This window comes from Coturnix japonica, chromosome 1 (genome assembly GCF_054131305.1).
Source record: "Coturnix japonica strain WE chromosome 1, WE-NBRP24, whole genome shotgun sequence".
Lineage (NCBI taxonomy): Eukaryota > Metazoa > Chordata > Aves > Galliformes > Phasianidae > Coturnix > Coturnix japonica.
Genome location: NC_140663.1, coordinates 31580593 through 31718987, shown reverse-complemented (window position 1 = coordinate 31718987; position 138395 = coordinate 31580593). Strand labels below are relative to the sequence as shown.

Below are 138395 nucleotides of genomic sequence, written 5' to 3'. Positions count from 1 at the left end.
AAGCTTTGCTAGTGTATAAAATTGCTACTAATCACACTGTTATAATAGAACCCAAACTGTCAGGCAAATGTACTTTAGATAACTTCATGAACATTTCATGGACATTCCACAAAGGATATAGATATGCATATATCAAAATAAATTATCAATTGCTTTCATTATAAAAATAAAAACTAAAAAGGACAGAAGGTGTAATGAATTTCAGAACTTCTGCTGAAGATCACACAATGATCATACAGTCGTAGATGTAATTTTGGAGTTAGGTGAAGCCAGAAAATGTCAGGTCAGTGAGAAATGCATAGGCTTTATTTAGGACCAAACTCTTCTTTGTTCAGATGAGCTACACATGCAAATCCCAAGTTAATTATAGGCTTGGCTTCATGTTATAGAATAAACTGTGTATTAATATATTAAGTAGATATCTACATTATGATGCTGAATTTCTCACTGACACGTACAACCCTCTGTGCCAATATCTGTATGCTTCATACACCCTAGACGTGTAACTGCCGTTGTTGGTATTGCTTATTTTTAATTAATTAATGATTTAAAGGGCGAAACTAAGAACATTTGTGGCTCACGTGTGTTGCTGAATGCCATACACTTCAAATAATATCCAAGAGCGTTAAGCAGTTCAGCAAGTCTTTCCAGAAGCAGAGATGCAAGGTAGGCCCATGTCACATAGACACACAGCAGTCTGTTAGGCCAGAGGCAGCTGCAAGAGAAAATATACAGAGGGAGGAAAGTTGATGCTGTAAAGGTTATCTTGTGTGGGAGAGAAATGATTACCAGATAGGCTACAACCCCTGTGGCATGAGCTGGACAGCTGTACCTGTAACCTGTGAGCTTCAGGTAGGGCCTGTGCAACAGTAGGAGGTCCTTATGGCATGGAATAAGGATCTATACTCTTGTAAGACTGGGACAGGACACAGGCAAGGCATTATAATGTCTCTGAGGGTTCCATATTGTTTTCTATTTCATACAAGACCTCTCTGTACTTCACCAGAAGTCAGAAACAGATTTTTCTTCTGTCAAACTGCCTTTGGTGGTCTGCTCTAGGAGGCCTCCCTCTCTTACACCAATGGGGACAGCCTCGGAGGCTGCTAATTCCACTTAAGTCACACTGTGGTTGCCGTGGTACCATTACTCTCTTGTCACAGAAGTGTCCCAGAGCAGCAGTCCTTGGCCCTCTACTTTGCCTGGGAGCATTAATGGCTCCCATTTCATATCTCCTGTCTTTTTTGAAGGCTGACTTAACCACTGATCTGTGAGTTACTCCACCTTCCAGATGGATCTGTTCCCCTATGAAGAAAAGAATTTGTAATTTCTGAGGCCAGAGTGAGTACCCAGACAGAGCCTGGCTCTGACTGCAGCCCTCACTCTGGTAGGCAGGATGCTGTGGGTCTCTTGGCTACCAATGAGCAATACCGAAGCCATAATAAGGTCAGTATGGGAAGAGACCATGCCCTAAAGGCTGTTCCTGTGATACTGGAACGGAGACTGGTTCCCAACAGCTGCTGTTGCTCCAGACACTGGCTGAGACTTGCTACTGGCAGCAGTGGGACAGACGGAGGAAGCTGGGAGAAGCTGGGAAGGAGAACAGTATGGAGGGGGCCACCAGCAGCAACAAGAAACATCTGGAAATGGCTATAATGACTGAGAAGGCATATCTGAGGTCTGAGCGTGCTCATCTTCCTCCCCATTCCCTGCCCCTTGCAGTCCCCCTGACACAGACTGCAGCATGGCCAGTAGAAGGACATCAGAGACCTGAGACAGCATCAATGAAAGCCACTTGACATGACACTGAATAAATAAAATATTTCTCTTCTGAGAACAGATGCTGGAGTTGAGCTGACTGCCTTGTCACCTGGGCAGCCCTTACCCTTTCGCTGGCATTTTTGCTCCATGGACATTGTTTGCATCATTAAGGAGGTAAGCACCTCGACAGTGAGCACACTGTGCAGTGGATTCACACTCTGCAGGCATGTTCCTTAACTGAGATGTGTCTGTCCGTTATGCCGGCTCTGTGATTTATTGTTTGCCAAGCTGAAAACCCTAATCAACAGCCTTGTGTTCTCAGTGAGATGTTATGTGCTGGGAGAGTGGGAGGGTTCAGCGGAGGGTTCCTTTCCCAATCTTCATAAGCAAGCAGCCTCTTTCTTTCGCTGTGCAAAGCAAACATTCAATTATTGTGGGAAAAATCTAACTGCAGAGACAAAACTGTCAACTTTTTCAGCAAAAAGCACAAGCAAGTCTGACTCTTTGTTATGAGCATTTCATTCCAGGTTTGTGCATGGAAAGTCTGAATTCATGTGGTGTGTGAAGCTGAGCACAGGGACATAGAGAATGAGGGATTAAATCAAAGGGAGGGTGGGGCAAAGAAAACCATGGGAGCGAAGAACAAGTGGCCAAGAAAGACTGGAGGAGTGGAGAGGAGACAGGAGGGGATACAGACAGCTGAAGAATGGGAACTGACTAACGGGTGATCATATGAACGGTGCGAATCATCCTGTGCTCATCTCTTCTTCCACTTGTTTGGTTACCGCAGATGTCATTTGGCATTTTTCCATGATGTCTTTCTGAGAACAGAACTACCTCTTATGTTTCTAGCGTGCAGGAGATGAGCTATTAAAGACTAGAAAACAGTAGCTTCTGGGAGACATGCGGCATCTCACTGATCTGAAAACAGAGCTGAGCTGGAAACTTCATTAACAAGTTTAAGTCGTTGCCACCTGGCAGGTTTCCTACTTTCTGAGGGGGTGGTTGCTGTCCAATAATATGTTTTGCTAAACTGTGGGAAATGATTCATTTCTAATGTGGCATCCCCAAAAGAATTCTTTTCACTGAGTTGCATTTTTGCCTTCTCTTAATTGATCTGAGATGTATAAATATCAGTATATTATGTTTGTAACTGGAGTCAGTTCCAGACTTTTTGCTAAACTAAACGTACCATCCACCAGACATCTGAGCATTTTCATAAGGAACAGGAAGATAAATTGTAAAGGTTTGTCTTTCCCCGTGGGCTGCAGGATTTGGCCAGTCCAGTTGCGCGTAGGACGTATCTGTCTTTAAGGCTTTTCTGGATCTGGACAGGGATCTCTTGTACTTCATCTTCCACCACAAATATCCCCCTTGAGATATATTTGTTTGTCCCAGTAGTACTGCCAAGAAGAGCTGATTGAAGTAGCAACTAGCGGTATTGTTGACACTGTGATTTTAATTTCCAAAGTGACTACAGTAATTTTTTTCAGCTGAGCCTCAGTGCCCTTGCTGGCAGCTATCATGTTGGAGAGGATGAATGCGTCCTCCTAAACTGTCAGAAATCTGCTGTTGCCAGATACTTTCTTGATGGTATTTAGAACAGTCTGAATGCATCTGCTGTTTTGTTCTGGAGGATTGGGTTGGAAGCTCTGGAGGTGAGTGGATATCCAGATACATGTGGTCTTGGCACAGTATGTCCCTCTGTGCCATGGGGCCCTTACCCTGGCTGCACTCTCCAAAGCGAACAACAAAACCAGCAGAAGTTGGCTCTATTTTGCTTCTTCTGCTTAATGTAGTGGTAGCTTAAGGATGAATTTTATTATGAGTATAAATTTCAAAAATGTTATTAGTTAGAGGGAGTCTTGTTTCATAGAATCATAGAATCATCAAGATTGGAAAAGATCATTAAGATAATCTAGTCCAACCATCAATCCATCACAACCACGTCTGCTAACCACATACCTTGGTGCCACATCTCCAAGTTTCCTGAACACCTCCAGGGGTCCTGACTCAACCATTTCCCTGGACAGTCTATTCCAATGTATAAACACTGTTTCAGAGATGATTTTTTTCCTAATATCCACCCTGAATATCCCCTGGCACAACTTAAGGCCATCTCTCATCCTATTGCTGTCACATGGGAGAAGAGGCCAACCCTCACCTCACCACAACCTCCTTTCAGGTAGTTGTTGAGACCAATAAGGTCTCCCCTGAGCCTCCTCTTCTCCAGACTGAACAATCCCAGTTTCCTCAGCTGCTCCCCATAAGACTTGTGCTTCAGACCCCTCACCAGCTTCACTGCACTTCTCTGGACATGCTCCAGGGGCATGAGGAAACATGGAAAAGGAAATAAGGAAAGTGCACCCAGGGACTGCTAATAGGGTGAATCAGAAATAGCCTTCACAGTCTTTAGGTGTTAGATTTACCTCTGCAATGTTGGAAAACAAAAAGGTATGTAATCATAGAGACAAAGGTGGTGGCATATTTCCAAATAAAACTAGAATCATCAGGTTAGAAAATATTCAATTATTTATGACTTCTTTATCAGCTTGGTTTGTCTGTATCTGTATTTTATCTGTAACTAATTTAGAAGAATAAATAACCTGTAGTCATGACTGGATAATGTTGCATGGGCAGGTCTTCCCATAACCTCAATATCAACACATGGAATTGCCTTAATCCAGACCTGGAACTGTTCACTAAACAGAAATAGTCCCTTACTTTGTTTTTTGCTCTTTAAAACTGATTCCAAATTCCATAGCCTTATTTCATGGAATTCCTACTCAGCTTTCCAGTAAAACTAGGAATCGTAATTTATTTATCAACTGAACTTTATTTCCAGTGAGACACGAGGAACAGCGTCGTCTGTGCCTGCTGTCAGAACTTTTCAAACACGAAGTGTATCAACACAAATAATGCCATGTGTTCTTCATCGCTGCGCATTGCGTGCCTTCTGACAGCAAGAAAGAAGAGGAAGATTTATCAGGAGAACGTTGCCAGATGCTGTTCAGAGAACAGAGGCGGTCTGTAGCTCTGAGCTCGGCTAAGTGCTTGTTCCATACCAAGCCAATAAACTTCTGGCATTGTAACAAATGTGTATGAGAATTTGAAAGTTTGAGGGGGAGACAATGAATAATATAGTCTCCTAATTGAGTAGGAATAGAGTCAGCTTTTAAAACCTCAACAAGTTTGTTGGCATTATCTTGTTTTATTATTAGTAGTATTTATTTATTTATTTATTTTTGCTGAGGTTCAAATTAAAGTACATCTCATTATAAAAACAAAACAAAAAGCCTTGGATGTTCCAATTATCGATTAAAATAGATGTTTGGTATAATTTGTGGAGCCTGTGAGCTTTAGAAAGATGTTTTGCCTGTTTGGTCCTCTTGATGATGATGTTGGAATAAACTACAAAGTAACTTTGAAGATAACAGCTAAGTGGCCTTCAGCTACTGATTGGTAAATTGCTAATTAGCTCACATGTAGGATCAGGTTTGTTTCTGTACTGACTATGTTGCTGTTCCTACTGAACACACAACACTTTCAAAAGATGGAAATTAATCTCCTACTCCTGATTCCCAGAGTAAAAATCACAAGAGGTAAATCACGTGAGAAACCAGCAACAAGGATAAGAAGAGCATTCTGAATTTGGAGAAAGGCTATTGAATAAAAGAAATGAAGAAACCTGTGGAAAACATACCTGCTCTGTTGAAAAAAAAAACAACAAAAAATAGAGGCAGAATGAAAAAGAACTATTTGCTTTTCTTCCTGCTTTTGATGTTTTTCTTTTCATTTGATGTTTTTTTATTAAATTTTGTTTCTATTTTTGTACATTTGTGGAATCTGTAACACTTCTAAAACATTCTGGAAGAGAGAACACTGCATCCGATAGTGTTCCCAGTTGTTAATAAATCTAAAACATCTGAAGTGGGAGATTCAAGATAAGCAGATCTAAGGGGTAGCGGCATAGAAATTAATAGATCAGGTTTAATGATGGTTGTGTTGTGAAAATCAGTGTGTTTTCAGTTGTGAACTGTTTGTGTGAATACATGCTTAAATAAGACCCTGCAGCAGTATGTACATCAGCTGCACAGTTGATGGGGAAAAAAAGAAGAGTAAAATGAATATGTTCTGTGAGTACCGAGATGGGTGAGAGTTGAAAGTAATGTGGGTTAAGAATATATATTTGAAGATTTGAGACGGAGAAAATGAATTATATTCTCATTGAGCATGGACACGTTTTGCTTTGGAAGATGGAACTCAGCTGTAATTGTGTGTTTCTGACCAAGACATTACAGCCAATTTCTCTGATTACTTAAGGAGGGACTGCTGATTTAAGTTAAGCTGTAGTTTATGTCTTGTTATAGGAAAGAAATGGGAGCAGTAGGTAATGTACATGAAGTGAGGACTGATAAACAGAACAAGAGGAACTCCAACAGTTGCTTAGATTTGTTTAAACTTTTTTTGTTCTCTTTCCATCATCACATACGTGCAAACAGAAAAGATGTAATATTATCAGACTGATTTCTGTAACTTGAGTTTAAAGAAAAAAATATGAACAGAGTGAGATAATGTGGACAATTAGATCCCATATTAACCATGCCATCTCCAAACACATTAAAGAGTTTCTCTCAGTTGGGATAAATGTATCTCTGTTATTAATAAGAATCATGACTAGCAGCTCGCTAATACACAGGTGAAATGTCTGTATATGGAGCAAAATACGTACAAGCAGATGAGTAAGATACTGAGCACTTGAAAAAGAGTGGGCACATGAGTTAAGAATAGAAGTGACTATTGTATTACAAAGTTCTTTGTAAATTCTGGAATATCTTACATCGTTCTACAGCACTGAGATTAGAAAAAAACAACACTGTATGGAGTTACGTTGCATATATTTTTCAATGTTTATGAGAGGGAATTGATCAAAGGGAAATATCACAAGGCTAAAAGCATGGGTTTGTCCTGTGTGGGCAGTAATATCCAGAACTTTACATTATGTGTACAACTCCAATTTAATGAAAAGAGGTGTTTCGTTTTGTTTTAATTAAAAAAGCTAACCTGGTAATTTGAGAAGTGTACAACAGCATTTTACATTCAACACATTACTACTGCTGTCATACAAGCTCACATTCACCTGCTCGCTCAGGTTATGATAATCCAAAACATGTTCTGTTTTAACCTTGCTATTTATCTGTGAAGATAGATGAGAGCAGGAGTAAGCATTCTGGAGAGTTTTATTGGCCAGATATTGCTAGCTCAAATTGCAGATCAGCCTGTGCAAAACAGCTGTGAAGACCTGCATCTACAGGTCAGAAGACCTGCATCTCTTTTGATACAAGAGGGCATCTTTTGTAAAAATTTGCTGTCAACTGAACATTTGTGAAGCCAGATTCCTGTCTACTAGAATGGAAAGGGCATGCTGGTAGGAAATGGCATTACAAAGCATATAGTCAGAGAAATGGAAACAAAACTGCAGTGTCCTAGACGTCAGAACGCTCCAGATACCGTCAGCAAAAGGACAAGATCAGTGCAGCGATGTGCCTTACAGAAAGGCAGGACAACAGCCCCACTGTAGCTTATTTCTACGAACACAGAGAACTAACACAGTAACAGTCCGTACCAAAAGGCAATAGTGCTGTGTTAGTGGCTTAAGGACAATATTAAGCCTTCCAAAACATTCAAAACTATCCCTGCATAGCAGGCTGACTTTCAGCGGGCTGCTAGTGGAGGATAAGGAAGACTGGCTTGTGACCCTTCTCAGGAAACCTGTTCAAAAAGCTATCTACAGAGTCCTCATCATTACAGAAATATGCAGTACCTAACGCTGGTTTGTGGCAGCCCCATAAGCCACCACAGAGAGAGATGATCATTTATTGACACAGGACAACTGTTGTGAAACTCTTCACTCAACACATTTATTACACGGGATTTTTCACACCATAGATTACAAGAGTCTTGTGTCCTTAAATTAGCTTCAGCAATCTTAGCATCATGTAACAGAGGATCAAACAATCCGCCTCCCAGTAACTGCAAGGAGCCACCCCAGCCCTCATGTCAGGGCCTGATCCTGCCCTGCAGTGCAAATAGTCCTCTCACAAAGTTGTAACAACAGCTTAAACAGATAAACCTACCTGAATAAAGACCTCCATACATGTTAAACCTCCCACCTGCGTGCATTTTTCTTTCATTCACCATTTGTAGAGGTAGAACACTTACCATATGATAAAGTGCAGAGCACTCCTGTAAGATGAGACCAAACTGAATATACTGTGTTTTAGGCAAAACAGCAACATATTCAGCACTGTTCTGCCTTTACTACTTTTAAAATATTGTCATATTGAATGCATGTAAGTGTCAATTTATTTTAATGCTTTGGCTGAGAGCTGTAACTGGTGATGAAACCAAGGTCCTAAGCTTTGTGTCTTTTCAAAGACTAAAGTGATGGGTTTGTCCATTTACAGAGAAAAAGATGAATTGGAATAGTCAGTTCCAGGGCTGGATTTAGCCTTACGGTCTGGAGTAAAATTCAGTGTTTCCACCTTGTGTTTCAGTACTCCAATATTTTAGTTTCATCAATATTGGGGTATATATAATTTACCGTCCTTATGGCATCATTTCTCTGTGTAATGTCTTGTCATTCTTTATATTATAGTACTTAATATGAAGACTTTCTTTCTGCTCTTAATATCTTGTTCTTTATGAGACTTACATTATCTAACTGTATGTATATTTAGACTTGATTTAGCACCTATGTAACTTGACATACATCCCACAGAGTTGAAGGCACTTGTATCTATTTACAGAAAACTAAATTTGACCCACAGTTTTGTTTGCAAATAAGGAGTAAGGAACAACAAGTAGCTTAGGTCATTAGTTACAAACCAAATCATTAATCATACAGATTCATTGCAACTATTCCTTTGCTTATATTACATAGATACTTCAAAGCCTTCACGTCAAATAACTGCTTAGCAATTCAAACTTCTTTAGTTTCCTTGATAAGACTCAGATTTGTGCTCAGATTTTTTTGCTGGATGTACAGTATTGAATCAGAACCTGAGAACCCCAAATTACCAGCCTGATTGCTGTCTCTGATTTTGTACCTCTCTGATTAGTAACAATTACGTATTGTGGAAGTATAAAGAGGTGATAATGTTTGGATTTTTAAGAGTTGGGAGAGAGATACATACAGTATGCTTAAAAATGCTGTTTTATTATCAGTGTAAGGTAGAATGTTCTTCTTCTCTCATTCCTGTTGAAAATTTATAACTTTAAAATGAATCTATCCATTCTCCCCAATTCATTTAGGTATTTTTTTATGCTTTCCTGAAGTATTCACCCAAATCCACTTATTTAATTATCTGTGCAGTTCTGCTACAGTTCTGTATTTTATGAGCACAGATTGTATGTCTGCTAAAAGGAAATAAAGTTCAACAAAAGGGGAGAGTTACATAAATGAGAAGAAGGTACCATGTTTGTGGGAATTCATACACTACAGTATATAAGAATATGCCATTACTTTCAAATTAGATGTTGAAATCAGTAGCTGGCATGACATGGAAAGTCGGTGTCATCTATTAGGTCAGAAAATCCAGCTTTCCATCACCAGTTTTGATTTCCATAAATAGAAAATCTCATACATATTGCGAATTATATTCTCAATTTTCCTAATTTCCTATGTGTGTGAATTTTATATAAATTTTCCTAATTTCCTATTATGTCAGAGTAATAAAACCAAGAAAGCATTTGTAATGTCTCTCAGCACTGCCAGAGGTTTATTAGTGTGGCAATATTAGAAATAACAGAGCCCAGGGTCACTAAAGGTTTGAGAGATTGCAGCCACTGATGCACATGTATAGATAGGAGAAGAAAGTCATCTGATCAGTGAGATGTTGGAATGCCTTGGCCTGCTATGTTTGGCTGCTTCCTAAGTACTTCTGAGAAGGTCATCAGATCTTCCTGAGTGTAAGCAGAGAGAAAGGAAAAAATGCATGTAGCCCTTAAGAAAAGCTGAAGGGTGGCCTTCCAACCTGCTGGTCACCGCACGATACTTCATAATCAGACTAAAAGGGAAAAAAAAGTCTTTTGAAGATTCTACAGCGAATGGTTTAACTCACTTTATGTTTTCTATCCTTGAGGATTGCTTATTAGGCTTCTGGCAACTACGATAGGTGCCAGCCAATATTACAGAGAGATCAGATGCTCAAATACTTGAGCAATAATTGAGATAATATAAATAAAGTACATGGAAGTGGTAGGAAACGAGCAATGATGATAAGCCAGATGATCTTGCAGGTGAGAGGACATTTTTGCCAAAGCAGTCACCAAGTTGTCTTTGAGGCAGATGAGAACAACTGGTATCCAACTGGCTTCACTCTGCAGTACACATTTTCCGCTGTATATCCAGACAAAGGTTAAAAATCTGTTGGCAAATACAGTGGTTGACTGTAGAAGAAACTAATGTAGTAACTTATTTTAAGTAAATGGAGGCAAACTGGACCTAGGAAAATCCTTGGTGCATTTTGTGAGTCTTGTCAAGTAAAGAAAATAAAATTGGAAAAGAAGCCAAGTAACATGGTGAATCAGCCTGGAAACTGAGGGTTGGTGCACAGAGGAAACAAGAGGTCAAGCAGATACTGAGAGAAGATCCCTGAGGTTCCTAAACCTCTGCAGGCATCAAGGTGCTTTGAAAGGCACTGGCATTGTCCCTTATGTACCTGTGGACACAGAGGATGATAAACTCCTAGTAACTGAATTAGCAGTAAGCAAATATAACCTTGTTCATGAACTACACAGGAGATGGCATAGAACCAAATACTTGTTCTCTCCATTTGTTTTTTATCATTTTAATTTTTTTGTGCAGGAAGTTACGTAACAAAATCTCTTCTCTAAAAGCATTGCTGCAAAATAGCATTCATGAATCTTTTTCCTGGTCCCTTCACACATGGACTTGTTAAACGACACTCAAATTTAGGCTGTAATAAAAGACATAGCTGAGCCTAGGGTCCTAATCTCATTTGCTGCTGAAGCTGGAAGGAATTACATGAGATCACAGAGTGCAGACAGAAAACACAGTTATGGGTTTAAGGTTGCTAATACTGACGAGTTTCATGGGATTATGCCTCTGCCTCTACTACGTGATGTGGCTTAGTAAAACAAGACTTGCCAGATGTGGAGTGTTTCTTATTTTTAAGGCAGCTGGGCAAATATGAAGTAGTTAAATCAGTCGTATTCATTCTCGTTGAATTACCCACATTCCAATTTTACGAACATGACAACAACAGGAACCCACAAAATAAACCCGCACCAAAAACGAGCAAACAAAACAAAACAAAACAAAAACCCCCAAAGCACAAATAAATAAATAAAATCAAAACCTGAGAAAATCACCAATCTGATCTCCCTACCAGGGCTCAGAATATCTGTGTGCGTGTGTGTGTGGTTAAAATAGTGACTTACTGAAGTTAAATTAATAATTTAAGGAAATGTGTCGGTATCACTTAAAGGAAATGTTTTTTGTAGCTCACACTGAATATGAAATAGGATAAACACAGTCATGTTTTAAACAGGTCAATTACTAATGTATACTATGTTGGTCAGAAGAGATTCCTGCGTAAAGGACCTCCAGTTGTAAGGACAGAAGAATTAATGTCTCTTGAAAACATAAGCAAAGAAAATGTTTCTTGTTTAACTCCTACTGAGCTCAGCAAAGTACAAATCCATTACTGTCATTCTTTCTAAATGAAAGCAATTGTATTAACAAAATGTTTGATTCCATCACCGGTCTCCACTTATAAAGGGAACACCCGCAAGACCTCAAACTGACTGATCTCTGACATGAAAACAGGCCACCCACTGAAAAATGAATATTGAAACAAAACACTGAATAGCTGTTCAACAAGAGGCGCTACTTACTGTGTACTCTGACCAGGATAGGGTACTTGGGCATGAAAAACAATATCAAGTTTGTGTAACAACTATCATAATACAGATACAAAGCATGAAAGTAATTGTGGTAGTCGTCTTTACTCTGCCATTTATTTCTTAGTTTTTAAATGCTGGATTTTGCCACTTTAACAATGTTGGGTTTTTCCCATTTCTATGCATATAGAATTCTATTCTGTGTAGCAGGGATTCCATAGTCTATGTATCAGGAATAGGATTACTACATAAACAGAAATCGACACGCAATGTATTGTCTTCAATGACCTCGATCCCATATATAGTAAGAGACATTAGAAAAACATTTGTTAACTCAAATAGATGATGTTTCAAAGGGAGAAGCTAAACTATTGTATTCCAAATTATTCCTTTGTGCTTCTAACTATATTAAGCTGAACAACAGATAAAGATCTTCTTTTTGTAATTCTAGATCTAGTAAAAAGTACCTAGAATACAAAGATTAATTTGGACAGCACTGACTGGAGAGGAAGATATAAATTCAGATCTTTTTATAAACAATAATACCTATGAAGTTACACAATAATTAATTCAGTATTTTTTGTGTTTCCTTTTCTCACATGTAGGTAAAAGAAATATAATTAGGCAAAGAAATTAGCCTGATAAAATGATCTAGTACAGTGAGCACCCAACTAAACTTCACGAGGAAGTTTCAGAGTATGGTTTTCTGAATACATTTAGACTAATAAGGCCAAATTTAGAAGAACAATATCATGAAATATGAATTGTAAGAAACCATGACAAGTCCAAAGTAGAAGTTTACATTTATGTAGCTTACACTGTAGAATCAGAAGGAGATGCAAGTTCTGCCAACTTGGACTTTTATTTAAATTTGGTCCACTAATTAAAACTATTACAGATAAAGTAAAAACCAGAATTTTCTTCAGTTTACTTAAGCCTTAACCATGCTTAAGGCTGCTTGTTTTGTTGTGACACATCTATCCCAAGGATATGTCCAGAATGAAAGAGTGTCCCTTGTCTTGTACACCTTCTCTAAGCATGGATTTGACTGTTCAGGGAAAACTACTGAGTGGTTACCCCTAGGGAAGTAAAGAATAGCAAAATAACTATTCTTACGTGATTTACTTTGAAGTAGAAAGCATTCTAAATTGAGAAATCACTTAAAAATTCTTCTAAGTGATACCAAAAGAAGCTTAATCATATAAAGATTCCATTAACCAAGACAAAAATTAAGGCTTGCTGTGTCTTTCTTGCACGGCATCAAAGCTTTCTAAGTCTTCTAGTCACTCCATAAAACATGAACTAGAAAAAGAAGCATCTCTGGTGTCAGTAACATTTTCTTTTTTTAAGCACTGTTTTTTTCCAATGAAATTATGCATGAACTCCACAGTCAACGTCTGAAGACTATGAGCTATTTTCTGGCAGGTATCTTGCTTGTGAAAAGCTGTTCTTTCGCCAGTCATCATACCCATCTTGGGGGCAGCTTTTCTGCCTGGATTTGAAAACATTTGGGAATATAAGTTATTATTTTCAGTGCTTATTGTGCAGGCTATTGAGTTTGCAACCATAAATTGTGTCAAGATAACCTAAATAAGTTTTCTGTCTAAATAGTCTGCCTTGGAAGACTTATTTATTTGAAGGAACTAGCCAATGATTATCCTTTTTTATGCAGAATAAGAAACAGCATAAGACAAACAGAGCTTTCTACATTGGAAATAGCATCGTCTCTCTTTTATTTTTATTTAGTTGGCTAGATAAACACTAATTAATCTATGGTTAGGTTCAGTAATACTGTGCTTATACTCCTAGCAGTGAAAAGTTACAGGATTTCTTATCTCTCAGGAATGTGCCATTACCAGAACTGAGGAGACAGTCAGGGGACATGAGTCTTTCTCTTCTGAGAACACCCCACTGCTCTGAAGAATCTCTCTCTTGGCCTATGCTATCACGTATCTACCTAACTCTTGCCAGCAGTTCACTTTGAATATCCCGTCTGAGTTGCAGATGCATGATTGGCACTGGCTGATCTAAGGTAGGTCTTTCCCAAGAAACATATTCTTTCTCCTCTCTGGCCACCTACCCTTTCTGTTCCCTCAGCCAAGGCCAGTGCTTATAAGGGATGGACCAGCAGCTGAGCCAGGTGAAAATGAAGACAATTTTTGGACTTTGTTTATGTCTGTTTGCTGGATTACCTTCAATCAGTTCCCTGTTCCAGCTGCCCACATGGCTGCTTGCATACGTACACTAGGAAATAGTAAGCAGCAGGTCTGGGTGCTGTTATGACTTTCTCAGTGTCAGTTTAGTTTTGGGTTAGTTGAATCTGACTATGACACCACACCCTTGCCTCTGGAGAAACGGAGCCTCACAGAACCATATGGTTTAATAAACAACAGTCTAACCAGTACACAGCAAGTACAGATTAATCCAAGAAAGGCTCGCCAGCTGTTTTCAAAGAGGTCAAGCAAGTTGCATGCTTGTTTACTGCATCACTAAACATTCATTCCTTAACTGCTGAATGGTAAATCCATGGATATTGATATCTAGAAAGCTCCCTTTTCATTTCTCTCCCCCAAAGGAAAAAATAAAAATTCAGAATGCTGCTATAATGATAGGAGATTGCAGCGCATGTTGTTTAATTGGTCGTCTGTGTAGAGGCCCATTTTGCATAATTCAGTGCAGAGAAATGGAAGTTTGGATTATTTTATTACACAACAAAGTTTTCTAAAAATGTCCTAATTTATTGTTCAGGAAATGGCACCATTGTTTACTTGAAACAGATACGTTGATTAAGTGGCCCGAGGGAATTTTGTTTTAAAGAGACAGGCTAGCTATTAACAAGAGTAAGAGTGTTGCATTCTTCATGACAATGGCAATTAGGAAGATATTTGGATTTGAAGATGGTTAGCAAAAATGAAGAAAGCCTTTTCCAAAAAGTGTTATTTCCACATGTTGAAAGCTGAAATTGGTCCAGCTGTTGGGACAGAACTCAGATTTCTCAAAAGTATTGCTTAATATCAACAAGAAATTATCTAAGGAGAATCTCTGTAATTTCCATGGTATTAACTGCAATGCATTTCATATACAAATTAGGAGACCTGACAGGGTGCTATGTCAACATCTTAAATCCCTCAAGTTTAATTATCCTGTACTCAGATTAGCAGGATGTTGGTGAGCAGGAAGACTCGTCTCAGTTCCTTTCTCCATGAAACATTCCCACTGAATCTTCCCAATTGCTTTATCTGGACAACAGTGTCCATAATACTTCCACCTTCTCACCCAGGCTTCAGTCTTCTCACCTCCTCAAAACCCCTATATCTTCCCTTCCTTTTCCTATTCAGTTCCCAGAAATCCAGCAGTTTCCAGCCCATCAAACTTCCCACTAAACCCTCCTGGCTTTCCTCATTGTTAGCCCCATGTACTTAGCTATCAAGGGACCCAATATCCTACAGTGGCTAAATTAAATTCTGCCATTCCGGAACTAATCTATTTTCAAATTAGGCTTAATTTTGTGCATTAGTGAAAGGGCAAGTATAATAAGCCAGTTTGAGAGGAGAAAGATAAACCCAAAACATTTTACAAGTGCACTTCAATACCCAAAACATAACACCAAAGAACACTGCCTTGAACAGGGTCATGTTCCCACGCTTTCTGTATCTAAACAAATAAATGCTTTAACCTACTGTGGAGCAGAACTGACCTGTTCTACCACAGCACATGACAGTGTGTGTTGTCATACAGTAGCTCAAAATCTCTGCCGTATGCAGATTCTGCTCTTTGCAAGATTGGAGAATTGAAAGGCTTGTTAAGCAGCTAGTTGTGGTTCCAGATTCTCCAGCTAATTCAGCGCTTGTCTGGACAGCTTTAAACGATACCAGCTGCTAACAGTCCCCCTTGGGATAATTTTCTAATTGTAGATTACCAGACACAGCAGGGTATCCCTTTCTTCTCCAGGGGTAATCCTTGTGCTGGGATGGAGGGAAGGAGATTTATGAACCAAGTATGCAAGCCTCAGCTCAGAACTGTCTGCATAGTAGAGACAACTAATAAGCTGGTGAATGCTTGAGTGACTTCTGGTGCTTTTGTTCTTTTTCATACAGGGAAAATAACTTTTGCCAGGCAAAGAAGCGGCCTGTTAATTCAGTACAGTGGGTGTTGTATTCCAGAAGGGCTTCATCACAGTTTATTCCATTGATTGGTATCTGGGTTTATACTAATTCAGGACTGAGAAGTTGTACAAAGTTCGTGCTTCTGTGTCATCACTTGTACTGAACTCACCCATCTGATCCTTCTCACTTGAGAAAGACTTTATCTCTTGTTTTTCCCACACCACAGATCTAATCATGAGGTTCTTGTTGCTACCTAGACTCAGGCTCAAAGAACCTGAAGCTCCAGTCTGTAAGCCTAAGACATTATTCCAGATGAGAAAGCTTTAAAAGCAGCAGCAACCCTTAAAAAATAATAATAATAATAATCTTGTTAGTGGTTTCTTTTATTCCTCACCAAAAATATTTTGAAGCTTCCATCATAGTGTGTGACACTAATTTTTCTTACCAATCTTTGGAAAGTGATGAAATCCTGTGTGACAGATGACAAAACACTGAGCAAGATTACAAAAACCAGGATTTGTTTTGTGACTGGCTCTCAAAAACCACAAAGCTTCCAGAATTTTTAACTGCTGAGACCCATTTTAAGTGTATTTATATAGTGGGTCCTACAGCGCATGAGGAATTTTTCCTACCTGTTGCTTGTGGCAGGATTTTCTTAACGTGTCACTAGAGGGCAACACAGCTACTCATATCGTTGCACTACTTCCACCTACTTCCAAGTAACTGCTGAGATTCACAGGTGAGAATTTCACTTCAAAAATTGTATTTTCTTCCTACAAAACTCATGCTCAGGTGCTTGTCTCAATACTTGCTTGTCAAATACATTTCACTGGCTGATCCTGGACGTTTCCAAGAGGAGAGTAGTTAATACTCTTTACAGCAATAAAGCTTCATTTACCTTGCTTCATCATAGTGATCATTTTCCATTGCAGTGCTGGGAGTGATACTGCTGTCAGTTTCAGCCTTGACACACGTGGTGCCTGATTTTGACAACAGGAGATTCATCACTGACAGTTTTACACAGTATTTGGTCTTTAGCTCTGATTCTTAACAACGACCTTATAAATTGGTATATCATTTCCAAGCTCAGATTAAACAGCCCTTCTCAAGAGCAACAGGTATCTTCAAGCTTTGTACTTTCTGTTACAGATCAGGTTGAAAACAAATAAACAAACAAAAATGGACTCTGTTATACATCAGTCATATAACACCCCAAAGAATGACTTGTCTTTTCTTGCACGCTCCTGGCGTGGAAACCATCTATCATTTTGAAGTGTTTTTGAAATTCCTAAAACCTGCAGCGCTCTCATTTAACCATGACTGTGTTAAATACAGTAAAGAGCAGTGTGATTTCAAAAGGAGATAGTGCTGTGCAATTATCAAAGGTGTTTTTAGTCATTTCTCTGAGATTAATTTTTACAGCCCCCTGTCATTGCACAATGCTGCCAACACCCTACTCAGAGTCATAGTTCTCTGATTCCACGTGATTACAGCGGGATAGTTTCCAAGTGTGTATATGTGGGATTACCAGTGAAATGTACTTTCTTTCCTGCTTACTCAAATGGTGTCACCAGATCATCCTTCAAGGTGCCTATATATGTATATACACACACATTCAAGTCTCACATGTTGAAACGTGAGACCCACGTACTTGTCTTCTGCCTCCTGCTTCTCTGAACACATTCAGTGTAACCCAACAGCTTCTCTCCCATGCCACGTAGCCTTAAACACTGTATCCCTTGTCATACAGCACAAGGTAGTTCTTCCCATGAATTAAGGCTATTTAAGATGCGTGAACACAGATCTCTTACCACTATTTTTGGGTGTACATGCTTTTGGTACATTGAGATATAGATGCTTGCACCAAAATACACTTTGATGTTTTGCTTAAAGCTTCTGGGTTAAAAAATAATAAGAACAAACTTTTTATTTATCAGAGCCTTCTATCCAGAATACAGGATCTGCTGTTTTGGATTGGATCATACAGACTTGCTTTTCTAAAATCAGAAGGTGGCAGAGAGCATCCTGCTGTGAGCTGTGAAGAAAACTGCCCTTAGCCTTGCTCACCAAAGTTCTTCAGTACATTTGAATGCTTGTATTCCAGCACTCAGCTATAGCTACAGTGTATTTTAGAAGAAATCTTGATGAAGTCTCATCTTTCGATGCAGGAACTTCATTTTTTTTCTTTCAGTCCTTCTTGAATCCTAAAGAAGACAATAAAAGGTGATGAAAACATGTCTGCGGTGAATCCCAACAACAGCATATCCCCAAAGCAATGTGGTTAGCACAAAAAACCAACAAGAGAAGCACTTCATTTTGTAGATATAATCCAAGTAATTCTAAGCCTATTAAAAACTAATTTTAAACAAAAGCTGCCGAGCAGGGATTTTGTCAGATTTGGAAGCCTGTATTCTCTTAGGACTCACTCCACACGCATCAGGCGCGTTTCAACCCCTCCTAAACCTCATGGGGACCAAAGTGAGGGGCAAAACTGCGGGTCACGGAAGGGGAGGAAGAGGAGGAGGCAGATTCACTCTGAAGAACACGATGAGGCCACACCACCCCCGAGCTGACAGGAGCCGCCCGCCGCTCAGGTGAGAGCCGCCGGCGGGGCGGGTGAGGGAGCTCCCCCCTCCCCTTCCCCGGTCCTCCCTCAGCCCCTGGGCGGGCCGGGGGGACCTGAGTGGATGGAGCCGGCGTCAGTCAGGGGCAGGGCGAGGCCGGGCGGCGGGGATGGCGGCCCCCACCCGGCGGTACGGCTGCAGTTGTGAGGAGCGGTGGCAGCATGAGGACGGGCGCTGGGGTAGGAAGGGTGGGAGTCAGAACCGGACAGTGATGAGTCCTCAGCGGGGTCACGGGTATTTGATTCGTCTGCTTCTTTCCAGGAGGCGGTGGGCGTCCTGTGCCTGGTCTCTCTGGTGGCCGCGCTGGACTACAAGTACCACCACAGCGAGGAGCTGGAGGCGTACCTGAAGGAGGTGCACGCCGCCCACCCGGCCATCACCCACCTGCACAGCATCGGCCGCTCGGTGGAAGGTGGGTGCTGCGGGGAAGAGCCGGCTGGGTTTGCTTTGTTGGGGATGGAGCCGTGGGGTCCTGCTCTAACCGCTGGCCGGGTGCTCTCTGCTTCGGTCTCTCCTGAGTTCCCTCCGCCTCTTGCTTGAGCCTGAGCAGCCAGCTCTGATGTCACTCCGGCGCTGCAACTTAGGTGGAAGTCCTTCCAACACCCATCTCTGTTCCGAGTAGAAAGTAACGAGTGGCGATTTCAGAATCAGGGCTGTCGTTCAGGAGCTTGAAGCATATGTATCCCATGGGCTAAGTACTCGTCCCAGGTGGGGCTGTGAGGAGGTGTGTGCCTTCTCACCTGTGATTTATGTTCAGAACACCCTCTCTCTTGGCCTTATCGATAACCTGAGTAAAAAGGGACTGAAAGGAAAAAGGGTATCAAATACCATATGGAACAGAGATTCTAAGTGAAGATTTAGGATTTCAGTCTTGACCCAGGCAGGAGAAATCTCACTCAGTAACCACCTTTCTGATCTTACATATTGTAACTTATTCTTTTTTCCCCTCTGTGTTTGGTGCTTCATTGAAATGCTTTACTTGGCGATTAAAGTTTTCTGTGTTCTTTAAATACTAACCTTTCTAATATCTCTATTAACATATTTAATAAACACTTGCTCTAACTTTGAGGAAAAAGGGGGGAAAAAAAGGCTAAGGAGATCAATTCAAAAAGACAAACGTGAGGTGTAAAACCAGATCATTCCTTGGAACCGTCTCGTCCTCTAATCCCACTTCTTATTTCTAGATTTAAAGTATTTGAAGTTTGTTTTGTTTCAAACCTATATTCTTCTAGGTAGGTAACAGTGAGGAACGCTAGCAGTTTATTTCTGCACATCCTTCCTTGTGTTATTGTAACTTCTGGTTGAAAAGAGTCTGGTCTGTTTCAGCAGGGTAGCAAACAGCTGTCAGGTAGCTATGGACATGTGATTTTTGTCTCTGTGCACGTCTGCACTCATTTCTAAGGCAGTCTTTTTATGGGAAGGCTCAAACAAGACAGAGAATCTTAAAGTTAGTTACATTGTGGTGTCCTTGCTTTTGTCAAAGGCAGAATTGTATCGGATTATGTTTATTCACACAAGAAGTCTGTACAGTTCCTCATGTACAAACTAATTATCCACATCTTTGTATCCCTACCTTGAGGGGACTTAGGTAACTTCTTATTATTTTTTTAAAGATATAACTTGATTCTGACTTTTCTGGCACAATCTCTGTTGGCTTATCTTTCTGCTGGGACAAAAAAATCCTCATTCAACCTGAGACTGAAATTTTGGCTCCTTCATATCTAGACATCTGAAAGCAGATAACACGAAGTGTTTAACTTGTCTGACTTTAATTAGCATGAAAACAAACTGGAAATGCATCACCTCTTGATGTGAATGAGTGGTGCCCTGAGACTTGGTTCAGGCTTCAGTATGTTGCCTTCTGCTTTGCCAAACTTGTGGGAGGGAGGAGAATCATGTGGGCTCTCTCTTGCTCTGTCAGCATATCTTCATGATTCCCAAAGAGATTACCAGTTACTCTGTGCACTTCTTGCACACCTGCTGTATTCCTCTGAATGCAATAGGTGGACAGTAGAAACGTTCTCAGCGTCAGGTAAAGCAGAGTGACAATGGAGAAAAGATGAAGGGGAAAAAATAGAAGTACTGAACTTTTTTAAGCAATAAAAAGATTCTCATATCTGTTAAGAAATTTTCATTTAGAACCCTGTGAAATATGGTAGAGGGTGGAACTGAATTATGGTCTTTCACTTTGCTTGCTCATACTAAGAGAAAGTTTTGTGACAGATTAATCTAGTATTATATACTGTCATTTAGATTTGAATTATGATGAATGTGCAGTGAAAACTTGGGTTTTTTAATTATTATTTTTTGTTATTATTATTTATTATTATTATTTTATCTTTGGCTTGAGTGAACCTGGAGCTCTGCAAGGGTTTAGGATCTATCCTTGAAGCCCAGATAGGTAGGCCTCCACTGCCCTACATATCACCACTTCCAGATATGACTGCATGTAGTTCTTCTACAGGAATAGCTGGGTGTTCTTTATGCCACAAGTCACACACACTCCAGGAAGATCATAGGGTAATTTAGGCCTTGAGGCCAACTACCTTAAGTTAGCCCTTGTGGGCTTAGAGTTATGATACTCAGGGTATTCTCCATTATCACCATCTGCTAGGACAGAGATTCTGTAGGATCTCTGAGTACCTGATCCAGTACTTATTTACCTTTGATGTAAAAATGACTCTTCTACCATCTAATTAGAATTTGCTTTGTTGTGTCTTTTTGCCATGCACCTGTAAGAAGGGTCTGGGTCCATCTTCTCTATAATCATGGAATGGCTTTGGTTGGAAGGGATGTTAAAAATCATCTAATTCCGTGCTATGGGCAGGGCTTGCAACACAGAAGGCCACCAGCTTGGACTCAGATCACCTTCTTGTCTTGCACGTGCCTTAAAAATAGCTTCCAGGACGATCTTCCCAGGCACTGTGAGGGCTCACCAGCCTGTGATTCCCAGGACATTCCTTTCTCCATTTTAAAAACAATGTGATGTTTTCCTTGCCCAACAGCCATGACTTTTCAAATAGTGGATTGGCAATAAATCAGTGTTTCCTCAGAACCCCGGGATGCATATCATCCAGTCCCATTGACTTATATGCATTCAGTCTCGTGAGGGGTCTTTTACTTGTACTTCTCTTACTCTAGGATAGATTTTGCTCCCCCAGCCTCCACCTAGAGGTTCAGAGACATTAATATATCTTCCTTTAGTTAGTGGAAAGTTGTAGCTGTAACATCATTCAGGTCACCCAAGCCAACCTTCATCAGCTTCTCCTCAGGCATTCTTCAGTGTTCTAATAATCTCAATGGCTCTCTACTGAACTTTCTTTGGTCTAACAGTGTTCCTCTTGCACTGAGGAGCCTATAGCTAGATATGGTACTATAGACATAATTTTCCCCCGTCAGCACTAGTGAGTTTATAATTTCCCTCATGCTGCTGGCTAATGTTCTTGTTGATGTAGCCAAGCAGAGGAGTTACCTTTTCTGCTGCAAGAGCACTCTGCTGGTTCATGTTTGTCTTTTTGTCCCTGTGCACACCCCTCCAGCTCCCTGCAACTCATAGCTTGCAGACCTGAAACCTAGGTAGTCAATTTGCAGCCTGTGCAAACATGAAATAATTGGATTGATAATCCCAATATGAGGTGGTTCCGTTCCAGGAGGAGGACTTTGTATTTGCATTTGTCAAATGTCATGATCCTTTGGTTGAGAAATTCCTTCAGCTTGTCAAGGCCCCTTTGAATGGCAACTCTGGCCCTGCTGACAATGTTACACAGTGTCAGCCTCAGTACTGGCCCCTGAGGAATGCTGTTAGTGACTTGCTGTTGCTTGAACCACAGATTGCTTGGTCTTACAATTCAGCCTCTTTCTGACCTTGCTGATCTAACCCATATGTCCCCATGTTTGCAAAGGTACTTGGAGGGGTAGTTCTGATGCCCTCACTAAGATCAAGGTTAAGGAAATTCAGTATTAATGTCTCTCTCACTGAGCCAGTCACTTCTTCATGACATTAAGCAGTCAAGTGTGATTTATCCAGATAAATATGAGGGCAGATTTAGAGAATGTGTTCATTTGACATGCTTGTACATAAATGGCAAAGTACACAACAAAACCAGTACCAAGAACGTTATTGGAAAACAATGTAGAAGATGTTCAGTCTGATTGTGGTAATTTACATCAACATGTGGAACTTCACAGCTCCTCTGTTAGTTTACTGGGAAGAACATATTCTAGATTAGCAATGGCCTGTTCAGTCTTCATGTCTGTACACTGAAAGAGATGGTATTTACTTATCTCATTTCTCCTTGGAAGTTATTACCATGGAGTATGAGAAGAGGGATACGTAAATGCAGTCAAAAACCTTAAGCAGGAGTATCAAAGGTAATAAATGAAACCTCAATACCTGGAATGTGTATCTGGCTCATGCAGGTGGAGCATGGGTACTGTATTCTGGTCTGTCTCCATGTATGACTAATAGCGGCCTTCTCTTTCACAAACTGAAAGAAAAAAAATACTCCCTAAACCTAATATTGATGGAACGGGTTAGTCAATGGCAGATGACAGTTCCCATAAACGCTATGAAGAATCCATTCATTATGCAATTAAATTCAAGGAAGTGTGGTTCCTCCCTTCTTGGAGACCCATCCGGACAGCAGTGACAGGCACGTATCTGCCAAAAAGAACTTTGCTTTCCTCGTGAAGTTACTTCAGGTCAAACTGTGGAAACGTGTGGTGGCTCAGGACACCCTTGTTCTTTGTTTCTGATGTGTTGTTTGAATAAGCTTGTAGAAGACCTTTGGCAGGAGCTGTGTTTTTTAATCTGCACAGTATTCAACCTCAGTGCAGTATGTATGCTCTATAATAATAGGGAAGACTGCGCAGCTGTGTCAGCCTAGAGAATGGGATGCAGTGTGGTCATAATTAACCTTGCCTGCCTAATGCCAGCCAAGTGGAAAACAAAGACCGACTCTGTAGCTAATGAATCTTACAGTGTCTTACTAAAGAAAGATGATATTTCAATGCACGTATTATCCATAGCTTTTCATTGTTGGAAGTAACATGCATTTATTTTATTTTTTAGAAGAGTGGGTGGAGGGGAAGGATAGGATAGCAGACTTAAGGTTGATAATTAAGTAGTCCTGGTGATGATCTTATTTGGAGAGGATAAGCAACATCAAAACAGCTGAGTGGCTTTTGTAGTAGATTCATGCTCGTTAAAATCTTCTTTTTAGATACACTCTGGATTTGGATAAAGTTGATAGCAAGGCATTTTCAGCTTGTTTTAGAGCTATATTTTCTGGAGGATAGTCTGCATTTCTTAGATTTCTAGTCCAATTGGAATAGTTGTAAGCGTCTTCCTTAGGCCACTGAGCAAAGGAGGCTGTATGTGGTTCACCTACCTCTACTTCTACTCAACGAAGAGTTGACTTAGAAGGCTAACTCTTCCTTGGCCAATTCTATCATCAGAGAAACAAAAAGGACAATAAACTGACCAGGTTTTATTCTGGTTTCACTAGAAGCTTTCAGAATAGGACAGCTTTGTTGCAAGTAGATAAAAATTGATATGTGCTTTTATTTCTTTTTTTTTAATGGCAGAACTATGTGTTTTAATCATCCTGTTTACTATTCAGTTGCTGTTTGTTGCTTTTGAATTGGCATGTTCCATCCATTGATCTTGAACGCTTTTCCAACTCTTAACAGTAAACAGAAAAGAATATCTCATTTATTGGCATTCTGCTACCCCTGCTCTATAAACAGAGGCTGACACATGCAGGCTATTCTTGCTTGGGTGTGTTTGTACATGTGCGTATGTATGTACTACAGCGAAGACGTACTTGGCAGGGCTGCCAGAAGACCAGGTTTCTCGCTGGCTCAGAGGAGGTGCCTGCTGGAACTTACTACATCACCTTCCTGCCCATGTTCATGGGCTTCCCTCCTCAGAAAATAGAAGAGAGTGCCAAGTGCCCAGGTCTGCATCTCATAAACAGCTGTCTGTGAGCTAAAGGCCACACTAGTGATGAGGACTCTGTAGTGCAGTAGGAAGTGTGTGCCTACCTTGTAATACAGTTGGAGAACCTAAACAGCTGTTCCAGATGTCAGTGGGACTTAGGCCTGAGATGGATGAGGAGTTGATGGTGATCTGCTAACGGTGCTGATATTGTGTGATTAATGCCTGTGGGTGTTTAGGGGAGACTATTTAACAGAGGAGCCCAGAATTCTGGATTATTGCATTCCAGTGAAAATAATAATAAAAGATTGACTACTGTATTTGCCTTCTCTATATATTGATAGAATTAAAAATGTAATAATGACAACTGTTAATTTTCAAGATAAAAAAAAGAAAATGCCTAGAGGAATATCCACAGAGAATATGATATCTTTAAAGAGAATATTGTGGGTATTTTTGTGCATGTACATAGTGAGAGAGGTGTTAATGTATACGATATATAATGTATACTGCTTCTTACTTTTGAGTGACACCTGCAAATGTCCTTCCTTCTGTCTCCAGTCCTTCATTATGTCTCCTCTTTTACCCCTGCTAGTCTCCCACCCCACAGATTTCCTCAGTCCTGTGAATCACAGGCTCATCATCCAAGCATGGTGTGTGTAGATAACATAAGCATTGAGATTTTCAGTGTTTGTTTTTAGAAACAAGAATGAATGGGATGTGTCCCACTCTAATGGCCCCGTTTAAAACACACTAAAGTCATCTGGCTCACGTCTAGGGTTTAATTTAAAAACAAGCATTCTAAAACTCATTGTGATTGTTACTTTTACCCATTTTTGCTTCATTTTTCCCTCTCTCCCCACTGTTCTCTGACTGCTTCTTCTAGCAACTTAGTTACCAGAGTAGATTTAACTACACATACTTTACATGTCTGACTACAGGAGCAAAGCCACAGTACTTCCACCTTCTACAGTACTTTGACTACTATAATGCAACATCAGTCGTTTGTATGCAATTAATCTTCTGATAGCCAAACGTTACACTTTTTTGTCTGATAAAATGACTTCATTCTGTCAGCGATGCCCTGACAGACTGCCTATACTTCCTACACAATTTTGAAAGAGTACTTAGTTTGGGCCAGTGTTGCACATTTGGCTTGAGAGACAATTAAGACATTGAAGAAGTCAATCTTAGAGGTGTAGAAACTGACCTTAAGCATGTTCCTGTTCTCTTGCAATGAGGACAAATAACTTGCTTAAATCTCTTTCCTTACCTTTACTACGAATTGGTCAGTCCTCTCTGCCTTCTATGTGGTCTCCTACACCTAAAAAGTGATGATGGAAGTGTGTGTGCACGCACATGCAACTCAAACAAAATTCTTATAGAAAATATTGTTAGAAATGTTTTGGTTTTTTTCCTGTGAAATTTACTAGATCAGAAATTCTTCCTAGAAGAGGAAAATAAAATAAAATAAAAATAGAAAAAAAAAAAAAGGAAAATAAATAAAAAGGGGAAGAAGGAGAGAAAAAGACTTTCAAACAACTGCTTGAAGGAAACCTGTCTTAGCAACGTAGTCCAAACACTTTTTGTATAAAAATCTTTTCTTGTACTGGAATATTTGTGTTGTAACTTTGGAAAGGAAATGTAATCTACTTAGAAATAGTACACAGTTCCTGTGAGCAGTGTTTATCTATAACCTGAGCTGTGGGAAAAATCACAGCTTTCCTGCCTCCTCTCTGCTTCTGGACAACTAGAAAGCAGGGAGCAGAGTGTATTTGTCAAGCTTTTCTTCCTTTATTTACAGTAGTAAAGTACAGCCATCCTGTTTTTCCCTCAGTAAGGCTTTACAGGTTTCCACATTTGCTTAGACATAGACAGAAATGGCGGCTGGATGTGATTATTACCAGTAGCAATGCTGTCAGCCTTCTGTGACTTGAAATTACCAAGTGCAGCTGGTGGGTACAGTTTGATTCATGTCTGGTTACATATCCCTTAACAGGTTTTGGGAAAGTAAGTAGGTAGAAATGTAAAATCAAACATACACTCCCTAACCTTCAGTCAGTACAAATGTAAATGCACTTACTAGGCAAGATGCAACTTCTAACCCTGAAGCATTTCTTCCTTAGATTGTTCTTCTACATTTGGTCATGGGCAGAAGAGATCTAGATTCTTTTTTATAAAGCTGGATTTTCCCTTGTGAATGAAAGTTGAATGTGTGCAGTTGCTATTTCTGCTTTTTTTCCCCAACTTCTTATGAATTAAGTAGTTAATTGAAATGAGAGACAAATGCGTAGGTGTAGCTCTCTTTCCCCTCTCAGTGAAGAGGCTGCCTTGCCTGTAAATGATTCTACTTTGGACACAGGAACTTTTATCATCTATGCGGTAATTCAGACATGAGAGAGATTAAATTATGCTTTAAGAAGAAAGTTTTGCAGCTTGATGTCTGGGGCTTACTTGCAAATTCTTATTGTTTTGGGGAAGTTTGGTCTGTGGCAGCTGAAGTTGATTGTCTGAATGATTGTAGCTGTTGCGTTACATGCTGAGTTGACAGTGGATTTAGGACAGATGAGTTATGTTTCTTTTTTGTTCCTAGCAGCTATGTTTTGCATCCATGAGTCTGCATTTACCTGAGACATTTGAGCAAGGAGAGCTTGTACAGATCTGAAGAAATAAAATTTGTCCTGAGGCTAAAATAATGGAAACTCTGTTTTCAATAAGAGTCCTACTGTGTCATTTCAAAAGCCCAATCTGGTTCAGTGTTCTTTTCTCTATGAACAGCTAGAGGAAACTCTTAAGAATAGGTTAAGCACAGAATACTTCCCCAGGATGTGCTCCTGGCCACGTGCAAATTGAGTGATTCTGAGAAAGCACATTTCCTAATCGTGATGACTTGAGGTAAGTTACAGTACAAATCTCGCTTTGATGCACAGTTGCATTTGGCTGATCTTAAAATCCAAGAGGAAACAAAAACCACCATAACACACACCTTTGACAAGAAAAAGAACTAAGTTGCTTCATCTGCTGTTGGTAGTCACGCTGCCTGGATTTTATGTTCCCATATGTTAATTAAAATGGATTGCCTTTCCTAAAAGGCAGTCACTAGGATTTCTAGAAAGATTCTTTTTTTATGAGAAAATCTTGAAGCAACTGGTCAAACTAAGGTAACTTATTGACTAAACTGGGAACAAAGGTGATGATGATAACAACTGTATTGTTTAAAATAAATTAATTGAATTTTTTCCTGTCCAAACGGTTTGATTTAAAAAAAAAAAAAAAAAAAAAAAGCACCAAATACAATGTCTAGAGTATGCCAAGGATGCTGAAGGAGATATGCTGAGCAAGTCTCTTGGCAAAGTACCTCAACACACCAAGGCCTCCAAGTATACTAGTGACTTGAGAGCCATCTAGGAGCAACAGCCTGTGGAGTCCTTCTAGCTTTCTTCTCCCTCTCTTGGCTTCGAGTGGCAGGAATAGTTTTGGCCTCCTCTGCCTTTGGTGTTTAAAAACAAACAAACAGAAAACCTAGGCCAAATAAAACTGTTTAATCTGGATAAATTACACTGAAACCATCCCCCTTCTTGTGCCTGGCTTGCATTATAAGCAATCACTTTGCTTGTGATAATCCAGTGGTATTACTGTGAATTTATAGTATTTCTTTATATTACGGATACAGTTGCTTTTCTGAAAACTACTAGAGTAGTACTAGTACTAGAGTAGTTCTATTTGACACCTCTCTCAGAAAATAATATAAATTGCACGTCTGTAAATGTGGTTTAAAGATCCTGTGCTAATAGAAGCAGGAGTTGGTGAAGAGGAAGAACAGTCTGTTTGGTTTCTGGGAGTGAATATGAAAGCAAGGAGTGTAAATAACAGAGAATGCCTATTTAGTGTAGTTCTATGTGTCCATGGAGTTTTCCCCTCAGTGACCAACACTGAATGGGATTAGTGTATGTGAGTTTAAAAACAGTATTCCCTTCTGGGTTGTTTTTGTTTGGATCTTTCTAAAATGTATTTCTATTTCTTGCGTTCATATACAAGGTGCTGTTGTAGAATCTGCCCCGTGTTGGCAATTTTCCATGTTTTTAAATACCAAGAGTATTGTCAGAATGATTATACGAACTAGAAATGGTACTGCATGATGAGTCACGTATATGTGGGAAACGGAGGATTGTTATCATAAGATACAGGTCCCATGAAATTGCTTAAGCAGCTATAGGTGTCACAGTCAACCAAAGATGTGTTAATCTTTAGGCAGATAAGCAAGAACTATGTGCTGTTCTGACCCCCTTCTGTTCTCAAATGCTTTGATTACAAATGAACAGTATCTGAGGTTATTCCTACAATCTTGCTTATCACTTGCTGACTCTAAACTGAATTGGCTTATTCAGTCTCTGGAAACAGGTGCTTATTGAATATAGAGACGTTATAATTTTTGTTATATATAACCTTCAGACATATGCATTCTTTTCAGAGATAGCCATAAGCCTCTAAGAAAGGATACAATGGAAGAGACCAGAAGCAAGAAGTCAAACAGCATCATCAGCACAGTAACTGTCAATGTTCTCTGGTTGAACCTTTCTAATCCCTTGTGTCTTGAGAAATACTGCCAACTGACAGAAATGAGACAGTCTGTATCACTTGAAGGTTGACAAGTAGAAATAGTACAGGGTATTCCTAACACCTTGAAACAGCATGGGTAGTAAGTACATCAATTAAGCATTTGCTTCCCTATGGATGATTTTCACTCTTGACTGCAACCCTATTAGGAACAGCGTGGCTAAAATAGTTCTTGTGAAGTATGATCTCTTTTACAGCTTCTTTATTAAGCAAGGTACTTGGGAAAGCAAAGCAAGTAGCAAGACCTTTGCCCCCTCTCCCAGGATAAGAAGTGCTATTGATTTTTGGAGTATGGGCTGGGCACAATAATCTAATGTTATCTGAGGATCTCTTAGGTTTGTTCTGCCTACACGTGCACCACACTGAATACTGTTACACTTGCATGATTAATGTGTGTGACTGATCTGTCTTTAATACTTCGAAATACCTTGAGGAGTTTCTTATGTTTTAAGTGTCGTAGTTTCTCTTGGGATATGAGTTTTGTCATTCATTACTAATGGAAATCCAGTCCAAGCCTTCAGATAATCCTTTCTACCTCAGTAGACCATGCAAATATGGTACACTGACAGCGAGGATAAACTGATGCAGTCCTGCAGTTGCTTATGCATCTGTCTGGCCCTTGGTTCAGGTATGCAGGTTATTCAGAGTATAAACTGTACATCTAGAATGTCTGTTTTCTGAGCAAACACAGCTGCATTCTACTGGCTGATAATTTACAAAGTTTATATCCCTGCAGGATACTTTATTTTTTTACTTACTGTAGTCTAAAAGATGCTTTATACAACAGTCTGGCTGGCTTAAGCTTTCATATTTGCTCATGACTACAATGCTACTTCTGCAGTACTACTGTATCAGTCACCCTGATTATTTATGTAACCAAAATCATTCAACGTGCTGCTACCTCTCAACTTCTGTTGGAGTCTGAATCAAGCTGTGTGTGCTGTCGGGCAATCCTCTTGCAGAGACAAAATAGCTTTAGATTTTCCAGCTTGGATTCGTGTTGGCAAATCTGAGTAGTTAAAGCCTCAGAAAAGAGGTGTCCCGTGCTGTTTGTAAGATACCCTGGCACATTTCTGCAATAAAAAGAAAGCTGTCAAGATGTCTTCACATCTTGCATGATAATAGTTAATTTGGATTTACACTAGTGTTGCATACTAGAATGGAATACCCAGGGACATAGCAGAAGGTTGCCACAGTTAAGGAAATGCTTCCAATATTAGTATGCACTGTTAAAGAGGATTAAAGTGTGTTTGAGAGATTGTGTGGGAATTGTGGTGTATCTACAGAAGAACTTACCAAGGAGCAGCTCGTACCATCCTGTCTCCCCGCAGTGTTTTGTATAAGTAATGCATGTGGCAGTTATTTGCATCGTTTCTCTTTCTTCTGTCAAACCATAATTATAGTAGCGGCTGCTTTTGCAGTGGAAGCTCCTACATCAGCTGGTATGTTTATTTCATGACTGTTCTCATAGTGGAATCCAGGCTGAAGCTCTTCTGCTTAAACTGGAATTGAGTAGGATTGCTACGATACAAGCTATGCCTAAGGTGTTACCACCGCCCTATTATGCTGTCATAGATCAAAACCTTGCCTGTTTAGTCCCCTTTCGCTTCTTATCTTGCACTGCTTTGATTGTATGTTTTAGGGAACAGAAACATATGTTTAAGCAATTTGTGCGGTGCACGATAGAATGAAGCCCTGCTAGGTTAAGTTGTCAAGATTGCTGAAATACCAGCGGTGCAGAGCAATCTGAAGAATTACGACAAAGTTGTTTATACCTTCTATTTAACTGCTCTATACATACTAACATGGTTGCCCCTGGAGTTGAAAGATGCGTGTTTGTGGATAAACCACCCCGATGATTTGCTACTTCTTGTCAAACATGAGGAAAAACTTACTACTTCTGCTTAAGAAAGAGGATATGAAATAGAAAGAAATGTAAATTGTTGTGGCTTATTTAAAATCTCAAGGGTATTGCTCGAGGTCCTTACTTTGATTTAGATAATGACTGGTATCATCCTGTCTTTTTTCTTAGGCTTGCATCTTGCTTTTTTTTTATATATAGGCAACGGAAATGGATCCACATAGATTCATACCCGAGGCTTTGATTTAGACATCTAAACGTTCAACTTTCCAGTCAGAGTTAGAATAAGTTTTGCATGACCTATGCTCAGTGCTGTACTACTCAGATAAGTTTTTAGTTAGATCTGGAGCCAGCGCGATCTGGTTTGGGGCTTCGTGTCTTAATTAGCATTGGTCTTCCTCTTCTCCCTGCCTTGTGCCTTCTTAGGAAGGGAGGTGCCTCATGGATACGATCTGCAGCAATGTTAAGGGTCTGTGGGGTATGGATAGCGCATTGTCTAGTTAGTTCACTTCCTAGCTACTACTGCCTTTGGAATAACTCCTTTTCATAAATGGAACTATAAAGAACAAAGAGAAGAAAAGCAGAAGTAAACTTCAGAACAAAATAGGGAGTGTAATCCAGGCTGCAAGGCCTACAAATAATCTGGTTTCTTTCTCACTTGATCAGGAGATTGGTTTCAGTTCTCCGTTTTAATTCCCAGTTTTTATGGTTCTGTTTAGAATATTGATACCGTGTCGTGAATGTTGCATGGCCACGTTAGAAAACTTATCAATAAATCTGCTCACCCTACCAGAAACTGTGTAATCGGGCTTTGCTCCAACACAATTACAAATGCAAGTTTGTCTTGATTATTTGCAGTGTAGTTCAATGATTGGCTGAAATCATTTCTGGTTTGGCAATGAGGAATGGTTTCTCAGTGTATGTTCAGTTGATGCAAAGCATGGGAGGTGGCTTAGCAGTTCACTTCAGCTATGAAAACAGTGTTATCTAGGGTTTACTGATTAAAGGAAACTTTATCTGCTGAATCTTCTTATATGCAGTGAATTACTGTATATGGAAAGAATCTTACATCATCCCTTATAGGTGCATTATCCAGTACTGCAGGCTGAGCAGACCCAGGAATTTATTTTAATTGTTAATGGTAAGCTTAATGGTAAGCTTAATGCTTCTCACAAGCTGGAAGTGCTAGGAAAATAATTGATGTCTCAGGTCATGGGAGTGTTTATCATTATGATGGCCCTCATGCACACAAACTATAAACAGATCAAACATTCATGCTAGAAAAACCAATTTAGATCAGTACTTAATGCTAGTCTATACTTAGCTCTTCCTTGTGCTTCCCATGAGGAGCTTGAGGATGATCAGAGGTTTGGATCACCTCTCTTATGAAGATAGGCTGAGGAAGCTGGGATTGTTCAGCCTGGAGAAGAGAAGGCTTTGGGGAGACCTCATTGTAGCCTTCCAGTACCTAAAGGGGGCCTACAGGAAGGCTGGGGAAGGACTCTTTGTCAGCGAATGCAGTGACAGGACAAGATATAATGGTTTAAACTATAAGAGAATAGATTTAGACTGGATGTCAGGAGGAAATCCTTTATTCAGAGGGTGGTGAGGTGCTGCAACAAGTTTCCCAATGGAAATGCAATGGATGTGCATGTTGCCCTTAGTCAGATTTGAGATAGACCTGATGGTCTTGTTTTGTGTGAAAGGAAGCAGAGGCAAGTCTCAATATCTGGTTATTGGTGAGAAGATCCTTGCCCTTCTATGGACTACAGTACTGCTTGTCTATTGTAACTGGTTGGGTATTTTATATGCTACATAATTAGATATAGGAAAGTAATGCAGACATGATTAGTATATTGGTTGGCTTGAAGTCTCGATTCCACTTTCAACTGCTTCACCTTTTAGGTCACTGCTTTATGTTTGTATGGGAAATGAGAAAAGATTTGAGGAAACTAATGCTTTTGATTGGCACGTAGTTCATTTCCTCTGAGAGGGCTTCTGACATGTAATACACTAAACCTGCTGTCTCTAAGCTATTTTGAAGACATGCCTGTGTGCTTGGTGCTCACTCTGATAATAGGCAGTTCTGGAGTTGGATGGATCTGTAACCTTATAGAAAGTGTATGCCTCCTCTGTAGGAAATAAGTGATCTACAGCTTAACTGTATTCACTTCCATCTAGAAGAGAGAGCTGGGAACTTGTTCTGTTTCCACAGAATTGCACAATGGCTGGGGTTGGGAGGGACCTCTGGGTTTTGGAGGAGAGAGGGAACAGGGTTCTGGGCGCTGGTGCTTCCTTCCTCTTTTCTGTTTGAAGGAAGATGTGCTTAAAAGCTGGTATCTTCGGCTTCTCCACTCTGTTGCTTGTCTAGACTTACAGAAGTTGAACTCTTATTTTTTGTAATTATTATTAATGAAACATTGGCTCTGCATGCAACGAAGTTGAGTTTTTCTCACCAAAGCACTTACTACAAACTCATTTCTGGATGTTCTGGATGACTGCTTGCTCACGTTATCCTTTGTAGTGTGTGTAGGTGGTGGCATCTCTCAGCCTTGTGTGTGTAAGGATTGGGTAACAATGTCTTTGAAGTGACTGTGTACAACTAGGGAATGCTGGCAGCACTCCTTGTTCAATCTGTCTGCTGGCATTGCTGTCTCATAGCTTCCTGATCCTAATTAACCTGAGATTCCAACTCAACCTGTGAAGTGAGCTTAGCTTGGCAACCGCTGCCTTCAGTTTTAGTCAGTTCACAGTTATTTCAGTGCATCTTGTAGTACTTCTGGTTCAACATCTATCTCCGTTTGCTAAGATGGTTGCAGTTGGTGCAGCACTCCTGTTTTCTTTTTAGCTGTGTAACTGGCTCCTTGCAGCTGGACCGGGAGGGTTGTGGATCCACAGTAGTGTAGGAAGTAATGCTCTTTATAGCTGTTCTTGCTGATAAATAATAATAGCTGGACTCCCTGGAGATAGCTCATAGGTCCCACTGAGCAGTGTGTGAGAGCTGGGGGCAGGCAATACGCATGCAAGGCCATTAGCAGCCCACAGGCTGTGACTGATGCTAACAAGGAACTGGTCCAGTTTCTTTGCTGCCATTTGCTGACAGCAAAGCTGGCCCACCTTTGGGAGAAGCCTAGTGGGAAGCACAGTTCCATAGAAGAGCTCTGAAATGCCACAATATCGCTACCAATGATAACAACAAAAATGCCCTCTCCCATTTTAAATTAGGACTTCCAAAATATTTACTTATTTTATTACTTAAATAAAACTCCGCTTCCTGTGCATCTTTACTGATCTTAACTAACACTCTTTCTGTTGCTGCTAATTCTTATGTTGCGAATTTTTGGGACATGTTTCTGTGCATGTCATGTCCTTCATAGTTTTTCCCTGAGCAGTTATTCATGTATGTGTTCAGCTTTTCTTACTTAGTCTTTAATTAGGGGGGAAAAAAGAAAAAAGTTTGTTCTTTGTAATAAGTATGAATACTTAATACTTATACTGTAATAAGTCTGAATACTGTGTATTTGCTTGATTAACTTGATTGACAGTCTTGACTGTAGAATTTGATTAGAAAAATATTTTTTTCCTCCAAACCTATTTTCTACCGCTATTTAAATGTTCTTGACATTTCAGGATTCACAGCACGCTTTCAGTTGGAAGACAGAACATTTGTTCCTATGACTAATTTAACAAGTATTCCTATAAATAATTGGACTTGAAAGCACTATTATGGGATCGTCTGTGCAATTATGAAATATGGGAACTTGTTGGTCTTCTTGATGACCGACTCTTGTGTACTTTTTTTGTTCTTTAAGACTTGCCTCATTTTGTACTTTGTTTAAAAAATTGTCTTTTCCCCTTCCCCTCTTAAAGGTAGAGACCTGTGGGTTCTTGTTCTGGGAAGGTTTCCAACCCAACATAAGATTGGCATTCCAGAATTCAAGTATGTTGCTAATATGCATGGGGATGAGGTACGTTTCAACTTTTGCAATGTCACTTGTATCAATTATATTTACCAAAAGTTTAAGGTGAACTTATCTCAGGCTTATTATTTGAAATACACAATTATTTTATCAAAATACACACTTATTAGATCTTTGTCAAGAAATATCCTCAATGAATTTCAAGAACAAAGTTCCTTTGCTCTGGCAGAAGTGTTTTGGGAGACCTCCCATCGTTACATCTAAGACCTCTCAAACAGAAAGGATTTTGTCTTCTCCATAAGAATAAACCTAGAGGTTTAATTTTACTGGCAATGAATCAGATGTAATGGTCTGCTTATTACCAGCCAGGGATGAAGTATGGCTGATGGAACTCTTCAAATCCATCCTAAGAGTGAAAAATAATTATTGTGAGCCACCAAATACATTTTTAGGGAGACAGATTCTCTTAATAACCTTAAGCTAGGAATACGTACATTTACCTAAGATAACACGATGAATACAAAAGCAAAGCAACTTAACTTGCTTTGGAAATAATGCTAATTTATTAACGATAAAGAAGAATAATGGTGATTGTGAGATTTCCAGGAGTAATACGTAAATTTTAATAGACTGCAAGCTTCACTCTTCTCTCTGATCTTTTCTTGCCCTCTATTTTCTTTATTCCTTTATTTTTCCCTGCTCTTATTAGGTATGTTTTGGATAAAATTAAGCTAACATATTTCTGTGTAGACTTTAATGTTAAGGCTAATGAATTCAACACAGAAGTGGCAAAACTTGTCTTTATACACTAGACTGAATACTAGATGAATAGATGAATACTCATCTGTTTTCCTTGGTTTTGGAAGTGTATCCAGTGTAAAGCATTACAGATCACAAGCTATTTCTATTATCAATACTGTCTGAGCACTTGCATGCCTACAGGCACTTGTGATATTCCATGCCAAGAATTTTCCCTTAGTCCGACTAGTTTCACCTGGTTTAACAGCAGTTATGCTCGAAGTGCTGGGAGTCTGACTGCTCTGGGATTTAACTCTTGTGTGGGAGTAAGCTGATTCACATCCTCAAATGTTTAAGTGGTACTGGATGCCCATTGCAGAGCCTGCAGCTCCTGAAACCTGTTGTGTGTCAGCAGAGGAGTGCAGGGTGCCTAGGGATTGCAGCTGTGTGTGACAGTCCCTACAGGCTGCCAGAGAAAGCTTCAAGATCTGTGGCTACAGACAAGCCAGCTTTGTGGAAAGGAGTTGGAGGGGAGAATGCCATCTTGTCCAGAGTTTCAGATCTGCTGGAACTGGTCTGTAGAAGGGCAGATTCCTGCTGCTTCTCCTTTTGAGGTGTTCACAGTGAGGCACTCCTGCTACTCTTGCTGCCTACTGAGCTGTGCATAAGAAACTTTGGCTGTGGAGATGCTCAAAGTTTGTGTGCTTACGTGGTTAGTTGTTGCAAGAGAGTAGGCAACCTGAATTGCCATCTACAATCTAGATTTTTTTTTAAGTTAACTTTATAACAAATGAAGCAAAATATCTAAGTGCTGTTCACAAGCTTGTCTGAGAAGTGTTATTCCTTGAACTAATTCCTTGAACTAACAGTGCTGGAGCATTAGATGCTGTACTATGTGACTCTCTAATGAGGTTCATTCTGGCTTGTTCATCAGACCAACCACACACCTAGGAAAGGTTCCAGAATTAAGGCTGATCCTCCTTGTCAGGCCCCCAACCTTTGCCTTTCTTTGTGCATGGATATCATACGCAGTTGGTGTTTGTTTTTTCTGTCTGACCATAAATGTGTTTCATATGGCAGGAAATGAATTCCTCGTATAGACAAGCATTGGAGAATTTGAATATTTATTCCCATAATCTAAGATTCTGCTGGACTAGTCACTGGGGAAGGATTCAGCTTCCCCTATAATAGATTAAGCAGATAAGTTTTTCATTAACTGTATGACAAGCTCCAACTTGTGTTCCACAGGCTTTCATAACTTCAGATTGCAAGGCTGTAGCCTCATTGATCTCTGAGTTCCTCTTGTGCTTCAGAGATGCTTTCCATTAGTCGTACACAGCGAGGAAATTCAGTTCTATTGCTGACACTCCCCCTTTAAGCTGTCACAATAATACAGACGGTGCTCATCTTTGATTCAGTCAGTGGGCTTCTCCTAAAAGCACTGGAAAGCCTGAACTGTGTGCGCACAGACTGTTCTCATGTGCTGCTGAAGGGAAAACCTGGGTTACTTGGGGGACTGCCAAACAGGGAAGCTCCATTAAAATAGACAGAGTACATAACACTAGGAATAGAGCACTTCTATCAGAATTGGGAAGGTTATGTTTAGAGTAGGTTAAGGTTTTTTATATATATATATATATAGCAGAAAACAAGGCTGGCCAAAGCTGAATGATTTTGTCTTGTGACAGCCATTGCCAAATAGAGCGAACTTTTGCCCTACATCCCCAGAGGTGCAACAGGAGACTTTTCCCATTGTTTCTGTGCTTGAATGAAGTTGGACAGCATTTTTAGCAGTACTTCTTATTTAGCCTAAGCCAAACTAAAGCTGATGATTAGAGATCGTTCTGTCACTTTGAACCGTGCTGGATTTGAATCAAAATGGCACTAATAGGCTGCACAAAATGCATAGGCCTGTGAAATGTCGGTGAAGTTTGCTGTAGACAAGGAAAGTTTCCTGCTGCTCTGAGGCCTGTTCGTTACAGTGGTAGTCCCTGTGTTTGAAGTCCCGAATCAGTGCTTTGATTCAAGCAGCTTGAAGCAAATTAGAGGTTTGTCTGGTTTGGTTTTTAGCTGTTCCTCCCTGTAGGGAGCAGCAATGTGACTTACTGTATTTTTGGTTGTTGGGGTGGTTTTCTTTATCTTTTTTTCAGTTGCAGCTCATTGTGAATTAGGCAGCAGCCCTCAGCCCTCTCCTGTCCCAGGGCTGTGCTCTCGTTGAAAGAGTTCCTATTCTATGTATACAGTTGCACATTCCTCTTTGGGGAAAAACTCATTCCTTGTCACAGTGACCGATGCCAAATCCCCAGACGCTTTGAGACGTGCAGCTTTTGACCAGCAGTACTGCTGAGTGCACAGCTAAGCCTCGGGATTTCATTAGTAGGCTCTTTCTAAACCTTTTATATTTAGAAGAACTCTAAGGGAAAGCGTATCCAAACGGAGTGTAAACTATCTGTGTGTTACTGCTTGTTCTCTGTAGTGTATTACACAGATGTGTAGCTAGAGTAGCACGCTTACAGTAGCATCACGGAATTCATCCCTTTTCCAAGGTGATAGTACTCATGCCATCCTTCTCTGAAACCATCCCCTTCTGATAACTTAGTTCAGCTGTATTTTGTCTCTTTTATTGTTTATTGGTGGGCCTGGACCAGACTACCTGGAAGGAAAGAGTGCTTTTATTACTGGCTTGACTCGTGATTTAAGTTCCTGAAGCTATACCCTATGTAGTTATGGACATAACCATCTCCATAGAAGGGTTTCCAGTTTGGAGTAGCTGTATTTGTGTTAATTGGAGCTCTCAAAAACGAAACAACAGGGGGATAAAAAAGCAGTGAATCTTTTGTAGGATGTTGTGACTTCATTTCCAGGAGTGAATGGGAGCTGTGTTTGTGCTATTATAATATCCCCATATGGTAAGATGTTATTTTTAATCACCAGGCTGGGCAAAAGGTTGCATCCATATACTGTAAAATGTGCTATAATGAATTCTCAGGACATGTTCTGCTGTCCTTTATCCGTATTGTACAAGATATATTATACATATTTAATATATAGGGAGCTATCTTCTACCTGCTTTCAGTATCAGCAGATACTGTATAAAGAAAGTTGGAGGCATGAGGCATTTTGAAATTCCCAGCAACCGAACCTGGTTTTTAACCTCACTTTAAGACAGCAGGATGCTGCTGAGATCTATTTCAACACAGGTAGAGCTGCTGCCGGCCCTCAGTTCCTTTCTGATCTTGACTCTCACCCTCCTGAATGGGAAAAGCAGTGACCCGTATCTCAGCCATGTGAAAGCTGTGCAGATCAGAATTTGCTCAGGCAGAAACTCCTGCCAGCTGTTAGTTCAAAAGCGGGCTGGTGTTGTGCTGCTACTTCCTTCAGTTGTAAAACAAACTGCAGTCCCTACACGTGGTATTTCCATGGTGATCGCTGCTGTAGAAAGAAATGGGTGTGAGCCAAATGGCATCTGCACAAACGGTGCCTTTAAGACTGGTGGATTTTAGCAAAGTAGGACAAACATAGTGGGGTGTGTCACAGCTGTGCATAATAATTAATGCTCTACAAGTGTTAAAAAAGAATGTCTTACATGTGTGGCATCTTAGCGATAAGCCTGAGGGCTGCTGGTTTCTCTGCTGTGATGCTGCTCCCTGAGGTGGGTCTGTATGGGAGTTGGGGCTGGAGCAAGGAGAGGTGGCAGGGCTGTGCTGTTCTGAAACAGGTCCTACCTGATGGGTTGGATCTCTTTCAACATAGTTCAACTGAAAAAAAAACAGGTCATGTTTAGGGAAAGAATTTTGTTCTTAAAAGATGGGCAGAGTCTATCCACCCATAGTGCCCTGGCATTAGGTCTGTACCATGGGGTAATAAAAGTGCTTTAAAAACAGAGGTGATGGAGTGAAGCGTTAGGGCACAGGTACAATCACAACTAACCTTAATCTTTTAATGAGCTGCAGCTCAGGCTTCTCTAAATGCTTCAGCACCTGAGCTGGGTGCTGACCCAGCTGTGTCAGAAGTGACTGTCAGTAGATTTAAAGTGCGTGTTTACAGGAAGGACAGTCACACCCTGCTCTGCAGATCCATGTCCTACAACACACACGTGGCTCTGCATTCAAGACTTCACTTGGGGATCACTGAAAGCCTTTTCTAATAACTCTCTCCCTCTGGGGCACACAAAGAAACTTGGGTATCTGAAAGTAGCAGAGAATCTTAACACCTGACTGTCCCTAGGGGTGGGGAAAAGGGCTCATCTGAGCTATGGCAAAACAGTACACCTGGATGAGAGCCATTGGAATGATGCAGTTAAAACCAAAGACATGAAATCTTTGCTCTGCTCCCCACATCTGTGTATTAGATGAGAGGCACGTTGAGGTGTCTGTCCTTGATGTTACTGTCAGCATCTTGCCTCCGGCATATCTAGATTTATTTGAAGTCCTTAAGTTTAAAAATAATAATAAAAAAAGGCTTGTAGCTTGGTTCCACAGGTACAGCTGAACTCCCCAGTGTCAAGGTAAATGTTGGCTGGGCATTAGGTGCTTTCTGAATGCTTGATCAAAACTGGAGCTATGCTTTCTCAAACTAAGTCTTCCCCTTCCTTCAAGCACCTCCAGATGTGCCTTGTCAAGAAATCTGAGGTACTCTGGATCAAAGCAATTAGCTTCTGTTGTTCTACCAAAGCTGAATGTTAATACACAGAGTTCAGAGTACCCTCTGTGGCGGGTGGTAGCTGAATTGTTCTGGTACTCAGTACTTGGATATGGCAATAGCTATGCAGGGGATCCTATAGCATAGGATTGTTCAGCGCTCTATGTGTAAATAAGCCTGGACTTAACCCTGAATTACCAAGTACATCATACATCAAGCACTGCTGAACCACCGTTATTTATGAACATTATCCTTTTTCAGCCACCTTCTCTTTCTGCATCTTTCCCTTTCTTTTTCTGCTTCTCTACCTCTTTTTTATTTATTTATTTTTTTAAATCTTGAGAGTACTTTTCTCACCAGACACTGAGGAGAAGTACTGTAGGACCAGGGGCTCTTTCCCACTCCCTCCATGGAGCAGCCCAGTCTTGCCTGCAGTTCAGCTCCCTGTGTGTGGTAGGGCTGTTCTTGTTTCTCTGAGTCTGCTTGCTTTATCTCTGGTGCCCAGGGCCATGCTCTGGCTGACATCTCTCCCCTCCTCTCTTCCCCCTGCCCTTCCTGCTTCCCAAGATGTCTATCACCCAGCACTGGAGCTGAGCTGCTTCTACAAGACAGGTTCTGTCACATACCTCCTTACACCTCGCAGAGTAAAGTTAGCAGACCTGTGGAGTGGTCTGGCTCCCATGTGCTGATTTGAAAGTTGCCAGCAACGTGGGAAGCTGGGTATCTTTTTTCCCCCATCCAAATCCATTTGCTGTAGAGTCCAGAATAAGAACCAGTAGTTACTGGGACAATCAATGCATTTGTTGGTGCTGCTTCCCCCAGCAGATCAGTGGATGGGGTGATCTTCAGAAACTGGCAGGTAATAATCAAATTAGGAACAAATAAGTAATGTAACACCACGTTTCTCAGTTTAGGAGGAGATAATTATTTGTGGTACTTTAGTCTTAGTGGTGCAGGACTCTTCTAGAAGATACTGAGACTCCATAGCTTGGAAATAGAGCTTGCAGTAATTTAACAGTCTCAATTCCTGGAGAAAAGTGGAGATAAGCCATCTGCAAGAGCACATCCAGTTACAAGTCTTGATTTGTTCCCATCCCAGCTTGAGATTAGGAAAGCTGCAGCTCCCTTGAGGCGTGGGTCATGTTGCTATAGAAAGCGCTCCCGGAAAGTGTGGTGCAGTGAACGTGCCGTGCTGCTGGATGCTGGCACGGAATGGCGTGGGTCTTAACTCTCAGATATCTGTCAGAGCAGACCAAAGAGGGGGATGTCCCAACAGTTTCCGTGACTTATCAAAGCTTATGTGAACAAAAAAGGGTATTTGGCTTCCTTCTGCCACTGCCCTTCCTTCATTGAAATGTTACATCAAAAAGGCTCTTCCATCTTTGTCAAAGGATTTGTACATACCTGCTCTGTTTTCCTAATGCTGGTGTTTATGACAGTAAAATGCCATGTAACAAAGTACAACAGAAGTGCCTGTGGGGCCTCCCTATTCCCTTTACTGGAACTCAGCCTCTCTTGAGCCTGTATTAAAGCTGACTTCTCAGAAAAGGAGATGAACAAGACAAAAATCTGGCTGTGTAGCACCCTGATAGATCAGAGGAGTCTCCTTCCTTCCTCAGCAATTGCTGCCATGTGGTGATGCACAGCACCACTGCTCGTGTGCAGGACCCAGGGACCCTCAGGCACTGGCACAGAGCTGACTCTGCAGAGCCTCTGAGATGATGCAGCGTTGCATTTCCAGGCCCACATGATCCCTAACAGGCAGCCTCTGCAGTTTTAGGTTTTGATAAGCCTGTGCCTTATCTACACAGGATTTAAGTGGTGTAGCTGACACAGTCAGTTTCCCATCACAGAAAAAGTTCTGGTTGATCCGGGTTTAAAACCCTTGTGAAAACCTTCTAGTGACTCCTTTAATCTTTTAAATTACCTTAAATGTAATCGGAGGGAGAGCACGGAACAGAACAGTATTGACCAGAAGGCTCCTTCATGCCTATGTAATCCACATAAAACCAAAGCCATAGAAAAAACTCCAGCCATTTATGTGTAAGGCGGTGGGGTTTGAAATGTTTTTTTGCTTATTTTCTATTATTTCTACAGCAGAGTTAAAAGAAAACCTGTGCTGCTTTTACAGACTGTTGGGAGAGAAATCCTGCTCCATCTGATAGACCACCTGGCGACCAGCTATGGACGTGACCCAACTATTACCCGGCTACTCAATAATACCCGGATTCACATCATGCCAACGATGAACCCCGATGGGTTTGAAGCTACAGTGGTGCCTGACTGTTATTACTCAAGAGGAAGGTTAGGGTGGCTTAGGTGGGGGCAGGAGTGGGTAAGGGAAATGGGTGTGGGGTAATGGCTGGAGAAAGCAAAGAGGCTGAATCATACTGAGTGGAGAGAATAGCCCAGTGGATGTATTAGGACTAAGTTTGGCCTTTGCTGTTCACAAGAGTCACTGTTACAGGACAGTTTTTGGAAGAGTGAGTCACGCAGATGTTTGTATGTGCTGTGGTCAGAGAAAATTAGTCAGAAGGATATAATGACCTGACCTTCTGGGCAGGAGACCCAGGCTGTGAATAGAAGCACAATGACCTCTTTAGGCCTTTAGAGTACTACTAAAAAAAAAGAAGTTGTCCACCCACAGAGATCTTTCTCAGTTGGAGAACTATGTAACCCTTCTTCGTGTTCACAGTTCATACTGAATGCAGTTCTATTTAGTAAGGGGGAAAAACTAGACTAAGCATAGCTTGCTGTAATAGGTACTGTGCTAGGGGGGAAAAAACCTCACATGAGAAAATGTAGCCTAGCATTGCATCTTGCAACTTGCTGTGCTGGGGCAGTCCAAAGGTCTCTCAATGTCTACATGCATGGCCCAGTTCTCAAGTTCCGTTGGGCTGGTTCTGTTGAGATGTCCACGGGCAAAATGGTATCAGGAGTGCCTTCTCTCTTTCCTAAGGTACAATAAGAATGGAGAAGATCTGAACAGAAATTTTCCTGACGCCTTTGAAAATAACAACAACGTCATTCAGCCAGAGACTCAAGCAGTGATCAACTGGATAAAAAATGAGACGTTCGTTCTTTCAGCAAACCTGCACGGGGGTGCCCTGGTTGCCAGTTACACATTTGATAACGGTAACTCAGGTAAGACTGGAACAAGCCCTTTCTTCCCCAGTTGATTCATTTTAGCAGTTTTTGCTCTACCAAAGCAAAATGTTTAAGGTTTTCTGCAAAGTATTTTCCAGCTTTTGAGTTGGGATGAGCAGGTTTTGGTAAATATCATGGACAAAATAGGATCTTAAAATTCACTGTGTGCTTTGGCTGTTTGTGAAGTTCTTATCCTGTGTATAAGACAGTGCTGTATGTTTTATCAGTAAAGAGAATTACACAACGGCTGTCTTCATTCTGCAGTTACTGGCACATCAAATGGTTACAGCAGGTCTCCAGATGATGACGTTTTTATTCACCTGGCAAAAACCTACTCTTTCAACCATGCCAGCATGTACAAAGGGATCGGGTGTGACAGCAGACCGACCTTCCCAGATGGCATTACCAATGGGTACTCCTGGTACCAGCTGGAAGGTAAGAATCTTCATGCTGCTTTTCCAGCTACATCAGATACACTTTTGCTTCTGCCACCTTTGATGATAAGGGCAGTGACTGCAAGGATTGATTGGAGTAGCTTATGAGAAATGAGTAAGCCGGCCCCAACAGGGATTACCTGAGCACGACACGGGTTAGCAGTGTCAAGAGAGAAATGAGATAGTGTCTGCTCTGGCTCTGTCTGTGTCCTTTCTCAGGGCATATATTGCACTCATATATTGCCAGCTGCTCCGGCACCAAGTTGAGAAGCTCTCTTCTCCTTTCAGAAAGAAAACAAATGTTTGGCACTTATATTACCCTTTAAAAAAAAAAATAATTACTGAAATAAATCTTTTTCATTTCTGTTTACGCACGGCCAAATAGAACGTGGGTCCTGTGGACTCTGGCCCTGTGTGCTGCTTTGGCAGCTCCTTAAAGGGCTCTTGGGACAGCTCAGAGAGACAGACTCGATGCCAACCCCTGAATCAATCCATCTCAGTTGGGTTGGGAGAGTTTGAAAAGCTTAGTGAGTTTTTGAGTCAAAGACCTCCCCTTCTTCAGCTGTAAATGCCATCATTTCCAAGACACTGCTGTGCTTTAAAAAACAAATAACTCTCCAAATACTGGTAGAGGAAGCAGTAAATACAGGTGTGGCACAGAGAGATAATTTGTCTGCTTTATGTGCTGATTTTCTTACAGGTGTGATGCAATTAGCAACACTTTCCACTCCCCTTTTTCATCTTGCTTGACCTTTGGTGCTTCTTTGCAGCTGAACAGTTTGCTTTATTTTCCTTTTAAGGTGGAATGCAAGATTACAACTATGTCTGGGGACAGTGTTTTGAAATCACATTGGAGCTGTCGTGCTGTAAATATCCTCCAGCAGAGCAGCTGGAGAAGTTCTGGAGAGACAACAGAGTTGCTCTGGTTGAATATATAAAGCAAGTACACTTAGGTGGGTACCAACTGAGCTGGGAGACAAGGCCAGTGGGCAGAATAGGAACGTTCCAGCATATGGGGCCAGTGGTGGGGGCTCAAACCAGGGAGCTCCTGCATTCAGAGAAAGACCTGAATGATGAGTACTGCATCCCTGGGACTCCATCCCAGGGATGGGATGAGTGGACAGCCTATGGCTGTGCTGGGCATGGGGCAGCAGGTGCTCCTGCAGTGCTGCATGGGGCTGAATGTGTGCCTGGGCAGGAATAAGGAATGGGCCTTTCAGTGAGCTGCGCTGGGGCAGTCCAAAGGTCTCTAAATGTGTACATGCATGCACTCAGTGTTTCAAGGATCTTTGCTATTTGGATTTTGTATTTTTAAGGCCTTTTAGGGGCTTGTGGGGTCTGCGCTTCACAGCTGAGGCAAAATATCTGCTTATTGAATCAGAGACATTTTGCAGCGAGTTAAAGAGTTCGCATAAATCTGTTGCTGTTGTCGCATTTCATTGCCATGAATGTCCAACTGTTTTGCTTATTGACAGTCCTCACTTTAGGGTGGTTTGTGAGAATGCATCCAACAAGTATGTTTGATGCTTTCAGCAAGTGAGATTTAGAAGCAAAGATTACTGGCACAGGTTGCCCAAGGAGGCTGTGGATGCCCCATCCCTGGAGGCATTCAAGGCCAGGCTGGATGTGGCTCTGAGCAGCCTGGTCCGGTGGTTGGTGACTCTGCACATAGCAGGGGGGTTGAAACGAGATGATCATTGTGGTCCTTTTCAACCCAGGCCACTCTATGATTCTATGATTACAGTGCTGTTGTCTCAAGTCAGGGGAAGGGAAGCTACTAATGGCAACAGAAGGGAATTTGTTTCAGTTCCCTCCAGGAAGGTTTAAGTACTGGTGATATTATTAGATGTACTTGAAATCATTGAAGTGGCCTTTAAGTGCATCCAGCAGCAAACAGTCTGACTTTGCCAGAGAGGGCGGCTTGTCACAAATACACGCTGTTATCTTTCCTCTTCCTCTTTTATAGGAGTCAAAGGTCAGGTTACTGATAAAAATGGGAATCCTATTCCCAACGCAATCGTGGAAGCCAAAGGGAGGCCTCACATCTGCCCCTACAGAACAAATGAGCACGGCGAGTACTTCCTTCTCCTTTTGCCTGGGAAATATGTGATCAATGTAAGTGTGCTGCCATCCTCAGTTATTCTAATTGTGCTTTGAATCCTTGAGCACAGCAAGGCTGAACCGTTATGGTTGAGTAAGCTGAACTTGCTTGGGTCAAATGTAGGAGCTGTCAAGACTCACCGGCAGATTTTTCTTCCAAGATAATCTTTAAATTAGAGTTGGCAGTAAGTAGATGTTTAGATGCCACTAAGATTTCCTGTCCCTTGGATGCCCAGAAATAAGCATTCCTCCAACTGCATGGTGGAACCTGCTGAGACAGTTGCTGGACTGCGCTGGGGCTGTCCTGATGTGTTAGAAACAAAGCTTGTAGAAGGCAGAAGCTGGGATCCACGTAGCCCCAGGCAGCAGCAGGCTGACAGTGCCCTTGGTGATGGCTGTGGTGTCAGGAGGCATGAGAGGGCATTTGTACAGTTAGTTTGAGATGGGAATCGTCCTCTGTCATCTCCCAGAGAAGAGACTTCCCTCCACTCAAACATCAGTCTGGTAAATTCCTCCTTGGGCTTGAACATCACCTGAGAGCCTCCTTCATGCACTTGACCTTCTGTTCCCTTCACTATTCATTGCAGCCTGAAAAGGGAGTATGGCAGCAGACCTTCACTGGGCACCCAGAAGCAAACAATCTCCATCAGTACAACACCTTACAGAGGCAACACCCCAACCCAGAGACATTGTTGTGAAGCAATTTAGTGGGTTCATCCACTGAGAGGCCCTGACACAAATAAAATTAGCAGAGCCTTCTTGGGAACTGTGGGGAGAAAACAAGTGTTCTGTTACCATTCCCAGCTCAGCTTTTGTTATTTCCTCTTGTTTAGCTCAACTTAGATTTAGAACATTTTTCTATATACTGAAACTGTAAACAAGCTTCAGAGCAGAACTCGGTGTTTAAAACCAAGTAAGAAATCTTTTGTGCTTGTTCCCAGGCTACGGTACCAGGATTCAAATCGATGCTGAAGACAGTGGACATCCCTGACAACACTGCTAACTTCAGTGCTCTGAAACAAGACTTCTCCTTCCCAGATGTCTCTGTCAAACCAAGCCCTGCTTCGTGCCCCAGAACCCCCCTGTACCAGGAGCTCGAACGCACGTCAGCTGCAGTAAAACCAACTCTACACATCTTGGTTTTAGTAATGGTTACGATTTCCATTTTCAAATGAAGTCAGGAGTTACATGACGTGGCAAAACCTTCCGGCTTCTGAAACGAAGATTGTATGTAAGAGAATGTTTTTGTAAAGCTGAGAATTGGGTTTGTAATCATGTTTATTGCGTTTTTGTAAAATATTGCCTTGACAATCAGATGTTATACTTTAATTAGACTGTCACTTTTCTACGACAATGTTTTATTTCAAAGAAATACTGTACAGCCCATTGAGATGGTAACTGTAGGTGTCTGATGCAGTGTTACAGACACACTTCGTTAAAGAACTTGCCAGAGGTTCAAAAACAGTTTGGGACTGTGCTGCAAGTGTGTCCCAGTGGTGCTCTGTTGGACCAGCAGTTTGTGTGCCCACACACATGCAAGCAATTAGTTCCATCCTAATTTCTCATAATAAAGCCACTGCTAAAAATGAAGAATGACACTTCTAACTCCGTTCTTTCCTGTCTAGACAAACGAGACCGATCAGGACTGAAATAACATCAGTAATGCCCGTTCTAAGAAAGGATGCAGGGAGGAAGTAGCAGGAGGTATGTGCCAAGGGGCTGCGTGCTGGAGCCTTGGTGCCAGCCTGTGCCACTGTAGAGTGCTCACAAGTTAGAGGCCAGTACCAGTGCACAGCCTTGGTTCTGATTTTGTTCCTTATGCCATAAGTGACATCTCCTCAAGGCATGTGATGCAGGACACTCTGTAATACCCACCCCAGGAACCTGCACTGCTGTTCCACAATTAAAAAGGTGCATGAAAATCAAGCAGCACTTCAAAAACATCAAATCACGGCCATGAAAAAAGCACTGAGGAGGATATAAACATCTTTATTTAAAGCTTTTAAACAGATAAAATGTTTAGTTTCCTCAGCAGAGGAAAACCTGAAACCCAAATATATAGTACATGTTGGAAATTCTTCTGTGCACTGTGAGCGGAGAGCTGTATCTTATTGAATGACACCCACTAAGCCACAGGGACAGCACTACAGGAGTGACAAAATTGCATAGTTAAATAATATTACACTCAGCTGTCTAGTTAAGTAAGACTCTGCTCTGGGAAACACTATTTGATATTTCAGGTGTTAATTTGGCTCAAAAACAAAAACTGACCCTGGAAAGTAACAGCTAGTGAGAAAAGGAGTCAACACTGCCTCAAGTGTCAACAACAACTTTTACAGAAACAATATACGTGACAGAAAGACCTCTTCTTCAGTGCACCTGTGGTAAGCAAGTATACGTTAGTTGGAAGCAACACCGCAAGATGCAGCCCTCACATCTACCCTCATAAGCCCCCATGCACCGTGAGTAACAAAAACAGTGAGCAGAGCTGGAGGCAGGCAGGAGCTGTGCCACCCTGTAAGTCACAAGTGCATGTGCCCAAAGCTCTTTTCCACTGGCACTTAACACAGCAGCAACTACCCTTCATTTAGGCTGTGCTGCACAGCAGAGGATCTCCTCTGCCTGGGATAAACACAACTACAGCCTCAGGTTGAGAAGGAATATTTCAACCAAATACCGATTCATTTATTCACCTTATTTTGTTGTTTCATTATGCTTCTAATGATTTCCTGCTCTGGCCCCAGCAGCAGCTGTACCCAACCACTGCCCACCTGAAGCACACAGGCAGTTACCACAACTGCAGCCTTCTCAGTCCTGCCTGTTCCCCCAGCTCCTTTGGTCACCTTCATGTTCAGTGTGTTCTTCCTTCCACACACTGCCCTCTGATGTCAGCAGCACCACAGAGCACTGTGTGGCTGCAGTGGGAGATGCAAAAGCATTTCAACGCAAACCACCACCCAAGCAGTTCCCTTGTGTTCACATGGCATTGGCTTCTGACTCTTTTCAACGAGCATTTTGCAGCTTCAACATCAAGACAGTGTTAAGGGAAGGAAAAGTGAGAACAAAGGCATACGTTGTCCATCTCTCCACCTGAATATGGCCTGTATCTCTGCCTGCATGCTACGATTTCTTAAATATCCCTCTTATAGGATGACTTATAGTGACTTACTAAGCACACGTGTGTGTCTGTACAGGTACCAACAAACCAATCCAATAAATTAAAGCTCACACCACTAACTATAAGCACAAGAAAATTTACAAACTGCAATAAATTAATGATTAAAACGTGTACAATATTAAATAACGATCTCAAAGGCCTCGCCAAGTAAGAACACTTTCATGCCACGACACTGCCAGCTTTTGCACCATGACACGAGGACGGGCAATGGTTATCTGCCACAGAGAAGAGCAGTGGAAGCTTCCAGCCAGCACTGCAGAGCACAGTGCATGGTGACAAAGCCAAAGGCTCCAGCATGTCAGACCAAACACTGTTCTCAGCTGGTTACTGCTCTGCCCTGCACATGTCTCCAATAGGAAACAAGGCAGATGCCACCAACCCATCACCCTGCTCCCTTATTATCTGTAAGGCACGCTTTTAAAAAAGAATGCAGAAGACAACAACTAGCAAACAACAAACCTCACTGGCTGGTAAAAGGAACATTAAGCCAGAAAACAGAATTCACAATAAAAATTTAAGAAAGTAACATGGCCAAGGATGCAGGCCCCCAAATTACCCACCTCCTTGGTGCTGTGTGGAGCAGCGAGTGTTCCCAGGGCTGCTCTCCACAGAACATATGCTAAGGAAGTAAAACTTCAGGTCACAAAGTCAGCTGTGCTGTATATGCCTGTTTTACCTTTTGCCAACTCAGATTTAATAGGAGGTGAAATTGTTTCTGAAGGAAAACCCCAAAGCAGAGTGCTTGCAAACAGCAACAGCACTGCTGTGACTGGTCAGCCATTTTTAAGAGCTGATTTTTTTCTTCCTCCTACAATATGGAGATCACACAAGGGAGCTGGAAATGAATGCCCAGAGCAGGATGGCAAAATTTGTCCCAGCAGAAACTGGGTTAGTAACAGCTGCTCCCCACAGCTGGGAGCTCCACAGCAATCAGTGACTGCAGAGAAGGGATCAAATTGAAAAAGACATTAAGAATTCATCCATCGCAGTGTCCCTTAAGGACACTCCCCATTTAATCAGTGCTTCCCAACTACACAAGTTGGGGATTCTCAGCCAGCTGCACATTGCAGACCAATAGGATCAGTTCTGATCTGCAGCAGCAGTTAACGGTGTCTGCAAGATTCGCTGTGCTTCCATTTATCAAATACAAATGCAGGGAAATGAAGAGGAAGCAGTGTTAATGGAGGCAGGATCTGCACCTACAGCAATTCTTTATTTAAAGGAACATACAAGTGAGTTTTCTGTTTTGTTTAGTTAAAATGAACAGTGGTGAAGCTTCAGAGATACCGATGCCTTTTAGCAGTAGCTTTCAACATGTAGCTCAAATGTACAAACAAACTTTATCACCAACACAGGTACTCTAGGAATTTTTTTGCAGTCACACGAGTTTACCAAGTTTCTGCTGTACATTTTTTACTTTCCACAAGGAAGCACATAGGAACATGAAAGGTACTTCCCTGTATTCCTGGTGTTTCCAGTCCTGGTTTCCAGGCATTTATACTGGAATCAATATTTCAGCTCTGATGTTAAAGTGATTTTAACACCTCAGGTCTTTGAGCTGGCACAGAGGCAGTTTTGCACTGGCACTGCAAAGGTAAGGAAGCCACTTCCCTGAGGGTTGTGGGATGGTAAAACACAGCACAACTTCTGCATTTAGATCTCATCTCCACTCCTGGAGCTCTCCTGACTCTAAGACTATTTGTTGGCCCCTGCAGGACAGCTGAACTGTGACTATGTGCCAAATTAATGAACTGAGAACACCCAAATCCCTTCGGAGTCTGGTCATCCCAAGGAACAGATAGAAGCCACTTGTGAGGGAACTCTCCGCCTGAAGAACAGGTCAGATGAGAAACCTAACTACGTTTTTAGACACTTCAGCTTACAAAGATATACTCACGTTACCTCCTTTGAATGCATCACAGACCTAAGTCAATGAGCAGATTTCTTCATAAAGGAACGGATACATTTCACGAGGGTTTTGTGGAAGCACAGTGAGGAAATAAGAGCTAAACGAAGGACGGACGGATCCAACTGAGACAAACTCTCATTTAGCCAAAAACCTTTGCAGCAGGTTTTCAAAGTTCTTGTGATAGAGAAGAAAAAGAGAATGGCAAAAGTTGGAAAGGCTGCTGAATGTGAAGAACTGTGTAAAGGAAAAAGACACAAGCTTCTCTGTCTCTGCAGGTGGAGGTGGACTTTTTTTCTTACTATTTTTACACAAGTCCAGAAAAAACCAACCTATAAACATCCCCTATTGTTGCCAGTTTGCCTTGCTTTTTAACTCTAAGTTCTTTGTTTCTTTCTCCTGTTCACATCTTTCACGCTCTGCTAAAGTAATAAGGGCAGTACAGACCACCACATCCACACCATGTTTTAAAAGTATTTCTCAGGATATTTAAGAGGTAACCTAGAACTGGAACTGGTCAGAGACTCCTCACAGCGTACTCATACAGCCCTGGAGTTCACAAAGTACATTATAAAAACTAAAGACACCGTACTCTCTTCAATTTCCCAGATCTTGAATGTTACTTTCCACCACAACTCCCCTGGTTTCCCAACAAACATCCAAAAGATCTCCCTCTCAAAAGGATTTAATTTTTTTGGGAGTGAGGGAAACAAGGCTCTATTTTGTTCTTTTATTGCCTTACTCAGATGGTTCTGATTCTGCCTGGTGCTTTCACTAGGCAACACACTGTGGAATGCAATCTTCTTTCTTCTTAACTGACTTTAAATGAACTCTTCAGAACGTCCCTTCTCTGATCATCCCTGAACAAGGGCTTACAATATTTGTACTCAATACTGTAATTGAAACATTGCTTTTTTGTACAGTAAAACACCTGGAAAGTCAAACACTGACCAACAAGAATCAGTTACTTCTACTGAGAGAGATTTAAAACGTTCCGTGTTAAATTAACTAGCAAATATCAGGCTATCCTTAACAATTCCAGTGCGTTTACTTCAGCAATGACTTTTCATACCAAACGTTAAGACACCCAAAATATTAACCTGCAATAAGCATATAAAAATAATTTCTTTCTCTCTTATTTGCTGTACCAGTTTATGAGTACTTTTAGTTGCTTTCCATCACCCTAGCCAAAATAAGTTAGTACAATCATTTGTATGGGCTGCCTGCACACCGGACATGGTTTGTTCCTCTTCTTCAGTTTTCTTGCACACGTAAAGCATGACATGAGATGTCCTGTCTTGCCGTGTACTATGCAGCCATTTTTCGGCCTGCTCTGGCATATGACACAGGGCTCTATGCTGCTAACAGGCAGACTGGACTCCATACCTTCCTCTTTGTCTTTCATTTCTTTCTTCTCAGGTTCCCTAAAGTCCTCCTGACTGCTGCAAAACACGCTACTAGATGTAGATGGCTGAGAATAATCTTCACTTTCCTGGGATTCAGGTATCTGGGCTGTTTTATCTTCATTCTCCTCCACAGCCGGTTCTTTATCTTCATTCATTTTCACTTTCTTACAGTCAGGAACATCAAAACCTTTGTCAGATTCCAGGTGGAAAGAACCTTCTAATTTGCTATTCACCGATTTATCGCTCTTCTCATCAGGAAGCCAGTCCTCACGGAGGGCCCAACATCGGTGGCAATGTCGTGGGAGCGGAGGATTCATTTCGCTACATTTAGGGCACTTCCAATAGTCCTTTAGTAAATTAAAGGATGAAACAGCTTTAGCCACTTAAGAACGCTCATTACTGAAGTATTTAGAGATCATTAAGAATTAATTACTGCTAAAAATAATAGCGATTTGGAGCTATCAACAAATTTATATAAGAATTCCACTCAGTGTCCAACTCCGTTTTATGGACCTGGATTAAAATAGCCTCATTGTTATACAACTCGCTATTTTCTTCCTTACAGTAGATTTATGAAATATAAGTGTAATAATACTGGCTTACTATTTCTTAGCCAACATTTAAGAAACTTCTTTCTGGCCAAGTGGTGGTTATTCCTATGCATGTCAGCAACTGGAAACAGGTGGAGACTGAAGGAATGCTGAGCTGTTGGTGTGCAGAGTGGCCGGATGAGGGCACTCTGACACAGCCGAGCAGCACTCACAGAGGCACCAAACATTAAAGAGTAGCATCAATGTGTCTCAGAGCTTCCTCCATAACATTAAAAAAAGCAAGCTACCATCTCATTAAAGACACGCTTTGCTTGTAAGGACCAACACCCTCCTCAGAATCAACGCGTACAAGTGGAAAAAAATTAAACTTCTTATTTGGAACACCTGCAGTGTTTCCTGCTTTAAGTTCTGAACAGCATCAGCGACATCAAAAGCCTAAGAGACTAAGCCCTAAAAACTGAGTACAGGGACTCTTCCACACCTAAGCAGTGCTGTGTATCCAGACGGTGGCTTGCCCTGTGTTTTACAGCAAAGTCCCCCAGCCTACAGACTACCATGAAACAAGCATTTCAGGCAGTTCTTCACAGCAGCAATCTTCAAGCCTCAGCTAAAACGAGCAACAAATGAAGATGCTTTTAAATTACAGCATGTATTTTTCTCACGCCTGTATATTTTGCTCCAAAATCCTGAACTTCCTCCCAACACTACAGGAACCTTCCCACAAAGCTTAACAGAAGCCATCCAATAATTTTACAGTACTGTTGCAAACAGGTTTGCATTCACATCTCTGTGCCACGGGTTGCTTCACTGAGGCTGGACAATAAAACTAGACATTATGACTTAAAAGAATAGCATTTTCGTAACGTATATAACTTAATGTTATTTTTTTCCCCTTTCTTTTGCATAAGTCAAATCTAGACTCAAAATACACAAAGTCAATGAAACTGAGTTAGCATTTCTTTTAATGCACCAAGAAACCTAGTAAGATACTTTCCAAAACATCCATATTTTGGATTCATCTACATGCCCTGACCACCTACTGTTAGTTCACCCAACCAATGATGCTTTGCCAGTCAAGGTTTTACTCACGGCTAGAGAAATCTCTGGATCTTCATTGAACGAATCAGAATCACTATCTTCATCTTCATATATAGTCAGCTGATAGACCTATTTCAATTAAAAATACAGAAGCACTGATGTAACTGATGTTTGGTGTTCAACTCAACATCTGGCTTCTAATAGACTACTTTTATTAAAATGCAATAACAAAATGACACATACACTCCCTATTAACAAGTAACTCCATAAAAACTGATGACTGATTTGGGGATGGGGAAGAATCTTTCACATTAGGAATGCATTTTGGATTAAAATGTGGAGTTATCCCAGACAGAAGGAACTGCTGGTGCAGTGGTTCTACTCAATGCTGGTGGGGTCACACCTGGAGTACTGTATCCATTCTGGGCTCCCAGTACAAGAGAAGCATGGAGCTGGGGCAGATCATGCTGGTATAAAGGTGGCCCAGAGTGAGGACAGATTCATTAATGTAATGAGAACAGAACTCATTAATGTAATGTAAGAACAGTCTCAACCCCAGCTAGTGAGTTGCAATCAAACACGTGGATGCAATTTGTCACATTGCACACCCAAAGAATTACTGTTGCTTCTTGTTGGAATCTCAACATTTAGTGTTCAAGTAATTTCCTTCCCTTGGCTCTAAAAAAACCAAAAAGTACCTCATCATCTTCATCTGTGAGCTCCTGTCCCTCTTCATTATGGCTATAGTCTTCTGAATAAATAGATTCAACTTCAAACTCTACACTGAACTGGTCTGAAACAGAACCGTGGTCAAACCAATCAGAGTTTTCACTTAACGAACTGGCCTCAAGATCCTGAATGAAAAGAAAGAAAACACACGTTCAATCTCATTAGTCCACATCCATAATCATTAAGATGAGAAGAGGAAAAAAACCAAACCAAACAACAACGATCAATGTAGCAGCTGTGGAAGGAATGAGAACAGCTGCTGTTAGATGGAATAGCACTAAGGAGACAATAGGATTACAGCTGGCTAAACAAAGCTAGATCTGAAAGCTTCCTGTTGCCCCTGGAATAGAAGAAGCAGATTACCTATGGCCACCCTGGAGCCTGCTGCTATTATTCCTCTAAGGCTCTCCTAACAAGCGTAAGGATACACGCTGTCTTTTGGCATGTTCATTAAACTCTCTATTTTTTCCATCAACAAAATAAAACATTAGCGTACAGTCTGAGCTCAGTAATTCAGAATACAGCACTAAGAACACTGCCAGCTTAGGCCTTCAGTAGCAAAGCTGTAACAAAATTACCAGTGACCTACAACTATGAAGAATTACAGACCATTAGAGACTACTACTCTTCTTTCATCACTCTAAAAAATACTTATTTTAAAAGAAAGGTATCTGATATTTTCCCCATACTGTGCCAAATGTAAGCATTTGGTTTTTATGAATATCCCTCCCTACTTCTCTTTCCTCAAACTCAGTCCTCAGATGACACAAATTAATTACAAAAGCAATGTTTAAAGATGGATATTTGCACTTGTGGTAACTGCAAACCATACCACCAAAAGCCAAAACCATGATTTGACTTACCGGAATGGAGACAGAATCTGTGGAGTCGCTGCTATTGCTTCTGTCCCGGCACAGCCCGCTGACTACACACCAGGAGAGACTCTCATCAAAGGTCAACGAGATGCTGTCCGACTTATGACGTTTTCTTCTGTCGCTGTGCCCATCATCTGAAGAATTTTCTTCTGGGCATATTCAAAAATCTTTATTACTCCAAAACATCAATGCAATGTGCAGGGTTTTTTTTTTTTAATATATATAATTTTTTTTTTTAAACAGCAGCTTAAAATACAGTTTATGTAAGTAGAAATTCAAGAATTCATAGAATTATCAAGAACTACATAGAGGCAACAGAAATTAAGACAACACAGTACCAACATGAAAGGTGAAACATTCCTGAAACCAGCAATTCAGGGGCTGGCTTTTGCTACTTGTGCCACCAGCATAGCTCTTAAGTGGCAGCCTCCACATGTAAGAAACAAAATAACAGCACACTTGGAAACATTTTTACCTTTTCACACATGCCACTCATAATAAGCCTCTATTAACTTTAAGCAATGCAGTTAGGACTTTAATTGTACTAACCCCATCTACAGTCAGAGGACAGAAAGAGGCTTTCAGGAGGCTTAAAAGGCCGCCCCAGAATTTGGAGGGAGATGAGTCACTTGCTCCCAGATCAAATGTGTGCAGAGGACCTCATGGCAGGCCAGATTCAGCTTCAACAAGCTTCTAACACCTCAAGGTATTTGACAGTATCAGCACTAAGTGCAGTTGTATTTACTCTGAATTTTTCTAATACATCATTATGCAAATGAGTTGGACAACACGTGAATGAGAAAATCTTCAAGGCTAACATACTACAGGAAAACTGAAGCATGAAAATACTTTAAATTGTACTTATTAAATACGCTCAGTCTGAAAGCCCAAAAGCAGTGCTTTTTTTTTACGTATATCATGTTTTGATACATCGATCTACTGCAGCATAAGCGGTAGGGAGACAGCATCTATGGGGCAGTAAGTCGAAATTCAGCTCCACTGACTTTTAGAATGTTTGATAAGAAAAAATAATCTTTAAGAAAGCATTACAAAGTCGGTTCATATGCACAGTGGAGTGAAAATTCCCCATGAGGACAACTTGGTTCAGACCTCGGTAAGAACCTGCTGTCCCCTACAGGCACCCTCTGCATGTCCCCTCTATTGCCCAACTTCAGCCTGGCCCTTGGAAACACACCAAAAATCCACAAGTGTCCAAGTCTTGAATCTTTTATTGTAAAAGAAAAGAGAACAAAACACTTGTACATACTTTGAGACTTCTCTCACTTTCCCTTGGTGCTTCTTGGCTCAGCCCCTTTTCTTTTTCTGCCCTGAGAGCCCCACCAAATTTGGTGCCCCCAGGCCCAAGGGTTGCTCCTCTCCATCATTGTCCTCATTTATAGTTGCCATGGCTCCATGCTGTACTGATACTGTACCACCACAAGTTTGCTATACACTATGTAAGAGGCTCCAAAGGAGCCGCTACCATTGACAATTTAACAATAACATTGGTTTAAAAGGAAGATTTCCTATAAATTAGAAAAGAAGTGTATATAAAAACACTATATTAAAAGAACTTTTAAGGTTGTAACAAGCTAATAAATGGATGCAAAGGCAAGAGTTAATAATCAAACCTACAATAAGTAAGCACAACACAGGACCTTCCATGCTCTGGGTCATGCCTAAATATTACAGGTGATGTCGATTAACTGTGACTTTCCATCCCTTTATCAGGTTTTGTTGCAACATTAAAATGTTCTTTTAATTTAGTGCAAACCGCTTGTCAAAGCAGCACAGTTCTTGGACTGAATAAGACAGAAGTCTATGCTGAACACACACACAAAAAAACACTTCACAAAAAGTGAGGAACTTTAAATGTTCCCAAGCAGATGAAGAGAAAAAAAAAACCACCTATGCAATGACAGGTTCTCACTGCCCAGTTAGTTCAAGTGTCAACTCATGATGTAATAAAAGTGATGAAATAAAGCGGTGCAAGGAATCTGAAAGGACAGTAGTTCAGTTCAACTGTACAGAACACCTCCATGGAGCGATTTAAAGTTACACAACATTTTGCTGAGCAATTTGTTGTTTGCTAATTATCAGGAGAAACACTCCATAGTTTGCAGATATATTGTGATTATTAACCACAATAAAGAAGAGCTGGAGACAAATATAATGCTCAAGTGGGCAGACTCTTATGAAATGCTTAAGGAATTGTCAGATACCTAAATACATCCAGCTGCACTACCAACTGAAATCCAATGAGAACGGCTTTTAGAGCAAAGAAAATGTAAAGTGTTGTGGCTATTTACAGAGGGACCTGGAACGCATTTGACTGCATCAGTAGAGACAGAAGTGTTCTCATTACAAAGACAGCACAACCAAGGCCTGCTGATGTGAATCATTTGGGTAGATCCACAAAACAAATGATTCTGTTGGCTCACTTAACACCTCTAGTAACCCAAACCGTAATGTGACACTGGAGCAGTGCGAGGAATTGCGTATCTCTTCCAGGCTGAACACTCTGGTTCAGATAAGCAGAGAATCACAGGGTTTGTTAGCATCTCTCAAGGCCATTAAGGCAACAAGACGCCCTTGTTTGTTCGAAGCGGTCATGACACTGAAAGCTCTGCATCATGAATCTGCACGTACCAGATTCACTGTGTGTCCTCCTCCTAGAAGATGTGGTTGGCTGGGAAGTCACGTTTGATGAAGTCTGCTTTTCTTCTGATTCTGGTATGGATTCCTGATTAACAGAAATACACAACAAGCCCACACATGAACATGAGGTGAGGGCCACAATTACTGTAACTGCACCCAAACAAGCAACAACATAGAAACGAAACTAAATTTACATCTTAGAACATAAAAGGTAATATTAAAGATTACCTTTAGAACATTTTCTTTTTCAAGCTGAAATCTGGCGTCATCCTGAGGTGGATCAGCAAGTGTAGAATCTGAAAACAAAGCAGTAAAGTAGCACTGAATTTTGTTATTAATCCATTCCAATGAATGTTGTACCTTAGCTGTGATTCTGCAGATGGAAGGATATATGTACAAAATACTTTTACATTCCTATGAATTGTATTTTACTAGCTATCACCTCACGTGAACAATGAATTAAATGACATTCGATAGAAAATAGACTGCAGTTAATTATGTATCTTTATTACCAGGCAGACCATGAATTAATCCATTACCTTCAAAGAAGAAGTATCTGAATTTAAGTTTGCTGTCATAACAATAAGGACTAATACTGACCGCCCTTAAGAAGACAGATCCAGCAGCTGAATACACACCCTTAGAAAAATTAAAACCATTTCATGCTGCAATATGGATTTAGAAGCCCATTCACAAAACAGCTTCCACTATTTAATTCCTGCTACATTTCTTATATTAGCCAGAAATTACAGTTAACGTACTTCATGCTGCAGAAAATGTATCTATTTGTTAAGTACGTGGCTTCTTTTTGTTGTTCCTTCCCCCCCAAAGAGGACTCAGTGTTGACATTACTACCTTCCAGTTCAGTTCTAAATGTACGTCACTGTTTTGGAAGTGAAAACTGAACACCAATACAACAGAAAGCATGCACTCTGACTTCACTGTTGGCATAAGCTCACAAAGCTCATTTCTGGAACTAGAGCCTTTAACACCAACACAGTTCTAGCCCTGAGGAAACCAAGCAGCTTCTCAATCAAGTCCTGTTTGTGCTTCACCTGGTTCAAATCCCACATTACCCAAAGCAGTTTAGAGCCTCCCCAACCCCCCAAAAGAAATCCTGTTTGCTTCAATTTGCCTTCATCTGTGATCTCTGCAGTCACCAGCAGTTAATTATGGAGAGGCAGATGCTTTCTGAGCACCAGATGAAAGATGCATTAACATGAGTTACGTTTTCTCTTCTACTACTTCTCAAAACAGAAGGCTGTTCCAGACTAGCTTACCTTGTTGATTGACTGCTATCAGATTTCTGGAAATCATGGAATATATTCTCCTTAGATGGGGATAAAGAAAGATGATGCACGTTAGCTACTTTAGAGTTCATGTAGACATTCCACACTTTGCTGGAAAGTTCTGCAGTTTTTTTTTCAACTGTGATAACTGGAGACTGCCTAGAAAAGCAAGGCAATTCCCATGGCAAATATAGGAAACTGTTATTCTGAAGTGCTGAAGCACTTTCAGTATTGTTTCACCCAAAGGAAAAGGAAGAGATTTTATTCATCTCAGTAGAGTAAAAGAGCATTAGCTTCTAAATGCGCTCAGTCAGAGAACAGAAAAGTCACAATCCTTTTGACAAAGAGCCCCTAACAAATCAGTATTCGTTTTTAACAAGAGGAATTCTCAATCAGTGCTTTATACGATGGGACTTCTGATGTCTGTAGTCTTGGAAGACAAGTAATTTGCTCAAAAGAAATGCTGAAATACTGTAGCAAGGCACTATTAGTGGCTAAGAGAACACACTGTGATTACATACTACTGTTCTCTGCTAAAACCTATGTTGCTTCTTACATAAATCAGGTCAGGAGTCTGGTGTTAAATGCTTCTGCAATCCCTTTGCAGCTGTTACATTACAGAAGAGAGTTTTCTTTCACCTTGGGATGGTCTGCATGAAGCTACTGCAACACTTATGAACGTGTGGAAAGTTTGGGATTTCGTGATTATGGACACAAAGGTTAGTTCAGAGGAATGAAGATTACATCAGGTACCAAATGATGAAGGAGAGCTTACCATTTTTCAAGCTACAGAAAATTAATACAAGGCCGTACAGATTGCATTCTCCATTATTTCACAACCAGATTCTCAGAAAGGAATTCTATTTTACCTGTGTTCTTTTACTGAAAAGCTTGTTACTCCAAATAAATCCCCAAGAAGATCATTTGCACAGTGCACAATATGTTGCTCTTTTTGATCGTATAATTGTTTAGACATAATATATTGTCCAAGATAGAATATTACCTGTAAAACAAACCACAGGCATTGTTACATACAGAAGTTTTGCTTTCTGAAGATCAAATACAAGAAAACACATTAAATTGTTATTTGCTCCTCCCACTCCCATTGCCTAAAACTCCCTCAGTGCTGCAATTTTCACCTATCTTCCCCTATGAACTCTGTTATTCTACAGACAGGCAGAAGCCTTTGTAGATGTTGAGAAACTTGGTAAACACTGCCTACCAAGTGAGCAGGAAAACTCAAGCCAAAACCTTGTTTCAACACCATTTGTTGCACCCCCCATCACCCAAAACAGAAAAACCATCTCCCTGGATTTACTGTCATCTACCTTTATTAATTAAAAGCCCTCACCTCCTTCATAGTAAACGTGTCTTTTTCTGCACCAGCTAACTTCAACAGCTTCAGCAACAGTGGCTTTGGTTTAACCTGTGTGGAGATTAAAGCAGAACAGCGTACAGCAATTATTCACTCAGCTCTACAGATACACACAGACTGGTTTCCTTCTACATTAACCTGATATAAAAGACACATAGGTGCATGACGACCTATCCAAGCTTTTGGCTTCATGAAGTTGAACTTAAGACCTTTATGACTGTGAAGTCCAGAGTGCAAGAGCCAGCTCTGCCCCTGAATCTTGTCACTTGGGACGGGCACAGCTCGTCCTGCCCACTGTAGTATTTCAGTCACTCCCATGCCCACAGTGCCCTCCCACACGCTGCACTTCTCTCCACAGCCAATCTGTGAACAATTCCCGGGGCAAAGGGAGAAAACACTCCCAAGTGATTCTCCCCCCACCCCCTTTTTCCCTCTGGCTGATCCCATTCATTGCACTGTCCTGCAAACAGCTGTGCCAGCACAATGCAGGGGGATGAGAATAAGCCGCAGGGGAGCCACAACTGCAAGCAAAGTGCCTGCATGACAACTGCTGGAAGTTCCTGGGTGCAGTAACAGCATTGCCACTTTAACAGCACAAATCCATAGCCAGGCTAATTTCAGTTATCCTAAAATATTCCCCGAATAAAATATGAGACAACAAAAAAACTCTTTAGAGGAGGAAGGGAAGCTTCCCTATATTCCATTTCAAATCACAGAATCACACAGAATCACAGAATGACCCGGGTTGGAAGGGACCTCAAGGATCATGTAGTTCCAACTCCCCTGCCTGGCAGGGCAAATACTTGCTACGATTAACACAAAGCATTAATTAGTGCATTAGCAACAGATCAGTCGCAAGAATCACGCATAGCAAAGCCTGCAGACAACACCGCGTGTCTATTCATTCCCTTTCTGAAAGTTCCAGCGCCTTGGAGCACGCAGGACACGGCAGCTTCACAGAGGAAGCACAGGCAACTTATAGGGCGAGGAAAGAAAGTGTGGGAGCTTAAACACCTCAGGATCCATATAAAGAGCCTCCTACGAAAGCAGAGAAGAGAAGCCCCCGACGTGGGGAGCGCACAGCCGGCATCGCCCCGCTGCAACCCCCTGGGGCTCCGACTAATTACGAAGCCCAGCCGAATCGAAAGCGAAAACGCCGATTTTTAAACCTTCAGCTGTGCCACGATGGCTTTCCCACACATCTTCCAGAGTTTATCACTCGTCTTAAACCTCTTCACCACGGAATCGGTATTCAGCTCGCCCCATCCTCACAATCAAGCAGGCTGCTCGCCACAGGGCTCCGGGTAGCAGCACCCGACCACGCTCACTCACCAGAGCCTCCTGCTCCGAGGCGCTGACAGCAGAGCCGTCCGTCAGGGAGGACATCTCGGTATTGCACAGCTGCCTGCAGCACAGGGGAAGAACAAGCTCCACGTTACATCAGCATCCCCGGATCGCCGCCACCCCCCGTGCCGTGAGCTCGGAACAGCCGTGCCATGCGGGCCGGGCCGCCCTTATATAGCGCTGCCAAGCGGCAAGTCGGGGCTTGGCTACGCTCACAGCAGCCCGACATGTCCGAACATGACCCGTCGCGGCGCTGCCGAGTCACTGCGGGGCGTTGGAGGCGCTGACTCACGTTGAAGCGTAGCCGAAGGCCGCCCCGTCCCCGCTGCCCCCCCCACCCGCCGGCCCCATCTCCGACGCTGGCAGGCGGAAGCCGCGCCGCTCGCCTCAGCCGCTCGCCTCAGCCGCTCTCCGGCCTTCCCCCACCCCCGCTCCTCTACGCCCCGAGGCGGCTCCCCGAGCGTCCTGTCGGCTCCCGGCGCTCTCTAGCCGAGCCCTCACGCACCGCCAGCCGCGCTCGCTTCGCCGCCCGGCCCGGAGGACCGCGGGCCTTACGAGGCCGCAGCGCGGTCCGCGCCACACGCCGCCATCTTGGCTCCCCCTCAAGCGCCCCCTAACGGTCGCGGGGTAACGGCCGCGTGGCGCGCAGCCCTCAGGCGGCACCACAGGGAGCGGGGAGATGCAGCGCTGAGGGACGGGGTGCATGGATGGCTTCACTGCGTCCTCTTTCCGTCTTAATAAGGGCAGAGGAGTCTGCTAGCAGCCCCAGTACGGTGCGTTTGCGTAATGGTTTGATTAGCAGCGCTCATTTTGGCTTTATTATTATTTTTTTAAACTGATATTTAGGAGGCTAGGAGGAAATATGACTTCCCTAGAGAAATGAGCAGCCTTCCTGTCCCCCTCTCCCTCTGCAGTTTTGAACATGAAGGCCGTGTAGGAGCATGTCACTGGGTTAGGAGCTCAGTTGCCTCACTTCAATCAGGACTGATTGGTTTTCAGCCTGTCTCCTTTCTCTCATTCTCAGGTGTATTTGCCCACGGTGACACTTCCTAATTATTTTTTATGGGCGAAAAGGCTCATCAAGGAACAGGAGAGCTGCAAATAGTGTGTGAAGATAGGCAGCACCACAGCAGCTCTGTAAGGCTGCTTTCCCATGACAACTAACTTCTTCCGACAAGTAGTGGGTAACTGCCTGGACTTGTCCACTGGCCAAACAGATTTCCAGCAACAACAGCACCTCCAAGAAATTCCAGCCTTGGTTTACATCGAGGTATTTGTGTGATGAAGGATTTTCAGGGCAAACTTGCTGTCCTTGTAGAGTGTAAAGCTCAAGGCCTAGTGAGGGACAACTGAGAAGCTGCACCAGGTCTGTTAAAGGTGCTTGTCTGTTTGCTCTGTCCCTGATAGCACGGGAGCATCAAGGCAAAGTGTTGTTTGAAGTGCAATGTCCTGCAGTCGGCAAAGTTAGCTATCTGATTGCTTCAACACAGCACACAGCTTACTCGCATCCTTGCTGCATTCCTAGCTTGGTCACCAGTAGAAAATGACTTCTACATAAAAATGTGAAAGGATCAAAGCGAATGGCTACAGTGCTGAATGCTCCATCTTGTCCTTATGTGGCAGGCTCTACTAACAGAAAAAAGGAGTCATTACTACAATAAGACCCCCCATCTGCCACAAGTTTTCAATCTCTAATGTTCCAGATAGTATCTGGAGCAGCTGTAGCCCTTAAGTGAAGATACCCACCTCACATTACTGTTAGCTAAAGAACTCATCCTAACGCTTGCTAGACCTGTGCTGGCAGGGAGGTCAGTCAGTACCATCAGAAACTTTTTGCTATAAATGACATCCAGATTTTGTTAAAATGAAAAGGAGATGCAGCCTTCTGTGGGGTAATTTTGAACACGGTGATGCAAAAAATCAAGGGGAAGACTCAGCAGCTGGGAGAACACAAATAGCACATTCGGTGCTCTGGCAGCTGTTAAGCAGAGAAGGCTGTGCTGTATTTTGCTGTTAAATGGGAGCTGTGCCAGTAAAATCATCTACATTTTGACAACTATAGCCTTACTTGAGGGGGACTGGCAAAGGCAGTGCCCAGCAGGAGGTTTTTCAGACAGCTGCTCTCACTCCTGCAGCCAGGCACCACGGCTCTTGTGAGCACTAAAAGCGAGCAGCCGAACCAAGGCCACATCAGAAGGCAGCAGGTTTTGGTTTTGCTTTTGTTTACTTGAAATACACATTCCTTTTTACTCCTGGGAAACGCTGGTAGTGTTGGGCTGTGTGCCCAAATCTGATTCTTGTTTGGTAGCAGCTCAATCATCCCAAAGCAAAACTAAACAAAAACTGGCACAATTATAAACCCACTATCTGGAACTTCTGCTTAGTGATGCCCAATGTCTAACTTGGAATGAAACTTTTTGTTCTTCTATTTTTCTCTCTTGTTTTCTGCTCAGTCCTCATTTTTGACAGGAGCTCGTGGAGTGATTCTGGAGAAGAGTAAAGGAGCAGCCTCTTTTGGGGGGCGGGGGGAAGATAACAAATGGATCCTAACTACCTCGCCGTGATTCCTACTGCTCGTTATTAACAACAGAGGCCCGCAGGGCTTTACGTTACATGACACAATCAGCTCCTTAACCCGGCCCTGCCCTGTGATCTGGCCGGAGATCTCCTCTACCATTGTCCCGGCCCTGCCGACTAATTTGTCCACATCTCTCCTGCCTGTTCCCCTTCTTGCTTTCGAGCTGCGTGTTACACAAGAAACAATAGTCTCTATTTTGGAGCTTAGAATTGCGGTAACTCCCTCCCTTTCAGACCTGATTGTGTTCTGCTCCACAGTGTGATCTTCGGTTTGGTGCAGCCCTTTTGTCCGCTGTATGATTTTACATTACACGGAGCTACTCATTCCTGAAGAAGCTTGTGCATTTCCCTTCTGCTACCGATGGATGTGGCATGTGAATTACAAAGTCACCATTCTCCTGGTATCAAACTGATCTCTGCTTTTGAAAGCATTGCTTTACAAATACAGCTTTTAACATACAGCTAGAGTGCATGGAGTGAAACAATGGCAGCACTTAGCCGAGTCTTTCGGAGCACTTACTGAAAGTCTTACCCGCTCTAGGGCAGCTTCCTCTGGAAATCTTGAAGGTTAATGTGAATAATCTCACTCCAGGAGTTCCCAGACATCACAGTCAGGCTGCCCTATGAATCTTCAGCGTGCGTTCCAAAGCCCACCCTGGAAATGTGTTTATCGAGATAAGTTTGCTCTGAACTTCTCTGCTCCAAACCAGGCATGGATGCATATGTATCCTGAAATTAAATGTACCTTGCTCGGTCATCCTTTTGAATGCTTTCTACATCTAGAGCCAGCATAAATACAAAAGATGACAAGAGGGGAGAGTACAAAATCAATTCACTGATCACATCTCACAGTTCCTTTTTCCTATTAAGTTGTTTGCTAAGAAGGGGCCTGGGAAGCAGGGACTGAACCTCATCTCCCAGAACTAAGGAACCATGACTGGCGAGGAAGAACAAACCAGGAAATCCTTCTGTGCTGTAACAGAACATGCAAACATCCCTGAAGAGGACATTTTCTGCACAAATTATTTCTCCTTCAACAGCAATCTAATGCAGAATAAAACCACTTTTGTGCGGGAGATGTATAAGGCCACATGTGAGGGGATAAGCACAGTACCCCGGCCTTTCAGCTACAGGGAAATCAGCCAGCCAAGAAAACAGCTGGATGTTTCTGGGAGGCCTTCAGTGACCAAAGGGACGTGGTTCTGTTATTGCAGCCCGGATGATTAATCTGCTCATGCCAACTTGGGTGACAAAGCCCTGGTATGTGACAGTCACAGACTTCTGAATCACGGGCAAAGCTCTTGTATATGTTTTCCACCCTCAGAGCTGCGATGAGAAACTAAGAAAGCAGGATCTGGGCATTCTGGAGATCAAGTGATCTTTTATGTATGTCTCAGAATCTCTCCACTTGCCTCCTCTGGTGTCTCTCTCCCACTACCTGCATATTCTTTGCCTCTTTCTCCCCTCCATGTTATTGCCACTTTTCAAGTCTTGAGAGTATTTTCACAGTCTGTATTAAACGTACGCCCTCTCAACCTTTTAAAACAAAGTTTCATACCAAGAGCTAGTAAGCTGACTTACATTCATGCAAGACTAACTCTTGCATGTCTTAATTTAGAATCATAGAATTACCCAGGTTGGAAAAGACCTTGAAGATCATCAAGTCCAACCACAGCCTAACCATAGTACCCTAACTCTGTCAACCCTCTGCTAAATCATATCCCTGAGCACCACATCCAAACGGCTCTTAAACACATCCAGGGATGGCGATTCAACCACCTCCCTGGGGAGCCTATTCCAGTGCTTAACTACCCTTTCTGTAAAGAAGTGTTTCCTAATATCCAACCTGAACTTGCCCTAGTGCAACTTGAGGCCATTTCCCCACTGAAAATGTTTCTACAATTGGATTAACTCGGACGTACAACACAGGAGGGTTTATTCCTTTTCAGTGTTTTAATGTCCATATATTTGACACCCTGCCTTTATTATTTTTTTTACTATAGAGTCTTCATAGCTCCTGTCTGAAAGTCACCTGCTGCTGGCTGTCACTATGTGCCATGTTTTAGTCTGGGGAGGTCTCTGATGAGCCCAGCTGCACTCAAGAAACTTGAACAAGACAGGCAGTTCTTGAAGGGGACTTGGTTTTGTTCCAGAATAAGTTCTTGGTTCTAACTAAATCTGTAACAGGAAAATGAAGGGGAATCCCCACTCTTGCTGCTTTACAAATTGAAACTTCTTTCTAAGGGACAGGGTGACATCCGCAGTCTTTTAGCAGCGAGACAAGGTTTGCAGGGAAAGAGGATACACAGATCCAGCTGGTAGGTGCATTTATGAAGGGTGTCATTAAGGTTGTTTTTCTGCCGTCTCCCCTGGCTACATCAGCTGACCTTACAGACAGCCTCTGTTCTCAAAGCTTGCCTCACTCAGCCTCAGAACACGCCGGCTTTCCAAGTCTTGTCCGTAATGGTTTGTGAGTGATTCTGCCATCTGGTGGACAAAGGCTGTTTGTTTTTTTTCCTTTTTAAACACGCAAATTAAGGCTCCTGGAAATAAATGCAGAAAACTTTCACAAATCCACTGATGCCACTGTAAAAGCAGGACACAAACTGACTTGGGCCTGTTGTCCCTGATCCTTCATCAGCACACTATCTACATACCAGCTCTGCTCACTGCATTATTGTTCAGTTAGATCAGGTCCCTGAGGTAGTCCTGAGTAGTTCCACAGCAGCTGGGCCAGGTCACTGCTGGGATGGTGGCACACAGGTGGGCAGGGAAATGGCAGGGTCTGCTGCAGCTGGCTTTGGCAGTAGTACTAGTGCTGCCAATATGCAGACAGCTCCATTGACTTCAAAGCATACCACTGCAAAAAGGAGCTGTCCTATTCCCTTCCTCCTTTCCTCACTGCTGGCTGTTGGATTGACTCAGCTATCTCGCTTAGTTAGGTGATACACTGAAAACACATCCTGAGCTCATTTAACACTCCACTCAAACAATGGTCTTGCCAGGAGCTGTGAATTCCCAGCCAAGTTTTTCTCATAGCTGGCTTTGGCTCATTTGACCACAGAGCTATCTGATTGAACAGCAGGGTGTTGACTTCTATTGCCACCAGTATGTCAGCTTGCTTTCCCGTGCAATCAGATAGGCATGAGACATCACAAGGAACACACAGCTAGAAGCAGAGGCCAGGAGATGGAAATGGGGCCCAGGAATAACCCCTTCTAAAGGCAGAGAGCCATTCAGTGGTCTTTCCCTTGTCACCTCACCACACCCTGTGCGTCCTGCCACTACCTGTGGTATCACTTGGGCTGATAACCGCAGTGCTATCTCACATGATAAAACCAAATTCCCAGGAGCTGCCCTCAGGTGCTGTGTGAGTAGAAGAGTTCATGCTGCCACTGATGACTTCAACTATCCCTACCCGGATATTCCTGTGTTGCAAGGGAACTGAAAGCAAACAAAATTCCTCTTTGCAAGGAATGTTGGGCTGATTACACCTGCAAAGACACTTCTGATGGCAATTTGCAGACTGTTCTGTTTTGTAGCTCGTTTACTCCGTACTTCAAGCTAAACCTGTTCTCTTCTGTGAGAGCTCCTTCAGCAGTGCACATCCTGACATCCAGAGAGCAAGTCTCAGCCATGGATTTTGCATTTCACTTGCACAGCTTAAGAGAATTTTCTTACCAATGGCAAATGCATACATTTCACTGCAGCAACTTAATGAGACTGAGAAGAGAGCTCTCATCACACAGCTAATCTTTGCATCGCCTTCAAAGCTTTCTCCCCACACAGTTCCAAAATTATGATCTTGCTATTTCTTTGCCTAGTAGCAGGCAAGATTTGCTGTTGTTAATTTAGCTTTGATCAAGCAGCTCTAGCAAGTAAAGCTGTTCCAGTTCCAGACACCACTTCCCTCTGCTGACTATTTTCTTAGCAAAGCTTTCCGCCCCCACAGCACACTGCAGAGCGGGATCACTGCCCACACCCAGCGGGCTCAGATCACAGTCTGGCACGTTAAGCTCTTGCTTGAGTGGCTGCATCCAGATGAGACCGGGGCACTGGCACACATTCCTCCGTGCTGACGTGGATGTGAAAGGACAGTGGTCTCTAGGAGAGAAGCCACAAGCAGCTGGGGAGCAGTAGTCAGACATCACCGTCTACTTGGTCCATGCAGCCATATGGCTGTTTTGAAGAAGACCAAAAAGACCAATAAAACTAAGAAAACCTCATGGTGTTCTCTATACTAGATACGGATATCAGCCCTCCATTTTTGCTAGGTTTTCTTGACAGCTTTCAGCACAAGCGGAGCCTCTCAGAGCTCACTGTCCATCACTTCCTCCCCTGCTACAACCCAATCACAGCAAACCATTTTTGCAGAAGTCTTTCCCAAAGTTTGTTTCATTCGTTCATAGCCCCAAGAAGTTAAATTCCGCTATAAGCAAGGACATCATACCCTAAAGCAACATCTGTAAATATCTTTGTATATATTGACTTGAATGTATTTTTAAAAGGAAACTTCCGAGTGCAGGGGACTGCTTATCTTGCCTTTACAGGGTTCTGAAAACACTGAGAATACTTGTTTGTAAGAGATTGAAATCCCAACTTGCTCAGGGACAAGTAGCAGTGATTAGAAAATGAACCAGCCTTTGACAATAACATCTCAGTGACTTCCAGCTCGTGTGACACACCGTGAACTATTATAAGCCCTCCAATGAGTAAAGCTGTCTTTGGGGAAAGAGAAGCAGCTGATGTAGCACAGACTTGTTCTGCTAAAAGGAACAGGCCAAAAACCAGGACCAGCGTCAAAATGTCTCATTGAAGGTGAGGTCTGAACGACAACCAAATACAGCTGGTTCTGTAATCTCGCGCCTAGTTCTGCGGCACCAAAGCACTGCAGGTGCTGAGCAATGCGTGCTCCGTCACTCCATCACTCTCCCCAATATGCATCTGCTGGGCCATCAGACGGACACCCTGTGGCTGCAGGTTAGAGCATGGCCCAGCTTATCCGTGAATCAGAATAGCCTTTAGGGGGAACTTTTGCTTGGATTTTGTTTGCAAACAAGTCTTCTACATCTCTTTCTACTTTTATGTTTATAACATACAAACCAAAGTCCTAAGCAAAGTGAAGAAGTGGGTCGCTAGAAAGTGACCCCAGCAGAAAAGCATGGGAATACTGCTTATCCCAATCAGAAGGATCACTTTGTATTTAGAAAAGTGGGAAGATGTTTTCAGAAATGTCACTGCCCAAAGCACGTGTGACCCCTGCTGTTGGTTTCTCCTTCCAGCTGGATTAACAAACAGAGCCAGCGTTAGCCTAACCATCACAACAAACACATTTAACAGCTGAACCAGCCTGGATCCCAGAAGTCCCTGACAATCCCTTTGTTCTCCTTGGACAGCAGCGTTTTGTCTTACGACAGCTGATATTCTAACGCACAGTGGGCTTCTTCCACCCTGCCAGGGGATAGAAACTTCAATGGAATCAACGTACACGTGTCAACAAACTACTAAGTCTTAATAAAAGCTCTTCCTGTGCAACTGCAGTGTACTGTAAAACAGAAGCTATCCAGTCACTGCGTGTAGCTACCCAACAACAGGAATAAAAGAGTGCTTTTCCCTCCAGGGAGTAAGAAAGGGAAAAAGGAAAAAGTATTACAGAGTAAGGAAGCAGCACAGGGACTGTGCCTTGCTGTTAAACAGCATCCCGCAGTGACTTGGAGACCAGAAACGTGTCAGACTTGTCAGCTATGCAGCTTCGCTTCTGGAAAGGCTGAGCACAGACCATTCTACATTATGTACAATAGAAAGGGAAGAAGCTGACCCTGACAAATCCAGCCCTGTTATTCAAAATCCTAACGGTGGGGTTAGGTACCTCAACTTAGACTCCACACTCAACAACTTGCCAGCGTGCCTATATATACAGCATATACATACACTGTAAACCTCACTCAGTTATCTATTAGTCCAGCCTTCTTTTCTTTTTGTTATGATTACTTTTCAAACACACAGCTGCCTCTGTTCTGGGCATCCCAGGGCAGCGTTAGCTCCGTGTGCTCCACCCAACCAGCAGGCAGCTCCTTTAAAGTACTTTGCCTCTAAGCCTCAGCTTATAAAGAAGTAAAAATACAACCGTCTTCTGTGCCAAGGTCATTAAAAAATACATCCTCACATTGCACTTCAACCAGAGACCTTCTCCCCGTACTTCCTGGATGTGACACAGTCATCTAGAGGTCTAAAAATAATCCTGGCCGTGCTGACACACTGCCAGCCTGCGTGTGTATCCTGTCTTTATGTGAGCTATGAATGCAATTTCTGTCTCAACTGACAAATTCCCTCGAAGGCGGCATAGCTACCCTTTATACAAAAAGGGCAGACTGCAACAGGAAAGGGTGTTTTCTTCTGCACCTCTGACAAGGAAATGGCAAAGACTGCATTTTGAAATACACGTAATTGCCTTTCAACACAACCAATGAGGAGGGGATGCATTGCGATTTTCGTTGGTTTCAGTTGTACCACAGATTGCAGCAATGACCCTCTGGGGTGGGTCCCCTACAGCAGAGCTGACTGGACATTGGGTACATTTTATTCCCCAGAAAAGATCCTTCAGCCATTGGAGGAAAATACCAGCAAGACCCAAACCAGCCAGATGAAGGAGAAACAGAAACTCAGCAAGACGAGCTAATAGGGAGACAAGATGTTTTCGATGAACCAGCGAATGTGGCTGAGAACACAGAGGGCAGCTCTCAGGCACACAGGCCCTCTCTGTACTCACAGCACCACCGAGCGAGCAGGAGTTGGAACAATAGCTCCCTTCTCTCGGGAAGGTTATCCACCTCTGCAGGAGGAGTCTGGCAAAGATTTGGTGCTGACTGAATCCAACTCTTTATTTCTTTTTGCACGGCATTCAGATGTTCAGGTACTAACAGCTAGTTTTAGCTCAGTATGTCAACTACTACAGCACTACAAGAATTCATACAATTCAGTTTTTGTCAGGCTTAGCGTGGGTCTGTCTGGTGAAATGGCTCTATGTCCTACAACAGGATTTCTCATTACACAAGATTGTATTGGCTCCTGTTGATGGGTTTTCATTTCATGTTCTTAACCTTCTCTATCGTTGCAGCAACCGAGCTGTCAAATGGAAGGCTGAGATTGCTATCAGAGAGAGGGTACCAGCAGGAGAACAACCCGTATGCAATAGAAATGCGGTGCTTCTTTATATCTACATGGCAATGCTGTAGAAGCTAAAAGAAGGAGCTGCATCATCCCAGTTACAGTGAGCTTTTGCAAAACAAAGGGTCTCTTCACCACTTATCCACTCTACCTTTGCTTTACTCCAGTGTCTCTCTTTTGTTTCTAATTAAACAAGGAAGCTGCTCAACCCTATAAATGCAAACAGCCCGCTAGGAGAGCTGTCATTTCCTTCTGAGGGCTTTCGCAGCTAATGCAAACTAGACATTGGTTAGACACTACCTGTACTCCAAAATGCTATGAAACCGTCTTCTCAATCTCCTGCTACGTAGGCCACTAACTAAATCCGATTTTGACCTTAATACTGCATCCATTTATACTTTCAAATGTTGCTGGGCATTCGTTTCGTGGAATGAGACAGAGAGGACGCGTTCCTGCTCAATTGAAGCTCTGTCTTGAAGGTGGATTTCATGAACAGGCCGCCCTTTGATAGGCATAGCAGCAGCACACCACCCTCCTCCAACCTCGCGCCTGAAAGAGAAGCTGCTCACCCAGCAACAGGAAAACTCCTCTGGCACAGCGCCTCCCAGAGCCTGCAAGAACACATAAAGCCAGATGCAAAATCCGTCAGACAAGTGCTGAGTTATCAAAGCTAGTGCCAACACCAGGCTATGTACTGACAAGATGTCCATCGCTGAAGGCACATTTCCTAGTCCTTTGGGGAAAATGAGAAAACTTGGCATCTGCATTTGCAGTATTTGCGGGGACAGGGTTAGCGAGCAAAGATAAAATGTGAGTCACTGGTGGGGTAAGCTAATTGGAATCATCTGCATCTGCTCTCATTTTTAAATGCCACCCTAGTAGCTAAGCTAGCTTTTCCCCTGGATCTACAGTAGTGTAGCTTTTTAAGAGAGGAGAACATGAACATGAGCAGCAAAGCAGCTGATACGAGCACACAGGCAGCCTGCACCGTGTGCAAGCATGTGCGTACATATGTGTGGTCCATATTTTTGCACAGGGAGGGGAGGCACACAGCCTTCCTCATGTGCCACGAGCTCAGCCCCAAATCGCCCAGCTTCCCCCTTAAGTTTCTCAGACAGAAACCCAAGCAACATTACTTTGATTTACACACATCTGTACTCTGAAAGCACAAATGGTTCAAGCAGAAGATGAGAAAGACAAGGACAATTCTTCCTCTCAATGTGCAGGGATGGGTCAAGCGTTACAAATTTATTTCCACCTTACACATGGCATCCAAACAAACAATACATATAAAGAGATCACTTACCCAGCAATTACACAAGCTTCCCACAGTCAACATTTTGAATCATATGACAAAAGTAGTTGAAGATGCTTTATTAGGGGCAGTAGGTACGTCTCAAGGGCGAGTTCCTGAACATACAGAAACAATCACGTCACGTAGGTGGCCGACATGACCGATATGTTCCAGAACCAGTCAGGATTTGTAAAGTTCCATTTGACACAACACCGTTTCCTTTCTCCTGTGGATCCGGTCCCCTCCCTACAGAGTCTCTTGCATTTGCAGGCATTTTGTTCTGTTCATTCTGCCACTTTACGTGTCCATCAGTCCCACCTCACACGCTGCTGTCATACAGGCTTCTAATCCAGTCGCCATTCCCAAACCGTAGGAGTCTTTGTGGCCTGTCTACGTTTTAGAAGAGCTTGTGCATGGCACAAATTAACGCAAATGGCTTTTCTCAGAGCACGTACTGAAAGATGCGCGTCCAGAGTCTGTCCTGTCTGAACACATCTCTCAGCAGTCCAGGCTCCATTTTTAAACTAATTATAGAACTACAAAAACGTATACAAAAACGTATCCTTGGAGCAGAGCAATGTCTGAGATACAGTCGGCAGAGATGTAAAGTTATCAGGTCTTTCTGACTCTGAAATGTTATGGAGTGCTGCAGTGCAAACTCAGGCTACACAGAGTCATATTATTTTCTGAAAGGGAGATCTGTGTACCAAGAATTAATTTCTATGCTTCAGAAGATGTATGTTGATTCTTACACAAAGACTTAGCTCCTAGGAACTACTTATTTCTGTCCACGGTTGTAAACTTCCATACCTGTTCATGATCACGTAATTCCCCTCTTTAGATCTGCTAGAGGTAGATGAAGACGAAATAAACCCCAAAATGTAAGAATATACTGCAAATCAATTCTAACCTGGCAAATCTAGAGAACATATGCTTTCACCAGATTCACCAAGCGCATTTATTTTTGCTTTCATATTTAAAATAGAACAGTACTCAGCTTCTTCCTCCCATGCTGTCATATCAGCTCTTGGTACTGGCACAAAGTCCTTTGCAAAGCGTTCAGAATTAGCACAGAGCCACCCATCCCAAATCACTCCTTCCAGCCGCCTCAGTGCAGTTCACGGCCGCATCCCTAGGCCGTATCTCGCGCAGTCAGCGACCCTCTCTGATGCTCCTCATGGCTATTCTGAGCACGGCTGCCCACACGCACGGGCTGCAAAGCATTTGGCAACCACCATGAAATCAGAGATTTTAGCGGGCTCGCCATCTCGCGTCAAGCCTTGTTTTGGCAAAGAGAAAACCGTGAGGTGGCAGCAGGTTCTGTAAAGATACTAATGACTGAGTCCATGCCCTGACAGGTTTGAAGAAAAACTGAAGAGCGGTTTAGATCTTTTTTCCTGTTTATCTACAGCTTGGCCTGGGGCTTCAAGTTTTCCAGCTTCTCCTCTGCTCTTGTCTCCCTCCACCGCTAATTTCACCTCATTTGTCAACGCATTCAAGTCAAGCATACAATAGGAATGAGCTCAGAGCCCTTGCTAAACGTGGTCCATTTTCTCTCCATCACCTACCAGACAAAAGGGAGGAAGCATTTCAGCCCACAATACAGGCATGGTCGCAAATATGACATCGCTGCTCTGTCTCATAACAGCAGCCACCACCACCTCATTTGGTATGCAAAAAACATAATGACTGCAGAAACATCTCCACGGCAATTTGATGTGTGCCAGTTCCTTTGTTAAGTTACCACTTATATGTAATGAAAACGATGGGACAGAGTGAGACAGGAGAGCCCTGACATTTCACACCATTCAGTTTCTTTGCTTTAGTTACAGAATAACGATCCTGGCAGTTCAATTAAAGCCACCGTTCTAAATGAATGAGGCAGTTCTGTGCATTCTAGAATCAATGCAGATTTCAATACTCGTTGTCCCTCACAACATAATGTTACTAAGCCCCAGAAAGCCCTGCTTTATGGACGCTGAACCAATTTACTCTTACTGTTTTCCTGCTCGCTAAGCTTGAAGTGCGTGTAGGCTAAGATGCCAAACAACGTGCACAGAATGCCAAGGCCTTGGTTAACAGACAAGGGGTCCTTAAACAAGAGGCACCCTCCCAGCAGGGTGATGCAGAACTTGAAGTGTCCGAACATGTTGTATCTAAGCACCTGTTAAGGATCACACAAAATCACAACGGCATCTGCAGTTAACAGAGAACATTTAAGAGCTCAGTTCATTGTGCCCAAGGCACACAGAGGTGTATCCCATTCAACTCAGTAGGGTCACCATCCCTGGAGGTGTTAAAGGGACGTTCAGAGGTGGCACTTCGGGCCATGGTTTAGTGGGAATGGTAGCGATGGGTTCATGGTTGGACTCTGAGATCTTAGAGGTCTTTTCCAACCTTAACAATCCTACAGTTCTATGAAATACGCTAAGAAAAATAAAAGAGAATGTACTTCCCCAGCTTTACCATATAAGAGAAAGCAGGCAGCTCACAAACTGGTTTTCCCACAGTAAGTCAGTCCAAATGAACACTAGCATAATTGATATAGAAACAGGAAAGGCAGCTACTGTTCCAAAGGATACGTGACAGGCGATGTATTCCCAATGATCCAGTAAATGGACAAGTTTACCATGAAGGCTATCACACCAGACAGCAGCACCATGATCTGTGGATGAACGCACACAGTCAGCAACCCCACATAATTCCGACCACCTGTAGATACATTCCAGGTCCCGTTACTTTCAGATACAACGTATCAGGCAAGAGAAACAAATCGAGAACCAAAATAAAACAGTTTGGGGTCGGTACAAACAGTGGTGGATGAAAGCCTTACCACAGCAGAAAGCGTCCAGGGCCCAAATATACCCCCTTCTCCGAAGACTGGCTCAAAGAAGGGAATGATGAACAGCAGCATGGCCGAGGACATGGGTGCCTGATAGTACAGCAACTGCATGGAGTTCACCTGCAATTCATGCTGCTTTGCTCCGACCCACTAAGACCAGAAGAGAAAGCTGTTAAACATCAGGAAAACAACCCATCGCTTGAGCAGAAGCACAGAGGGTGTCTCACACAGACGGCACCAGACAGACGGACAGTGAGAGCTACCGCCCACCTCTGCCAAACCAGATGTCTGTGTTTTGTGACTACAGACACACGGAGCACAGCCACACCACAAGAAATGTCTCCCGGCACCCCGCACCGCCCGCCCCTCGGCCCCGCCGATACCGACCACTTGATAGAGAGACGTGACCAGGACGCCCAGCGTGGCGAACACCGTGCCCAGGGCGCTGAACTTCACGTCGTAGTAGGAGTTGAGGAACACGCCGAGCGTGATGGGCACCTGCGGGACGGACACGCGTTGTGGGGCGGCTCGGCGCGACCTCGGCCCCGCAATAACCCCCTTCCTCCCCCCGGCTCTCACCAGGGTGAGCTTGATGCGGAGCGGGAAGCTCTTGCCGTAGGCCAGGCTCTGGATGAGCACGATGACCGGCGTGGTCATGGCCTTGGCCAGCTGGTAGGTGCCGATGGTGTTGCTCTGCAGCGAGAGGTTGGTGAAGACGACGAAGCCGCAGAAGCTGAGCGCCAGCGGCAGCACCTGGGCGGCCCGCAGGCTCTTAGGGGCGAAGGCGCCGAGCGCCTGGCAGAGGTAGAGGCCGAGCCAGGTGATGGCGAAGTGCACCAGCGTCAGGCTGAGGTTGGGGAAGCCCAGCCGCACGTACAGCCACTTGTTCAGGAAGACGATGCAGATGGAGGCGGCCAGGTTCACCAGGAGCCCCGCCGCCAGCCGGCCCTGCGCCGGCACCCAGCCCATGGCGCCGGCACCGCACGGCACAGCACGGCTCGGGAACGCACCGCACGGAACGCAGCACAGCCCAGCACAGCACCCCGCGCCCCGCGGGGCGGCAGCGACTCACGGCCCCGGGGCTGCAGCGCGGCGGCAACAACGACACCAGCTCCGCCCCGCGACACGTGGCCGGGCGCCTTCCGGCGGGAGCGGCCGGGCTGAAGGCCGGGGAAGGGCCGGGCTCAGAGCGCGGCTCCGCCCGCCGGGCTGCGGGACAAAGGGCGGCCGGGCTCCTTGCGGGGTGCGGTTGTAGCCGGCACGGAAGGCGGGTGCGGGCCTTTGTGGGGCGGCGGCGAGAGCTGAATTAGCGGAGCTGCTGCCGCTGTCACGCCCTGTGCGATAGAGCTGCGTCCTGCCCCCTCTCCCTTCAGGGAGAGGTTAGACACGATAATGCGTGTAAACGTGCGAGCAGGTTTCTAAGCGAAATGCGGAACCTCGCGCTCGCTTCCGGACTCGGTCAGTTCTTCCGCAGGTCAGGATCACCTCCACCTGCGAGCAGCTGCACCGAGCGCTGTGTCCTCTATGGAGCCGGTGCCTTTGCTCTTCGTGGGATGCTCCCTCCGCCCACCGCTTCTGCCGTCTCCTGCTCTGATCTCCACATGCTGCCGCACTTTCCAGCTGCAGCTCCGCACTTTCCTGTACTGCTGAATAACGCTTCCCCTCCACAGGCGGCTCCTCAGCACGTACCCAAAGAAATCCACACGGCACCACCTTTCTGTGTGCGCTGTCAGCTCAGACGTGAATGAACGAACACTGTCTGTTTATAAAGCACGTTTATTAAGAAAAAAAAAAGTTACAAAATAGATCATGTCACAAATATCCTCCCACATTGGTCACAGCCTCAGAATTGCAATGCTGATGGCTGCGCTTCTTGGAGCAGAGATCAGAATGGATCACACAATGAAGCAATGCTGATGGCGGTGCCCAGGCTTCACGTTCAGAAGTTTGTGTAGGTATCTACAGGAAATTCTAAGGCTGGATTTCGTACCCCAGGGGATCCAGGTCCTGGTCCAGAAGCATCAGAGAAGATTCCCTCAGCTTCTGTAGGAATTTTCGGAGCTCTTCTTTTGAAAATACCTGAGGATAAAACCAAGTACGTAGCCCAGTAAGATTCATACACAAGGAATTGTGCTGCTATCGAAGTTAATGGTGGTTTGCTGAGCTACTCAATGTCTCCACTGGTTTCCCATCTAGCAGAGCGCCCACAGCAGATCTGCATTTCACAGCATTAGGTCCGGGACTGGTGTCAGTGCTCAGAGCCCACAAGGGGTGTCAGATAACTCTGTCTCAGCTACTACACAAAATATTGGGGAACTGACCAGTTTAATGTCAGTGCAGCGAATGGGAAGAGACAAAGAAACTCAGCATGTTCAGTTCCTCTCTGTACGGAAGCTTCTTTCACATCCAAACCACAGAGCTTTTAATTGGAAGCCAAGCTGCCTCAATAACTCACCGTATAGAGCTTGTGTCGCTCGGATGCCACCATGTCCGCCAGCCGCAGGCACTCCTGGTACTGCCCAGTGCTGTGCAGCACCGTGTGCAGCAGGAAGCACATCATGGGCAGGCACAGCTTTCGCAGCAGAATCATCTGGTGTGTTCGTTCAGGGTCCTCCTCAGCATCCTTAGCAAAGCACAACGGATGTTAGTATTACAGGCATCTACCTTTACAAGGAGACATAATTAAGGTATTTGTAGTGTCAAAGAGAAAACAAACCAATGGGACTATGCCTAAACTGGACTGCCAGGTTTATATGTGAAGGTGAAGTGGCCATAGAACTGGTGACAGCGAGGCCAGAGAGAATTATTAGTGAGTAAACAGAAGGATGACAAGGGTATGGCTGGGTACAGCCCAGCACTCTGTGCTCCATGGTGTGATACTACAAATCATTTTACCTCTCTAACATCAACCATCCATCCTCCATCAACGAACAGCAACACGTTGTACATCTTCTCCTTGACGTCACTCGTAAGACCATCCAAGAAACTCTTCCAGATACCATAGTCCACCTGGCAAAGAAACAGGAAATGATCTGCTGGGCAGTGACTCGTAGGCTACTGGAGCAGAATCTTCACCGTGTGTGTAACAACTCATGCTGCTCTAATTCTGATTAGAACCTTCAGCCAGGGAAGAGTTAATAGAATCAAATACCCAGATTTATTTATAACACAACGCTGATAAACAAGACATTATAACGAACACTTACCCATTACATAAGGCAGCACTGCAAATAAATCTGAGTCACACAGGAAAAAAGCATGAGAATTTCTCGTGCAGCGGCTCGACTATTGTGCTGTTTTGTACTCCCTCTTTTTGGCACATAAACACAGTATTTTATCAATAGAGCTCTAGTGCAAAAGGAATGAGCAGACTCCTGGTTCATTCTCCCCAGGGAGGTGGTTGAATCGCCATCCCTGGATGTGTTTAAGAGCCGTTTGCATGTGGTGCTCAGGGATATGATTTAGCAGAGGGTTGTTAGAGATAGGGTACTGGTTAGGCTGCGGTTGGACTTGATGATCTTCAAGGTCTTTTCCAACCTGGGTAATTCTATGATTCTAAATTAAACTCAGGTTGTCTCCCAAGCAAGAACAGAAATGCCTGCAGTGAAGGGCTTTTACCTACCTCGTACTTTTTTTCTTTATGTTCATGGGCCACTTTTTCAGTGAAACTCGCTTGTGGCAACAAAGGCGGCTTCTGTGGAGCTGAGTTCATGTGTTGGAACCATTTATTGAAGATTTCATGGGCTTCCTGCATGGCATTGGAAACAATGTTTGGACATTGGTTCATATTGAGCGCAGAAAGGAGCTCTCACTGTTTTGTAACATTTCGGGTGCACTGTATCCAAGATTCACAAGTTGACTCAAATGAGTAACGCTTAAAATGTCACCACCAAAGCAAAGCCACCATTATTTATATTAAGATTCTATTGTAACTTATTAATAGCTCAAAACACAGTTTACTTAAAACTCACCAAATATGCCCGTATACATAAATGTTCCCTTATAGCGTTGTCATCTTCAGCTGGAAGAGAGGCTTCTATTCCCTGCTCTTCCCATTGGTTGTATATTTCTGCTATAGAGTCTTGAGGAATCTTCACAAACACGTCTTTTGCAGCTTCGTGCTTCTTCGATGCTGTAAGAATGTGAACTGAGTATCAACAGCTTTGCAATTTCCATACTTGACCTACATAAACTGACAAACCGTATCACAGTTAAGTCATTATAAGGAAAACAGGTGCATCGTACAGTGCTCTGCTCTATTACCCATGCCTTTAACATTCAAGATGCACAGCCAGACCAAACATATTGCCAAGAGTCAATGAAGACAAAACCAACATTTATAAAGTCTACAGTATATGTGAAATTAAGTACCCAAGAACTTCCTCATGATAGCATTGCTCTGCTTGAGTGCTTCAGCCCTCTGTGCAGGATCAAATACGAGCCAGTCGATTACATCTATTTTCAGCCGATCCGCCTGTAAAAACCAATGTATTTATTAGAGTCACTAACATTTACAACACACAGGTGGCATTAAATGTAATAAATCCACTCAAAGAAGTACACACGTTTCTAGAGATCTCTGGACAGTCTTACAACGTACTAATAATCACTTTATTCACACCTTTTGTCTCAAAAGCTTCAGCAATAATCTCTATGGTCAAAATTCATCCAAAAAATCCGTTCCTAAATACCTCCCAGATTTTCAGACCAAATTCTGGAAATAGAAGGCAGCTATTCATAGTATCTCATTGTCACTTAAGTACTGAATTAGATCCAGCTGACATTCGGTGGTGATGACAAGGAACCTGTCGGCACAGACTATGTCTGCAGTAGCTAGAATATATCATTTGGACATGGAATGAAGTACATCTGAGATCCAAAGTATTAATCCTCATAACTCTTAGAAGCTACAATAACACTCTGCTCTCAGCTACAACGTATTTTATCACAGTTATTTCACAGGCTTCAGGCTCCACTTAGTGCTCTCACAGGGACACGCTACTAGTGACACACAACTCAAGCCCAGAAGATCAAAGAGATGTAGAGACAGAGGTTAAGAATTGATGCCATTCATCTCCTTGCTTGGCCACAGGAAAAGCATGTTTCTCTCTGTAAGAAGCCATGCTTTTTACATTACTGCCTCAAAGTTTGCTGAAATGGACAAGTTCAGGCAAGTCCTGGCCAAGGTTCCAGGACTCCTTTTGTCTGAGATACACGGGAACCAAGGTTCGAGAAATCCCTTTGTTTAGGAGATGGACAAGTCCGGGAGCTACGAAAGGGAGATAAGATACTGATCAATGGCCTTTCAGTGGTCTTTTTGTGTTGGCCCATCTCAAGGAAGATTGACATTTCTGAGGACTAATGGCCCTTAAGTGGTCTTTCTCTCGTGTTGGCTCATCTCAAGGAAGATTGACATCTCTGAGGAAATCACAGGACTCTGACCCGAGCCGTCCCGAAATGTCTCAAAGGCTGGGAAGAAGGATAAAAAGGGCACGGACAAACCCCGAATTTAGGTTTTCTGATACCAGATGCCTCACTACGAAAACAAGGAGGTTTTCTGTCATCAGATGCCTCTCTACGCGAGCGCCTGCATGCTGAAGAACCACGGTTTGAGGGTTTCTAGGTATCTGACCTCAGATTCCTCCACCATTGTCCTACTGCTGCCTATTATCTCTTCTGGGATTGCTGCTCGAGATTCTGCCTCGTGGGACCTCGCTGCCCGAGATTCTGCTTCCTGAGACCTCGCTACTCTGACCATCTTCTCTGCGTTTCATCGATCTGCGGCCTGCTACTCCGCTGCTGCTCTCCCCTTACGCTTATTTTGCCCCGGACCAACGTTAACAACGTGCTACGGGACGCTGCTGCATTCAGGAGGTGACTATTCCCCGCTTTAACGTAATTCTTGCTCTTTTCTACCTTTTTCTATCGCCTACTTTCCCTTCCCCATCACCCTAATTTTGGCATTCGCCGCTCTCCTTTCCCCATCCCCTCAATTGTCTATTATTTCCAATAAACTGGTCGGATCAACATTTGAATGTTCTTCTTCTTAATCTCACGCCAGGCATAACATATCAAAAGAACCTTGCCTCACTCCTAAATTGGAGTGAGACACTCTCACAGACCTTCTCAAGGCAATTCCAGCAGTATTTAAAGACAAATACAGAACAGATGTGGTGAAGGACGCTGTGCTTGACTGCAGATCAGAACAGCTCCCAACAAAGCACACTCACCTCTGTCGTGCCCGTGTCTAACATATGATCATGGTGGCTGAAATCCCCAGCATCCTTCTTGCGGATGTTCTCAACAACAGTTTTCGTTATGGCTGCAACATCCAGACCTGTGTGAACAGAGAATTACACAGCGGGGATCAGAAATTCAAACTTAGTGCTGAATGAATTCCAGACTGTGCCTACGGACCTTATTTCTTACTGCCTGTAACTGTTATTGGGCTGGTCACACTCTCACTGTCATGCTAAATTACAGGCTATTAAGATACATAATTTATTGCAGGTATTTTAGTTGAATGATATCTGAGATAACAGAAAACACCGGTCTGTGCTGGGGACCTGCGTGCAGATACGTTTGTCAAACTTCAGAGCATGTATTTAAGACAAGCAGTTAGCATTTAATTTCTGCTAAGTTTGGACATGATCCACAAGCAAAAGCGATATTTCGCTTATTTTAGAAATAGAATTGCCATTCCAGGTTACAGGTAGAAAACATATTTTAATACAGAGCACATCTCACCTGCTTCTTTTGCTAATTCAAGACAGTGGTGGCGCTGATCGCTTTCAGTAACGTCTTCTAGAAACAGAGCGTACTGGGCTACGGCCAGCTCAGGGGGCAGGTGGCTGACATAGAAAGCTATTAAGTCTGTGTGCCTCTCTGATATCATCCGCTGAAGAATGAAAGTAAATATTAAAAATAAACAATGTTCCTCTATGTATGCATCTAAGAACACTAAATCATGTGTAACCCAGATTCCTAATTGTGTGGGTTTTTTTCCCCCTCGTACACAAGACTCCACTTATTTCTCAGCTTCCAAAGAAGAGTCAATAATACTTAAGCATCCGACAGAAATGCTGTATACTCAGGCAAGCTTCCATGCATCTATTAGGAGAGCACTAACTCTTGCCACCACGTAACATTTACTCTCATTTTTTTTCATCCTTTACATCTAAACTATCAGAGAAAACAAAATGTCATTCTGAAGGCTTACCTGGATGTAGGTCTTTAGGACTTCAACAGAGACTTCCTCCTTAGTGCAAACAAATAGAAATTCAATTTTAAATGAGAACGTAGCAAAACCCACCACCAATAAAAACAAACAACCCCTGAACACCAGGAAATACCAAGGACAGCCTGAATAACATGAACAGCTTTAGCTAAGAACCAAGTGTTGATTACTGAAGAGCCATCATTTTAGTCTGCTGTGGTTATCTCATGTCTGTGCATATTTATGTTTAAGCAAGAACAAATTAGTGTGACGTCCTTCACCAAAGGGTTTAGAAGAAAACCATGCAGGCTGACTTCTGTCCGATTCTTATAATCTGACATTCTTATAGTTCATATGGATTCATCTAAATACAGAAATACAATAAATACAGTTCCAAGGGCAGTGCCCGAGGTCAGGGTATTTTGGCTACTGTATGTAAATCTGACTTTGAATTTTGAGTTAGGTCCTTTGTTTCCAACACAGGCTCCTAAATAAAATCTGCCTTCCCCAAAGAACATTTTTAAAGCTGATCTGGAGGAGATGCTTTTTTTTAATGGATCCAATATCAACAAACACAGTGGAGGCACATAGCTTCTCATCAGGCTGGTAGTCATTTACCATTACAGTACATATTTTGAGCATTTAAATACATGCATCCTAATTCCAAGAGCAGACATTGCTAGGAGAACTCTGAATCATAGAATCATTGAATCTTCTTCTATGAAGATCTTCTTAAGTTAATCTAACTTAACACTTACCTTAGTTTGCAGGCCCAAAGTGCGGAAAAACAGAATAAGGTGCGTCATGAAACGAAGGAGATGCCCTGGAAGCACGTGTCTGTCTTTGGAAATCCATCTGTTGAATTCTTCCATCAGACCTGTAACCACCACCAACACCTGGATCAGTCATACCCCAGTGAACTACGTGTTTCAAAACTATGCATCTATTCAACTAATACAGTTTAGCCTTAAATGCACAATAAAACAGAACTGGGACAGCTTGGCAAATATTCATCTGTTTGGCTTTAATCTCTGCTGTAAGAAATGCATTCTGGCATTTCTTAGACAAAGATGCAGTGATATTCTCACCTGTATTCTGAATCATATACACAATTTCACGACCACCTCGAAAACTACTTTGTAGGTCAAGCTGCAGAAACTGCCTATAGCTCTTGATTAAAGAATCAGCTTCATTTTTAGGTGGAGTTTGCTTAAGTTCTAAAATCCTTTCACACAGAAGTTGCTGGAAAGATCACCAGAGATAATGCAGCCAGCTGACATTTAAAAGTCACTTAGAGGAAAGCTCACCATCCACATCTCCCAGTATAATGAATTTCTGAATCACACGATAGTGTTCTTGGTTCTCTTCTATAACTCTCTGAGGAGGAAAAGAGAAAGTTCAAACTGTGAATAAAATCTTACAGCACAACATGGTAAAAAAAGAAACAAAAAAGCAAAATTGTAAATAAAGCAAAGGAAAAAAAGAAGTTCAAAGGGTTTTCTGCATTAAAGAAACTGCCCCCACTATGTCCATTTTCAATTATAAGGATATTGGCAAACTGAAGGAGCTGGAATATAGATCCGCGAAGTTAATGCTTTCATAATACAGATCCAAGAATAAGGGCTTCTTGCTTTGAACAGAATAACTGTGTATTAGAATAGATTCTACAAAGTCATAAAAGCTGCAACACTGTCTATGAATCTTTAGGGAAAAGGCCTGTGAAACTGACTTGAATATATCTTTTCTGTAGGAAAACTAAGGCATGAAACACAATTCAAATGCACCCACATGAAACTGGCTGGTGAGCACAGCACCAGAAAGGCCACGGCAGCTGAGTGTACCTGGCTGGCTGCTTCCATCTGCAAGCTTTTCATTTGACCCCATCTAATACGGTTTCAATTTAATCTTTACAAAAATTAACATCTAATTTATCTGTTCCATCTTAAATGAAAGGACAAACACAGCATACTAAAAATATACATACTTCTTTTGAAAGACCTGCTCTGAAATATACATGCGAACCTCCCACAAAGAAAACCCCAAGCAATCATTCTTCACACATTTTATCAGAGTGTTAATGCGATTTACATTGTCTGCTTTGCACGTCTGACAGCAATTTGTGCTCTGCTGTTTCTTCAGCACATTCAATTAGTTTGGCAGATAAGAAACAAGACAAAACCTGCACCTTCTTCATCATTAAAAGGTGGCAGAAAAATCTATTTGAATGAAGAATACATTACAGGGACAGAAAGCCAGTCACTGTTTGATGAAATAGAGGAGCACAAAGGACTGTGTAAGTTAAAATAGCCAACAGTGAGGAGAAACTGTCAGCAATAAATACCTTCTTGTCTGTTGCCTGAAGTTCTTCAAATACTTTTTCTGAAGTCCAGCTTTAAAGTAGAAGAAAGAAGGTTAAAAAAAAAAACCCACACCACAAACATTACATTTAATACTGTGAAACGATCCTTTGTTGAGGGGAGGAACACAACTGCTACCTAAAACTTACTTGGTTTCTAAATACTCCCTCGGGAGCTCTTCCACCTCCTCGGCAGTTACTACTGATGTTCGTATTTCCTGCTCCACGAGTGTATCCACCATGACCCTGAAATAAGCCCAAACGGTGTCCTCCCACGTGTCACAAACTGGAAGAAGCTGCATATTTTAAGCAACAGAACAGAGCAAAGTGTTAGAGATGGAGAACCATCAGAATCCAAACACACCAACTGTAACTTAGGATCAGTTTTTTTTCCTCAGGGACATGATTTAGCAGAGGGTTGTTAGATGGGGTCGTATGGTTGGGTTGTGGTTGGACTTGATTATCTTTAAGGTCTTTTCCAACCTGAGCAATTCCATGACTCTCTGATTGGCTGTCTTTGTGCTAAAACTTCATATCCAGTTCCTTCTCCTAAGTAGTGATTTATTTACATACATGTACAAAAAGCATCGCTACTTAGAAGAAGGAGAACACAGAAAATACCTGGAGGATTCAAACACATAAGAAGAACTACTTGAAACTATCAATAGTGAAATTTGGTTACAGTGACAAATCAGAATATGGTGCATGGGCAGAAAAGTGGCTGCACAAGCTTTTAGATAACACTAACATTTCAAATCTAAAACAACAAAATCAAAACCGGTTGCCCTGAGGGTCAGCAACAATAATACTAAAAAAGTCTATTAAGTATATTTAATTAAGGCAGAAAAATCTTGCACAGACCATGTCTGTTATTGCTATTGTCATGATTACTAAGCTTTTGAAAGCACATTAAGAAGTATGTCTTTATGATGTTATTATCACATTTAATAATTCACAAGTGCTGAACACCATGTACTAGGAGGCCTGACATACCTGCTTGAGGTTTCCACTGAGTGCTGCATAGATTGCTCTCTCATATCTGTTGAATTGCTCCTAAAATAAACAGTTGAAAAATTACCCATGAGTTAAAAAGCACCAACGCATCCTGATCAGTTACATTTTATTAGAGACTAATCCATTACAAAGTGTTCCATGCACTTGAAAAGTTGAAAAACAATGTTTTTTCCTTTCCCATTCAGCTGAGCCCAGATGAAACCCAGCATCAGCAGCTTCACTCTCAACTAAACAAAACTGACATTTCCAAAGCCTTAAAGATTGATGCTGATTGAGCAGATTTCTTAATACATGAAAAATACATTATTTCAGAAGTCCTCTTAGAAACATGAACCGCAAATCCCACAGACAGTAACCCAAGAAGGCAGGCTTACTTAAAATCATGTTATAGTTCAAAGAAGTTGAATATTACACATGACTACCAAGCAAATTAACATTATCTTACCTCTTCAGCCATCCGCCAACAACATATTTTCCAAATGCATCTGTATGGATTCCCTTCAACAGGCCGGACCTCGTTTCCTGTTTGCAAAGGATAATATTAAAAACAACACTCCAAGAGTGCTGTTTTTTTAAGACACCAGTCCAGTTAAAAATAATGGGATATCAGGGTTTGAAAAGCAGGAAAGCATTATGCCTTCCAGTCTCAGGTGTGCACAGCACTCAGACGTGCTCATAAATCCTTTGCTAAATCTAGCAAAGTCCAAATACTATGAAACCATGTATTTTTCCTCCATTTACCTTTGCAGAGCTCTTTAGTCCTATTATATCTCTTGGCTTCCAAGAGATCTTGGAATGCTTATGGACTCCATCTTGGAGTCTATAAGCAATAAAATGTTTGCTAGCTGGCTTAATGCCTTTAAACTGGAATAGCTTTAAATGGAAAGAAGGAAGATAGAGATCAGCTATCAGAAATCCTTAACTGTTAAGAGTGGTGAGACACTGGAACAGGTTGAACAGTGAGGCTGCAGATGTCCTCTACCTGGAAGCACTCAAGGCCAGGCTGGATAGGGCTGTGAGCAACCTGGTCTAGAGTGAGGTGTCCCTGCCTGCAGCAGAAGGTTGGAACTAGATGGTCTTAAAGGTCCCTTCCAACCCAAACCATTCCATAATTCTAGATGGCAGAAGGTTCTCTGACATAGAGAAAACACGTACTGAGACATGAATGGTGGTGGTGAAGATCTGTACAGAATTCCTAGATATCTGTTTTCCTAGCTGCTATGTTTGTATAAAAAAAACACCCCAAAATTGACTTAACTATGTTAAGTGGATTCAGTGAACTCATACCTTCAAGTAAAACCATCTCATGCATGTTAAATGTGATCAACAGACATGGTAAAACATATTCTAGGCACAAGAAAGACCCTCAGTATTAAATAAAGAGCTAACTCTATTTGCTAAAGAGAAAACCCTCTGCTTATTTTTACAGTTCTCAAACACAGATGGAAGAAAATACCTCCATTTATGTTGGGATCATGATACAATTTCCATCCTTCCAAAGTTGCAGCTCTCCAGGCCTGACCGCATCGTTTGCATAAGCGCTGGGCCTGAAAAATAATAGATTTTCTCTGCAATTGACTTCAAGGGAAAAAATGCAAACGTTATTAAAATAATTCATTTGTGTAGAGATTGCACTAGGCAAAAAAGAACCTGAAACTCAAAATAACTGAAGAATTTCAAAGTAATGAAATGTAATCAGTGTGTTTCTCATTAAATGTTTAAGTTTTTATCAATACTTATTTGGAGTATGAAAAATGCATTACAGTCTCACCCTTCTGGCTTAAACAGCTGTTCCATGTCCTTCTGACAAGCTTAAAGTACCACCTTGTTGCTTAGATCCCTTAACCATCTCTTCACCTACTTTTCTAATTGACGTATCTTTCCAAACCCCTTGTGTGCTGCTAAAAATACCAAGTCTAACTTTCCCATGATATCAATAGCCTACTCACTAGAACAAAGAGATTTAATTCAAAGCTATTTTGAACAGCATGGAATGACAATGGTCAAGCTTACATACTATATTTTATCTATCATAAGATAAAGGAACGAAGGCAGATTCTTGGTTTTAACTCTTTCAACAGAGAATAAGTGACTCCATGCTTATCAGATAGTAGGAACACCGTAGTGCAACTGAAATTGAAGATTTATATTCATACCCCTCTGAAGCAACATGGACTTGTGCCCATACTATCAAACAATGAATGGACAGGGGAACAGAATACCAGCAAGTGACCAACTTTCTAATCTAAGGTCTTAGACACAGGAATCTGAAGTACCTTTTCCTTTCAATTTTCCAAATGTCATATAATTGTAGAGCCTGGTATAAGACTGAGCTTCCAGCTCAGACCACACCACAGTACAGCTAGTTACGTTAAATCACAAAAGCTGCTTCACAATTGGGAATCTTTACTTGGAACAGCATTAGGACCAGGACTGCCAGATGTTACTCAGATAAGGATTAAGGCAAAATATAGAATCATAGAATTACCCAGATTGGAAAAGACCTTGAAGATCATCAAGTCCAACCGCAGCATAACCAGAACCCTAACTCTAAAAACCCTACACTAAATCATAATCCTGAGCACCACATCCAAACGGCTCTTAAACACATCCAGGGATGGCGATTCAACCACCTCCCTGGGGAGCCTATTCCAGTGCTTAACAACCCTTTCTGTAAAGAAGTTCTTCCTAATATCCAACCTAAACTTGCCCTGGCACAACTTGTATACGCATTGTATATTCTGTAGAACAGGCAAGAAGCAGAATTATAGTAAAAGGGTGAATGGAGAATAGTATGCTTTCTAGAATACTCCAATACAGTCTATTTGAGGTTCTTCCTTACAAAGACACCTGGCCAAACAGTAAAGTAAAAAAAAAAAAAGGTAACATGCTTGCCATGACTTTCCCTCAGCTCCATTCAAATCATGCAGCTTTAATAGTAAGGTTTTAAACAAGTTAAACTACTTAACCAAGAATATTCTTTCATTTTCTGAGGTTTACCTCATCTGTCATCCCTGCTCTGATAAGAGTGAAGAGATACTTCAGTAATCTTGCATCGTCTTCTCGATCCAAATCATCAAGTGGCAGTTTCTGTCTAATGGGAGCATCTGGATCCTGCAAGGAAAAAAAGGAACCATCCATCCATTCAAATAATGCGTATCTGCCTCTTCCAATGATTTCCTGTCCTGTTTTACAATTCAGAGTCACATTTTCATATTGGCACAACATGTTATACAGCCCACATAATATCTAGCATGATGCTTCCTTGTCTTTATTTCCTTTATTCCTCTTCTGTCACTGTTCCTATCAACTGTAATCTCTTTATTTATCACTATGCCATTGCCTCAAACCTCTCATCTTCCAGCTCTTCCCACCTTCAAAAGCCCTCTCCCCTTCAGCCTATCAGCCTACCTGTCTATTCTCCTCCAGCTTCCCAGCAGCCTTTTCACATTAGTTGTACTTGCTTCTATTTAAAACAAATATATCAAGATCTGATAATTTTAATCATTATATTAATCATCCAGCGACTTCCAACTTTGGCATTCACTAACATCCTCTCATCAGCGACCTCCTTACTGCTTCACCATTTCTGTACTGATTTTCCAACTTAATGCCTTGTCATTTTTAGATACTACAACAATTTATAGATACCAAAAACTGCCCCGTTCCACCCATTTTTAGAAAACAGCATATGTGCTCTGTGCAAAGCATTGTGAATGGCTTTTATGCCCAAAACCAAGTTTTATATTTAAATAACACTTACCAACTCTGTTACCAGAGGTCGAGAACTTCCAATGAATGTACTTAACTGTCGCTGCTTCAGGGTATGTAGCGTATTCTCCCTGGGAGCAGTGAAATGTTTTTGAGAGAAAGAAGGGATTAATAGCAAACATTTTAATAAGACACTAAAATTAGAAAATATTTCTGGATAATTGTAATAGGGTTACAAGAAAGGGATGCTTGGTTTGGTTTGTGCATCAATGAACAATGTTATCGTAGAGAAAATGTACAGTTTCATTAGAAGTACAATACTGGAATCAATGCATGTGGCTTCGACTTCTTTCAAAACCACTTTCAATGTATATGAACTATTAATCCATTTCTGCATGAACAAGATTTCCCAATAGTGTTCAGCATTATCAGTCTTGGATAGAAATACAACTTAGGATGAACACATGATTCCAGAAGCCTGTATTCACCTGTCTTTAAAACAATGCTTATAATAGGAACTAGAATCAAGAAGGGCTTTGCTCTCTACTGCCTTAAAATCCTTGGCTGGTAACAAAGATGACAATAATTCCTTTTGGTGAAGGATAAATGGTAAAAAGTGATGACACGAACTTCAAAAGCCAGAGAACTGAGCACAGAAGAGAAATACATGAGAACAGATTTATCACCTGCTGATCAGCAGCCGACCATCTTTTTGATGTCTTTTTGATGAAAAATTAAACTGTCATCTATGTAAAACTAAATTAAATTGTTTTCACAACCTTCCCGTCACCCGCTCCTCCCAAAGGCAGTATCTGACTTTTGAGAAGACATAGCCAAACTGGGGAGTAGCTCACTTTTCATATCAATGAATTTAAGGAAAAATGAATGAATGGACCAACTTCTTAGGTGGTTCTAGACTGATTCTGTGTCTGGTTCTGTGAATATTACAATTGAGGAAGCATGGATACAATCAAAGTCTGAACTCACCAATACACAGATTTTGCGTAAAACTCAATATTATCAGAGAAGTTCCCAATTTCATCCTTGGCGATGCTCTCTAGCCAATCTACCACCAGCTGGAATGAAATTCAATAGCTTTTTTTAGAACAAACACACAATAAATAATACTCCATCTTTCTCTCATTTCTTAATCTATTTGTTATCTACACAGTAATCCAAGGCGTACATATCCTAAGAAAAAGCTCAATTTAAGTACCCAGTTTGAAGGTTGTTTTGGCACTTGATATATTTCTCACTAGATGCTGCAGTTACTACTGCGCTATTTAATAGCTCCTTAATTAGTAACAACAGTTTCAGATGATCCAAATTGGAACAGTTCTCAGCCCAGCCTGAAATATTTCTGATCTCTAGAAATCAAGGAGCAATATTGCTGCACAGGCCTAGATGAATATAAAGAAATAGTTACTTGGCACAGCTTAATAAAATACACAGAGCTCATATTTTCTAAAGCTGATGTAACATTAGTTTCATAAATATTTAAGTGTTTACTCATCTATTTCCGTTCTCACCACAAAAATTCTCTTACCTGGCTTTGTCGAACAAGAGCATCTTTCTGAAACAAGTTGTCTACATTCATCTTTTCGCTTGCATTTAAAACCTATTAAGAAAAACTTCATCATCACTTGGTGGAAAAGAAAACTTACCACAGAAACATGAATATCAATCTGAACAGTTTTTAACTTCCAAAATTGACTTGGCATTCACCCCTACCCTGTCCTTTTTCAGAAACAGATGATGCCACACATCTGTTTTATTTGGAAGATCTACTTTCTGTCACACGAAGATTGATAATACGATTCAAATGTGTGGTCACAGAAAGATTTTACACAGTAGATCCATCAACTCCATTGACTGCTCTCACATTACCACAAATCCAGTTCACTACTTTGTATGTTGAGAAGGCCAGACATTTTTACAGAGCTCATACGAGCACTAGACATGAACAAATGGAAAACAAAACTAAATACACACACCAGCCCAGAACCCTGGTCTTTCTTGTTGCTCTCCTGCATTAAGTTGGCCTTCTTACAACAAAGGCAGAAGAATACAAGCGTTTATCTAAAAAAGACAGATAGGAAGAGACTCTTTTTGGCAGAGCAGAGTTTAATTTAAAAGCACTGACAACTCAGCAGTGGGAATCATAGAGGAAGCTATTTCATGACTGAGAAAAAAGCAACTACAATCGTAAATTTCACAAAGGCTGAGTTGCTTTACTTCTTGTTTTGTCTTCCCAAGCACATTCTGGCAGCAAAGGCTGGAAGCACTGCATTGACAGAGACAAGAAGACTACAGCTGAAACAAGAACACTCCAAAAACTTGATTTCTCTTGAGATAAACTGGAATCAGGATTGCAGAGCACCAGACAGCTTGAGACCACATGTTCTTCTAGGCAAAGCAGAATCATCTCTGCCCCAGGGACCATTATCACTACGGATACAACTTTTAAATATAAATCTATCGTTATTTCCAGTTGATTTTCCAAGGGCATGAGAAATACTCGGTGAAATAAAACAAAATACACTTGATATAAATGTTTAAGCCAGCATTCTCAATTTGGAATCGAATATATCATAAAAGGTGAATTTAACTATATATAGAATAATTTAGTATTTATCTTGATAGTTATTAAATCAATCTCATCTTTACTTTCTTTTACCTTTGAATTTTGAGTGGCTGCAATACTGAGCTTATAAAAAAAATAACACAAGACTGTAGCTTTAAAATACATCCTTTAAAAGCAGTAATATTATTTTTCTCCCTCAAACTTACTGTGATTTCAAAGGCAGTTTCATCTTCCAGTGCAGACTGTATTCTGTCTCTAGAAATAAAAGTGAAAAACCTTAACTACCAAAATAACACTGAAACAATTCAGGAGAATGCAGAATAAAAGCAAAAGCACTAAAAAATATCTTTCAAGTGTTTAAAAATACTACAAGTTAAGAAAGTAGCAACAGGACTGTTAACAATTTTCAACTCCCATAAATAGATAGTGAATAGGCATCACGATCAGCAGTTAGGTCCATAAACAGATAAAGAAACTGACACTTAGTTCCTTTACTCTGTACTTATTCTCTCGCATGCAATATGTCTAACGTTATCTCAGTGTGAAGAGGCAATGGGTTTTTCAAAGAAATTACCTATAAAGTGAGGACAACAGTCTCCATGTTACCATCTCCTGCTTGAGAAGCCACAAGACACTGGCGGTCTTTGAAAACTTCTGCTGTCCAGGAGTTGCTCTGTAAACTATCTTCCCCAGTATGTTCACCTGAGGTAAGGAAGCACATACACAGTCAATAGCGCTCATCATTTTTATTTTTATAATCCCTGCTGATAACGGACCATCAGTCAATAGTCTGTTATTTAAATAAACAGACTTCTTAAAGCTGACGTTGAGAACTCTACTGACAGTTTGTTAGGAATGCAGTAGAAAGCTCCTAGGCCACCACAGTAACATGCATTGGGACAGGACTAGGGGTAATGGGATGAAAGTACAGCATGGGAAGTTCCACACGAATGTGTGGAAGAACTTCTTTACAGTGAGGGTGATGGAGCACTGAAACAGGCTGCCCAGGGAGGTGGTGGAGTCTCCTTCTCTGGAGATATTCAAGACCCACCTGGACGCCTACCTGTGTGACGTGGTGTAGGGAGCGTGCTTTGGCAGGGGGGTTGGACTCGATGATCTCTAGAGGTCCCTTCCAACCCCTACAATTCTGTGTCTGTGTGTATGATGATGGTAAATTAAAACAAATAATAAGAAAAAGACCCATCCAAGCAAACTATTTACCTGATTATTACATATATTTTCATATTCATCCACGAGATCGAAAATGGTCGTTGATGTATGTTTCAGGAAGGAATGCAGAAAATCTGAGTACATGCTCATAGTAGCTAGAATACACAGAATAAAGCCATTTAAGACATGTTGTGGTTAAAAATCACAACACTAAAAGAAGAATCCTTCTGACGCCAAGGTATCTCATCACTAATAAATGTTAGCAAAGACAACGATGATATGAACTGTTTATACCTCATAAAGTCAGAAGAATTCATCAGCTAATATAAAAAGATATATAGAAGCTTTGAGATAAATAAAATAATTATTAAACATCTGCTGTAAATCTGTCATCCAAGTTTTAAAGACAAACCTGCTTCTACGTCTCCACAGAGGATTCAATTTGTGTATTACTTCACCACAGCATCCCATTTGTGTCAGCAAGTTCAATAACTAGAAAAGCTAACTTTCTGAACTCTTTAAACTATTCTGCTTCTGGCATAGGAATGTCTAAGTGAGAAGATACAGGAAAAAAAAAACACGTATGTGTTCGATTGTGATGAAAGCCTCAGAGCATCTCACCAGCTTCCCCAGGATCATCCTCACGTAACAGTACAGCACTTGTGGTGACATCTTCCGTCATGTCTAGATTTGCAAACATTCCTGTCTGCTGAGGTGAGAGCACTGCCGTCCAGTTACTGTCATCCAACTAAAAGCAAAACAATATAAAGAAAATAAACAGCAAACTCAGATTACTACAAGGCTAGCTCCAAGGTACTGTCATTCAATATGAGTGGTACAAACAGAGCAACTCAAAAGAGTGAATAATGAAATAACTGTATTTAATTAAGACACAACTATGATTTTAACGAACTGTTCTCAAAAGATTAAAATTTTAATCTGGAAAAGGAACATTCTCCCTTTTTTTTTTCCCCAGGAAATAACAAGTGTATACGCCAATGTAATCAGACCCTGCATTTTACATTCCTCTGTACCATTTTTTCACCTTAAAGCATACATAACTCCATCAAAGGATATAGTCTGTTATGTTAAACATTTTATTAACTTAGTATTTTGTTGACTAAGTTGTGAAGCAGCTGTGAAGAATTAAACTAAATAGATAAAGTTTGAACCAGAACCGTTTATTTCAGTCTTTCTATCTTCCCAGCGAACTGATCAAAATACTGATTGAATGAAGCAATACAGAATTATCAAGGTTGGAAAAGACCTAGAAGATCATCTAGTCCAACCATCACCAATACTTCCCAGCTAAATCATATCTCTCAACACAACATCCAAATGTTTCTTGAACACCCCCAGGGTCAGTGACTCCACCACCTCCCTGGGCAGTCCATTCCAGTGCCTGACCACCCATGAGAAGTAATATTTCCTAATGCCCAGCCTGAATCTCCCCTGGTGCAGCTTAGAACCATTGACATCTTTAAACAACTTTAAAGAGAAAAAGCAAGAGAAAAAGCAGAGAACAAGGCAAAACCAGACTTTTTTGGGTGTATTTTAGGGGAAGCCTATCTAACAGAAGGGAGCAAAATGGTCAAAAGAGAAGAGAGACTATGCATACGCTACACAAACAGGATAGTTTCCTACATCTGTTTTCATGACAGCAATGGCTTTCTCAGCAGCAATTAATGCCAGACCGAGACCCAGGGATATGACAACAGCTGATTATTTTTCCTGGCTGTTAAAATATCCTCAGTCCAAACCAGAAAGAACAGAGAATCAGACAACACTGCTGCAAGTCTCTTCTGCACATCCAAAAACTGCAGACATAGATGTGTTGTTCTGCTCTTTATGCCCCAGTTTCTACCTATAGTGTTTCACCTGCCTGATTTCTCTCAGCCATTTTTGCCCTCTATCCAGCCAGAACATAATGCTACAGCACTCCTAAACGTTCAGACCACTGAGCAAATATAAATCAGCTCCAGAAAAAAATATTCCATCTCCCTGTGGGAAATAGAAAAGAGTCTGATGAGTGCTGTAATCTACCAGCAAGTGCACTGAGACAAGACATAATTCTAAGTCCTTTTTCCATCAACCTCCTATGAAAGCCACTGTCTAGCCCCAAGCTTCCTCCTGCTGAACTATACTGGACTCAGGTCAGAGCACTAAATACTCTCAAAATGCTATTTACAGAATGTCAAGAGGCTCTGAATCACAGGAAGAGTGCTACTATGAAGCACTTTATCAGTGCTGATCAACAGTCAATAGGCTCCAGAGCCTTATGTCTTAATGAAACAAATGGGCTGCCACAAACTATAAACCAACAAAAAGGTAAAACGAATTAAAATTCACATACAGAAAAACATATTGTCTTGATTCAATTTAAAGGTAAACAGATAAAATAGATCAGATGTACCTACTGATGACTTCTTTAATCACTGTTTTACCAAAGATGATACCATAGAAGACAACTAACGTCATCTGAAAAGTAATCAGAAGAGCTTGCTCTTTGAAGCTCAAACATTAACATGCGAATGAAACTAAATCTAGAGTGCTAAAATAAGAAAAAATCTCCAGGTTCGATTTGCTGACAGAACAATCATCTTTGAGGAATCTGTAAGCAAGTGAAGTCAAGATTTCTGCAGTCAAAAATTGATGATTTAAGGACTTAACACATATGGGGTATTTAAGAAGGCCTAAAAACTCTTCATTAGTCACTACATCATCTCAAAGAACATCACAGTAATAAATAAAACTAGCATTAAGATTCAATAGAAGCAGTAATAAGAGTAAGCTTGTTCCACAAGCAGTTTGTCCCTGGTGTAAACTCCACAGAGACACAATAAACTTGTAGCTACCTTGAAGTTTCACAGGAGCTAAAGGAAAAAATGTGCTCTAACTGCCTTACCATGGATTGATTGCCAAGCAGACCAGAATTCTGCAGAATCAGAGAAGATTTCCCTGCAGCTCCCAGGACGGTAGGTGAGTCTGTCTGCTTCTGAGAGCTTCGGGATGCAATAACTGGAAGACAGAGAGCTTTCTTTACAGAATCACAGAATGACCCGGGTTGGAAGGGACTCAAGGATCATGTAGTTCCAACTCTCCTGCCTGGCAGGGCCACCAAACATACACCTTTACTAGATCAGGTTGCCCAGGGCCCCGTCCAACCTGGTCTTGAACACCTCCAAGGACGGGGCATCCACAGCCTCCCTGGGCAGCCTGTTCCAGGGCCTAACCACTCTCCTAGTGAAGAACTTCCCCCTAAAATCCAACCTAAATCTTCCCTCTTTTAACTTAAAACCATTTCCCCATGTCCTGCTACAAACAGTCTTTAAGGCCACAATGCTCTATCACACAATTCTTGATCGGAATGGAGACTAAAGCGTTTACGAAATCCTACTCAGACATGCAACAGACAGATCAACCAGATGGAGGAATAACTTGTTTCTGTCTGTAAGTATTTTCTTGCCATCACAATGCTTGAAACCCAGAAATACTAATCAAAAAAGAAATATGAGTCTTAGACCTAAGTATTTTGAAATAATGAAGTTAATAATGAATTATGGAACTTAATAGTCTACGCATCTAGTTATGCTAAGGCTATATATGTATGAATAAGTCTGGAGCATTCTGAAGCACTAATCTTCCAAGCAGAGCACATATAAACCTAAAGACAAAGTGCACCTATTGTCATTTCAGTTCCATTGGGAATTACAGAATGGTTTGGTTGGAACAGACCATAAAGACCACCCAGTTTTCCAACCCCCTGCTGTAGGCATGGCTGCCATTTACTAGATTAGGCTGCCCTTGGCCCCATCCAACCTGGCCCTGAACATCTCCAGGAATGGGATATCCAGACTTTTCATGGCAACTGGTCCAACTGCTTCACCACCCACTGAGTAAAGAACTTTTAATGTCAATTTCAGATCTCCCACTTTTAGTTTAGAATTGTGACCTCCTGTGGACCTGCACCCACAGCTCCACATCCTTTTTGTTTATAAGCACATTACTCCTTTTAACTATGTAATAAAAAACAAAATAAGACTTACATGGCTGGCGAAACAACGAACTGGGAGTTCGTGGAATTATCTGGCCTTTGGGCGTCATACTTCCCATGCTGTCATCCAGGGATGTAATAACTGGTTGATTAACAAGTTAAGAAATACTCTTTAGCTCTAATCTTCCATGCAGAGCACATATAAACCTAAAGACAAATACATTCCTTTAACAGAGAGAGAAAAATCAATCTAGATATAGGCAAGAACTGACTATACAGGCATTCTGACAATCTCTTATTGAAGTCCAGTGAACAAACCATTCCAAGATATAGATAACTATGGCAGGTTTGACATGGTTTGTGATTTATGAAAACAACAGAGGGAAAAAGGAGGGGAGAATTTCCATCCAGAAGAGATATTCTGTGACAAAGCAAGTCACTACATCTCTTATCTTATTCTTAAGTTCTCCTGAGAAGGCCAAGTAATGCTCTGTGCTGCTGAAAAAAGCAGGAATATAAGGACATCACGAATACAGCATGCAACAGCTGAACAGAAAATAAAAAGCCTCTGCAGAAAAAGGATACTGCAAACTCTTTTCTGAGAGCCTAGTTTCCAGCCAGGCCTGGCCACCTCCGTAGTGATGGGTGACAGTACGTCTCCAAAACTGTTTCTGGAAAACAGGAACACAGACACAAAGTAAGCAAACACCTCCAAGAAAAACATACATTACAATGTTATTCTCTTTAGCTAATCCTTTCTTTCAAATGCTGGTAACTTCACAGCAGTGATTCAAAACCCCAGTTAAAGAGAAATTAACATTCCCAAGTAGCGATTGATATCTGAATCATAGGTACAAATGTCTATTCTGCCCATGAGCAGCAATTACAAACAAATCCAACCAACCAAAACATAGGAATTGTGCTGGAGAAAGAGAAAACCAGAAGAATCATAGGATCTGGACAAGAGCCAGTAGTGTGTGCTTGCTGCCTGGAAGGCCAACAGGCTGCATTAAAAAAGGAGTGGTCAGCAGGGAGGGGGAGGTGATTGTCCCCCTCTTGTGAGGTTCCATCTGGAGTTCTCTGTCCAGGCCTGGGGCACCAGCACAAGAAAGATGTGGAAATCTTGGAGCGGGTCCACAGGAGGGCCACTAAGATGATCAGCAGCCCTCCTATGAAGGAAGGTTGAGGGAACTGGGCTTGTTTAGTTTGGAAAAGAGAAGGCCCTGGGGAGACCTCATTGTGGCCTTCCATTATTTAAAGGGAATGTAAACACAGAAGGGGGAATGGCTGTTTACCAGAGTGGACAGAGACAGAAGTGAGGATGGTTTTAACCTAAGACAGGGGAGGTTTAGGTTAGATATTAGGAGGAATTTTTTCCCTCAGGAAGTGGAGACGCACTGGCACAGGTTGCCCAAGGAGGCTGTGGATGCCCCATCCCTGCAGGCATTCAAGGCCAGGCTGGATGTGGCTCTGGGCAGCCTAGCTGCTGGTTGGTGACCCTGCACATAGCAGGGGGTTGAAACCTCATCCATTTGATCCCATTAGGCATTTATAAACACAGGGCCGACATCAGCCGAGGGCCGCGGGGAGGCCTCAACCACACGAAAGGCCTCGCTGCCCAGCAGGGCCGCGCGGCGCCACCACCATTAACCCACCCGGTGCCGATGAGGACGAAGGACAGCGGGGAACCCGAACCACCACCCCTACTCACTTGTCCATGGCGGCCCGGCCCGCTCGAGCCTTCCCGCCGGTGCCCGCCCCTCGCACGGAAACAGAGGCCGCTCTTCCGGCCGTGATGGCTGCGGCTGCACTGCGGCTGCGCCCGGGGCGGGAGTGCGGGGTGAGGAGGCGGCACCGTCAGCCCGGGTGGGTTCAGTAACTTAAAGGAGAAAAACGCCCTTAGGGCTGAAGTTGCCCAAGTAACATCAGTGGGATGTTCAATGTAACGCACAGATATCTGGGGCAGTTCTATGGCACCAGCTCGAACTCCAGCACGGGTCCTTTCCCAGGGCACAAAGCTGGAAACGAACGAGATGAGGATAAGAGAAAACGCTGCCCCTCAGTACTGCCTCTAGTCAAAGTACAGGCATGAAAACTCAGCAGAAGAAATAAGGCTGATGAGAAACTAAAAAGGCTTTCAAGGAGCAAAACATGCATTTCTAGCATGATGTTAAAGGAGCTGAAATTCAAACTATGAAATGGATTTCTAAGTATTAAGCACATGAAGTATATGAAGTACAACGTGTTTGCATCAACACCGATCCTGACCGCAGCCCTGCTGTCATAATCTTTGCAGTTAATGAGAGGACAGCAGAGCTCCACACTGACAGGTCGTGTGAGCAACAAGACCCCGTCAGTGAGCACCACTGACACAAACAGGTCAGCCCTAGGGGATGTGCTGCTCCCCACTGGCTGTATGGGGCTTACAGCATGTACTGGATTAAAGTTCAGGGCCTGTTAGATCAAAATAAACTAATTCGTTTTAGAAAAGGAAGAAATCAGACAATTTCTAATTGCCACCATGCTTCTGGAAGGCACAACAATAGTGCCGAATCTTTGTTGTGTTGGCCTCATTACAAGCAGTGAGTTCAGTTTACAGAATCACACAGAATCACAGAATGACCCGGCTTGGAAGGGACCTCAAGGATCATGTAGTTCCAACCCCCCTGCCTGGCAGGGCCACCAAACATACACCTTTACTAGATCAGGTTGCCCAGAGCCCTGTCCAACCTGGTCTTGAAGAGTTTATGGCAACTGAGTTTAATATATAGACATCCGTACTGTGTGCGAGTGGTTGATGTATCTGCTCTGCTAGATATAGAAGCATAAAGATGCCACGTAATATGAAGACATAGCATGTACTGACCAAAGAAGGAACTGTGAATTCCACTTTGATTTCGCTCTGTGTCCAAGATTCCAGGAGCACGCCCTTCCTGCTCTACCCCGCCGTGTTACAGTAGCCAAAACAACTGCACAAATTAATTGCCAACTACGCTGTTTTTCAAATGAAAGAATTCACCTCACACCACAGTCTCAAAGAAAATCAATTCTGGTGGCAGTGAACTTTCTTAAAACAATGAAACTGTGGAGTATGTTATGCAGAACTAGCATTTCTTGAGGCCAAAGTGAACACAGCAGAATTATGAAGGCATTCCTTTCTCCATTCACAAATCTCTCCCTAAAGAACGTCTCATTGAAAACAGGAATCCACCCTCTGCCTGATGACTCAAGATCCTGAAAAAATAAATGGTTTTGGAGGGTATTTAAAGAAAGACAAAACACCCACACTTCTCTGATTTTTCAAGTCCAGATATTGCAACACTGAGAAACACAATACTGCAAAACATCTTTGCTTATACTTAAAGACTGAGGAGAACATAAAGTTTGTGACAAATAAGCATTATTCCAGAGCTCCACTGTAAAGAACAGAGCATTTAAATTAAGCTTAAAGAATCTTCAAATTGCTCATAAACTTTCAAAGGAAAGAGTAAAGTGCTCGAGACTCAGAAATGAGAACTCAAGAGCTCTGCTTTTCTAAAGCTACCTTAGAGAACTACATACATTTAGTTATGTATTTGTGTAACTTTTTATTTGCCTTCATCCTTCTCCGCATACACAGGCAAGATGAAACAGCTACGAAGTAAAGTATAACGTAACACCGCTGGGAGAGCAGCTCAGCATTGTATAAAAAACTTTGTGCTGATGTTTGGCTGCATCTCTGTATTATGATTTAAAAAATAAGAATTTCAGACAGCTGTGTGCTCTTTCACAATTCAAGACTAGAAATATTTCCATTGTTGCCAAGTCTAAGATGAGGCCTATCTATAGATAGTTCTATAGAACTAGTTTGCTGCTGTGGGAACGCTTCCCACCCTTCAAGCTAACTAGGAGACTTTGGGGAAAATCCATCAAGTTCGATTCACCCGTAATTTTAGTTTTATAAAAGAAAATCCTCACCTTTAGTGTTTGCCCATGAGGAAACAGCAACTGTAATTACAACGGTACAGGCGAAAAAACACAGCTTTAATCAAAATTCCAACAATATTCTGTTCCCACCTCCTCTTTCTAGCATTGCAGTATCAGTACATATTATGAAACAAACTTAACATCTACCTCTACAACACTTTTCCAGAAGTTATGTTTTTACTTATGCAGAAGAGCAGTAGTAGTTTGAGTTTACAGTGCGTTCATTTGGGCTTCTGAAAACATCTTGCAGTCTCAAAATATTCCCGTAACTTAGGCGAGTAGACATTCATTTCACAGAATAATTTGAGAATGAAGAAGGGCATTAGTAACAAGTTAGAAGAAATAAATGTAGACTGAAAAGTCCTAATAGGAAGAGTGCAATTTCATTAAGTATTTCAGGAAATAAACATTACTTTTTCCATAGAAAGCTCAGACATTTAAATACCGACATACACCAATTCCAGATAGGTAGGAAATAAAGCAGTCAACCTTTGTGCGCACTGTAAGCGTAAGCTAACTTTACAGGCAGTAATACACATGTATTAATACTGAATTTGGAAAATTACTGCATTAGTTTTCTGTAATGAATTATGCAGGCTTTTATCCAAAGCTTTGAGAAGTGTTCTGTTTCTACACAAGTAGTTCAAGCGTGAACCTTTTAAGTGTGGTACAGAAAGCAGTTATCCTGAAGGCAAGTTCTCAAAAAACTTCAGCAGACAGGATTCTTTTCTACTATTAAATGCTTACACAGTCCCAATTCCTGGGAGGAACTGGATGTTCACTTCCTCAGCAAGAACAGCTTCTTACACTGTAATTACTTAGATACGAAGAAAATAACTTCATGCTTTTTCCCTTATGCTTCATGTCCATCACTTTGCATCGCTTTGCCAGGCATCTTCCCTTTAACAAGTGGGGCACCATTTCCTTTAAGGCTTTCAAGGAGAACAATAATGGTTTTCAGTTGCCACCTGGGTTAAGATTCATTGATTTTGCAAGTCTAGCCTGAGTTCTAAGTGTCCGTGAATGTGTACTTGGCTTCTTCAGCAGAATCTTTGAATGGAAAAGCATAGAGTTTCTATTAAGTTTTAACTTCCCTGTGGCTTGATCAAAACAGACTACTCCTAATGCTGAGGCATTACATGTTTACTAATCCACAGAGCAACCAAGAATGTTTCAGAATAGAGCTTTCAGTACAAAGCCTGACATTCCCTATAGTCAGTCCTTTTTGGCTGGACACCGAGACCAAGCAAAGGCCTCCTCTGATGTTATCAAAGAATATTCTCTCCTTCCCACCTACTGCCTGCCATCTGTACAGCTGCCCAGAAGAGAAACACATTAAAAAACAGAGATAATGACAAGTGGGACATAAAGGCATTGTAAGACCTGAATAAGCAGATGTTGAAAGTAAAAGAAGTGAAAGGAGGAAAAATACCTTCCTCCTTGACAAGCTAATCAGCATCAAGCTTAAAAGAAAAAACAAACAAACCAAAAAACACTAAAGCACCCACTGCTCGAACCTAACCTGCCCTGGGGACCAAACAGAAGGCAGAGTGTACCAAGATACATTTATGGGGATCAGCCACATGTTCTGATAAAGCGGAAGAAATTTCAGTCTTAATTCCAACTCTGAACAGTGAAAGACTATCCTACCTCTGTTAAAAAATGGTGGTGACTGACAAAATTACCAGCAGGATGGATCATACAGACTCTTTAATTCACTGGGTAGTGAAGTAGCTAAAGCTGGGAAGTTCTGAGATAAGCTGAACTGATTTGATTTTGCAGGAAGGAATTAGAACAAGCTCTGATAATTCCATACCAGATGGAAAAAAAAAAAGAAAGAGGTACCAAGTATTTGGGTGTGACAGTTTTCACAAGCACAGCCAAGATCAGGAGATCATCCATAGTCCACGCATTCCACTTTACATCTGTTAATATTGTTGGATTGCAAAGTCTGCAAAACTACACTTAATACTTCAAGAATGCTCTTCTGCAGATTTCCCTGAAACCAAACAAGTCTGGTTTAATCATCCAGAAAAACCATGTTTTCTCCCGAGATAGATATCTTTTCCTTTAATTCTAACAATGAATTCTTCTTGGAAAGAAGGAAAAGAACAGACAACGTATCCGTAGTTTCCCAAACAAGTCACTGCTGGTCTACTTTTGAAAACATACTTTTCTGTGAGGGAGCCAGTCTTACACTAGGAATTTCAGATCTTCCATGTCCAAAGCAGTAAATGAAGTTTCACTCAGAAACTCTTCCGCCCTAGTACATGTGATGCTATGACAAGAAGCATCTGTGGCATGTACTCATCAGAACACAGAGCGATAAGTACTCCTTTTATCATATGATGATGCACAGTCTGCGCTGCGCAAGAGATCGAGATCAATATTTACTAGCTCTACCAAAACACAAAACATTCAAGTAGTATATAACTGTAATGCAAGCCCTTGCATGGCAATCCAAATTTATTGAACTACTGATGCTAAGTCATACAAAATTGCACCACTTTAATTAAGGCTTTTAGTTTACATTTGGCCACCTCAAAGCAGTTGTAACATTAGGTTGGTCAATTTAAATACTGTGGCTCCCTGTTGGATATACACACAATCTTTACACCCAAACGTTAATGCATACAAAGCAACAAGGCATTGTTAAATAAATCAGCAAAAAGTTAATTACTGCAACTTAGGCCCTGTGACCAATTACACATGATTAAAATTACTTCCCACATTCACATCCACAGTACTCTTCCACCATTTAACATCTCAACCAAAACGTTACACATGTAAAACAATCACTAACAGGCAAAAGTACTAAACCTGTATATTTGGTATTGCAAATACACTTATGCATGAGCAAGCAAGGGAATTCACAGTGAGAATCTACAGCTGCAGAAGCCCGAAAATGATTTACAAAAAATTGTTAAATCATTAAAAAATCGTTTTAAAATATACACTTCTTGTTGTAGACCCCCACTGTACACACAACTATAAACATTGTTCCCTATGTAAACAAGGAAAAGGAAACATACAATAAAAGGTTGAAAAGTCTGGACATTTCCTTCCCAACAGATATTAAAGGCCATGTCTTTAGTCAGACGTTATACTGAAAGGACTCTTAAAGACTAGATCACTGTCTCCACAGGTTTTTCCTAAAATTAAAAAACTATATAGCTGTTATGTTAATCAAAGCGCTTTTGTACAATACCATGATGATGATCCTGTATTTCTTTAAAAAAGTTACAATAAGCTACAAATACCGATGAAGCAAAGTTATCTGGAGTAGTCTATATAGGAGCTCTTTGGACTTTCTTTTATTATGCTAAAATAGTGGTGCTTTTAGGATTTACATTATTGTACTCTCCAATAGAAAGTGGGGATTGTTGAAGTATACAGTACACAGTTTTCATACATGTACAACATTGGTGGATGAACAATGTCTCTTATCAGTAATACTGGATGTAGGCTCTGGTTTTACCAGTTGCATACACTTAGAATATTTATAAGTAAAAATCTCTCGTGACACTGGAAAGTGATTAGAATGTGCAAACTGATGTAGTAGCTTTCATCCATTTCTTAAAGGGTACCACCACAGGAAAGTCCATTTAAGATGTTGGTAGGTTTAATAAAGTTGGAATGCTGGCACTGTTGAATTGGGCAACAGTTCTTCAGACCTGTAACAGCAAAATGAGAAGTTAACCATGATATATAGTTATTACTCTCTAGTTAAGAAAACCAAAGCAGGAGCTAGCAAAGTTCCTAGTGAACATGCTAAGAAAATATCCTGATTGTTTTTCCTCTACTAATATAATCTCTACTGTACATGTAGAGCAACAGATCATCTCAGTGACTGGAATACACATGGTAATCAAAGCTGAACTATTTGGAGAATCAAAGCTCTTAGTCTGAAAGCCCTGTTAAGGAACGGCAATAATTTCTGTTACTTTCAACTAATGCCTCTGGAATCCTCTTGGTTTGTCAAGTCAAGAAAAATCTCTGTCTAAAATAGGGCTTGGAGAGGGAAAGGAGGAAACAAACTGTTCAAGAGTAAGTTGTAGGGAAAAAAACTAACAAAAAAACCCACAACTTACTCCTGGAAATGCTCATTGAAGAGGCAGGCTGAAACTGACATGAGCCTTCAAGAGCATTCTTCAAGCCCAGTTTTAGTTAGGTAGAACATCAGCAAATTGTCAAAGAATGGGAGATTAAATTAATATCAGTAACTCTAGGTCAAATGTTTGGAGGGATACAATGACCCTTCCACCACCCCTTCCCCAGTGCAACCACTGACCATATCACAACCTATAATACATCCATGTAGCCCAAAGAAAACGAGCTAAATTCCTGCAACACCATGAAAATATGAGGATGAGTTTGAAGTGGGTAGTTTGTATACTAAAACATCAAAATTTTAGTGTTTTAATATTAATATTCCTGATAATTGAGCTCTTGCAGTATATTCTATCAGCCTCCAAAAACCAAAAGTTCAGTTTTCAAAAGGTAAGTTTTGGAAGTATCAGGACAAATGTCATTAAAGGGAGTTCCACCAAAACCTTAAAGCTTGAAAAAACTTCTTTGTATCAGTGTGAATAGTAAATCTTGCACAAATTCTGTAGTTCTGACTTTGGAATGGCAAAATTAACATCATAAAAACTTCAAGATACCAGGAATTTTTTATGCAGTTCAGCATGATAGAAGCTACAAGTGTTTTTGTTTGCTTGCTTCGTTTGTTTTTTAAAGTCAAAACACACAAAACTGAAAATGTTAAGCAGGTTTACCTGGCTCAGAGCTACAGTACAGCTATGTATTAAAGTAGCTGACATGATGACTTTTTGCGTGCTTTTCCAGGCACTGGAGTTTTTCTGTTAATTTGTCGCACAAGGTCATAAAAGATCTGTGAATATAAACATCAGTTGGTTAAAGAAATTAAGAAGATTCCCTCACAAATTTAACTCCTCAATCTTATTTACTCAGATACTCAAAGATCTCTGCTAATATGTAACTATCATGAAACTGGAAAGCTAAGCTGCACACTTAACATACGTCTACTTCCTGCTAAAGATATTTGATCTCTGGGTCAAATTTACCTGAAAATAATGCTATGCCACCATGATCAACTAGCATACAATATTACTTGCAATTAACTCAGCAGTCTTTGCAGAACTACAACACTACATTTCCTAGACAGGTAAAGTATAAGACTCTCACACTTTGAGTCTCCTTGGAACTCTTAATTAGACTACAGCTTTGTGGAAAAGCTTGTTTAAGACAAATCTAGGCACTGCAATTAAACAGCAGCTGTTTTGTTCATAATTGACATTGTGTCCATTATTTCTGCATCTCTTAAATCACATCCTCATACTAAAGCTCTCCTAGTAGTTTTGTAGGGCACTGTTTGCAAAGCAGCAAACTATCCAGGAAGGGCTTTTAGCAATTGATGGAAATAAGCTCTAGCTTAATGAACACATAACTTTACTATAGAGTTAAGCAAATACATCTTTAAGAACAACTGAGGAGTTTCCAGAAAATCCTAATTTAATATGCATTACTCATTTTAAAGTCAGCTGTGCATAAAACCACCATGCTCATTTGATTACATGCAAGTCTTGCACAGAGGGCCTTTCAACTTGACTGACATTGCCAATAATATTTTCCAGCAGACACAATGAACTGCAGGGTTTATCATAAAATCCAAGCTGTTCTAGAAAGGTAAACATTAACACTATCTTTTTTTAAATGCTTTTTGCATCAGAGTCTTTATGCTGGTACACCCACTGAATAAGACAGCATATACTATGGCATGCCCTAAAAATGCATAAATACATGTGCTTGATCAGGTGCCTAGATCCTGATAATAAGTAGCATGATACTAGAGGTGGTTTTTTGTGTTTATTTATTGCAGAGCACCTAATTATTTTGCTTCTCCAGTCAGCTACTTTTGAAAACAAATTTGTATCAGCCAATGTAGTATGAGAAGCCTGAACCAAACACAAGTGTTTACCACAAACACCTATAGTTTGAAAACTAATTATATGAAAATTCAACAATTTGAAGAAGTTTTAAGTAAAAGTGAACTACACCCCTTGATATAAATCATCACAGATTTTCAAAATAACAGCATATACTTTTGTCCATTACAATCAATGTTATTTTTGATTTTCTTCTTGACATACAGTAACATTCAGTCAACAAAGCACTGTCTCATCTGCCACTGTTCCATCACACAGGTATCATGCCTTACCTCATTAACATTTATCTTTGATTTTGCAGAGGACTCTAAGAATGCACAATTATTCCATTGCCTTGCTAGGTTCTGACCTTGTTCCTTTCCCACAACTCTTTCATCTTCCAAGTCACACTTATTGCCAACCAGAATCATAGGCACCTAAAAAACAATTCAACATCAGCATAGAAATCATTAATGTCTCTGAAAAGCACGGTGTAAGATACCTGATGCCAGCATAATCAAGTTCTGGTATAGCAGAAACTTAAGCTTCCACCTCTGAGAGGCTTTAAAGTGACTGCATTTTCTCTTGCCTGCCATTTTGCAGGGTACTGGTTGCAAATGGTTGGATTCAGTACAACACTAATTAAGTAAATTTCACATGTACTAAGTGTTCTAATGGGATTTTACTTTCACATGCACAGACATCAACTGTTAAAATTTAAGGCATCAAAAAGTCTACTGATGACTCAGCTACAAGACTTCAATGTTCAAAAATCCTGGCGTGGTTTTGAAGACTGAGAGGAACTTTAAGAAATACAAATCTAAATGAACCTTATAAAATACAACCAAAGAAACCCTATGCTAACCAGAATGAACGTTAGTGTAGAAATTAAGGTTTTAAATGTCCCAGGAATTATTCTGATTTTAGTTCAATCCTGTACAACATTAATACTAAAATAAAAAGGTAGGTTCTGGAAAGAAAAGGTGCGTGAAACTTAAATTCTGCCTCTTTAAGATACATTTGTGATAATGGGTAGTAAATCACTTTGAAATGAAACCCACTGAATATAGGCAAGACCTGGAGATGCACAGGCTTAATAAATTGCAAAGAGCTTTCTATGAGTCACAGTAAACTTCAATGAAATTGAAAAATAGGTTGTGTCTGCCAAGAGCTGAAGCATACATAGATACTTGAAGGAAGGAAGGGATCAAAAATTAATGCAGCTTAAATAAGATGAGCATACTTAAAATGATCATTGCTTATTCCCTTCCTCTGTCTAGTGGCTACAGCATGCAAGATGTTTCTGACTAAAACGGTTTTATAATGTTTGAAATACCTTTCCTCTTAACAATGGAAAAAGTACTCCCTACCACAGTTAAGACTTTTTAATCAGTTACAAATTTGTTTTAGCTTCACTTTATATCTTAATAATGCTAAGGCTGCACACTGAAATTACGTGGAAATAGTATGACCAAACCTGCTCACAAGAACGTTCCAAATATAAAGCCGCAGAACACACAAGTTTGAAGCTCACAATACAGTCTCTGGAAGAATTTAACATTATGCTTTCAAAATACCACAAGCAGTGAGAAGCACTGTAAGCTTTTTAAAACTTTGCCATATAGTAACAGAAGATACAGTTGCTTTAGACATTATTCTCTAGGACTGCAGAAACAAGTTACAAATAGTTTTAAATTAAGCATTTTAAAGGTAGCAATTAAACAATTCTCTTTGCAGAGTACGTAACAAGTTACAATTTTCCTGTTTTACCTCAAGAGTTGCATTTCTTTACCATGCATCTGCTGACTGATTTGTCTCTTATCTAAAGCATGGAACCTATCTCACCAATACACTACAACATCTGCAACGAGAACTCCAGAAGACTAATGAGTTTAGAGGGATGCTTACATCATCAGTGTCTTTGACTCGAAGAATCTGTTCTCTTAGGTCCTGTAAATCATTAAACGTAGACTGTGCTGTGATGGAATATACTAATGCAAAACCTTGTCCATTTTTCATGTATAGGTCTCTCATTGCTGTAAACTGTTCCTGTAATTTAAAAAAAAAGGTACAGAGATTGCATTAAATTTGCACTTCCTTACGCAAACTACCATATACTTCAGGTTACAAATATTTTACAAGCATGATACATTTGTGCTCTCCTGTTTTTAAACTAATATTTTACTGTTTTACTGTATGCACTGAATGAAGCCACTTCTAAATAAATCCCTAGCTAGGAACATTATATAGGCCGTTTGTACAGCATCTAATTATTGCCAAGGGCTATAGCACCGACAAAAAAGAAGTCATCCCAGAACCTGAAATAATTTCAAAAGAGAGAACAAGTACAGCAGAAACACAGTGTAGTCTGTAGATTACAAATGTTGCATTCCTCCTGAATCCCTTTTATATCAACTCTTTCCTGTCTCCTGTTTGGTCTTTAAAATACATTGCAAAGGAACTGAATCCCTTGTCAATCTCCATTTTATATTCCAGACACTTCCTATGCTAAATCCTACTTTCATTTTCAGGGAGGCTGAACAGAGGATAGAGATGCTCAATAGACTTGTCACACTTTATCTAGACTTTGGTGAAAACGACATTGCATATAGAGACTCACTGGTACCCAACACAGCAGCAGCATTACGACTTCTCCCTGACTGGAAGCTCTCACTAGTGTAACTGGAATAGCATTTGCCTTACCTTGGTGGCTTAGCTATCTTGTTATCCATCAATCACTCATCAGGTCTCTCATGTTATCTTATTACTACATTCCAGGAGTTCATCAACTGAAAGTACATGATCTCAAACTACAACTGTATTCCAATCTGACTACTCCAGGTCATGTAGTTCTTTCTAGTGGAGCATAACTAAGTGTAATAGGATTTATGAGGCTAAATAATGGAAACATTTCAAAGTTCTGTCTGTTTGTATGTCTTTAGTTCTAAAATCCAGTGAGATTTTTTTTGGAGGGGTGGGGCTTAATTTTTTATGCAATTCCTTCAAACTTCTGGTTTCTTTTATAAGTCCACCCCTTTCATGGGTCCCATGCATGGAACACGTTAATTAAGACCTTATTATACCTCCACTTTTGTGATTAGAGGCAAGCACTAATGCAAAACAGTGCCATTGTTTTCTAAATTACATTAGATATTTAGGTAATAAATCTGCAGCTGCAGTGGTGAAGTCAGTTTATGTTTCATATGCGATACCAAATATCCCCATACTAAACACAGACAAGTTTTCTTCTACATCTGTACCACATACTACATGTGAGATGAGAAGCATAACCTATTACAAGAATACCCACTCAATCTTTCTGTAGTTTTACACTACCCTACTCTGCTTTGCAGTTTACATAGATGATTATGGGATCTGATTGCTATCATAGTTCCAAAAACACATACTATACTCCAAGGGACATTCACTGGAATCAATGAGAAAAATGGCTGGTTTCAGCGTATTTTAGAACAAGACAGGAAAAAAAAACTCTGACTAGTACACAGCGGGTAAACATAAACCCTATGCTTTGAGTCCCCATAAGCTGACTAGAGAGATACTATTTCTATCCTCATGTCAGGAGTCCATCTCAGACACAACAGAAAAGTGAAAGAAGAAGAAAGTACGTACTTTCTACAGCAACAGAAATCAAAGCCAAGTAACCACGGGGCCTAAACTTGCCTCTGGACACTGTAAATTTAAAACAGCAGCAGAATAATTTTTAAAAGTGCTCCATCTGATATTTCTCCTATGACAGAACATTGGATCACAGGAAACTTGCAATTTGTTTTCCGTTGCAACACTCAAGCGCTGAGAGCAAAACTTCTGTTGAAGAACAACTTACATCCAATGTATCGACCACAGTTACTCTTTTGCAAGCAAGGAAGGAAACCTGTCATCATTTATATCCTTACAGTTTTTGAAAGCTTTAACACTGTACAGCAGAACTTAGGAGAATTGGTTTTACTTACTGTTCCCGCAGTATCTAAGATTTCAAGCATACACTGTTGCGCATCTACTTCAACTTGCTGTCAAGAGAAACAGAAGTGGTTAGAGTGCTTCCTCTTGTAATTCTTCTCTTTAAAACTACTAGTAATGTGTGACTTTATGAAGATTCATCATGCATAAAGCAACATAGTGGCTTAAGAAGTTTATATGGATATACGCTCTGAAACCAGCAGGAAGCAGCCTTCCAAAGAGCCCCAGTGACATTTTCAAAAGCAGCTTCAGCAGCCAAGTACCACTCTGCAAAGTGATGAAGAATTTCTGATTATTAAAAAGGAAGGTTGCTAAATTTGTAATATCAGCAACAAGCACAGCTGATTTCTGTGCGTTCCAAGGGATCATTCACAGACTGAAAGAAAAGTACAGGTGAATGCTACAAATCTGAACTGGCACACTAATGCTCATTCAACAGCAATATAAATCACAAAGAGAGTAAGTGGTATGTAGCACATAACACACAAAGCAAGCCACTAAGAAGAGTTTCACAAAATTAAGCCTTTAGTGACACTAATTAGGAAATGGAACCAGCTTTTAAAATACTACGTATGTATAAAAAGGCAGATCCATTTCTGCACCCTTTTCAGAGTTCCTCTGTCCAGCTTCTACTAATAAAAACAACAAAACAAAAACAAGAGGGGCTGCGAGGGCAGCAGGACACACAAGTGCCCTCAAATGGTTTCAGGCAGGTTGCCCACACTTTTTTCTTTGCACATGCGCACAAAATTCAAGCCTTTCTTTTGTAAGTAGATTAGAAGAACTTCAGGGAGGAAAAAGTTATTTCCACTCCTCTCACACTTCCCTCGTGTTCCCCAGGGATGGAAAATTCCTTCAACAGTCACTATTTCAGCATAGACTGCTGACAAAGAAAGTCAGCTAATTAAGCAGCATCTATTCCCTTCACGAATAAATATTTGGGGAGTAGAACAAGACTGACTTAAGCCTTCATGCTCAGTTATTCTATTCATGCTCAGTTTATTTCTACTCAGACAAAGTTCTTTGAGCTGCATTCTCTCAACTTCAAATACTTTAAATTTCACATTAACAGTGCAGAAGACATGGAGGTACTGAAGCAGGTCCAGAGAAGGGCAACAAGGCTTGTGAAGGGCTTGGAAAATCAGCCCTATGAGGAGAGGCTGAGGGAGCTGGGGCTGCTCAGTCTGGGGAAAAGGAGGCTGAGTGGAGACCTTATTGCTCTCTTCCAGTATCTGAAAGGTGCTTACAATGAGAGTGGGACAAGTCTGTTCTCACTGGTGACAAGTGACAGGACGAGGGGAAATGGCCTCAAGTTGCACCAAGGTAAGTTTAGGTTGGACGTTAGGAAACACTTCTTTACTGAAAGGGTAGTTAAGCACTGGAATAGGCTCCCAGGGAGGTGATTGAGTCACTGTCCCTGGATGTGTTTAAGAGCCGTTTGGATGTGGTGCTCAAAGATATGATTTAGTAGAGGGTTGTTAGAGTTAGGGCACTATGGTTAGGCTGCGGTTGGACTTTATGATCTTCAAGGTCTTTTCCAACCTGGGTAATTCTATGAATCTATGAATCACAACTGCCCAACAAATGTATTTTAAAGTCACCCAAGAAGCAGGTTAGAATACTAACTAGAGTGAGGAAAATAACATCATAGAGTGTCATCCACACTTGAGCAAGATTTCATCTGACTGATTTGAAAAGAAAAATACAAACATATTCCTCTGTTTCAGGACCAAAACTGAAATAAATATTGAGAGATCACTGCTTAAAAAAAAAAACAAAAAACCCCCCCCCAAAAAAAAACCCCAAAAAACCCACCACAAAACATTGTCAAACGACAAAGTTTCTTGAGACAACTTTTTCAGCCTCCACAGAAACAGTCTTTAGATAAAACCAACCAGAAAACATCACAAATTCAATGTGATGTGAAGAGTGTGAACCTATAATAAAGGAAACATTTCACTTTAATACAGTTTGTGTATATTTATGGTGTCATTTATTGTAAGCCTTTGCTGGGTCAGACTCACTAAATATTATGATTCCACAATTCCTGCTTTTCTATCATAAGAAAAAAACGTTGCTACATAATGTTTTGGGCTATTTTTGCTAGCATTATCTCTTTAATAAGACTTCTGTATGCTGAAAATACTCTGAGCATATGGGCTTTCAGACAGAGCTAGATCTCTGTGAGGTCAAAGAAAACAAGAGTGAAATTATTGTTTTCCTAATTCCTCTTCTGTTCAGAAGAGACTTCAATAATACACACTGCAAAGGCTGCTAATGCAGTCTCTTTATTCCACTATAAACACTGCTCCAGAACTGAAACAGGAGACCCTGCTCAGTCCATCCCTATCTATGGTTTGTGCATCCTGCCTTCCTTGTATAGACACCAGTATTTCTGCGGTCCCCCACAGTGAGCTGCATCAGAGAATCAACACATTTGGAAAGTAAGTCAGCTGAAAAATGAAAAACATTAAGAAACTGACACTGATCTGCTTCATTAAACAGTTAACTCTTTTGTGAGTATTCTAGATATACACAGTCTCAGCTGGGAATATTAATCATGGTCTCAGCTGAGACTGAAAAATGAGCAATATGGAGAATTGAAGGTGATGCATGCGGAGTCAGACCTTTCAGCCTGTCATGCTGTGGATGAGAAGAGAAACTAACAGGTCATTGTTTGTTTACTTTTGATACGTTTCTGTCAACTTATTAATAACACAACAACCCATGTAATGGAACCAGATCAAGCGTATCAGTGAAACTGAACATAGTACATTGCCTCTTACATTCTGAAGGTGAGCCTGAATTTGGGTTTAGTACATTTTCTTAGTAGCAAACAAGTTTAAAAACTCTGGAATCCAGGTCAAAGTCTACCTGTAGATCCTAACTCAATACACAGCTGCACATACATATGCATGTAAACTCATATAGGAAAATAATGAAAAAATAGAAGAGATAGCATGTGAGTAAGCATGAAATTACACATTTACCTATAACATATTTTTTTAGTATTTCAGTGTTCCTAATTCCAACAATAAAATGACCACTTTTTCCTGACTAGCTAGTCGGGCATTATGCTTAAACATTAAAAAGCTAGTGTTGCATTACTCCTTTCAGGCATGCTTTTTAAAAGCACCTTTACATTTTGAACTTCAGTTATCAGATAGTATGCAATGTTACCAAGCATCCTCTTTTTAAAATAAAAGCTCGAATCACAGAATGACACGGGTTGGAAGAGACCTCAAGGGTCATGAAGCTCCAACCCCCCTGCCTGGCAGGGCCAACAAACTTCCACATTTACTAGACCAGGCTGCTCGGGGCCTCATCCAACCTGGCCTTGAACACCTCCAGGGACGGGGCATCCACAACCTCCCTGGGCAGCCTGTTCCAGCACCTCACTACTCACCTAGTAAAGAACTTCCCCTTGACATCCAACCTAAATCTTCCCTCTTTCATCTTAATACAATTTCCCCTTGTCTTGCTATTATCAGCCCTTTCAAAGAGCTTACACATCTCCTGATTATAGGTTCCCTTCAGGTATTGAAAGGCTGCAATGAGGTCACCCCGCAACCTTCTCTTCTCCAGGCTGAACAAACCCAACTCCCTCAGCCTGTCCTCATAGGGGAGGTGCTCCAGCCCCTGATCATCTTCGTGGCCCTCCTCTGGACCCTTTCCAACAGCTCTATGTCTTTCTTGTACTGAGGGCTCCATACCTGAACACAGTACAACAGATGGGGCCTCACAAGAGCAGAGTAGAGAGGGACAATCACCTCCCTACCCCTGCTGGCCACCCCTCCCCTGATGGAGCCCAGGATCCCATTCGCTTTCCAAGCTAATAACTTGTCAACATCTACAGCAGCCTGAAGTACCTAAGTTTCTTAAGCATAAGAGAGTTTTTACACTTACCTTTCTGTAGGAGTCTTCTATCGTAGGATCGTATTTTTCAACAAATATGCCTTGAACAAACTGTACAGTCTGCAACACAAAGGTTCTTTTAAGATCCCTCTTGTATAACGTATGATGCATACAAAAAGGTAAAAACTACTGTTCTAGGTATATATTCAGTTATCTGCTGCATTGTGGAAAGCACACTAAGTGACAGACAAGTATAAATTAAGTGAAATATCAGGAAGTCAGAGGCATTTTCCTATGTGACTAAGTATTGCCAGGTAAAGCTGACAATGACAATACCACACTTTCTTCTAGCCACTGTCACTCAGAGCATAAGAATTAAAGTATGCACTGATTAAAGGTTTGTCTAACTGTTGGAATCCTTATTAGTTGAATAGGATACTGTAAAGCTGAATGGCTTTTACATTTGTACTTAGAACAACTGTGTCTTTCACTGCTCATCTGCAAGCACAGGAATTACTCATAAAAACAACTGCCAGCGCTTGCTAGCCTTAAATAGATTAAGATATTCCTGTATACCTAGCATGTAGGGCATGTTTAGCACAAGTGGAACTTTAAGACTGGCCAATTCAGAACAGACATGTTCAAATCCAGAAAAACTGCAGTAAAGGGAAAAAAACTGTGAGGTGAAGGGAAAAGTTATTTCACAATCTAAAATGAATTGTCAAGTAGGTCTTCCTTTAGGAACTCCTCTGTAGAAGAGTAATTCCTTAGCACTTAAAGCTGCAAATGTTTAGATCTTACTTTCTGATAACATACACAATTTGTACACAAACTGAAAGATGCAGAGTTCCCAGCTGGTCTGAGAACACCTCATGGTGTGAACTTCTTTAGTTCACAAACTAAAGCCCTTGGCAGCCATTACTTATGTTTATTTGTGCTCACTCACATGAAAGTAATAACGGTTAATAGAGAGTGTCAGAGAAAGAGGAAGACACAGGAAATATGTTTTAACTGCCTCACAGTACTTACCAGAGCAGACTTTCCAACACCTCCAGAACCAAGAACCACTAGCTTGTATTCACGCATGGTGCAAGAGAGAAATCACCCTCAATACCTAAAACACACAATAAATTATTCACTGACGCTGTTTGCTTAAATATGTAAGACACAAGCAGTTAAATACTGACATCAACTGATTAGATACCATAAGCAGGCATCTTGTAATAGCAAACCTCCCGGAGTCACTCAGATGCCTGAGGAGCTTGCAGTTTTACAAACGCATTTACAGCACTGAATTTCAGGTAATTTTTTATTGCTCTATTGCTGCAGAGAACGTTCATTACCTACAGTATTGATACAAAACTTCTATAAACATTTCTTCAATTTCAGAGCTATTACATATCCTTTCCTCATCCATCCCCCAAACTTCTGTCATACTGCATGAGCTTTTATAACTTCATATGCACACACGTGTAAGTGATTTTACCCATATAAGCTGACATGCATGAAACATCTCCAGTTTCCTCTGAAGAACTGCAGCATACCACTGACATCATCAGTGCTGGCTAAAAAAGCTGGACGGGAGATTTCTTTCAGGAACAGCATCTCTTTATTCCCCATAAACCACAATACAAATCTCAGCCAAAGTTTCTATCAGTTGACTCAGAGTTTGTTCTATATCCAGCACAATCACAATAGCACAATTCACTTCACCACGTTTGATAAAAAGGCTTCATGATTTTTAAATGCGCAGTCGGCATCTTCAAGCCACCAACTCTTAATGAAGCTACAGTAAAATGCTGCAAACCTTCAGCTAAATAATATATCCTCTATCACATTCGAGTTCTGTCATAAAAAGAAAATTGAATAAACCCTATTATAGCTGAGTTAACGGTTACCATTAATAAGAAACAATTATCCAAGAGGAGATAAGTGCGCATTTTCTCATTCTGAAACATTTAAAAGCTAAATTATTTAGAGAGACTTGTGTAGGAAAATGAGACCAACCCCTTCCCAGGAAGCAGGCATTTCTCAAAGAAGGGAGAAAAAGAACAGTGGGGTCCCACAAGTTAGTTGGAAAAAATATATATAAAAACTAAATCAAACATACAATAAACTATAAAAACATCCACAGGAAAAACTTGTGCTTAAATCTGAGAACTGATTATGTTCTGTTAGACAGCTAATGCACTTACAATGGCTGTGGTTTAGAACTATCTTGAGGCAATCAAAATACTGTCTGAGACCATTCCTCTCCAGCAGGCCAGGAGTTCCATGCTGGCTGTGTGCCTGCCTACAGCTGTCTGCCGTGTCTGCTTGCTCACCTTCACTGAGAACTAGCCTGCAGAACCAACGCAGATGCCGGGGCCTGGCTTTGGGTCTCACTGCTCAACAGCAGAACCCTCTGACTGCCCTGCAAGCAGCTGAGCTAAGGGAACTGCTCCCACTGCCTCGGGAGGAAGCTCTCTCATCCCTCCCAGCACTCAGCAGGCTGAGTTACCTGCCTCCATACTTCTCTCTGCCATGGAACAACAGCTGAGGAGTGGAAGCAAGGCAGGACAGGCTGCTCATTGGCAGCACTCTCATACCTAACACAACAACTTCTCATTCTGCCCTTTCAAAACAGTTTTCCTACACCAGAACCATTCACACCATGTTCATAATCTATTTCTCACCATCAGAGACATTCCATAAGACCTACCAAGCCATATATACCCAGCCGTGCTGCAAACACCAGGAAAAGGTATCATCTCTAACTAATGAAATGCGCCTTTCAAACTCCCGACAAGTTAAGCCTGCAATTACTTTACCTGTCACTGCCTTAAAACAAACATTCAGTTATGCCTTCATTTTTGGAAAGGTGTCACTGGAATGACATAGACATGGTGGGCGTAGGGGAAATCCCAGCACAGTAATTGGAGCCAACTGCAGCAATTTCACTGTCTTGCAAAGAATGGTTTGAGCAGAATTTCTCAGTATTCAGCCTGAAGTTAGCAACTAAATGTAGAAATGTCAGTAACAAAGGCTGACAGTAATTCAGAAGTAATAGAATTTAACCAGCACATACCAAATATCTGTTTTACCGACTGGTTTGAGTCACTGGTGACTTCCAGCAGAGTTTAATGCAAGCCAGGGCTTCATTTGGCAGCCAGGTTTGGAAGCTCAGTCCTACGTATCCAATTGCTTTACAAGACCCAGGAGCTGGTTTCACTACTTTTAGCATGGTACGTTATTGAAGCACATATATATGATCACAGCTTGGTCAGCCAATCCTCTTCATCCACAAAATATCTAAGCAAAAAGCTTGAACATCTCTGTACACGTGTCAACGACTGCAGCACACTCAACAAACGTTTCTCTGACCTTTTCTCCAAATTAAGGCTATGAACAACCCAAGTGATAACTTCCCCTTTCCCACGACAGCCCATCTGCCACTTGCATAACTACTCCTTGACTAGCAAAAGCACACAGTAATGCTTCAAACATATGCATCTAGAGCCCCTATACAGTGCACATGTAGCTTTGTCAGTCCAGCCAGAACTTCTTGGAACAAAACACAATACAACCTACTCCCCAGTACACTTTAAGATCAACATGGACATCTCTGGAACACCGCATGCAGCAGAAGCAGCATCACCCACTTCCACTTGCTCTACCACCTCACAGGTTCTGAATAGCAGCCCTGATGTTACTTCACTTTCATAACAAAAGAATTTTTTTCTGGTTATAGAGCTTTGCCTTCTCAGCTAGTAAACTACCAGCTCACAGAGCGACAAGCTGCTGGCCCACCATGCCAATCAATGCAAGAAAATTTTAGCGCTTCATTCTCCAGCGGTCAGCATGCAGTTGGCTACAAACACACCCAGCAGCCTGATCTAGGACACCAGTGTTGCCTGAACTTGACTTTCCAGTGATTCCTGACCAGCCTGACCTGACTGTGCTCTGGCTCAACTCATCCTTCTGTACCTCGTGCTGTACTGAATAACTTTGTGGTTATGGAGTTTGATTCCGCAAGTCAGTACTGACTGCTTGCATTAGAGACCTGATTCCTACTTTCACTTTCAGATTGAAACACTTTATTCTGGAATTAATACTATATTCAGCTCCATCTAGTGCTGACATGATTTCCTACTGACTTGCTTATCACAAATGATGGGAGTAGAGGAAGAAGATGGAAGATGAAGTATGAAAGAAGAGATTTAAGCCATAAAATAATCCAATAATTCAGATACCCTGATGGCATTTGAAATAACATAAGCCATTAAGCCTCATGCAAGACACTAAGGTAAGATGATCAACTATTAAAAGCTATGCACACTATAAAACCTGAAATGGAAGCTCAAGCTCTTGGTGGACTGATGGCCATTTATGCCTGATTTTTTTTCCCTCTAGCTGTTCTAAAACAGACATGAATCATAAACAGTTTCTCCTCACAGTCTTCCCCTTGCATATCATGTGGTTTGTTCCTTCTCCTCCCACCACAACAGGAAAAAAAAGTAGAAAAAAAAAGGAAGTAACTGGTGAAAAGCATGTAAATTAAGAAGCCACCTGCACTATCAAGGCAGGAGCTGAGAGTAGCACCTCAAGAATAGCTGCCAGATTACACTAACCCAACATTGCAGTAATACTCCTTCATTCTAAAGCAAGTAATTGTATTCGTCAACTGGAAAAGTGAGACAGGATCATTAGATCCTGTGATCTAACGACATGATCCCACTCATTCAAGTCAGGTGACAGGTCAGTTTGCATGTTCCCTAACTTATTCTAAAGCCACAACTGCAGCAGCGCAATCTTACCTACAATAAGACAGGGTGAAGTTCAACAACCATGTTTGCTTGCCTGTGTTCCACAGATAACTCAGGATCACGAGGACTGAGAAATGGATGTAAAAATAAAGAGCTCATTTCGGCACTGCACTTCACAGAGGCGATGTGACTTCAGTAACTACTTTGCACACTTCCTGAAACAGTGGCTTTACCAGTCTGCCCCAAGGCTGAGCAGTCTCCCATTTCTCAGTATTACTTTCTCTACTGCATATCATTAATGCACTCATGTTAGTACACTATGTAGGCTGATGTATTGATGTAATACATGCATTAATACATTAATAAGAACAATGCTAATTTTTCTCTCTCCCCTGCCTTCTCTTACATTGCTGGGGTTTTGGGGGGTGGGGAGGGTTGGAGAAATTAGTTGCAGTCTCATCCTCATCATGTTCTGAATAACAGCAGAGATTCGTTTTTGATCAGATAAAGTGGGAATAAAGAGGGCTTGGACGTTTTCTTAGACGTCTCCAAACAAAAGCAAATCAAAGTGATAGTCTTTAAGACAGTCAAGGAATAAAAAATGCTACTCTAGTGGTGTACAAAGAAGTTGTACATTTACTGTTTGTAAAGCCTTCCTAGATAGCAACCGCACAATAAAAAACTTAAAGAATTCAGGCAAGATTAAATACCATTTGAGGCATCTGATAGGAATTTGGCTTGACACAATAGTCACAAAAGCAGGTTTGATTTTTTTGGGGGGAGGGGAGGTTATAGGGGTAGAATTTAGTTTGCTGGTCTTCTTTCAACTCCTTCAACTTCCAGTTTTCTTTTAGCATTTGTTATGTGTCTGAGGAATGGGAAGCTAATCATTTACTCTCTCCAAGTGATATTAAATCAAATGAAGTTGAAACTGGAGCTCAGCTCCAGGCCAAAAAAGGATCTAAATGCAGTCACTCCTTGAAAATATCCCTGAGACAGACTTAGATGAACTAGTTGTTCAAGTATGGAATTAAGCAAATAGCCCTTCACAAGAACATTATCATTCTGAGAGCTTTATAGACACCATAACTCTCGTTCAGACCTTGATGTTCTGGTTGCATTGTGAAGCTGCAGTATATTCACTAAAATTTTCATAATGCTTTTGCCTTTGCATATTTATCTCTTTGAAAGAAGTATTTTGAACCACCCTACGGATAGTACTCTTAAACTCCTCTTAATTGTTTCCATGAGAAAAAAAGTTTTAAACACTACAATGGCAGATCAAGCAAATGAACTGACTGGTTTACCTGCCCACAGTCACCCACGGAGAAACTCACTAAGGAAAAAAAGAGATTCTACTTCTCAGAGAGGGGATACTGGTTCTGGGACAGAAGAGGTTAGTGGTCATACATTTGGAAGAACAGCTGTAGCTCATTCAGAGGACCAGGTCACCAACTAAGATCAGAGGATTCCATCTTCCAAGAGAAGATGCTTCTCACCCCTGGTACTGGTTAAACCTAATGGCCTGTACAGATTCCATGAAGTTTTGAGTCTTCTCCTGGTTTGGAGCCCCTTCTCCAGGGAAAGAGCTGATTAGAAAGAATGTGTGCTGTTCTTAACATTCCCCAAATACTTATGTGGAAGAGAAAGTACAGAATTCTTAGTCCTCAAATCCAAGTCGAGGAAAGATTTCTTAGAATTATTTTAGTGCATAAGCAACACCCTGACAACAGAATCCAAAACGGAAACTAATTCATTTCCTCTAACTTTTAAATGTCTTAGGAATGAAAGCGACTTAATTTCTTGCCCAAGAGAGTTAGTGATATCTCTTACAACTGTTAAATTAAAATACTCCAGAATTGGCTGTCACACTTATTTACAGAAAATATTATTTTGAAATCAATTTTAAAGACAAGATACAACAAAAAAAGTTGATAAGCTCTAATTAAACATATTTATAGCCAACACTCTGGGAAGTAGAGCTACTCTATTACTGACACACACTTTTTGGAAGCAAGTCAGCTGTTGAGTAAACAATCCCAGAAATCTTGATTTCCAGTTTGTATCTGATTTTGATGGCTTCTTGTCTCAACAACAACAAAAAGTATTTCAGAAGGAAAAGGATTGTCAGATAGCTAGCTCTTCTGGACTCTAATGCAGCAATTTTCCTTGGACAAAAACAATTATCTTCAAATACTTTAAATGATGCCAGAGAATCTTCAGAGGATTTTCAAGAAGCTGCCTGCATCCAGTAACATGAAGTCATTCTAACTACTTCAGAAGAAAGCATAGGAACAATTACTACAGCACGAACAGGACATAGAGGTTTAGGTTATTCCCCAAACAATTCATGGAGTCACTAATCCTACAGAGGCAGCTTAACCAACTTTCCCCCCCATTACTGACAGCAACTGCCTTGATCAATACAGCACACACAGACAGATTCCACAAAGAAGCTAGCATGTAACATCTGAATAGTCCCCCTTGGCTTCCAAAGTTAGAAGTTAGCTCCCAGCTAGATATTTGAAGAGAAACCTGATGCATGTTCTAAGGATGCAAACTGATGGCTGGAGATGAAGAATCACAGAATTGTAGAGGTTGGAAGGGACCTCTAGAGATCATCGAGTCCAACTCCCCTGCCAAAGCTGGCTCCCTGCACCACGTCACACAGGTAGGCGTCCAGGAGGGCCTTGAATATCTCCAGAGAAGGAGACTCCACCACCTCCCTGGGCAGCCTGTTCCAGTGCTCCGTCACCCTCACCTCAGAAGGGTGTGCAACTTGCAGTGTCTTCATACAAAGAGTAAAAAACAAGCTTGTTGCTGTTTTCAAAATGAGTGAAGCAATGTACAGTAAGTTACTCTAAATTACACAGTGTTCCAAGTTCAACTGGCAGCTTTGTGCAAAAATTCAAGTACGTCAATTAAATTTTGAGTCCCTTTTAAAAGTTATATTAAATCTATTTAAGACTTGGTTCGAATTTGTAACGTCAGATTTACTCTTATTTTTGGTAACTATCTGCTGTGATGTGCTTCCTTCCAATTTCTGTAAAGCAGCCACCATCCCCCACAGAAGCTGTTTGTGCATGTTCTACCAGTCTGACTTCCAGCTACAGTGATGAGCTCAGAATTCCTAAAAAAGATGAATCGCAAACGTTTTTGACTCTTGCTAAGAAAAATCCAGGCAGACAGCAAGGAAAAAGAATAGTCAGATTTTTAAAAATATTACAAACATTGAATTCAGAGAATGCATAATTACCGCATTATAACACTCTGCTAGGCACAAGCTAAGTATTCAACTACACAGCAAGTTCTGAGAACTCAAGACAGCAATTCATAGCCGTAAATTGCTTCTACTGTCACCACAGAGAAGAATCAGTGTTTGGCTCTAAAACCTGATTAATGGATTACTTAATCACAGCATACCAATGCACCTCCCACCGCATCCTTCTGATTAACAGCAGATACAAGCATGTGTTTCTCCTTGTAACTGCTATATCTGTTACAGGAAATTTTACCTTTTGACTTACAAAAGCTGATTGAAATAGCAGGGCTACAAGTAAGGTGTGCGAGCTTTCAGAGCTGAGGTAACTTCCCTTGTTAAAGAATAAAAAGCAACTCTGTAGTTGGAAAGTTACTTCAAAAAATAAACCAAACCAACAAGCCAGTCAGTTGGATTAAGAGACTCAACTCTGGAAAAAGGCAGCTTCGCTTCTGTCCCAGAAACAGACCCGTCCTTCAGTTCCATGTGGTGCTCATGTTACATGTGGCGACTCCAGCTCTACCCTGTGACACTGGCTGCTGAACCTTTAAGGCCTTCTCACCTTTAAACATAAGGAAATGCAACATCCAGCTGCAATTCTGGTACTTCCTGAATCTTTGTCCCCTTTGTTGATTTTTCTCTATAATCCACACATCAAACACACGCTAGGCAAAGCCTGAGCTAGCATTCTCATATGCCAATGTATGACCACTTGCACTACCTTTAATATTAGATATCTGGTTTAATTTGATTTGTTTACATTACTGCTTTTTGTAAGGGCGTGTACCAACAGGACAAGAGGAAATGACTTCACACTGGTAGAGGGTAGGTTTAAACTAGATATAGGAAGAAATTATTTACTGTGAGGGTGGTGAGACACTGAACAGGTTGCCCAGTGAGGCTGTGGTGCCTCCTCACTGAAAGCATTCAAGGCCAGGTTGGATGGGGCTTTGGGCAGCCTGGTCTAGAGGGAGGCATCGCTGACTATAGCAGAGGGTTGGAACTAGAGGATCTTAAAAGCCACTTCCAACATTTCCAGCCTAAACCACTCTATGATTCTACACACAGATTTTCTTTCTAATTACATCATTTTGTTTCTAGCCTCTTAAGACTGGCTGGTTTAGTTCCTTTACATACAAATGTTCAATAACCACCGAAAACGTCATAATCCCTTGAGAAGCCAACAATGGAACAAGAACCTGGAAAAATCATGTATCTCAAAACACAGTTTATGACAAATTGCATGACTTACAGCGCCCTGTCTCTACTGTATGATTTACAGTCGCTCCATTACAAACCAGGTTAGTAGCTCAAGATGTCTTCCAATTCTTGTATGTCATTTTAATTACTGTTAGAAGTTTTAGCTATTGAAAGGACACTAATCCTATGTAAATTGAGAATATTGGGTATTAGCAATCATCAACGGGAACAAAATTAGTTCTTCTATGATAAATGAACCATATCAAAGAAGTCTCAAGTAATTGCAACTCATGTCCATTTAGAACTTTCCATCAGTGCGTCCTTAATAGAAGTATGGTATTTGAATATGAGCAAGCATCACTCCCAGTTACTCAAGTTACGCATAATTCCCTAAGCAGTTCCTTTTTTTGAAGCTTGAGACTTCTGTCTTGAGGCTGGGGGGTGAGGGGAAAGGTTAGGAAAACAAAAAGAATAAAGAAAACACATCAACATCCAGCAATAGCTCCCATCTTCTGCCACATAGTGGTTCTACTTCTGCAATAATTGAGGTGTGTCTTAACTGCCTATCTTCATAGTTAATGTTTAATCTGAATCCGCTAATTCAGGTGAGTCTGTGCAAGAATGAAACTCCTAAAGGAAGCGGTTGAAACCTGGGCAGACGATACGTCCTGTGAGGAGAGGCTGAGGGCAGTGGGCTGCCCAGCATGGAGGAAAGGAGGCGAACTCACTGCTCTGCAACTCCTGAGGAGGGGAAACAGAAGGAGGTGTCAACCTCTCAAACATACCCTGACTGAAAGAAGACAACTGCCTAAGTTCACCTCCACCATCCTCGCTCATATACAGATGCACAGACAACTTGAGTTGCTCTGGAGGCAACTGCTAAATTGTTGTAATCTTCATACAAGAGTATTTTAAAAATCAGTGAAATAAAGGGTGGCTTATCTTCACCTGCCAGGCTGTAGTTCTGCATCTGCTCTGTGAGCAGCTGATGCATCTCAAGACAGTCCTCCAAAAATCTCATTTAACGGATCAGAAATTTCCAAGAGAGGGGAAAAAACATCAGACAGTTACAAGCAGGAGCCCAAAGGTAAGCAATTCATGCTTGGAAGCCCCAGCTTCAAGACATAATGACACCTACACACAAAGCTGAATAATGTTAGCCAAATGAATTTGAATCACACTCATCCCCGCACCACTATTACATGGAGTAGATCTTTAGTGAGTTACCAAATTAGTAAGGGTTGCATTTGTTTAATCAAGTCTCCACAAGAGTCTATTTGAATCTTCTTATGAGGAGTCTAGCTCTTGTTTAGACCGCAGTTACAGTTCCTCCGCACCTTCAAAGCTTGTCATTTACTGGAGAAACCTGTAGTACCTTAAGATTCGCTTTGCTGCTGAGTTAAATCAAACCCACACTTTCACAGGGTAGCAAAGGATGTCCAAAGCATACTAGAAATTTAAATCTGCTCTGGAGGTTTGGGTAGGAGGATCTTTCTAGATACAGACCAGCTTGTCTGGTCATCTAAGAATCATCTACCAGTCATACTATGACAGTCACCACACTATTTGAGCAAGTATTTCTGCTATACTCTAAACCTTTTATTGAAAGAGTTTCACATCCAGCAAATTAAAGATATGCATCACAACCAACCTATCTTTTGGGAAGAGACGGAGTGGAAGAACAACTTCTCAGTCTGTGCTGAGTGTTCCAGTGAAGCAAGTTTATCCTCCATGAAACCACACTCATATTTCCACATCGCTCAGGGTGTTCCCAGTACACCCAGCGCATCCTCTTCTCTGGTTCTCAAGATCTATGACTTTAACTGTCTGGAGATAAGGCTGTGAATGATCCCTTAGCTTCACTACTATTATCGCAGCCAACTGGGCAATCAGTTTGGAAAAGAGGCTTCGGCTTTCCTTTATGAAAAGTCCACCAAAGAATTTCATTCTAAAAAAGTACTTCACAGCAAGGCTGGCCAAGGCAGAATTCCATTAGCTGAAATTACAAGTAGTTTAAACTTGACAAATTTGAAAAGAATTGTAAACTGCATCTCATGATCTTGCCTCTGGCAAGGAGCAGGATGTGTTTCTAGTGTGCAAGACCGTACTTGGTTCAAAGTATCAGCTGCTGTACCTAAGCAAGGGCAAACTACTGAAGAATCAACACAACATGCACGTTAAGTCACTGGACTGAACTCACATTCCTAACAGAAAAGGCAGCTTCAAGTTTCATATCTTTGTAAGGAATAAAATTGTACAACCTACTTACTCTTTTTCACATGTAGTATTCTATTTATTCTCTTTAATTCCTATTCTCATAGGAGCAGCATTTCTTGTCTGAGTCTTAAGAAACTAATGAAAAGCAAAGACGCCAAACACTACCACATACAGCACTTCACTTTGAAACTGCTTTCAGTTACTCATTTTTTGCAGAACTTCAGCTCTTACACAAGTTTTCTACACCAGATCTCTGGCAAAACCCCAGTACAGCTCAGGTCACTTCCTGAAACAAAACGCTTAGGGAGATCAGGAAAGGAAAGAGGATCATAAAAAAGCAACGGGTGTGCTCAAATGTAATGAAGGTGAAAAGATAAACTATAAGAGCATGCAATGAGCCAAAACAACAATTCCAGGCTGGATGTGGCTCTGCGCAGCCTGGTCTAGTGGTTGGTGATCCTGCCCATGGGAGGGGGGTTGAAGCCAGATGATCATTGTGGTCCTTTTCAACCCATGCCATGCCAGCTATTCTTGCCTCTTCCAGTGCTTCTGCTAAATGCCAAAGGACGTCTACACAGCTTCCCATATTCTACCGAGGATTAAGACGACAATTTGGCATCAATTTCTAGACGTACGTTGTATTCTCAAGTAACTAAAATCAGCACAAGTTGGACTTTTCTCAAAGCATTTCACAGCACGCTAAGAACACAAGGCAGCTCATGTTGTGTGCTTATATTCCATGAATGCTGCTCATGTTAAACCATTTTGGAAATTCATCCATGGACTGGTATAATATGGGCAAGGACTATCAAGATGAATTCAAACTATCAAAGAACTCAAGTTCCTGATACTGCTCATCATCAAATCCACAAAGGCACACAGAACTTTGCATATACTGGCACCAATAGAATAACAAGCATAAATAGATGGACCACTCCCCCAACAAGGATAAGATCATGTTCACCAACAACTTTCCATTTTAAACAAGTCAGAAGGGTGACAAAAAGCTAGAATGGTGTAGATACACACTATTTAAACACAATTGCAGAAGCATAAGAACTGAGATATCACGAGCCGTATTAATTTACATACTTCTCCAACCCTAACAAAATCCTTCAACAACACTGCATGCAATAAGCAATCATAAGAAACTAGGCAGGGAGTGTTTTATGGGTCATCTTTTTTAAGGATGTGAAGCTTTCGGAACGTTATGTTGTAAGCAGTTTCATAATGAAAGATCAGAGGAGGGTTACTGACTGCATCTTAAATGTCTTAATGATTCACCTTACCTATTTAACGGTTCTAAGATGAATAAACAAGAGATTCCTGTCCAGTATGCCACTGGGCAGCCCTTGCACTAAACCATGTAACCTAGACACACAGGAACGCAGCTCAGTCCCAACTATGTCACCCTGCAAACAAATAAATCCTGTCCTAAATACTGTATTGTGGAAAGTAAAATTCTTAAGTACCTTCCACTTAGTGGATTACTTCCATTCTACGTTCAGGTTTGCCCTTCTGAACATGGAAAAAAAAAGCAACTAAACAAGATGTGCTGCAACTTTCCACTAGCTTTCCCATGAATCACTTTTGGGAGAAGTATTAGACCAGGCACTACAGAAGTTTAACTGCAAGCAAGAAGTGCACAACTAGAGGATGTAGCTACCAGTATTGTCCAGGTTCTGAGGCAGCCCAAGTAGCAGGCAGCACATCAGCTTCATCTTAAGTAAAAATAGGATGGCACACGATGTCTTAACAAAAAAGGATGTAGCTGGTCTGATCCTACAACTTCTGAACACTGAATTCAGTAGTGCTCAAGTACTGCACCTAGCATCGTTCTGCTCCTCCTCCTCCCTCCCATACGCCCCCCTCAAGCTCCATGCTAATAATGAACACATCTGCTGCTCATCTTCCAGACAGATGTGGTCACACCCCTTTTGCTTCTTCTTGATACATAAAGACTGCTCTAAGAAATTCCCCTTCATTGCAGGCATGGGAAATACCACGGCACAAGTAACTGGGTTACAGAAGATAACTGAGTGGGGAAAATAAACACCTGAAAAGCTAAAACATGAATATAGTGGAACGAAAAGGAACACCTGCAGAGTCTATGTGCACTTGGAAGTTAGGATAGATTAAGCAAAGAGAAGGCTAGCCAATATACTTTATTTGGGCATCAGAGAGTACATCCATTTAAGAAAAAGTTATGACCAACTCATTTCATATAAAGTTATAAGGAAAGGCACAACACAGAAAGCAGTGTTGCTCAACTACATCTCTACCTTTATTCCAGACTATCTGCTGAAGACAAAGAGTAATAAAAGCTTATTGTTAAAGCAAGTGAAGTTAACGCTCACTGTATGTACAAATTTTGATGCAAAGAACACATTTTCTTCAGAGTTTCTATGAGGAAACAGAAATTGTAATTACAGATGCTTGCTTGAAGGTTTCTCCTTAGTTATGAAAATAAACTGTTCCCCTGTTCCAGTTCCTCAATATTGTCCAGAAAATTAATGATATAAAGTTTCATATGGCTTTAAGATTAGGGTTACATTGAAAGGCATTTCATGAATTATCAATGCTGGCACGCAATATCCTTTTTGCAGAAGGACTGGTCAAATAATTAAGGTGTGGAACACCTTCCTGTGTTGTAACAGCTGCAGGAATGATACCCAACGATCCCTAAAGACAATCTCAGTCTGCAGAGAAACACGAGATGCTGTTTCTCTGCACGGGACGCAAGTGTCCATTAGAAGGGATGGGCTTTCCCACTTCTGCACTATGCTCCGGCCTTCCTCGCTTGGCCAAGAATGAACTAACCATGTGTACTGTAATTGGCAGTCTCTTTTCATAGCTGCATAGCAGGGACTTACTTCAAATGACATAAACTCCTTAGATTAATAACTAGAAAGCTGAATGGAACAATACAGTAGATACTGCCAAGCGCTGCTTCTTCTTCCTGGTTCAACTCTAAGAAAGTTCCTTTAGCTCCCCTACGCACTTTTTCGTAGGCTCTACAGTACCTTCACCCTGCTGCTTCAGCAATAAAGACTACTGCTAAAAACACTGCCTATGGAAAGAGATCGTTCTGAATAGCTAGAGGGCCCCCAAATCACTTTGTATTTCACAAGTTGCCTGAGAGGCAGGTTGCCAACCTGGTGTGTACAGCCTTCTTCCCCTTCCTTGCAGCCAGAAGACCGTGCAGAACGTCAAAAGTTCACAATCGCATTCAAAACGAGGTGCACACAGTTAAAAAAGAAAAAAAAAAGAGAGAAAAAGGCCTTTGAGTTACCCAGTGTTCTTTGGGTATTCTAAAGCAAGGGAGATGTGGGCCCTAGGCCAGTGCTCGCTGCCACTACTGAAGGCAGCCCCATTCAGCTGCTCCGGCAAGAAATGACTTGTGCCACCCAAGTCTCTGACTTTCTCCAAACTCTGCCTGCCTACAACAAGCAAAGTACCACAGACTTTTAAGAACATAACTTTTACTGTGCCTATCCCACTCAGTTTTCTTATGTTTGACAGGCCCTGAGACAAAACTGATACATCAGACACATCCAGTGAGATGCTCAAGCTCTCCTGCACCCAATCACTGAATAATTATGAGAGCCGTCACCTACTAAGCAGGTCCCCTATTCAAAAAGAAGGCCTTCCCCTTTTCCTGCTTTTTATGATGGAAACAGACCACCTCAACCATGTATGAGCAGGAAAACAATGTCTGCCTTCAAACGGTATCATGTAGTTTCTGTAGATACTCTCCATCTCTTCAAAGGAGGAGGCTGACTAAAAAATCCCTCCACCTGACCTAGATGCAACAAAGCAAGGCAGAAACCTGCCCCAACTCAGCAGTGACTCAACACACCGATAATATACGGACTACTTCAGTCTGCTTTGGCGCTTGTTCTGAAGCAGAAGAGTGGCACCGCTTCCAAACACAAGCTAAATATAAACTTTTGTTGCACGGGGAATACTTAGTGTTCTGTTTACTGAAGAAGTAATTTTGATTAAAACTCATAAAAAGCTTGAGAGAAATTGCAGAACGTGCTCTGAAGAATTAGAGCACTCTCAGAAGCCAGCGAGGTATCTGAAGGTCACCTCAGCATCACTGGGCAGTTCACAGAGCACCCACCCACTCTTACCACACACCCCAGAAGTGCTTTGAGCTAAATAACATCCTTGCTCCCACGAGCAGCTCTCTGAACAGCCAGCAGCGCTCTATGACAACAGGGTTCACACCACAGCAGTGAAGTGCTGAGCGCCCGAGTACTTCTGTGACTCCTGCACTTCTCATGTTGCAGATGATAGGTGGACAGCCTTTTATTTTAGCTCCCACGCTTACTGAGTGCTAGATCACAAGCTAAGTCGTCTTCAGCACACTTCCTTCCTCAGGAATTTCTTCCTCCTTTTGGAGGCTCTCACCTAGATTCCCATCTGCTTCTGTTCCAGAAAGGCGCTCAATTAAAAAGTCAGTCGGTTGCGCTCTGCAAAACTAGCACAGCACAAAGAAAGCTGTCATGGCTCGTCTGACATTTATTTTTGATGAACTGCCCTGCACAAGAGCTTGAGAAAAAAAATCACAGAATTTTAATACTGCTCAGAAAATTAACCCGAGGAAGGTATATAGTAACAGAAGCAAGACGCCCAATTACAAGCAGCACAAAAGACCGTTTGTCTTTTTTATACACAAGTTCTGTTTTTAAGCTTACAGTCTTTCAACTCTGTTTTGCACATTACAGCACCCCCAGGCAGGCAGGTGCTTCGAGCACCATCAGCTTTGCTAAAAAGAAAAGCAAAAAAAAGGAAACCCACAAAAAATCAAATACATGACGTGACCTTTATAGCACACGGAGCAACTCAGAGAACTGCAAAGCCTTACACTATAGTTGCAAGCTAAACTTTAAGCAGTTCATTCCAGTATGTGGAACATCTCTGAAACGCACAGGTAACAGGGAAAGAACACTGCGTGTTATTATTTAGGAAGTTTATTTGCAAAGCCTTTGATGTGAGCAACCAAGGCATCTTTCACTACACACTCAGCCCATTTTTAGGCCGAGCGAAGTCTGCAGCACAGACTTGGGAGTGAGATGGGAGTAATGAATAAAGCAAAATCTCTTGAGTGTTCTAGAAATTAACTTCTGTTTTCCAAAAGCTTGAGATTTCAGTACAAATAAAAGGCCAAAAAGCAGATCGCTGGACTGCTTTCTCAAGTCTTCTGCAAAGCACTTTCAGAACGGAAATAAATTTATAAATTTATCTCTGAACGATTACTAACATAAAATGAGGTGATTGCTGCTTTGCCTTTTAATTCTAATTTATTAGGGGGGGAAAAAAAGTGCATTTCATCCCTTCTTTTCTGTAACAGTGATTTCAATGCACATTTTGCCACAAAAGAGTGCTGAAGAGTCATTGCCATTCTCTGTCTACGTACTTCGTATTAGGATAAAATATAGCTGCTATGTGCTGGAAATAACAAGTCCCACTAATGAAAACATCTAAATGCAGGAACACATGCAGAAACCGCAATTTTCAAGCTGAGCATCTCTGAAATATCCTTTTTATTGGAGCTGCAGCACCTCCCTGTCACACCCCAAGGATGACTTGTACTGCTTGGAGGGGGAACAAGCTCCAGACAGAAGGGCAGATAGAGCACACTGATGGCTTCTGCAGGAGCCTGGCTGCGCTATACCCTCTTTTTGTTATCCGAGGACAGCGCAAAACACTCCGATTTCATTTCATCCCTCTGAAAACTTTACTTTCGCTTCTATTGGACATATATCTCGATGGGAGGATACATATATATATATTTTAGGGGGGTTGGGGGGGGATGTGGAGGTGGGGGTGTGCGTTCCGCTGCCTCGGTGCAGGCAGCATCCCTCGAGCTCTTCCATTTGCTTCGCCGCCGGAGTTCAGACGTGCCGATGAACACCGCTGTCCCTTCCGGCCTGGGGCTCCGCGGCTCCCCTCCACCCTTGGTGCTCTCTGTTGTTCACTGGGGCAGTACCCGCTGACCGCTCCTCGCGGGGCCGCCCGCTGTGGCCGCACCCCCCGAGGCCGGGCGGGCCCCCCCCGGGCCCAGCGGCCGGAAGCGGCGGCGGGCGGCCGGACTAGGTGGGGCCCGGCTCGGACTTCCCGCTGACAACGGCGGCGGCTGCGGGGACCTGGTCCCCGGCCGGGCGGCACCCGCCCCTCCCTCGTCTCTCTTCCTCCCTCCCCGGCGGCCCCGAGCCGCGGGGTTACAACTTTCCGCTTCCGCTCCAACTTCTGCGGCGGGCAGCGGGCGGTATGGCCGGGCCCCGCACTGCCCCGCGCCTCAGGCCGGGCGGCGGCGGCTCCTCCTCCGCCATGTTCCAGGCTCCTGCCCCTTCCCTCTCGTCGCGCCGCTCCCCGTCTCACACCCTCCCCCTCCTCCTCTCCCACCTCACCCCACCGCCACCCCCCGCGGGCCCGGCCGGCGCCCTCGTTCCTACCGGACAGCGCCTCCGCTCCCCGCCGCCGCCGCCTCGCCGGCCGAGCCCGCTGCGCTCCGCCCGCTGCCGCTCGCTGCTGTGCTGGGGCGCGGCTTGGGGCCGTCGCCGTGACGCCGCACGCCCAGCCTCGCTCTGGCGCGGCGGGGGCGGGGGCGGTGCGGAGGGGTGGGCTGACCCCAGCGCCGCGCCCCCAGCGCGCAGGCGCGGGGCCCTCCCCCAGCCCCTTCTCTCCTGCCCCCACCCGCTTGGCCCCCCTTGCCCTGAGGGGCGGCCCGGCACCGGGCGATGGGGTGTGCTCGGCCTCGGTCGGCAATGGGCTGACTGCGAGCCGCTGTGGGGCTGTCTCCCCGCGGCATGAAGGGAACGAGGGGGCGGGGGAGGCCGGCCTGGGTGTGGCGGGTTGGGAGCTCGCATCCCCTCAGAGGGGATGTTGGTACCCGGGGATGCAGCGCCTGGACGGAATGAGCCTGGGCCTCCCAGCCGTGTCAGGGGAGGTTCCGAAGCTTCGCACTCGGTCCCTTGTCGAAGGAGGCAGCGCTATGACCGCTCCAAAAGGGTTCTGAGATCCGTGGACTTTGGAAATGTGGCACTCTGCTATAGGCTGTTACTCCATGGGCTGCTACACCTCTGGGTGCCCTCATCAGCCCCACGCGTACAATATGTTACATCCTGCACATACACTCTCCATCCTTTCTTTTCTTTCACCATTAAATAACATAAGGCACTTTTAACTCTCCCTGAGCACCACTTTAATTTTTCCAGTCATAGTATCACAGTCTCATAGTCTCATAGTCTCGTGTGGGTTGGAAGGGACCTTAGAGATCAGGAAAAGAGTCCAGAAAAGTTTTCCAGTCGGAAGAAGTTTAACCGCCAGATGTTAGAAATAGCCGTTTCAGTGTGTGTGGGAAGTGAACAGTTAACGCGGTGAGCACAGATAAAACTTTTGCCAGAGGAAGCGGCGTGGTGTGCAGGGCTGACAGGAAGCTGCAGCGAGAGGAGTGGGTGTGGAGGAAGCAGGGCCGCTCCGTTTGTGGCACAGAGATAGAAAAGGGGAAAAAAGCGATGACATTTCCCCCCCGTTACACGATGGAGAGGGCCCGGCTAAAATGGGAGACACACAGCGTGGGGTGGGTGTGTGGGAGAAGCTGGAGGTCGGAGCCAATGGAGCCAGAGCAGCCACTGGGATGTGCTGCCTTGGTAGGAGCAGCTTTGTTGAGGCTCACAGCACCAAGAAAGTGACACGTTGCTTTTAAATCCTAGATGTCATAAAATCTCTTCCGAAGTCCAGACAAATCTCTTGGTGTTGTGCAGCTTAAGCCCGCATGCGGTACTTTGATAATGAATCCCCGTAAATGATGGATAATACACGAGAGCTGATGCTGCAAGAAGCCGAGTGTGCAGAAATGCAGTTGGTTTTCAGCAGGGCATCCGTTGTGGGGCAGAGATGTTGAAATAGATGATGTCTGTCTAAACTGTGAACCAGAAGAACATCTCTTGGGTTGGCTGGGAAGTTTATGTACTCACCAAACAGAAGCAACATCGGTTTCTTCAGACTTCTTTGTCACTAGATGTTATTATCCGCTCCCAGCAATAATCATGACACCAATAAAAAGAACAAACAGGAAGATGTATCCTCTGCCCTCCCAACTTTTGTCGGTGACCTAGATTAATCCCAAATAACAAGCAGTGTTCAGAGAGCAGATGAGTGCCATTGCCAGAGTAGTACTTTGCAGTGTGCCTTTAATTGCCCTGTGCCTTACAGGCAGTGTGGTAAGTATTGTTCTTCGCTGTGCAACAAGAAAACAGGAAGGGGCCTCTGGGAGTTGGATGAGTCTCCTGCAAGCAGGTCTTGGTGTCTGGGTTTCACAGGGGAATCTGAAACTCATTATGTTAGAATAAGTGTATATACACATATATACACATATGGATTACTTAGTGCAGGCATACTTGAAAATTGAACACTGTAACTAGAAGAAATACGCAGTTAAGATCCACTCTGAGTGAGAGAGGCCGAGAGTTCCTTTTTCCTAACTGTCTGGACTGCGTATTTTGCATGTAAATCAGGCTCTTAAGTTTGGATTTTCCTATGAATCGTTTGGTTAATCCTCAGCACAACCCTTAAACTGGCTTTACTCATATCAGTGTGGCTGTGAATAGAAACTGGGTATCCAGCTTATTGTGCTTGAGGTGTGCCTGAGCCCCTCACAAGAGTTACTCCAGTGTCTGCAGCAGTGTGAGGCTCCCATGTGGCACATCAGGTCTTCAAGGAACTGGAAACATGGGGGATATTGGGTTAAAATGCTGTTGGGTTGACTAACAGTAGCACAGCCACATCACATCAGCTTTCCTGCTTGGCTGGCCTACTTGTTCCCAGCATCATTCTGTGTTTTTCCAAAGATGCATGGCAAATGCTTAGGTTGCACACTCACCAAACAACAACAAAACAGTAGAGAACCCGCCGATGCCCATAAACCTGAGTGACAAGTCGATCCTTGGCACGCTGTACCACTTGACCTCTGTCAAGTAACTTTGCCTCCCTATTTGCCAGTTGCCTGCCTGTACTTTGTAAACCTCTTGTGTCAATGAGTGGTGCTTACGGGATGTCGATATTGCTCATCACCAACACAGAGAGCTGTCTGATAATGTCATGGCTGCTGGGAGGAACGGCTGCAAGGCAGCACAGGAGAATCTCTCTGCTGGAGAAGAATATGAAAACACATCTTGTTAAAGATCCTGTGGAATTACTGTGGAGGAGAGTTCATAAATTGCTTGGGTGAAACTGAAGACTGTTTTTCAAGTGATGCTTTAATAAAGGTTGGACAGAATGGCCTTTGGTCACCTCCCTGTAGTTCTTCTAACTTTGCCTGCATTGTTTTTGCTGGGGCTGCATGGGTGCTGGAGCAAAGAATGTGGCTCTGTTAGTACTGCAGTTTCATTACTGCTGAAATGCAGCCATCTCTGGGACAGAATGCAGAGCACACTCGTGCCAGCAAACTCTAGGGTTTAATGGGTATGTGGTGCCAGAGAATGTTGCCCTGGCTGTAGGCCAATTAGCTGTGAACTTTTCTAGAAATTTGTCCTGAAGGGAAAGAAATGTCATCTGGTTAATCTAGGAGGGTGCTTTGCTTTCTAAGAGGAAGCAAAGTTCTTGTCTGTTCTGCTGCATGGACTGAAAGGGTTCAGTTCGTAGCTTGAAGGCTCTATTGTTCCAACAAGAGAGTGTTTACCAGGTCACAACGTGCTTTGGATCATGAGAGCAGCAAGGAGACAACATCTCTGACACTAAAGAAGAATGTCTGTTATCTCTGAGACATACATAGTTGTGTGAGACATCTTTATCGTTCTTTATCCTTCACTGTTATTTTCGCTCAGAATTTCTCCACGCTCAGAGATGTAGTAATGTTGAGTGGGAATCCTTGCCTGCCAGAATAGCTCCTTCAGACATTGCATAAATGTTTCTTCCCCTGCAAACTGTGCAATTTCTGTGTCTCCTCGTCTATTCAAACAACTCAGCCTGAGATTTTTACACCGATAATTATCAGTTCATCATCTTCACTTCTGATGTAGCTTCCTTGCAGTGCTGCATCTGAGCCTCTCTCTGTTTCACCTTCTTGTTCTATTGCCATTTATTAATCAAAGCTGCTTAACGTGAGCTTTAATCACTCCAGACTTTATTCCTCCAAGCCTTTTTTACTTTCCATGTTTTCTTCATCGTTGAGGAAAACTCTAAATCACTTTTCTGCTCCTCTTCCTCCTCCAGATTATGTTGAATTATGGCAGTTTCCTATCATATAAGGATGTTCTTTGACTCTCTTCTCATTTATCTGCCACAGTCCCTTACTGGTCTATCTCTCTTCCATGCTGTTGGCCCAAATCCTTTCATTTGTTTATAAAGCGTAACCCTTCCTTTATCTTTCTGTCCTTTTATTTATTTTCTTTCTTTCTTTTCCATTTGATAACTGTTTTGTGGGCCAAAATCTGCCTTTGTTTTTCTAAGCTGAGAACACTAATGAAATCTAAAGCAATGGACATGACCGCAATCTAAATTGTAAGTATCAACATTTACTTTTGGGGCATCATTTTTTACATCTGTTTTCCCTTGCCTTTGAGAGGCTGTTTTTTACATCACCACAGTTTCTCCAGATAAAGCGCAGAATGGCTGTTTCACAACATGGTTTTCATGTTGTGAAAGCACAGCGCTCACAATTGCAGGGAGATTGTAGAAAATGCCCTGGGCTTTGGAATTTAAACTCCTAAAAATAAGCATTAATTTGGTAAAAGGAAAAGCCTACTTTATTTTATCCAGTGTTGAAAAAGATCTTTCAAATTGCATTGGACCAACAGCTGATCAGATAATGAACGAGATGATCACAGTAACAGAAGTGTTTTAAAAGAGAAAATGAAGAGTAATACCTCCAGCTGGAACTAGGCAGTAATTACCTAGAGCATAAAGTGGCCAAGGTACAAAGAACTTCTCTTAAAGAAACAGGAAAAAAAAAAAAAAAAAAAAAAAAAAAAAAAAAAAAAAGAAGAAGAAGAAGAAGAAGAATTCACACATTTTTTAGTTATTACAAAGCTTCAGAAGTTTTCCTTCCCTCCTTCTCCGTAGGACACTTAGTGGCACATGATGCAAACAGGAGGTTACCGCCTTCTGAATCACTGCCTCCTGTGATACCAG

At 41.9% G+C, this 138395-nt stretch overlaps 5 protein-coding genes and 1 long non-coding RNA gene across 19 annotated transcripts; 1 reads left to right on the top strand and 5 right to left on the bottom strand.

Annotated features, from left to right (window-relative positions):
• Positions 1 to 18552: 18552 nt before the first annotated feature.
• Positions 18553 to 47401, top strand: CPM (carboxypeptidase M). 2 transcript variants are annotated; one of them, XM_015856241.3, is made up of 9 exons: positions 18553 to 18594; positions 18677 to 18827; positions 34702 to 34799; positions 42262 to 42434; positions 43090 to 43274; positions 43542 to 43712; positions 44512 to 44664; positions 45678 to 45826; positions 46753 to 47401. In XM_015856241.3, the coding sequence occupies exons 1-9, from the start codon at positions 18577 to 18579 to the stop codon at positions 46984 to 46986; spliced, it is 1332 nt and encodes a 443-aa protein (XP_015711727.2). In that variant the 5' UTR covers positions 18553 to 18576; the 3' UTR covers positions 46987 to 47401. The 2 variants fall into 2 exon arrangements, with proteins under 2 accessions (XP_015711727.2, XP_085370976.1); XM_085514850.1 differs by lacking the exon at positions 34702 to 34799.
• On the bottom strand, positions 36600 to 42263 carry LOC146762346 (uncharacterized). The gene is made up of 2 exons (XR_014934131.1): positions 39076 to 42263; positions 36600 to 38142 (listed from the first exon to the last, which is right to left on the bottom strand). It is a non-coding gene; the product is annotated as an uncharacterized LOC146762346 (long non-coding RNA).
• A 379-nt stretch (positions 47402 to 47780) lies between the features above and the next one.
• Positions 47781 to 62880, bottom strand: MDM2 (MDM2 proto-oncogene). Of its 7 annotated transcripts, none has more exons than XM_015856226.3 (11): positions 62666 to 62880; positions 62149 to 62221; positions 60793 to 60867; positions 60311 to 60444; positions 59433 to 59482; positions 58381 to 58448; positions 58144 to 58237; positions 55483 to 55640; positions 54589 to 54744; positions 53942 to 54019; positions 47781 to 52648 (listed from the first exon to the last, which is right to left on the bottom strand). In XM_015856226.3, the coding sequence occupies exons 1-11, from the start codon at positions 62863 to 62865 to the stop codon at positions 52079 to 52081; spliced, it is 1656 nt and encodes a 551-aa protein (XP_015711712.2). In that variant the 5' UTR covers positions 62866 to 62880; the 3' UTR covers positions 47781 to 52078. The 7 variants fall into 7 exon arrangements, with proteins under 7 accessions (XP_015711712.2, XP_085370945.1, XP_085370960.1 ...); XM_085514819.1 differs by having other exon boundaries at positions 55483 to 55643; positions 59433 to 59600; positions 62666 to 62764; XM_085514834.1 differs by having other exon boundaries at positions 59433 to 59600; positions 62666 to 62764.
• Positions 62881 to 73119: 10239 nt separating this feature from the next.
• Positions 73120 to 77155, bottom strand: SLC35E3 (solute carrier family 35 member E3). Of its 3 annotated transcripts, XM_085514857.1 has the most exons (6): positions 76620 to 77155; positions 76428 to 76538; positions 76032 to 76190; positions 75781 to 75863; positions 75197 to 75354; positions 73120 to 74762 (listed from the first exon to the last, which is right to left on the bottom strand). In XM_085514857.1, the coding sequence occupies exons 1-6, from the start codon at positions 77007 to 77009 to the stop codon at positions 74734 to 74736; spliced, it is 930 nt and encodes a 309-aa protein (XP_085370983.1). In that variant the 5' UTR covers positions 77010 to 77155; the 3' UTR covers positions 73120 to 74733. The 3 variants fall into 3 exon arrangements, with proteins under 3 accessions (XP_085370983.1, XP_015711770.1, XP_085370987.1); XM_015856284.3 differs by having other exon boundaries at positions 73120 to 75354; XM_085514861.1 differs by lacking the exons at positions 73120 to 74762; positions 75197 to 75354 and adding an exon at positions 75361 to 75613.
• Positions 77156 to 77800: 645 nt separating this feature from the next.
• NUP107 (nucleoporin 107) lies at positions 77801 to 99852 on the bottom strand. Of its 4 annotated transcripts, none has more exons than XM_085514786.1 (29): positions 99797 to 99852; positions 98671 to 98756; positions 98138 to 98227; positions 96997 to 97124; positions 94713 to 94839; positions 94143 to 94246; positions 93985 to 94074; positions 93496 to 93623; positions 93128 to 93176; positions 91884 to 91955; positions 91325 to 91413; positions 90390 to 90468; positions 89627 to 89740; positions 88083 to 88173; positions 87072 to 87148; positions 86606 to 86665; positions 85763 to 85908; positions 85598 to 85646; positions 84564 to 84633; positions 84015 to 84133; positions 83260 to 83298; positions 82788 to 82938; positions 82271 to 82377; positions 80412 to 80514; positions 80012 to 80172; positions 79663 to 79788; positions 78936 to 79049; positions 78496 to 78663; positions 77801 to 78119 (listed from the first exon to the last, which is right to left on the bottom strand). In XM_085514786.1, the coding sequence occupies exons 1-29, from the start codon at positions 99802 to 99804 to the stop codon at positions 78012 to 78014; spliced, it is 2853 nt and encodes a 950-aa protein (XP_085370912.1). In that variant the 5' UTR covers positions 99805 to 99852; the 3' UTR covers positions 77801 to 78011. The 4 variants fall into 4 exon arrangements, with proteins under 4 accessions (XP_085370912.1, XP_085370917.1, XP_015711751.2 ...); XM_085514791.1 differs by having other exon boundaries at positions 96997 to 97109; XM_015856265.3 differs by lacking the exon at positions 93985 to 94074.
• A 4629-nt stretch (positions 99853 to 104481) lies between these two features.
• On the bottom strand, positions 104482 to 133797 carry RAP1B (RAP1B, member of RAS oncogene family). 2 transcript variants are annotated; one of them, XM_015856296.3, is made up of 8 exons: positions 133718 to 133797; positions 116862 to 116946; positions 115884 to 115952; positions 111971 to 112027; positions 109908 to 110048; positions 108293 to 108436; positions 106830 to 106945; positions 104482 to 105725 (listed from the first exon to the last, which is right to left on the bottom strand). In XM_015856296.3, the coding sequence occupies exons 2-7, from the start codon at positions 116916 to 116918 to the stop codon at positions 106859 to 106861; spliced, it is 555 nt and encodes a 184-aa protein (XP_015711782.1). In that variant the 5' UTR covers positions 116919 to 116946; positions 133718 to 133797; the 3' UTR covers positions 104482 to 105725; positions 106830 to 106858. The 2 variants fall into 2 exon arrangements, with proteins under 2 accessions (XP_015711782.1, XP_085370995.1); XM_085514869.1 differs by lacking the exon at positions 133718 to 133797 and adding an exon at positions 117176 to 117253.
• Positions 133798 to 138395: the final 4598 nt, after the last annotated feature.

Bases quoted from the DNA above. Each gene is read 5' to 3' on its own strand.
- CPM (XM_015856241.3), top strand. The intron at 43,275-43,541 runs GTAAGACTGGAA...TTCATTCTGCAG, and splicing joins ATTTGATAACGGTAACTCAG to TTACTGGCACATCAAATGGT. The intron at 44,665-45,677 runs GTGGGTACCAAC...CCTCTTTTATAG, and splicing joins TATAAAGCAAGTACACTTAG to GAGTCAAAGGTCAGGTTACT.
- MDM2 (XM_015856226.3), bottom strand. From the start codon at position 62,865: ATGCACCCCGTCCCTCAGCGCTGCATCTCCCCGCTCCCTGTGGTGCCG. The intron at 58,238-58,380 runs GTAATCTTTAAT...TCTGTTAATCAG, and splicing joins AAAAAGAAAATGTTCTAAAG to GAATCCATACCAGAATCAGA. The intron at 52,649-53,941 runs GTGAGTAAAACC...AATTTACTAAAG, and splicing joins ATCCAGAGATTTCTCTAGCC to GACTATTGGAAGTGCCCTAA.
- SLC35E3 (XM_015856284.3), bottom strand. From the start codon at position 77,009: ATGGGCTGGGTGCCGGCGCAGGGCCGGCTGGCGGCGGGGCTCCTGGTG. The intron at 76,191-76,427 runs GTCGGTATCGGC...TTCTGGTCTTAG, and splicing joins TCACGTCTCTCTATCAAGTG to TGGGTCGGAGCAAAGCAGCA. The intron at 75,355-75,780 runs GTATCCTTTGGA...ACAGGTGCTTAG, and splicing joins GGGAATACATCGCCTGTCAC to ATACAACATGTTCGGACACT.
- NUP107 (XM_085514786.1), bottom strand. The intron at 88,174-89,626 runs GTAAACCTCAGA...ATTATTTTTCAG, and splicing joins GAGCAGGGATGACAGATGAG to GCCCAGCGCTTATGCAAACG. The intron at 78,120-78,495 runs GTGAGTTATTGA...TTTTATCCTCAG, and splicing joins AGCGACACAAGCTCTATACG to GTATTTTCAAAAGAAGAGCT.
- RAP1B (XM_015856296.3), bottom strand. From the start codon at position 116,918: ATGCGTGAATACAAGCTAGTGGTTCTTGGTTCTGGAGGTGTTGGAAAG. The intron at 115,953-116,861 runs GTAAGTACTGTG...TTTGTGTTGCAG, and splicing joins GTGTTGGAAAGTCTGCTCTG to ACTGTACAGTTTGTTCAAGG. The intron at 112,028-115,883 runs GTAAGTGTAAAA...TTCTCTTGACAG, and splicing joins TAGAAGACTCCTACAGAAAG to CAAGTTGAAGTAGATGCGCA.